This window comes from Bubalus kerabau, chromosome 10 (genome assembly GCF_029407905.1).
Source record: "Bubalus kerabau isolate K-KA32 ecotype Philippines breed swamp buffalo chromosome 10, PCC_UOA_SB_1v2, whole genome shotgun sequence".
Classification (NCBI taxonomy): domain Eukaryota; kingdom Metazoa; phylum Chordata; class Mammalia; order Artiodactyla; family Bovidae; genus Bubalus; species Bubalus kerabau.
In genome coordinates this window covers 91,482,534-91,617,390 of record NC_073633.1, presented here as the reverse complement: position 1 = coordinate 91,617,390, position 134,857 = coordinate 91,482,534, and the positions used below count along the sequence as shown (strand labels likewise).

General features: G+C 46.1%; 1 protein-coding gene, 1 long non-coding RNA gene and 1 pseudogene across 2 annotated transcripts; 1 reads left to right on the top strand and 2 right to left on the bottom strand.

Moving 5' to 3' along the window:
• The first annotated feature begins 35,011 nt into the window (after nucleotides 1-35,011).
• LOC129622134 (glutamine synthetase-like) lies at nucleotides 35,012-47,671 on the top strand (annotated as a pseudogene).
• Nucleotides 47,672-73,816: 26,145 nt separating this feature from the next.
• On the bottom strand, nucleotides 73,817-96,915 carry LOC129620670 (uncharacterized). The gene is made up of 3 exons (XR_008698649.1): nucleotides 96,826-96,915; nucleotides 85,167-85,404; nucleotides 73,817-74,055 (listed from the first exon to the last, which is right to left on the bottom strand). It is a non-coding gene; the product is annotated as an uncharacterized LOC129620670 (long non-coding RNA).
• A 13,709-nt stretch (nucleotides 96,916-110,624) lies between these two features.
• FOS (Fos proto-oncogene, AP-1 transcription factor subunit) lies at nucleotides 110,625-114,094 on the bottom strand. Its single transcript, XM_055538689.1, has 4 exons — nucleotides 113,777-114,094; nucleotides 112,729-112,980; nucleotides 112,199-112,306; nucleotides 110,625-112,075 (listed from the first exon to the last, which is right to left on the bottom strand). The coding sequence occupies exons 1-4, from the start codon at nucleotides 113,915-113,917 to the stop codon at nucleotides 111,434-111,436; spliced, it is 1,143 nt and encodes a 380-aa protein (XP_055394664.1). The 5' UTR covers nucleotides 113,918-114,094; the 3' UTR covers nucleotides 110,625-111,433.
• Between the last annotated feature and the right edge of the window lie 20,763 nt (nucleotides 114,095-134,857).

The following is a 134,857-nucleotide window of genomic DNA, read 5'->3' as shown; positions in this document are numbered from 1 at the left end:
TCCAAATGGTGCCTCTTACCAACTGAAAAAAGTTGAGTGGGATCCTTGGTCTCCGAGAGCGTCAGGTTCCTCTAACAAAGCTGTTGTGAGGGTCAAAGGAAACAATTTGATGTTCATGCAAGCCCCTGGCAGACTTTAACATTCCATGAGATAGATGCCTCGATCACAATTATCACTACCAGTGAAATGGTGATGCAAGTGGATCTTCATGGAAGGGGAAGTGGCTGGAGTTGCCTATTGAGGGCACTCATTTGGTTTCTTTACAGGCTGTGGCTAAGTGACCCTTTTTGGATGAAGTCAACTACTGTATATACTACTTGATCTTCATTACATTAATACCTAGTTCATTCTGTATCCTAAAGCAATATATATCATTTAAAGTTCTTAGGTCCTTTAAAAAGCAATCCTAATTGCAGTGCAAATGCACATGTGTAAATTCCAAATTCAATTATGCTAACAGAACTATTGGGGAGAATGTCCAATAAACATTAAATGCATTAAAAGTATGTGAAAAAATGTCAAAGTTCATCAGCTGTTCTCAACTAATCTCTCAAAGGTCATGGTACTCAAGGGTGTTTGCAATGGTCAAAGATGATAAAATTACCTCAAGCTTGAACAACAATCTTTGTTACTCTAACACAGAGCTTTCTTCCCCAGAGTGATATCAGAGACCGAAGAGTGTTTGGCTGGTGAAACAAAGAATGGAGACTGGGGGATCTGCCAGGTCACTCAGGCAAATGAAATGTAAAATTGAAATTGAGAGTCATTCAGTCGTGTCTGACTCTGCGATCCCATGGACTATACAGCCCATGGAATTCTCCAGGCCAGAATACTGGAGTGGGTAGCTGTTCACTTCTCCAGGGGATCTTCCCAAACCAGGGATTGAATCCAGGTCTCCTGCATTGCAGATGGTTTCTTTACCAGCTGAGCCACCAGGGAATCTGAAATGTAGGTACCTTGCTTTTTTCCCTGCCTGATCCATTGGCTTGGGCCTATTAAGAAGCATCTTCTCTGGGTCTCAGAGCATGTGTGGGCTTGAAAGCTCTGGCTCTGAAAAAGATCTTCTACACCAACATACAATAAAGAGAAGTTCCATTCTGTCAGACATCAATTGTCTCTCCTGAGTACAAGGGATTGCTATGGTCAGTGGTGGCAACAGCCAAACAAATGAAATCAACTCTTAAAAAAGATTCACATTTTTAATAGTAGCTAATATTAATTGAGTAAATAATTAATTAACAATCACTGTGCTAAATGATTTAAAATTTACTAATTCTTTAAATCATCACACACACACACACACACACAAATATGAAGCAGGCATATTGTTATCCCCATGTCACAGATGAGGAAACAAAAGCATAGAATGTTCAGTTAATTTGCTGTAGATCACAGTTCGTTAGGGGGCAGACCTAGGACTCAAACACAGTCTGGCTCCAAGGCACATGCCCTTAACCATATACATTACGGTGTTTTATTTGTTTCTGCTTCTTAATAGACTTTATTTTCTAGAGCATTTTTGGGTTTACAACAAAACTGAGCAGAAAGTATAGAGATTTCCCATATCCTTCCTATCCTTCTGGCAGGCACAGGCTTCACCACTATCAGCATCCTCACCAGAGCGGTGCACTGTAAATGATGAACCTCATTGACACATCTTTACCCAAAGTCCGTCATTTACTTTAGGATTCAGTCTTAATGTTGTACATTCTACGGATCTAGACAAATGTATAATGGCATATATCCATCATTATAGTACCATACAGAGTAATTTCACTACCCTAAAATGTCTCTGTGCTTCACCTATTCATTCCTTCCTCCCCAGTAACCACCAGAAACCACTAATCTGCTAACTGCATCCATAATTTCACTTCTTCTAGAATGTCATACAGTTGAATTACACTATCTGTAGCCTTTTCAGACTAGCTTCTTTCCCTTAGTAATATGCATTTAAGTTTCCTTCATGTCATTTCATGACTTGATAGCTCATTTCTTTTGAATGCTGAATACCAGTCCAATGTCTGGATATACCACAGTTTATCCATTCACCTACTGAAGGACATCTTGGTTGCTTCCTAATTTTGACAATTATGAATAAAGCTGCTGTAAACATTTGCTTCCAGGCTTTTTAAAAAATGTATTTATTTGTTTATTTATTGGCTGTGCTGGGTCTTTGTTGCTGCGCAGGCTTTCTCTAGTTGGGTCAAGCAAGTGTTACTCTCTAGTTGCAGTGTGTGGCTCCTCATTGCGGTGCCTTCTCTTATTGTGGAGCACGGGCTCTGGGGAGAGCAGGCGTCAGTCGTTGCAGCACGTGGGCCCAGCATTGTGGCTTCTGGACTTGGTTGTGGTGCATGGGCTTAGTTGTTCCATAGCTTGTGGGGTCTTCCCTGATTAGGGATCCAACTGTGTCTTCTGCATTGGCAGGCAGATTCTTTACCACTGAGCCACCAGGGAAGCCCCCCCTTGCCGGATTTTATGCAGACATGTTTTCAGCTCACTTGGGTAGATACCAAGGAGCACAATCGCTGCATCATACAGTAAAAGTAGGTTTACCTTTGTAAGAAATCACCAAACTGCACCATTTTGATTTCCACCAGCCATGAATGGGAGTTCCTATTTCTCCACGTCCTCACCAGCATTTGAGTTCATCAGTATTTTGGATTTGGGCCATTCTAATAAGTGTGTCCTGGTGGCTCAGACCACCTGCCTGCAATCTGCCAATCAATCTGCCTGCAGTGCAGGAGACCCGTGTTTGATCCCTGGGTCGGGAAGATCCCCTGGAGAAGGGAATGTCTACCCACTCCAGGATTCTTGCCAGGACATTTCCATGGACCGAGGAGCCTGGTAGACTACAGTTCGGGGGGTCACAAAGAGTCAGACATGACTGAGCGGCTAACACACACACAAGAAATGTGTAGTGATATTTTGTTAATTGTGATACATCTTCTTTGGTGAAGTGTCTGTTCAGAGCTTTCGGCTATTCTATAATCAAGTTTGTTTTTGTATTGTTGACTTTTATCATATAGCATGAAAGTGTGGATTCATAGAATGTCAGGGATGGAAAGACCTCAGAATTCAACCAGTCCATCCTCCTCACTTTACAGACATAACAAATGAGTCCCAGAGGCACTCAGATCGGGCAAAGCTGGAGCCAGAGCCCAAGAATTCAGTGCCCCTTCACCGGCAGTGTGTGTCATCAGACACTGTCCTCTGTGAGCAGGTAGCTCCCCAAGGACAGGAGTCACGCCTGGGCATCTGTCTGTCTTTCCCTCATACCTCACCTGACACACAGTCAGTGACTATCTGTAGGAGAGAGAAAGAAATTACTTTCTTCTGGCATCACTGCACCCTTTCCAAAGGGCAGGCCCCTCTGCCCTCTGCTCTAGTCTCTAAAAGGAGCTCAGTTCAGTTCAGTCCCTCAGTCGTGTCCAACTCTTTGCAACCCCATGAATCACAGCACGCCAGGCCTCCCTGTCCATCACCAACTCCTGGAGTTTACTTAAACTCATGTCCATCGAGTTGGTGATGCCATCCAGCCATCTCATCCTCTGTCGTCCCCTTCTCCTCCTGCCCCCAATCCCTCCCAGCATCAGAGTCTTTTCCAATGAGTCAACTCTTTGCATCAGGTGGCCAAAGTATTGGAGTTTCAGCTTTAGCATCAGTGCTTCCAATGAACACCCAGGATTGATCTCCTTTAGGATGGACTGGTTGGATCTCGTTGCAGTCCAAGGGACTCTCAAGAGTCTTCTCCAACACCACAGTTCAAAAGCATCAATTCTTTGGTACTCAGCTTTCTTCACAGTCCAACTCTCACATCCATACATGACCACTGGAAAAATCATAGCTTTGACTAGACAAAACTTTGTTGACAAAGTAATGTCTCTGCTTTTTAATATGCTGTCTAGGTTGGTCATAACTTTCCTTCAAAGGAGTAAGCATCTTTTAATTTCATGGCTGCAGTCACCATCTGCAGTGATTTTGAAGCCAGTGAAGAGAATTAATGTTTTGGATCTTCCATGGTGCAACAGGTGAGGGCAGAGGCCATGTCAAAGTATAATTCTTCACCTTGACTGTGCAACAACATCACCTGCAGGTTTAAAAAAACACAAACTGGATGCCTGAGCCTCATCCCCAGATGTATGGATTCCCTATATGGTGTTAGTTTATTGTACACTAGGCCCTGGGCTAAGCCCTTCACCTGCAGCATCCTATTTAATCATTCCTTATGCAGTCCTTACTTCCTGGAAGGAAAGTTATGACCAACCTAAATAGCATATTACTTTGTCATTACTTTGAGACATTACTTTGTCAACAAAGGTCCGTCTAGTCAAGGCTATGGTTTTTCCTGTGGTCATGTATGGATGTGAGAGTTGGACTGTGAAGAAAGCTGAGCGCCGAAGAATTGATGCTTTTGAACTGTGGTGTTGGAGAAGACTCTTGAGAGTCCCTTGGACTGCAACGAGATCCAACCAGTCCATCCTAAAGGAGATCAATCCTGGGTGTTCATTGGAAGCACTGATGCTAAAGCTGAAACTCCAATACTTTGGCCACCTGATGCAAAGAGTTGACTCATTGGAAAAGACTCTGATGCTGGGAGGGATTGGGGGCAGGAGGAGAAGGGGACGACAGAGGATGAGATGGCTGGATGGCATCACCAACTCGAAGGACATGAGTTTAAGTAAACTCAAGGAGTTGGTGATGGACAGGGAGGCCTGGCGTGCTGTGATTCATGGGGTTGCAAACAGTTGGACACGACTGAGTGACTGAACTGAACTGAACTATGCAGTCCTACAATGCAGACAGTATTCTTCTCCTCCGTCTATAAATGAAGAAACTAAGGGCTTCCCTGGTGGTTCAGCAGTAAAGAATCTGCATGCAATGTAGGAGAAGCAGGAGACACGTGTTTGATCCCTGGGTAGGGAAGATCCCATAGAGGAGGACATGGCAACCTACTCCAGTATTCTTGCCTAGAAAATTCCATAGACCAAAGAACCTGGTGGGCTACAGTTCATAGCGTCGCAAAGAGTCAGATAACGACTGAGCAACTAAGCATGCATGCACATGGTTCAGAAAGGTTAAGAAACTCACCCAGGGACACACAGCTAGTATATACTGGAACCACTATGCAAATAAAAACCACCTAACTGCATGCACACAGCCACTGAGGTCTCTACGCTCGACCCTGTGCAAATCCTACGTTTTGAGCCCCCAGAAGCCAAAAGGCAGAGACATGGGGACCCTCAGAAGAAGGCTGCTAAGAGAAAGCTCTTCACAGGGTGAGACGGTGGCACAGCCCATATAGGGGTCCTGAGAGCTGTATGTGAGGCCCCAAATTAGAACCCATCCGCTCTACCAAAACCAGAGCTCACAGACGCCCACACACTTGTTCTAATTTGCACACCATTCAGACAGAGCCCTCACTCTTTTATTTTTCTGATACTAGAGGGAATTTTTTACTGAACTGTAACACACAACTCCGGAGCAGGAACCAGCAACCCACTCCAGTATTCTTGCCTGGAGAATTTCCTACAGAGGAGCCTGGCAGGCTACAGTCCATGGGGTTGCAAAGAGTAGGACACGACTGAGCGACTAACACACATAACACACAAACAATAAAGACACACAAATATTAAGTACAGCTCGATGAATGGTCACAAAGCAGACACACGGGGTAACCTGCTCCGCTTATTTTAGGTAACATCTGTAGGCATCTCCAGTTATCTTAAGGGTTTCATTGAAGACTCCAAAGCAAACATTTTAAAACTGAATCTCGTATACAGATAAATGCCCTTTTGCTGTTGTTGTTCAGTCACCAAGTCTTTTGGCACCCCATGGACTGTAACCCACCAGGCTCTTCTGTCCATAGGATTTTCCAGGCAAGAATACTGGAATGGGTTGCCGTTTTCTTTTCCAGGGAATCTTCCCGGACAAGGGATCAAACCCACGTCTACTGCATTGGCAGGCAGATTCTTTACCACTGAGCCACTGGGAAAATGCCCTTTTACAAAAGGAATATTTACGATAATAAAGTGGACAGCAGCATTGACTGTGGAGGTAGGGGAGCGCAGACTTTGGGGACAGAGAGCTGGGTTCTCCAGTGACCTCGGCAGGCACTCTGCAATGAGACAGTAAATGCATCCCCTGGCAAGGCTCAAGGCTCACTCAGGTTTTCCTTTTTCTCCAGCCATATGCACATTGCATGAATTTCTCATGTCTTTTCCCTCCCCCCACAAAAGGAAACTATGGATAGTTTTTCCCTTCTTTTTCATCTTCTGAGTGATGCCAATGCAGAAAGAAAAAAAAAAAAACCTCAAAGCTCCCAGATTTGATGTTCTAAGAGGGCTTTTGCAAGAAACTAAAAATAAAATTTTTAAAAATTTTAGATAATAAAATAAGTAAACAAAAGCAACAGAGCACTGCAAGTCTAAAAAGCCTGGAAATCCCTGTGTTGCTATTTTAAACAAAATGTGAACTTTTAATTTAGGAGTCAGTTTGATATTTCTTCTAGATCATTAAATCCTAGGAGGGATTCTTTTACACTTAGACATGATGATTTTCAATGGCAGTGACAGGGAGGGACTCTCTATCCTGGGCTGCGTTTTTATTTTTTGCGGCTCCTGGGCTTCCCTGGTGGCCCCGATGATAAAGAATCTGCCCTCAATTCAAGAGACCTGGGTTCGATCCCTGGGTCAGAAAGATCCCCTAGAGAAGGGAATGGCAACCTACTCCAGTATTCTTTCCTGGAGAATTCCATGGACAGAGGAACCTGGCAGGCTACAGTCCAGGGGGTCACAAAGAATCGGACACGACTGAGCAGCTAACACTTTCACTGTGTATACATCTCACAGTAGCCCGTACTTCCCCGCTATGTGCTCTCAGGACTGAGACTGGGAGGCAGCATGCTAGCAGTTCCAGCACAGGCTTGACAATCAGACAACCTGGGCTCCGATCCAGCCTCTGTTACAGCCTGGCTCCATGACCCCAGCAAGCCACTTACTCTCCTCCCACATCAGTGCCCTCGAGTGTAAAATGAGTCCTCGTCTGCACCTTCTGTGACCGTCGTTAGGGTAAATGAGGCGTGTAAAGTATGATCTCCATGCCTGGCATGCTGATGAAATATTCCTCAGTCCTTATTAGGATAACCTGCCTCCTATTTTCTGAAAATATGAAGAAAGAGAGAGCAGTGGATCCAGTACCACAGCAGCAAGGGGAGGGAGACAGTGAAGAGGAGTCCAGGGGATGTTCCCAGTTCAAGGGACATTTGTCATTTGCCTTCAGGTCCTGACTCAGAATGCGGAGGGGCAGGTTAATTTCTGCAGGTCAGCGAAGAGACTTCCGCGCCAAGCCAGAAATAAAAATATTGATTCTTGAGGCTCAGTCCTGGAAGCCTGAGGTGTCAAAGCCAGAAATGCAATGGTCCCTTCATCTGCAGGGGCTCTCAGCCCAGCCTGGATCAGCACTGTCAGCCAGGAAGGCTTGCCTACAGAAACACCCAGACCAATGCAAGACTGGTTGCCATGACAACCAGGGCCAAGTGGGCTGGTAGCATTTGAACCCCTCCCCACATGCCTGTTCACACACCACAGGCTCACACCCACCTTGCAGGAACATTGGCTCTCTGAGCTGCAGAAGTTGGGTCCCATAGTTGGGAGAGAGAGTGTGGCCCTTCAGCTCCGCCTCTCTATGCAGCATTCCAAGCTCAGGGCTCCTGGAAACCACAGAGACTACTAGAAGGCAATGAAAGTGTTCAGCATAACTGGTCTCACTAAGTAGCTCGCTGGAATTGACCACCTTGAGGCCCCTGGGACTCAGGGGAGAAGGAAGCTAACCTTGGGATCACCAAGGCCCAGGGGAAAGGGGCCCTGAGCCAATTAGACACTTGGATCCTGCCCCCTCCTCCCCATCCCCAGGCCCTCCTTTCCTTGTCCTCCCGTAGGACCTGTCCATGAAATGCTACCTACTCCAGTGCTGTAAAATAAAGGCTTAGAGAACTATACTTTCCAGGGGCTTTGCATTTTAATGGAGACTATGGACTCCATTTAATGGAGCCTGGTGGACTACCATCTATAAGGTTGCAAAAACTTGGACATGACTGAAGCGACTTAGCATGCACTCATTGAAAATCAAAATGCTTTCAGGCTTAACAAATAAATCTCTTAATGAGGAATCTTCAAGTTCCCTGAGAGTGGTGGTGAGAAGTAGGAAGGAGGTGGTTGAGGGACCAGGTGAGAAACACCCTCACCAAGAAGACTACACTTAGGTTTTAATGTCCAACAGGTTTGAATTTGAGCCCTCCCGTATGACCTTGGAACTTCCCTGTGGCTCAGCTGTTAAAGAATCCAGTTGCAAAGAGTTGGACTTGATCCCTGGGTTGGGAAGATCCCCTGGAGAAGGGAAAGTCTACCCACTCCACTATTCTGGCCTGAAGAATTCCATGGACTCTATAGTCCATGGGGGTCACAAAGAGTCAGACACGACTGAGTGACTTTCACTTTCACTTATATGACCTTCGGTAGGAGCCTCAGTTCCCAGGTCTGTAAAATGGGGTCATAATCTTAAGTCATATGGCTATTAGTACAGAGCCTGGCACAATGTCTCAAAACCTAAAGTAGAACCAGGCAAGGAGATTGTTGTGCAGCACAGCCAAAGCCCAGGATCGGTTCTGACAGTCTAAGCCTGGGCTGGGTGTTTGTTACTAACACTACGTCCAGCTACCAGGGATAGGTAATGGGTGGAAGGGGGGCCTGAAAGAAGGAACAAGTTAAATAGACAACATTTTGATGCTGTTATGCTTTTAAGTTTGTTTTTCTCAGGAGGAGTGACTGGGAAAGCATGAGGCCCTTAGAGTAGGGGAGAAAGAAGAGGTACTTGTGAGGACAGAGAAGGGAAAGCAGTAAGGACCACCTGCCCAGGCATTGAGGCCCTCCAAGACCCAAGGCCCGCTGAGAATAACACTGGAGCTGTACACAAAGGACCTGTTTCTGGCAGTGGCAGTGACTGTTTTAAAATTAGTGAGGTATGACCATCTCTACCATAAATGGACTGACATTCATAAAGCTAGGGATGCTGCTGGACACAGAGTATGTTGAGCTAGAAGAATCCTAGTCAACTGGAGGGGAGGTCGAGATTTGAGACAAAACCCCAGGTCCCCCCCAGTCCCCGTAACACTTGCCTGACTTTCTTAAGGCCATTACCCTCCTCTTCAGGGCAGCAGCAGGATGAAGCAGAGAGAGCCTGGCCCCACCCCAGACTACCACTGTCAACCAAGGTGATTCATGGTCTTGAGCCTCCATTGCCTTATCTCTGTAATGAGAGGATACTTCTACTTGGATGGACCGTGAGGTTAAATGTCACGCTCGTGAAGCAACTACTGTAATAACCGGGGACAGATCACTGGTTATTTGTTGACAGGCGCTCAACAAATGTTAACTTCCTTCTTTGACAAAATAAAGAGTACACTCTTCCCACTGTGGTTTTGTTTTACAAATCCACACTTACATTTATTCACTTTTCAGTAAGTTTAAATCCTCGAAGGATACAGCATCACGCAGATTCTGTGTCCAAAGACCTTAGCCAGAAAGGTTGCTTCAAAATTTGGCACCAACCATGCCACTGCTTCTATGAGCTCAAGTATCTTTCCCCAGATTACTCTGGTTTTGCTAGGTTTTCCACCAGGAGTTACTAGTTGTTCTTTGCTTTGTATACATACGCACATCTCTTGCCTAGAAAGAATTCAGTTTCATCTCAAGCGTACACACCCTTCAATTTTCAGGAGAGCCCTGTGCTCCCTCTTGTTCCATAGACCCTGCTTCAGTTCAGTTCAGTCACTCAGTCATGTCCGACTCTTTGCGACCCCACGAACCGCAGCACGCCAGGCCTCCCTGACCATCACCAACTCCCGGACTCCACCCAAACCCATGTCCATTGAGTCAGTGATGCCATCCAACCATCTTATCCTCTGTCATCCCCTTCTCCTCCTGCCCTCAATCTTTCCCAGCATCAGGGTCTTTTCCAATGAGTCAGCTCTTTGCTTCAGGTGGCCAAAGTATTGGAGTTTCACCTTCAACATCAATCCTTCCAATGAACACCCAGGACTGATCTCCTTTAGGATGGACTGGTTGGATCTCCTTGCAGTCCAAGGGACTCTCAAGAGTCTTCTCCAACACCACAGTTCAAAAGCATCAATTCTTCAGCGCTCAGCTTTCTTTATAGTCCAACTCTCACATCCATACATGACTACTGGAAAAACCATAGCCTTGACTAGATGGACCTTTGTTGACAAAGTAATGTCTCTGCTTTTTTAATATGCTGTCTAGGTCGGTCATAACTTTCCTTCCAAGGAGTAAGCGTCTTTTAATTCCATGGCTGCAATCACCATCTGCAGTGATTTTGGAGTCCAGAAAAATAAAGTCAGCCACTGTTTTCCACTGTTTCCCCATCTATTTGCCATGAAGTGATGGGACCAGATGCCATGATCTTAGTTTTCTGAATGTTTATCTTTAAGCCAACTTTTTCACTCTCCTCTTTCACTTTCATCAAGAGGCTCTTTAGTTCTTCTTCACTTTCTGCCATAAGGGTGGTGTCATCTGCATATCTGAGGTTATTGATATTTCTCCCGGCAATCTTGACCGCAGCTTGTGCTTCTTCCAGCCCAGCATTTCTCATGATGTACTCTGCATAGAAGTTAAATAAGCAGGGTGACAATATAGAGAATTGACAAACCTGCTTATAGCCAGCAAAAATGGACTTGGACCACACCCTTCCAGACATATTTGTTGATTTAGAAGTCCTGTTCCCAGCAGGCCTCCACAGGGTCTGAGATGGCTGAAAGAGTTCTCCCCACTGGTTTTTTCTTCTCCCTACATCCCTGCTGGCAGCCATCAGGACAAATTTTATCAGGCATGCTATCAGCTATCAGAAAATCCATCTAACAATGGACAAAATAGGCACTCATTTTCCTCAAATAAGGATAAATCTAAAGACAAGTAGCCACTGTTCTGGTACTGTGGCTCAGCAATTTCCAGACTATTGTCTCTTTGAGTCTATTAGCCTTTCCCTCACGATTAAAACATGGCTGCTGCAGCTCTAAGCATCACAGCTCAATTCCAGGGAGGAAGAAGGAGCCAGCACCAGCTGGGAGTTCCTTTCACAAGCAAGGGAAAAAATTCCCAGAAATGCCCATCAGGTATCTTATTGGCATGACTGTGTCCCGTGGTCATTTCTATGTGCTAGGGAAGATGGGAAAGCAAACCAGCCTCTAGAGTAGAGGCAGGCAAGGGAGAAAGAACTGAAGAAGTGACAGTTGAAGAAGCCAACCCACAGGCCACAGCTGTACATCAGATTAAATACAATGTTTCCATTTATTCATTCAACAAGTGAATGCTGAGCACAAGTGATTGCTGAGCACTATGCCCTGAGCTAGGTGCTGGAGAGGATTGATGAGTCATATCAGACTTGATGCTGGGGGTGAGGAGCCGTTGACACACATCTATGTGCAGGGCTTTGTGGGAATAGCACCAGGTTTAGGGGGGAGGGGTGAAGAAGACTTCCTGGGTGGTGCTGACAATGACTGGGAGTAAGCCAGGTATTTGGAGTGGAGGGAGGCAGGGCGGCTGCTCTTGCAGTGTTCCAGGCAGAGGGAACAGCATGTGCAAAGTTCTGGCAGCAAGACAGATCACCGCCAGCATTCAGGGAACTGAAAGAAGTTCCCCGAGGCCACCAAAGGTTATTCAAACAAGAAGGATCAAAAGCAGCCCACACAGATGTGAGTGAGTAAATTTGACTAGCAAGACCATTAAAGCGTGGTCCACCAGTCCTTTCCCACGGGGGAGAGAAAGCACTGGCAGGTTCTCTAAACACAGAGGCTGCAGGAGGCCGAAAGCCTAGGGAGCTACTGTGGACAAACTCTGCTACCTTGCTGGCAAGATCATTTAGAAGAGGAAAGACTCTGGCCCTGGCCAGCTAGGTCCTGCTGGCAGGGGAAACTCTACCTTCCACTGCCTCATTTACAGAAGGCCTTCGGGTTTGCTGTGTCTCAGGCCTGGAATCATCTTCCCTGAGTCTGCATGCTCCTCCTCCTCACCCTTCAGATTTCACTTCCAGCCACACCTCCCCAAAGAGACCTCTTCTGACCACCCCCTCCCTGAAACACATCAACTTATGACAGTGCACGCAGCGGGGAGCTCAACTGTGTAACAATCACAAGGTGATAATGATTTTCCATCTATTCAAGTGGATTGCTTTTACATTAAAGACCACCTCTCCTGGTGGACTGTAAGCTCTATGAGGGCAGCGACCAAGGCTAGTTTTGCCAGAAGATATTAATATTTCCACCTGATGCAAAGAACTGACTCGTTAAAAAAGACCCTGATGCTGGGAAAGATTGAAGGCAGGAAGAGAAGGGGACGACAGAGGATGAGATGGTTTGATGGCATCACTAACTCAATGGACATGAGTTTGAGCAAGCTCCAGGAGTTGGTGATGGACAGGGAAGCCTGGAGTGCTGCGGTCTGTGGGGTCACAGAGAGTCGGACACGACTGAGCGACTAAACTGATGCTGACTGAACTGATTAACATTTCCCCAATACCTAGCTTTGTGCCTGGCACAAAATAGGAGCTCAATAAATATTAAGAACTAGACTGTATCAAACTGACAATATTCACCCATTTTTAAATAGCAATTTCATATGGCTCATCCTAATATTAAGGGAATGAACGAATTTGAATTTTTCTGAACACTGTTTACTGCAGCATGGAATTCAGTACAGGGATGGTCCATGCTGGGACTGTTTAAAGAGCAGGCTTTCCTAAAATTATGAAGAGTTGAGTATCTGGTCCCTGGACCTGAACAGTGCTTCTCATACTTCAACATGCATTTGGAGCCCCTGGGGATCTTGTTCATGTGAAGATTCTGCTTCACTAGGTCTAGGGTGGGGCCTGAGATTCTGTATTTGTAACAAGCTCCCAGGTGACGCCATGCGGAGGTGGCCAGAGGGATTGAGTCCAAAATGCAGCCTTACAGCAGGTTGCTGAAGGGCCTTTGTTCCACTAAAGAGCCCCCACTAAGGCTGTCCTCTCTTTTCTTCCTCAGCCAATAGGAAATCAGAAAGTCATTTGAAAAGAGATGGGACTCCAGGTCATTACCGGAGTACCTCATTGTATGGAAAAGAAGCCGATCAGTAGTCACACATAAATGAACTTTCCAGATCACTGAAATGTAGCCCTCCAAAGGCCCCAAAGTGTTTTTATTTTAATAGTTATTGGTGGAAATGTTTCTAATCTTAGTAAATGCTATCTTGCCTTCTTCAACAGAACAAATTGGACATAACCTAATTCTTGCTCTTTTTCTTGCTTCTTTAAAAAAAAAATATTGGTGAAATATATCACATACGTGAATAAAGCACACGTGTACAGTTTAAAGAATTTAAATTGAGTGAATACCAATGGACCCATCATGATAAGAAAAAGAATACACTGCTGTTAGGGCTTCCTCTTTCCCCATCAGAACAACCACTACACCAAGTTATGTGTTGATCATGTCCTTGCTTTTCTTTATTGTTTTATCACATATGAATGTAGCCTCAAACAATATAATCGATTTTGCCTGTGCTTGAACTTCATATTAATTAATATGAATTATTTAATATGAATTGAAATTCATATTAATTGAACTCTACTCGTGTATTATCTCGTGGTTATTTCTTTTGTTGAACATTGTGTTTTTTAGATTCACCCATATCACCCATCTGCAGTTTGTGTTCCCTCCTGCATAATATTCCATTTCAGACACTGCCACAGTGCATTTACTCACTCTACTGTTTGGGCATGTGAGGGATTTTGAATACTATTACAAACGATGCTGCCTTGAATTTTCTGGCATGTGTCTCCCACGACTGTGTGCCAGCGTTCTTCTCTCTGTACCTCCTCAGGAGAACTGCTGAGTCAAGAGTTCTGCCTGTGCTTGGCTTTGCAAGGTGCCGCCAAACCAGTTTCCAAAGTGGTCATTCTCCCACCAGCAGTGGGGGAATTCCTGTTGCTCCACATGTTCGCCAACACTGGATACTGGCCCACTCTGTAACTTTCCCTGACTTTTCACAATGCCCAGTGTTTTCATGAACCGCGCTGTGTCAGTCCATTCAAGTTGCCTAACAAAATGCCATGGACTGAATGGTTTATAAACAACAGAAAGTTGCTTCTCTGTTCTGGAGACTGGAAGTCCAAGATCAGGGTGCTCACATGGTCGGGTGAGGGCACTCTTCCTGGTTGCATACCCCCTCATCGTAGCCTCACGTGGTGGAAGTGTCAGGGATCTCCCTGGAGCCTCTCTCATAAGGGCATCAATCTCATTCTTGAGGGCTCTGCCCTCATGACCCAATCACCTCCTAATAGCATCACCTTGGTGGTTAAGATTTAGTATATGAATTTGAGGGGACACAAACAGTCAGTCCATAGCACCCACTACCCCCCACCCCATACTTGGACTGGACTGTAACACAGAGCTGCTCCTGTTATACTAAATGGGCTCAGGGGCCATCCTGTGCTCTCCTGTCTACTTTTTCTTACAGGTGTGTCTCTGCCTTAAGCACAAAATAACAACCATCTTGTCATTCCTATCAGAGTGTCAAGTCTCCAGCAGCCTTCCCCCGCTCCCCTTCTAAGGTCCTCTCAAATCTGCTGTGGACTGGGAAATTCTTCACCCAGATTTTCCCTTGAAGTGTGTCTGCACAAAGAGGAACGGACTCTGGAAAAGGGTCTGCATGGCTTGGGTGAGTAAGTATGTAAACTGTAGGGGAGGAATCCTGTGACATTTATTTTGACTGTGAGTGGTCTTTTTTGTTTATTTGAGAGTGGTTGGTGGTTTCCTTACCTGTTTTTTGGTTTTTGTTTATTTTTGCCTCTTTCTTGGTTCCTGACAGTGTTCCAAATAGCTGAGATTGCTGTGTAACCTGCCTCTGGATAAATGAAGTGCTGCTGCTCTTTGAATATAATTTAACTTCGTATTAAATTTAATTAAATGCCTGTTTAATTTTGGTTGCTGGTATCCTCCCAAAATATCAGAGCTTCAACTAGCAGATGGCACGTGTCCCTGTAACAAGAGACAGCAAACATTCCAAGGAGCCTGATTCAGCCCCCACCAGAAGCATCTTTAGAAACAAAGGCATGGGAAAATTCTGATTCTTTTTAGATGAGGTTCATGCCTTATGTTGAGTCTGAGTGAAACTTATTTGATGGCTAAAACCAACCATCTTGGTGAATTCTTATTGTTGAAAAGTATTTTGACTCTGGGTTACTGTGAGCAGAAAGGGGATTGATTGACAAGGTATTGAAAAACTTATAGAATCATCACATGGGCTGGCAGACTGGGCTTGAGATCATGCAGCCACGAATGGTGCTGGAAATCATGAGGCAAAACTGGCCTAGTGAGGACCTGCTGCCACTACCAAGCACTGGGCCCTGCATCCTCCTGTGCCCCCGCCCCCAGCACTGGACCTTGGGTGCAGACACCACTGTAGGAATTCAAGCTCCCTGCTCAGACTACCTTGACCAGAGAGGCTGCCTTGGTGGAGTCTGGTCATATGCTGCCCTATGGCTGCAAGAAACCCTGGGAAGACAAATGCATTATCCAGGCTTGGGTTCCATACCACATAATAGAAAGCTCAAAATACTTGCTGTTTTACATAAACTCCAAAACAAAATCAAAATTTATTTCTCCCTATGTAAAAATGTTTAAGGCAAAGAGTGCATGCAAGGTGCTCTGAAGCTCCTTCAACTCTGCCTTGGCATACTGCTTCAGGGACCGATATGGCTGCTTGAGCATCTGCCATCAAGTCCACATCCCAACCATCAAGAAAGACAAAGTGGCAAAAAAGAATGATTTCTTTCTTTACCACTTCCTGAAACACACACATTACTCATAGCTCAGTGGTTGAAACTTGATCATTTGGCCAAATCTAACATAACAGAGTCTGGGAAATGTAGTCTTTGATCCAGGTAGCCACGTGCCTAGCTAAAAATCAGAGGTTCTCTTACTAAAGCAGGAGCTGGTGGTGTCTGCCAAAGCAAGTTCCTAGCATTTTTGTCATCTGTGCTAGGATATGAGCTCTGTTCCCTATCAAGACACATCAAAATATATGCATGCAGGATGGGATGTTTCCCAGACTCAGAAAGGGGCTTCTAAGCTACAGAACCAGAAGAAAATAAAGAGAGAACACAAAATTCCATTACTGCTGCCTTTACTATAAGTAAGGCAAGCTTGTTAACTGATTCACGTAGTACGGAGCCTTTGAATGAAGACATTTGCCAGAGGCCTGCGACATGAAGGAAAAAGAGATTTGGAGTCCCAACTGGAAATAGAGGCATCCAAACCAGGCAAATCTTTGTCTTTTCATGGGTTTGGGGGACCAGGGCAAAAAGTCAAGGACCTACACACAAGGTATTTAAATATTTAAAACCTAATAGTCAAGCTAACAACTTGTTAAATAAAATATGTCTTCTCCAGGTACCATCAAAAATGTACCTTCCTAATATTCTTGGAAGCAAGCTTGAATTTTAAATTCTCAGGCTCGGAACTTCTTGGTGGTCTAGTGGTTTAAAATCTGTCTTCCAAGGCAGGGAACATGGGTTTAGTCCCTGGTCAGGGAATTAAGATCTCCCATGCCATGGGGCAACTAAGCCCGCCAGCCACAGCTACTGAGCCCACGCACCACAGTGAGGAGCTTCGTGAAGCAGCAAGACCCCACATGCTGCAACCAAGACGCGACGCAGTCAAATAAATAGTTACTTTTAAAATTCCAGCGCTCCTCAGACCAAAAGGTGGTACAGGTACAGACAGTCTCAGGCCAGGGCCTGTTCCCTTTTTGTTCCAACCCTCAGCAGGGGCTCTTGCCCACCTGCATGTTCCTAACACCAGCCTATACCTCCACATTCTGCCCACCACCTGTGCCCCAAGCAGCTACCCCTTGGCCACTGGCTGCACAGGGCACCCCGGACCAGGGAAACGGGCCCCCATGGGCCCTGGAAGTACACTTGGGCCACTTGGGCAGAGTCAGCAGTCCTGGGTACCAGGAGGGAGATCTAGACAAGGGTAAGCATGGGCGTGGGTGTAGACCCTGGTTGGGCTTCTCCCTTGGTCCTGACCACTTCTCACCCCAGGGATGCTGGGAGACCAGGGCAGGGATCAAAGGTCAGGGCCCGCTTGCCTGGGTCTCAGGGTGTCACTGGATCACATTGTCACTCTGACCTGGCAGGCCTGTGCATACAGTGAATTGAGGGAACTATTTTGACAGTTTTCCCGACTAGATCTGGGGTCTGGAGATTGCCTCTGGATTACTGACTACAGAAGAGGATTTCTTTTGCTGTGGCTGCATTGGGGGCAGAATTCAGCGCTAAATGTTTGTCTCCTCACCTCCAGATACAAACCCAAACCAAAAAAAAAACACACCAAAAATAGAAGAAAACGAAACAGGAATCCCTCTTCCCTCCTTGATGCGCTCAGCATATTTCTGTTTCATCCTCCAACACCCTCCCATCAGGCTTCCCCCTTCGTCGTCTGGCTTTTCCCTGCTCACTTTGTTCCCTCCACCCTCCTTCCCTGGCATGTCTTAATGCCTGCCATAGCGACAGGGAAAACAACATAACACTGGGGCAGATGAGAGCTGGATTTCAAGAGCCCTTCTGAAAAGCACAGGCTAGTGGGGAGGCCAGGAATTTCCATGGTGAAACAGATCAGAGGAAAAGCTTGAAATCTGGGAGAGGTGATGAGGAAAACTTTGGAGCTGGAAGAACAAGGGGTATCCCCAAAACCCATCGGAGGTTGACATAAAAGGAATAAGAAAGGGTGCTCGGCAATGTCGGTAAAAGATTAATGTACTTTCCCCCAATGCCCCACAGCCCGTGACCATCCCAAAATACAGTCAATATCCTAGGGAGTGAACTGTTAGCAGAGGGGTAAACAGTGGGGAGCAGACCTTCAGGAATACCAAGATCCCTCTTCTGAAAGGAGCTACAGGGTTAATATTTTTGTGAAGTGGAACCCAGCACTTTATGCTTGGAGGGATGGGAAGGGGTTAACACACCCAGGGAGCAAACCTTCCAACCTGGGGTAGCTTGAAAGGGTGTGGCCCTGAAACTGATTTATTTTAGAAGCAGAGGAAGCCAGTGAATGTACTTCTTGCCACAAGACACAACAGGTAAGAAAAAAAAGAGGAAAGAGGCCTGGTTTCTGCTTCCTGGAGAGGAGTGTTGTTCCAGATCTCCCAGGTAGCACACCACACACCTCTCATGAAGAAGAACGTGTACAAGCCCTGATGGTTCTCTCCCACCGCCCTATCTCTTCCCAGTGGCTAGCTCCCCAGCACGCTGGCACTGGAGCTGCCAACACCTGCCAACAACAAGGAAGCTGGGTATCATGGCTGCAGCTCTTGGAGGCTACTTATGAAAAAGATGACTAAGCCCTGGGGGCAGGAGGAGGGTGCAGCTAACACCTAGCTCAGCAAGTATTGCTACGCTCTCAACTCGGTCCAACTGAAGGTTGATCAAGCGCCAACCGTGTGTCAGGCTGGTCCCTGGGTATATGAAGATTGCTCCAGAGAACGAGGTATGCCCATGAGGAACTGTAATCAGATGCATAGATCCACAAAAAAAGGAGAATTAAGAGTCTGGTGGTGGAAATGATTTTCCTGGGATACAGTGAGGCAGGCAGAAGAAGGAAGAAAGAGCTTTTTTCATTCGTGTCTCCAGGCCAAGAGTTTTAGACACACACATTCTTTTTCAAACACACATTTGTCCCCAGACCCTCTAATCCAGTCAGTCTGCTCTGGTCATCTGAGCAACCCTCACACTGCCCCCTTCTCCTGTCTTGGCTCAGGTTCTTATTTCTGGACTTGGTCTAGGTTCTTTGCACTCAGCTCCCTGAGTCACTGTCCTCCAATTAGATCCAATCAGTTCATCCCCTGGATGAAAACCTTCCACTGCCCCAAGAATAAAGGTTAAGCACCAAGGTCCCTCACATTATGGCTCCAATGTGCCTAAGTCCTCAGGGTAGAGAAGGCTTCAGGGTAGGTTTGATTTAATGGCTCTATATGTCATCAACACCCCTGCTTGCTTTTTTCTGGATTTCCCCTCTGCCATCCACGGTGTTGTATTTAACCTTGGGCAGTCTTCTCTCATGGTGACAAAATGGCTGCAGTAATTCCTGCCCTCACACCCACACTCCATGACCTGTTGAAGGAGAAAGATGGTGTCTTTTCCCAAAGCTGTCAGCAAAGTCTCCAGTCTCTCTGGTCAGAACTAGATATCTTGCTCGTTCTCAGGCAAGAAGGGATTTTGCTGATGAGTCTATATTGGACCTATATGCCCCACCCCTCTGTTGTGGAGTCAACTTCCTCCAGAGTGTGTGAGCAGTGGAGGGAGGGTGGACACCAAAAGGAAAATGGGATAGTTACCAAAAGGGAATGGATGTTGAGGAGTCCACTGCAGCATCCTTGCACCACCAACTTCCCTCAAGCCCCACTCAGCTACTTCCTGTTCCCATGCCTGTCCTGTGCTTTGATGTCTCTAAACCTTTGCACACATTGTCCCTTCCATCTAGGATGCTGCATTCTCTGCCTCCAATTGCAAGGTGTGTGCTTGGGAGTGGGGGCAAGCAGGGGCAGGGGCAGGTTTCCATACCAGTGGGGTGTCCTACAGTTCAGCTCAATGCTGACATAATCTATCTGGAGACAGCATGAGTTTCACAGGTTGATGGCTCAGTCCTGCAAGACTGTCCTCTGCTTCAAAGGCCAGTCCCAAGACCAGATTGTTATAGGTACTTCAGATTGACTGGCTGTAGGTCACAGATTCCCATGACTTCCTCCTCTGGTTCCATTCATTTGCTAGAGTGGCTCACAGAACTCTCACTAGGTTAGTGATTTGTCATTTAAAAAAAAAAAATGTACAACTAGGAAACAGCCTGATAGAAGAGATGCAGAGGGCAGGGTGTGTGGGAAGGAGTGGAGCACTTCCATGCCCTCTCCAGGCGCACCATTCTCTCCACATCTCCATGTGTTCACCAACCTGGAAGCTCTCCAAACCTCATCCTTTTGGGTGTTTATGGAGGCTTCATTTTATAGGCATGGTCATTTAAATCATTGGCCACTTGTGGTTGATTCCACCTCCAGCCCCTCTCCTTTCCCAGGAGCTCAGGGCCTGGGACAGAAAGTTCCAACCCTCCAGTTACAAGGTTGGTTCTCTTGGCACCCAGCCCCCATCCTAAGGTTCGTCCAAAAGTCACCTCATTAACATAACAAAAACACCTTTGTTGTCCTCATCACTTAGGAAATTCCAAGGGTTTGGGGAGCTCTGTGCCAGAAACGGACAAAGGCCAAATATAGATTCCTTATTATAAACCACAGCATCACAGATGCCTTTTCATTGCCAGGACTCAGTGTGCACCCATTCACTTTTCAAGCCCTCGCCCAACATCACCTTCCCTATTCTTTAGATATTGTGATCACTGGCAGGACAGAAAGGAGGTTCTTCTTCACTTGGCATAATGCACTATCTGGCACACAGTTGGCGCTCAGTTAAAAACGTGTCCGGTGAATGGATAGTGCTGATGAGACAAGAGTATTTCCAAAGCCTCCAGCAAGGAGCTAGAGTCTCCTCAAAATCTCCTCCAAAAGTCTAAGATGTAACTAATGTAAGCAGAGTTGTAATGTGGAAAACTATGATGAGGCAAGGATGGAGCCCCCAGGAGGTTCAGATAAAGGAACATTGACGGGCAGGAGTTTGTCCAAGTGTCTCCAGCGTCATCCCAGAGAGAGGGCTCCCTCACAGTCTTGCAGGAATGATTTAGTTCACTTGGTAGATCAGTATACCCTTAAACGGAAAGGGGTCTATCAGGCCATCATGGGGCTGTTGTTCAGTCGTTCAGTCATGCCCAACCCTTTGCAACCCCGTGGACTGTAGCCCACCAGGCTCTTCTGTCCATGGGATTTCCTAGGCAAGAATACTGGAGTAGGTTGCCATTTCCTGACCCAGGGATTGAACCCACATCTCCTGCTTTAGCAGGTGGATTCTTTACCACTGAGCCATGTGGGAAGCCCAACAGGCCATCAGATTGTCCTACTGGGAGGAGGTTGTAACAGCAGACGCAAGCCACCCACCCACCTTATGAGATTATAGTCTCATTAACCCTTCATAAATTGGCTTTCTGGGTAGCATTCTAATCTGTATTTCCTTAGTGTGGATGGTCTGGGACTAACACCACCAGTTGATTCCCAATATCTTTTCTCTTTTTCTTCTTTAGTCATAGCACCCCACGCCCTCAAATTTTAGATGGCCACATCGTCACCTAAAATACAGATTACATTTCTCAGCCTCCCTTGCAGCTAGGTAGGGTCATGTGACTACATTCTAGCAATGACATGTAAGTCAAAGTAATATGTGACTTCTCTGAAGTGCTATTACAAGAAGGTAATGTTTCCTCCTCTTTCCTTTTCCCCTTTCTGCTGGCTGGAATGTGGGTGTATTGGCTAAAGCTGAAACAGTCATACTGGACTGTTGAAAAATTTGGAAATGAAGTCAATGCAGAGTAAAGCAACAATATAAGACAGGAGCAATAAGATAAAATATATGCTGCATATTACCACAGTGCCATCTAGGACAGCACTCAATGTCTACTTGAATGTTATATAAGAGAAAATGTACTTCTCTCTTATTTAAACCACTTTTGACATTAGCAGCCAAACCTAATTCTAGCCTAACAGCTGTACTGTTCCGTACATGTGACTATTGAGCACTTGAAATGTGGCTGGTACAAACTGAGAAATCCACACTGAATTTTGATTTAGTACCCAAAAAAGGAATGTAAAGTATCTCATGAATAATTTTTATATTGCATACATATTGGAATGGTAACATTTTAGATACATTGCATTAACGTATTATTCTTTTCATTTTTAAAAAAATTACCACTAGAAAATTTTAAATTATACTGTGGCTTACACCGTATTTCTACTGGACAGTGCTTCTCTGGGTCTTGTCATCTTTGAACTGATAATATCAAACTATTTAACCATGTAAAGCTGAGAGATGATCAGATACTGGATCCAGGCTTACTCCCCAAGGTCCAAACTCTAACTTTGCCTCTGACTCTGTTATCTGTTTTCTGCTCACTGCAGCCCCTCACCCTATTTGCTGAACTACCTTATCTGCAGCCAGAATAGCTGTAAAGCTTGGCACAGAGTATAGCTAAACTTAAAGTGAAAAGAGAAAACAGGAGGTGATTAGGACGTTTAAAAGACATCTTCATCAAGTCGAGGAAGTTGCCCTCTATTCCTGGTTTGCTAAGAGTTTTTATCATGAGTGGATGTTGGATTTTGTCAAATGCTTTGTCTGCATTAGCAGATATAATGGTATATATAGTTTTTCTTCTTTAGCCTATTGATGTGATGGATTACATGGATTGATTTTGGAATGTTGAATCAGCCTGACAAACCTGAACTGAATCCCACTTGCTCATGCTGTGTAAATTCTTTGTATACATTGTTGAATTTGATTTACTAATACTTTGTTGAGGATGTTTACATTTATATACATGAAGGATGATAGTCTTGCATTGTCCTTTCTTGTAATGTCTTTTCTTGTTTTGGCCTTAGGGTAATGCTGGCCTCATAGAATGAGTTAGGAAATGTTCTCTCTGCCTGTGTTTTCTGGAAGAGGTTGTAGACAACAGTATCATTTCTTCCTTGAATGTTTGGTAGAGTCCACCAGTGAAATCATCTATAATAGATATATCTACTCAACTATCTATTTTTCCTTGTGTGGGTTTTGGTAGTTTGTGTCTTTCAAGGAATTGATCCATTTCATCAGAGTTACCAGATTTGTGAGCATGGAGTTGTTCATAGTGTTCCTTTAATGTCCCGTCATTATCCCTGTATGTCCACGGGCACACCTCTTTCATTTCTAATCACTTCCTTCTTCTCTACTTTTTTTCTTGTTTAACCTGGCTAGAGGTTTATCTATTTTATGATCTCAAGGAACTGGTGTTTGGTTTCACTGATTGTTCTCTATTGTTGTTCTATTTTTCAGTTTCCTTTATTTCTTCTACCGTTTTTATTATTTTTCTGCTACTTGTGTTAGGTTTAATTTGCTCTTCTTACTTTGTTGATTTTAGATATTTCTTCTTTTCTAATATATGTATTTAATGCTATAAATTGCCTTCAAAGCTCTACTTTCACTGCACACATTTTTAATAAGTAGTATTTCCATTTTCAAATTTCTCTTGAGTCTTCCTTGACCTACATGCTATTTAGAAGTGTGTCATGTAATTTCCAAATATGGATTTTCCAGCTCTCATTCTGTTATTTCTACTTTAATTCCACTGTGAGCTGAGAACGTACTTTGCATGATTTACATTCTGTTAAACGTATTAAGGTGTGTTTTATGGCTCAGAATGTGAGTGTCTTGGTGAATGTTCCATGTCAGCTTGAGAAGAATGTGTATTTTGTTGTTTTTGGATTATTTTACAAACATCAACGAAATCAAGTTGGTTGGTTGTGCTATTCAGGTAAACTATATCCTTACTGATATTCTCCCTGCTTGATCTATCAGTTACTGAAATAAAAGTTCTAAAGTCTCCAGCTATAACAGTGGGTTCATTTATTTCTTCTTGTAGGCCTATCAGTTTTGCAACACATATTTTGACACTGTTTTTAGGTGCACACACATTAAAAACTATTAGGTCTTCTAGAACAATTGGCTCCTTAATTGGTGTGTCTCTATATCCCTGATATTTTTTTTATTCTGATGTCAGTTTTGTCTGAAATTAATGTAGCTATTCCAACTTTCTCTGATGAATGTTAGTACGATGTGTCTTTCTCCATCCCCTTGCTTTTAACTTATCTGAGTCATGATACTTAAGGTCAGTTGTTGATAAACATCAGATTAGATCAGATCAGATCAGTCGCTCAGTCGTGTCCAGCTCTTTTCGACCCCATGAATCGCAGCACACCAGGCCTCCCTGTCCATCACCAACTCCCGGACTTCATTCAGACTCATGTCCATCGAGTCAGTGATGCCATCCAGCCATCTCATCCTCTGTCATCCCTTCTCCTCCTGCCCCCAATCCCTCCCAGCATCAGAGTCTTTTCCAATGAGTCAACTCTTCGCATGAGGTGGCCAAAGTACTGGAGTTTCAGCTTTAGCATCATTCCTTCCAAAGAAATCCCAGGGCTGATCTCCTTCAGAATGGATTGGTTGCATCTCCTTGCAGTCCAAGGGACTCTCAAGAGTCTTCTCCAACACCACAGTTCAAAAGCATCAATTCTTCGGTGCTCAGCCTTCTTCACAGTCCAACTCTCACATCCATACATGACCACAGGAAAAACCATAGCCTTGACTAGACAGACCTTTGTTGGCAAAGTAATGTCTCTGCTTTTGAAAATGCTATCTAGGTCATAACTTTCCTTCCAAGGAGTAAGCGTCTTTTAATTTCATGGCTGCAGTCACCATCTGCAGTGATTTTGGAGCCCAGAAAAATAAAGTCGGACACTGTTTTCACTGTTTCCCCATCTATTTCCCATGAAGTGGTGGGACTGGATGCCATGATCTTCGTTTTCTGAATGTTGAGCTTTAAGCAAACATAGAGTGTCTTATTTTATTTTTGTGGTTTTTTTTTTAATCCACTCTGACAACCTCTGCCTTTCCTTTATATATTTATAGCATTTACATTTGAAGTGATTATTGATATAGTTTGTATATTGATATACTGTTTTCTACTTGTTACACTCAATCTTTTCTTCCTCCCCACCTTTTTCTCTGCCTTCACTTAGTGTTTAGATGAATGCTTTATATTAGTCCATCTTATCTCTTCCCTTAGTATATCAATCAGACCTCTTTAAAAAACTTTTAGTGGTTGCCCTAGAGTTTACAGTTACAACTATTTAAGCCCATCCTCAAATAATAGTATGGTACTTAACATATAGTACAGGATCCTTACAAAACAGGATTTCCCGTTTCTCTTCCCATTCCTTGTGACGTTGTTGTCATCCATTTCACTTATCCACAGGCTATAGCCACCCAGTTATATTTTATATCAATATATAGTAAGAAAAATAAAGTTTTATTTTACACTCATTCATTCATTCCTTCTCTGGTGCTCTTCCTTCTTTTATGTACTTCTGATCATATATCATTTCCTTTCTCCCTGAAAAACTTCTAATACCTCTTGCAAGACTGATCTGCTGGAATTATTTTGCCTCAGTTTTTGTTCAAAAAAGTCTTTCTTTTTCACTTTTGAAAGATAATTTCACTCGACATAGAATTCTAAGTTGCCATGTGTGGGGTGGTGGTTTATAAATATTTCACCTCAATCTCTTCTTGCTTGCATGGGTTCTGTCAAGAAATCCTCTGTAATTATTATCTTTGTTCCTCTGTAGATAAAGTGTGTATTTCCTCCAGCTTCCTTCAAGATATTCTCCCTGCCGTTAATCTTCTCCAGTGTGAGTACAGATTTGGCTAAGTGTAGACATGTTTAGCATTTATCCTGCTTGGTGTTCTCTGAGTTCCTTGGACCTGCTCTTTGAAGTTTGAAGACTATCATTAATTTTGGAAAAGCTTTGGCCACTATCACTTAAAATATTTCTTCTGCTCTGTTCTTTCCTTTCCCTCTGGCATTCTAATCATGTGTATGTTATACCTTTGGAAATTGTTCCACGATTCTTGGATGTTCTAGGGTTTTTTTTTTTTCATTCTTTTTTTTTTTTTTTTTTTAACTCTTTGCATTTGAGTTTGGGAAATTTATTTTGTTTGGCCTTGTTTATTTAAGAGCACAACATGAGGTCCACTTCCTAACAAAATTTTAAGTGTACAGTGTATTGTTGTTGACCAGAAGTCCAGTGTTATGCAGCAGATTTCCAGACTGAAACTTTATGCTCTCTCATCAGTAACTCCTCATTTCTCTCTCCTCCCAGCCAGTAGCAACCACCGATCATTCCATTCTTGTCTCTGTGGATTTGACTAGAGATTTGACTATTTGAGTTTGGGAAATTTCTATTGACATATCTTCAAGTTCACTGGTTCTTTCCTCAGCCAATCCAGTCTGCTAATGAGTTCATTAGAAACATTCTTCATTTCTGTTGCAAACATTTTTTTCCCCAGAATTTCCATTTGATTATTTCATAGAGTTTTCAAATCTCTGCTTATGTTAGTGCTTGTTGTTCAATTTTTCCATCAGAGCCTGTAACATGTAAGTTATTTTAAATTCTCTAATTCCAGGATCTGTTATATCTGATTCTGGTTCTGATGCTTGTTTTGTTTTTGAGTCTGTTTTATATTGCCTTATAATTTTTTGTTGAAAACTACACATGAAGTGCACAGTAATAGGAACTGAGTTAAAAGCCTTTAGTGTGGGGTCTTACATAATCTGGATAGGAGGTGAGCTGTGTTTAATGTTGGGCTCCAGCTGCAGGTCCCAGAGGCTTGAGATTTCATTAGTGTCCTTGCTTTGTCTCTTCCACTGTCTTTGTACTTCTGTAAGACTGCCTCCTTAGACAGTCTTCACCTTACAGTTCTTCCAGCTCTAATTCACTGTCATCACACAGGAGCCCAGTTGATGTGATGATAACATGTGAAGGGAGGAAGTGTTACATAACCTTACGGTTTCAGTCAGTCAGTTCAGTTGCTCAGTCATGTCCGACTCTTTGCAACCCCATGAATCGCAGCACGCCACACCTCCCTGTCCATCACCATCTCCCGGAGTTCACTCAAACTCACGTCCATCGAGTTGGTGATGCCATCCAGCCATCTCATCCTCTGTCGTCCCCTTCTCCTCCTGCCCCCAGTCCCTCCCAGCTTCAGAGTCTTTTCCAATGAGTCAACTCTTCGCATGAGGTGGCCCAAGAACTGGAGTTTCAGCTTTAGCATCATTCCTTCCAGAGAACACCCAGGACTGATCTCCTTTAGGATGGACTGGTTGGATCTCCTTGCAGTCCAAGGGACTCTCAAGAGTCTTCTCCAACACCACAGTTCAAAAGCATCAATTCTTCGGCGCTCAGCTTTCTTCACAGTCCAACTCTCACATCCATACATGACCACTGGAAAAACCATAGCCTTGACTAGACAGACCTTTGTTGACAAAGTAATGTCTCTGCTTTTGAATATGCTATCTAGGTTGGTCCTAACTTTCCTTCCAAGGAGTAAGCGTCTTTTAATTTCATGGCTGCAGTCATCATCTGCAGTGATTTTGGAGCCACAAAAATAAAGTCTGACACTGTTTCCACTGTTTCCCCATCTATTTCCCAAGAAGTGATGGGACCAGATGCCATGATTTAAGCCCTGTCTTTTTTAAAAATTCTATTTCTTTCTTTATTTTTGGCTGTGCTGAGTCTTTGCTGCAGCACACAAGCTCTGAGTAGTTGCACTTGGGTTTTTCTCTAGTTGTAGTGAACAGGGGCTACTCTCTAGCTGTGGTGCTCAGGCTGCAGTGGCTTCTCTCGTCTTGAAGCACGTGCTCCAGGGCACACAGGCTTCAGTAGTTGTCACTCACAGGCTTAGCTGCCCCAGCGCATGTGGGACTGAACCCGTGTCCCCTGCGTTGGCAGGCAGACTCTTTAAAGACGAGACCAACAGGGAAGTCCCTAAGCTTGGTCTTTCAGTGGACCTGTGTCTCTGGCTGTGACTTTCACAAATGTTTCTTCGCTTCCCTCTTCCCTTTAGGTGAGATAGGAAGGCTAAAGGGGGCTAGAGTTGGGTAAGTGTACTTCCCGCAAGTGGCCTAAGGCTCTAGCAAAGTATTTTCCCCAGGAAAGTATCCTTTGTTACAGAAAATGCTCTGAATGTATCTGAAAATGATTACTTTGCCCCTCTCGCTCCCAGGACCACAAGGGGATCTTTCTTGGCTCCTTACTGTGAGAACCTGGTGAGTTCCTGGAGGGAAAACCCTCAAGAGTGTGGGGGTCCCTGTCTGTTTCCCCCAAGAATGTTTTACTCTCATGATAGTCCACATTCAATCTGCAGTAGTTCATCTAATTATCACTTAAGAGTTCCCACAAGTTTATGGCTCAAGAAACACCTGTTCCAGGTAAGCTGATCCCAGCTGTGTTCCTCTGCATTCACATCTCTTTACAAATTTCAGGGTGGTGATTTGCCCTGAAACTCCAATTCTGATAAATTCAAGGAAAGTCATTGATTTTCAATTAGTATAGCTTCTTCTTGTTGTTAAGACAGGAATGACGACTTCTAATAAGCTTTTTACATGCCAGAGCTGATTCTAAAAGTCTGTTGGGTCTTTTTTTTTTTAAATAAAATTATATAAAGTTCAAAATATATAGTAATCTGGGCCTACTTAGTGTGGATCAAGTTATCCAATACACAAGATCATAAGGGCAACAGAGTACTCTGGTAGGCATACTAAGCCATCAAGAAAAGGCTAAATCATGTTCCAAATACTCTACTAAGCAAAGAAAAGAAGCATGCATACATTTTTAAAGACCATCAAAATGATTTAAGTTTGGGCACCCAAATTTTAACCCTTTAGAATAACTTATCCCTTTTGGAGTTCCAAATAGCTGAGGTTATAAGGCTCAAAGTAACCGAGTAAAGAGATTCTAAATCAGGTTGAAGTCCTTCTTTCCTTTCCTTAGTTATTATTTAAGAAAACAACCATACTATCGATATTTATACATAAATCAGGCTCCATGTGAATGGCCCCTGGACAGTATTCCTCCTAGGTCAGGAGGTTGGGTCCCCCGTCCACTCCCTTAGGGAGCAGTGTCCAACTCTGCTCTGACCTGGAAATCTCTTCTTGGCTCCTTTTTTCTCTAACGGATCCACTAGCCTCTCAAAAAAAAACCAGGTATCCTGGGAGCTGGGATGGCTGAAACAACAGTGCCATAGCCAATGTGCTAATGAATTCTTGAAGCTGCCTAGTGAAATGAGGTTACGAGGAGGTGTTGGAAGTGTTCCTTTCTCTCTTTTCTTAAAAAAAAAAAAAAAAAATGGCCTTTCTTTTTGTGAGTGGGTGTATACACACACATACACCAGGCCTCTAACCCAAAAAAAGCTTTCACTTTCCAACTGCCCCAAATTACTTAAGGTAATTTTCCCATCTCTAAGATCTCAGAATGTTCAGGTTCTGGACTGATTTCTGTTCTTACCCTTCTGAAATCCCATCCCCTTCCTTAAAACTCAGTTGTTACTAGTGATCTCACTTGCATGGCATTGCTTCTGTTTGACATGTTAATGTCTTTCATGTTGACTGAGAGAACCTCAAGAGCTGAGCCTACATCTTATTCTTCTCATATTCCTCGTATCTCCCAAAGCTCCTGGCATCCACAATACCTCACCCAAACACTCAACAAATGCTTATGATTTTTACTCACTCCTCCATTAATAGTAATAGCGAACACATATGGAGCACTTCTTAGGTACCAGACACTGTTTTGGTTACTTCACACGGATGAATTCCCATAACCCTCCTAAATGCCCCTAATATTATCCCCATTTGACATATGGGGAAAAAAATGCAGAAGTTTGTTAAGTAACTGTACACAGGTCACAGAACCAGCAAGTCATGGCAGAGCTGAGATGTGAACCCAGGACTATATCTGGCTCCACTATCTTCTAAATGACTTGTCCATATCGCCTCCCCCAATGTGCATAAATCCCTGAAATGATTTATCAATTTAGTCATTGGCTGTCATAGCAACAGAACAACGACCTGGGGTTTAACTTTTCAGAAGTCTGTAATTGCATCATAAATGAGCTCTATGGTTTTGCTCCCAGTCAAGCAGTCTTTGCATCACTGGGAAGCCCTAGGCATTTATGGAAGGTACAAAGGAGACGGGGACAAGGAGCTGTAGTTGACTCCTTTTCAAATTTTGAGACCCAGGTTTATTTAAAAAGAAAGAAAGAAGGAAACGCAAACTTATGACATGAGTGAAAAGCAAGAACACTATGATGGTTAATTCTATGTATCAACTTGGCAGGACCAGGAGGCGCCCAGGGAGCTGGTTAACCATTATTTCTGGGTGTGTCTGTGAAGGTGTGTCCACATGAGATTAGCATTTGAATCAGTGAACTCTGATAAAGTAGATTCCTCTCCCCAATGTGGGTGGGCCTCATTCAATCACTGAAGGCTTGACTAGAACAGGTGGAGGAAAGAGGAATTTGCCCCTTTTCCTTCCCACCTGCCTGTTTGAGCAAGTACATACCTCTTGATGTGGTTGGTCTTTTCCTGCCCTTGGACTGGGATTAACAACATCGGCTCCCCTGGTTCTCAGGCCTTTGGACTCCTACTGGAGTTATAATACACCACAGTTCCCACCTACTTCTGCTTCATTGACTATGCTAAAGCCTTTGACTGTGTGGATCACAACAAACAGTGGAAAATTCTTAAAGAGATGGGAATACCAGACCACCTGACCTGCCTCCTGAGAAATCTGTATGCAGGCCAAGAAGCAATAGTTAGAACCAGACTTGAAACAGTGGACTGGTTCCAAATTTGAAAAGGAGTATGTCAAGGTTGTATATTGTCACCCTGCTTGTTTAACTTATATGCAGAGTACATCATGAGACATGCCAGACTGGATGAAGCACAAGCTGGAATCAAGATTGCCGGGAGATATACCAATAACCTCAAATATGCAGATGACGCCACACTTATGGCAGAAAGTTAAGAGGAACTAAAGAGCCTCTTGATGAAAGTGAAAGAGGAGAGTGGAAAAGCTGGCTTAAAACTCAACATTCAAAAAACTAAGATCATGGCATCTGGTCCCATCACTTCATGGCAAATAGATGGGGAAATAATGGAAACAGTGACAGGCTATCTTCTTGGGCTCCAAAATCACTGCAGATGGTGACTGCAGCCATGAAATTAAGACACTTGCTCCTTGGAAGAAAAGCTATGGCAAGCCTAGACACCATATTAAAAAGCAGAAACATTACTTTGCCAACAAAGGTCCATCTAGTCAAGGCTATGGTTTTTCCAGTAGTCATGTATGGATGTGAAAGTTGGACTATAAAGAAAACTGAGTGCCAAAGAATTGATGCTTTTGAACTGTGGTGTTGGAGAAGACTTTGAGAGTCCCTTGGACTGCAAGAAGATCCAACCAGTCCATCCTAAAGGATATCAGTCCTGAATATGCATTGGAAGGACTGATGCTGAAGATGAAGCTCCAATACTTTGGCCACCTGATGCAAAGAACTAACTCATTAGAAAAGACCCTGATGCTGGGAAAGATTGAAGGCAGGAGGAGAAGGGGATGACAGAGGATGAGAAGGTTGGATGGCATCACTGACAGAATGGACATGAGTTTGAGTAAACTCCAGGAGTTGGTAATGGACAGGGAAGCCTGGTGTGCTGCAGTCCATGGGGTCACAAAGAGTCAGAAACAGCTGAATGATTGAACCAACTGGACAGTTCCCTTGGGTCTCCAGTGTGTGATCCATAGCGTGATTTGGGGAGGACCAGGACAGCCCTGCCCCAAAGACCAATCACTTTGTGTTAGCTCCCACCATCATAAGTTGGTTCTTTAAAGCTCATTGCCCTGTTCCTCTTGTCCTTTTGTTGAAGCATGTGCTTTTCCAGAAGAAAAGTCTTGTATGGTGTAAGCAAAAAGGTCTCAATATAGGGTAGGGAGAACTGGAGTCTGGCACCAGCCCACTCACTGTCTCTGTAGACAACAGAGATCCAGTATCCATACAGCTCATCCCCTGTGAAATAAAAGGGTTAGACTTGCCATCTCTGAGGACATTTCCTGCTACAAGAAACTGTGGTCAGTGATTCAAGTGTGGATGGGCTCCCTGGGCAGCCTTCCTTCAAGATGAGGCACATAGCACAGAAGCCTAATTAGAAGGCTGGGATCCCAAGACTCTGCTGCCTGAGCCCTAGTTTGCCCCAGAGCTGGATCTGACCAAGGGGAAGGAGAACCTGGGGCTGTGGGCATTACCAGGCTTCAGCCAGCTCCTGCAGCCCTGCAATTCTACATTAGCAAAGCTCTGTCTCAGAAAGGTCCAAGGAGAAATTTATTGGTATAAGCTGGAAGTTGGTTGGCCACATTAAGAACTCAGCGTCCCCCTTCCCGTGGTCCCACTGGCTACAAAAGGAGCTTTGTCTGCCATGGGGAAGCCAGTCCAGGATGTGACCACCAGATGGAATTCAGACTTTAATAGGCTGCAATGTCTGCTCAGAAACATACAACTCCAAGATTCTGCACCTCCAGGGCTGGATGCCCTCCACATTAATCCGGGTCACAAGGCGGGGTCTGGCGTGGCTCTGAAGAGAAGGGCCTGGGCTGCACACCAGCTTGGGCCACCCTTCTCTTCTCATGCTTTCAATGGCTGGGGGTTTCACTCAGCAGAAATGGCAGGGTGAGTTCAAGGATTTCCCTTTCTCTGTGGTTCCCTCAAAGGTAATATTGCAAGGAGCTGTCCCGGGTCTCATCTGGGTCAGGAGAGAGTATGGTACATAAATGGGATGGGTAGAACCCTAATTCAGAGCCTGTGTCACCTTCCCTTCCACAGTCTCCCCAGCCTGATACTTCTTTCAGTGACCAGCTGGGCTCCATCACTGTTGTTGAGTCGCTAAGTCGTGTCTGACTTTTTCACAAGCCCATGGACTGTAGCCCTCCAGGCTCCCCTGTCCATGGCGTTTCCCAGGCAAGAATACTGGAGCCCATTGCCATTTCCTTCTCCGGGGAATCTTCCCGACCCAGGGATCAAACCAGGGTCTCCTCCATTGCAGGAGAATTCTTTATTGCTGAGCCACCAGGGAAGCCCCATCACACGTAAGAGCTAAGCTGTGAAACAGAGAAAAATCTGTCTCAGGTACCCACTCCTACTCTGTGGATCCTCTTGTGCCCAAGCCTTTTACTTTAGGGAAACCACTTAGTTGGTGGAGTTAAATCCCAAGGGCAGAGTACCTTCCTGGTGGCTGTAAGATATCACCAAATAGGTGGTCTCCCTAACGGAAAGTTGGCCCTTCCATGGGGTGAAGGTGGGGAGAGGCTGTTTATGGGGGAGGAAAGCTGCACTGGCAGGAGAGAGGAAGGAAGCAGTAGTTTTTTGGCTCTCCAAAAATGTTGCCTAGAGGCATCCTGGATTCTGCCCAGCCTGCAAAAAGAGGGTCATTCACCACTGTGGCAGCCCCAGCTGCAGAGAAGTATTGAAAGGTTTTGGTCTGTCCATGGGCAGCCAGCCAAGTGTGTGGCCATACAGCTCTAATATCCAGTAGAAAGGGATAAAAGCCAGGGGAGAGTGTTGGATTGCTTGTAGCTGGAGATCAGGGGAAGATGTATGGTGGCAGCGGTGGTTGAAAAGAGAAATAGGCTTGGACACACAGACCTTATGGGAAAGGCTTTCTGGACACAGGGAACACAGAGGGTCAAGGTTCCACGGCTGGAAGACACAGGTGCTAGGAGAAGAGTTTGGCAGGGTGGAAGGTACATGAAGGGAGTAATAAGAAATAAATTTGAAAAGGTCAATTGGGATCCAATTATGGAGGGCGGGCCTTGGGCTATGCTAAAAAATTTGGACGGTATTCCACAGGCAATGGGAGCCTTTTAAGATCTTAGCCAAAAAGTGGCTTAATTAGGGAAATAAACCAAAATTTGCTCAGCACCAAGGATCAGGCACTTTACCAATGTTATCGCATATAATCCCACAGTGATCCCATGAGGTAGGTGACATAATCCCCATGTTGCAGTTGAGGAAATTGAAGTACAAAGAGGTTAGAAACTTGTCCAAGTCACACAGTTAAATCCTCACATGGGTACCGTTGACCCTTGAACAACATGGGCTTGAACTCTGCAGGTCCACTAAAATGCAGATTTCTTTCACCGAACACGTTCTATAGTACTACGCAATTGCTGGTTGAATCTGTGGGTGCAGGGGGCTGATGGTAAAATTCTATGTGGATTTTCAAACACAGAGAAGGTCGGGGCCCCTGTTCCCAAGATTGTTCGAGGGTCAGTCATGCCTGATGTTTCCTTCTCGTGCACCTTACAGATGAACTAAACGAGAATGTTCTCCAGAAAAAGTGGAGTGAACATCAGGACAATAAAAGGGTAGTGTGAGAATACAGAAACGGTGGAATGATCCCAGAAGTCAGCTGTTTAGCAATACTCAAAAGAAATCGGTGTTCAATAAAATGTCAGGGAGTCCCAAGGAGAAAAATTTCTAGAAGAATACAATGGATCCAAGAAACACATAAAATTAGTAAAAATCTAGATGATAAAATTGGAACAAGATGGCAAAAACCTAGCTTTCTTTACCCAAAGAGAAAAAAGGGAAGCAATCAAAAGTTCGGTGAAAAACAAACACTAACCAAGAAAGTCATGCTCCAAAAATGAAGCAACATAAGAGCTAAGAAGCATTTGAGCAAATGGCACATAATATAGGAAAGTCTATTTGATCTCGGGGCTAAGAATATTGCCCTTGGAGTGGCACAGGGGTCTGCCCTTGGATATACAGGAAAAGAAATGTGATCATTTACCATCACCAGGCCCTGGGCCCATTTACCCACACAAAATATGCTATTCCAGTCGCTGTTTATTGGTCTTCAGTGGACCATGAACAAAAAAAAAGGGAAAGGGCCACTATGGTTTGGGGACAGGACATAATGTTACCACACTTGACAAATGTAGAAATTTAAAACTCGCTGATAGAAGAGGTGAGAGGGGAAGACTAGGATGGTAATGCCAGTATCCTACCTTGTAGGGTAATGTGTCCAATACAACTGAGAGCTAATGAAACAAAGTTATCAACAGGGGAACTAGAATTAGTGACTGCATGAGTTAAAATTCAAGGAAAAAAAGGAACTCTTATGGGGATAACACAGTCATGGGACCTGACTAAATAGTCTGTGCAAACCTGTTGCCTGTGTGTCCGGTGCTGGACCTGAGGTCAGCAGGACTAGCAGTAGAGAGGAAAAGATGGGCGTAAAGAAGGAGAAGGACAACCTGGAGCCTGTTTCTGTCTCCACCTCCCATTGCCATGATATGGGTGACTTTCTGGATGAGCGGATGCCCCAGCCATGGAGCTGCACTTGCATCCAGCCCAGGTCATAGAAGAGCTGAAGGAGACCTGGAAGGAGCGGGAGGAACCTCAGGCCGCAGGCCAACGAGGTAAGCCGCTTCTCAGCGACAGGCGGGAGCTGCAATGCCACCCGGCCCTGTGCCAGCCTGCAGAGAGTAAAAGTGGCTGTTGCCTCACTTCCACCTTCCAAAATTTTGCGCAAACGTCCTGCATGACTAATCCTAATTTGGAACCTTGATGGGTAGGGAATTGGGAGAAACAATATAAGAGTTCCTACTAAGTTGACACTGTACATACAAATTGACATACTCTGAAAATCCAAGAGAGGGACAAGGACAATTGTCACAGGATGAGGTCCCTGGAAATAGACACTGAGATAATTAGAGACACATGATGCTTATTACAATGGACACCTATGAAAAGAGTGGGATCGTCCAGGACGTCCATAGGACGTTTGATTCACAGACATTTGGTCCATGCCGAAAGGTCCTTGGAATGTGGTCCTAACCAAACCATCCATGAACGTATTTGGTCCATGTCATGGGGTTTTTGACAGGATCGAATATCAAGGACCTTTTGGCATGGACAGAATGTCAGCTAACCAGGTGGGAAGGAAGCAGGTTGGGCAGAGGGATGAGTCAAACTGCAATGCAGATCCTACAAAGCCTCCTCCCACCAACCCAGAGCACTGAAGTGAGCATTCACCGTTCGAGTCCATTGACCAGAAATGGCCTGGCCTTATTCTCTCATGTGATGCACTGGATACAGGCTGCTGCAGAAAGGTGTGGCCTGGGCAAGGCAGCTGTGTGCCTCTGAAGCTGATCCTAAAGGAGCTGGCAGCTGGTGGACCACTATTCATGTGGCTGGGCTGCAAGTGGGTCTTGTGTGTGTGTGTGTGATTTTTTATTTATTTATTGATTGGCCATGTGGCATGTGGGATCTTAGTTCCCCCATCAGGATTCAAACCCGTGCCCCCTGCATTGGGAGCACAGAGTCTTAACCGCTGGACCACCAGGGAAGTCCCTACAAGTTGGTTTTTGTAGGGATCATACAGCATCTGGATGACCTGTCTCTGCATCCACCCAAGCATATGGATGAGCTAAATCCTGCTTAATCTGAGCAGGGAGACAAGAGGTGAAGTCCCCTCAAGAACCACGAGGACACAGCAGGGTTGGCATATTCTATTACTTAGAGATAGAGGCAACTGACAGAACCAAGAACCACAACAGTTAAAAGCCATCGCCTCCGAGGGACAAGACCAACTCCAAGGCACAGTGGAATGGAGATCTGCTATTAACTAGAAGCCCTCTGTGCCATTTTCTTTTTCTATCCATGTGCATATAGTTCATGGATTAAATATTTGTAAATTTTCTTCTAACTTTGGGGTTGTCTGACTCCACGCTATATCCCGGAGTCATGCCCCAGGCAGGCCTATTTGGAGTGGGCACAGGGAACCTTCACTTTCTCCGAGGGGGTAGTCACAGCTGTGAGTGCCTGGCTGTAAGTGCCTGGCTGTGACTTGGCAGGTGGTGCCTGGCCCATCATTCCCAAGGCGGGAAGCTGGCCAAGTCCTTCATCTCGTGCCCTGAGTGGACGGGTGCCCAGGACCAGCCCCCATGTGGTGCTGGATTGGGGGCCTCTCTGTTTCCACTGGAGAGCTGCTGAAATTGCCATCACTGAGAAAAGGGGTGCCCTTTTGCATATCTGGACTCTTCCCAAACTTTCACATCTATGATTCAGACTCCGAGGAGCAGTGTCTGACACCTGGAGAAGGTCAGCAGTCAGTAGGTCTGGTGGGAAGTATTCCTTAAGGCTGGCTGGACCTATGGTTACTGCAGGAGGATCACTCGGTCTGAGGATGTCCCTTCTTATTTAAAAAAAAAAAAACTTTTAAAAACTTATGAATGGAATACGACTACTGTATAGGAAGTTAGGAAAATAAAGACAGGTTGGCCATAACTCCACCACCCCGCCCTCCAATGCAGTCATTACTTCCTTGCAATATTCCCTCTCACTTCATTCTTTTCTACAGCTACCTTTTGAGAAAAAAATCTAGTGGTCATCCCATTGTACATAAATTTGGATGCTTGCATTTTTTGCTAAATTTATATCATAAGCATTGTCCCTGTTGTTACCTAAGCTGTATAGCTATTATTTTATTCTTTAATATTTATTTATGTGTCTTTATTTCTTTTGGCTGCATTGGGTCTTAGTTGCGGCACTTGGGCTCTTTGGTCTGACACGCAGGCTTCTCTCCAGTTGTGAGGCGCGGGCTTAGTGGCCCCACGACATGTGAGAATCTTAATTCCGCAACCAGAGATGGAAACTACATCCCCTGAATTACAAGGCAGATTCTCTCTCTCTCTCTCTCTCTTTTTTTTTTTTTTTTTTTCTGTTTTCATTACAAGGCTTATTCTTAACCACTGGACCACCAGAGAAGTCCCCATAGCTATCATTTTAAATAGCTGCATAAGATAAGGCCAGGGATTTTATCCCAGAATCTAATAACACAGGATCCCGATGCACAGTAGACAATTCATACTCTTTTTTCAGGAACAGAATGCATGATCAGGCCATAATCTGTTTTACGACCCCAAAAGAACTTTATGGCCGACCTAATACTATTCTCTTACCGTGAAGAACTGATATTGAAGGCATTCCAGTTTTTCAAACACACTGTCTTATTTCTCTCCTGGACAGCCTTCCTTTTTCAATCAATTTCCCCAACATCCTCTACACTCTGCTCTTTGCCTCCCAATCACACAGACTCTGTCCTTCGTTTATCATAAATCAGCCAGCCTTTGCGGAGCAAGCAGCGGTGCCCAGCAGTGGGTTACATGAGAAAAAGCAAAGCGTGTTAATAGCTGGGTTAGCAGAGCGGGGAGCACGGTCCCGTCTGAGCCGGGCCTCCGTGTCTTCAGGGGCAGTGGGTTCTGTCAAGACTGCTGTCACCTTCAAGCACCCCTCGTCCTGAAATAGTGGCCCAGGCCCTGCCAGTTATTTCATCTTGGTGCTTACGATTTTCATGTGAGTTTAAACATTCAAACATCATGAGCATGAAACATAAACACTCAACCCGCCATGGCATTTTAATGAGGTTCAACTGGGTTCAGCATGTCCTATGACTTACAATTGTGTAAAAGCTTTTCGACCCAGATCACTTCCTTAGGTCTGGCCCATTTCAGCCAAGACAAACTTTGTGTTTTCTGAGCACTTTAAAGTTTGGGGAGAATTATTCTGGGCAGATGATGAACACCCACAGGGCCTTCCTCAGCTCTGTGTAGTTGGACCAGCAGTTTAACTGAGCTTCTCAAAAACTCCTGAAGAGGAAATGACTGAGTGATAAACCATGATCGCTCACTTGCCCCGAGGATGCTCCCCGCCCACCTTTGCCTTGCTCCTTCACTTCTCAAATCACAACCACATCTGTGGCTCTTAGATGCCTGCCGTGGAGCAAAGAAAGGGTTCTTAATGTTCCCATCTGACAAGTGTGGCAACTGAGGCCTAGAAAGATAAGGTGACTTGTGCATGACCGCAAAACAAAGAAAACTAGTTGTCCAAGGTTCCTTCTACTAAATGTACTTAGGTACAGACTAAGCTGCTATCCTAAAGGAAATCAATCCTGAATATTCATTGGAAGGACTGATTCTAAAGCTGAAGCTCCGATACTTTGGCCACCTGATGCGAAGCACTGACTCATCAGAAAAGACCCTGATGCTGGGAAAGACTGAAGGCAAGAGGAGAAGAGGGCAACAGAGGATAAGATGGTTGGATGGCATCACTGACTCAATGGACATGAGTTTGAGCAAGCTCCAGGAGATAGTGAAGGACAGGGAAGCCTGGTGTGCTGCAGTTCACGCGGTCACAAAGAGTTGGACGCGACTTAGCAACTGAACAACAAAAAACAAGCTGCTATAAAGATGCTTCAAACTGTCCCAGCACACAGACAGGTGGTCCAGGCCATTTAGGTGATCCTGCCATCCTCAACACACAGCTTCCATTGCTGTGTCCAAGTCCAAGATGGCTTCTCCAGTATCCTCACCCCCTGGTGAGGGAAGGTATAAAGGGCAGGGGAGTGGTCATGAATTCCTTTTAGGGTCATGTATTCCTTTTATGGCCATGAGTTTAAGGGACATACCAAGCAGCAAGGGTAGCATGTGCCCAGTTCACACTCTAATAATGAACAAAGGGGGTCAGATATCAGTTGACAACCAGTACACTCCAGTGCGTATGTCATGGGCGACCCTAAAGGTGGCAGATGAGGGAAGCTCAGGGAGGGCTAAGTTTCAGCAGCTCTGATTATCCTGGAGCTACAGGCTCAGCACACACACACGCACACACACAACAAAGGCACGGAAACTGGCCTTGCCCTCTAGGAGCTCACATTTTAAGAGGCAACAAACATAAACAGGACATGCTGACCAGAGGACAAAGCATGAAACCAATAGATGACTGGATGGCAAAACATAGACACACACCAGGCAAGGATTTCCCTGCCAAGGGACCAGGCATCTAAGGATAAAATGGAGATCCCTGAACTGGTCCACAAACTTTGCCTCCTTCCCACCTTCCATTACATGTTTGTATTGTGATCAGTTGGGCATAAATGTGTCACTCTACCCTGTCTAGAATAAAAATCTCACCACATCTTGTGTACCCAGTGCTTAACATAGTACCTGGGAAATAATGGATGCTAAACGAATGAGTGGCCCTTACAATAGCCCTTGAGACTTCCCTGGTGATCCAGCGATTGACTCTGCTTTCCATTGTAGGGGGCACGGATTCGAATCCTGGTTGGGGAACTAAGATCCCACATGCTGCGTGGCACAGCCTATAAATGAAAAATTAATTACTTGATTAAAATGACTTTTTAAATTATGTCATTTTCCACCATATACCTGGTGCACAATATATGCACAATGCCTGACATTTAGTTGGTGCTCAATACATGGAGTTGACTGACTTAACTAGAACTTAATTAAAGAGAAATGCTATCAGGTGCAGCAAAGACATCCCCCAGAAGTCACAATGCATGGTTCCCAATTCAGTCCAGCTGCACCAACGGATTTTCAGAGCCTGTAAGTCCCTTATGTCCAGCTTGGTCTGCTGAGCAGATGGAGGCTTGTGATGCATTTGGCTAAGGTCTGGAACTGGGGCCAAACATGCTACACTTTAGGCTTCCACTCCTTTTTTCTCCCCTCACTGACTCCCCAAGTCTCAGTCCTTAACCAGCAGCTCTGGTCCCCATCCTCCATTTCCAGGGAGACTCAGATTATCAACAGGGCCGCTACTGGATCATTTTGTCTTCAGTGCATCTTGAGTACCAAGCACAGTGCTTGGCACTAAGGTAGAGCAGTGAATTAGACAGGTAAGGTCCCTGCCCACACAACACACAGCACCTAGCAGGGGATCAGCTAAGCCAAATGATCCCAAAGTGACACGGTCAGTGTACCTGTCACCTTGAGAGTAGCATCTGTCTTCAGGACACCAAGCACTTCACACTCAGCCTGTCTCCCCTCCTGAACTGAGATTCAGATAACATGAGCAGGAGTCCACCATCGGACCCAGACCTGCCTCCTGCCAGCCTTGAACACATCCTTTATCCTCTCCATACCTGTCTCCTCATCTGTGAAATGAGCTCAAGAACAACAGCTGTTCTGCCTTCATTTCAGGGTTAGAGGAGGACTAAATAAGGTATGTGAAAGGGCTCTGTAAGCTGTAAGGCGTGCATGCATCTGTGCTAAGTCACTTTAGTCATGTCCGACTCTTTGCAACCCCGTGAACTGTAGCCCGCCAGGCTCCTCTGTCCATGGGGATTCTCCAGGCAAGAATACTCGAGTGGGTTACCATGCCCTCTTCCAGGGGATCTTCCTGACCAGGGAACCACCCCATGTCCCCTGCAGCTCCTGCACTGCAGGCGAATTCTTTACCACTGAGCCACCAGGAAGCCTTAAGCTATAATAAATGTTGCTTATTACTGTTGTTGCAATTAGTATTGTTACTCCTAAGTAATCCTTCCTCCTGATTTTTCCCGCTGACTGTAAGTGGTGTCAACATTCTCCCCATTCCCTAGCCTAAGATTACCTGTTGTTTCTGTCTCTCCAAACTTTTTCTCCCCTTTGTTAGACACCAAAGCTAAACTGGTTTTCCTGTTAACAGCACATTCTTTCTCCATCTCCCTGGCTACAGTGATTGGCTCAGAGAATGGGCATGTGACCCAAGCCAGCCAGTAGGAATCCTTCTGGGATTTTCTTCCCAAAGCTATGAAAGAAATGGTCCCTATCTGCTGAGATTACCTGATTCTGGAGCTCCAGCAACCACTGATACCATTAAAGCTCATCTGAAGAATAAGCCAAGCAGAAAAAGACTAGGCTGAAGCAAGCTGTTCTTAAAGCCAGAAGTAACCCTAGACTTGCTAGGCACACAAATGAAAGTAAGCTCTCTTTTATATAAGCTGATTGAGTTGAGTTTCTATCACTCAAAAGGGGAAGACTTGACAAACTCAAGACTCAAAACTTAGGTGATGTGTTCTATTTGTCCTTTTTTTTTCTATTCCAACATTTGATCTACTAGAGCTTGTAAACAGAGTCCTTTCTGCTATGTGGTTTTGCCACTGTCCTGGCCAGACTCTCTTTGTCTCACACCTGGAGGCAGTCTGGTGGAGAAAGCTGAAGGATTAGAGTCAGAAAGAGCTAGGGTGAATCCTGGCTGCATCATTTACTCATCATTCATGTGATCTTGGGTTTATCTGGACCTCAGCATTTTCCTCTGTAAAGTGGGACAAATAATCCATGCCATGCATGGCTGTTGTATGAAATGTTGTTGTTGCTCATTTGCAAAAAGTCACGTCTGCCTCTTTGCATCCCATGGACTTCAGCACACCAGGCTTCCCTGTCCTTCACTATCCCCTGGAGTCTGCTCAAGTTTATGTCCATTGAGTCGGGGATGCTATCTAGTTATCTCATCTTCTGTTGCCCTCTTCTCCTCCTGCCCTCAATCTTTCCCAACATCAGGGTCTTTTCCAAAGAGTCATCTCTTCGCATCTAGTGACTAAAGTATTGGAGCTTCAGCTTTCGCATCCATCCTTCCAATGAATATTCAGGGTTGATTTCTTTTAGGATTGACTGGTTTGATCTCCTTTCAGTCCAAGGAGACTCTGAAGAGTCATCTCAGGGCCTGGCTAAATAAGAGACAGCTATTAAAGCCATAACAATAAAATGGCCATAGCCCAGTCTGAGAAAATGGGACCCAGGCAGCTATGGATGCTTGGGAGCCACTGGGGCAGAACAAGAGACGATGGAGCTGCTGGAGGAATGACACTTGGGCAGGGATAGTCTCTCAGCATCAAGGAGAGGGTCCTCAGTGATGAAGTCACCAAGCAGCCCATCAGAGGTGAGTGCCTGAAGAGGCCAGCCCAGGTGAGGTCCAGGTTGCAATAAAGGGCTGGTTCTCAAGAATAAGAAGAGTCCTCTCCCAGGAGATATTGAGGGTGGGGGTCAGTGCTTAGAAACTTTGTACATTTATGATTTGCTGTGCATGTATTAGTTTGTAGGCTCTCTGCAAAATACCAAATTTGGAGTCTACCCTTTCCTTTTCTTGACCACTGTTCTGTCTTATTGTTCCTGAAGGAAGAGAATAAGGACTCAGAGTCTGGGATCTGGGGTTCCCACCTCATTTGCAGCTGATGAGCTCTGTGACCTTGAGGAAGCAGTCTCCCCTCTCTGGGCCTTGGTTCCTTCACCTGTTGAGGGGGGTGGGATGGGGAAATGGCAGATGCTCTCTGAGATCCCTTCCAAACTTAACTTTGGAGTCCAGGCCATCCTCAAGCCCTAAGGGGTTAATCAGGGTGGGCCCCACCTCTACTACCCAGACCACACCAAGGGCTTTTGTTTTCAAAGAATCCGAGGTAGGGCTTGGGGAGGGAGCAGTGTTCCCAATTTCCAAAGCTGATTAATCCAAGAGAAATGACGAGGCGGGCACTGAGGCTCGGCAGCCCTGGGGACACTCTCCCCGCTGGACAGGGCCGCCTCTGTGACAGCTCCACATGGAGAACGTGAACCAGAAGCTGGGGGTGACCATCCCTGTTTAACAGCTCTCCATTTGTTTACCGAAAAAATATTGTTCCATCATAAAAATTCCCAAAATAGTTCCTTCCCTGGCCAGACTGACTGGCGGGCGCCCAGCTTGGGAGCCCAGCCTTGCTGGAGACACGCTCTCAGGGAGGCAAAATTAGCCAGGGAAGTCGGGGGCTTCAGTCTGAGGACCACCGGCCCCACACATCCTGTGTGGGGCACGGCCCAGAGGGTTTGAGCCATGGAGTCGTCTCTCAGGGTGGGGGGCGGGGGGCCTCTGGGCAGTGACAGGATTTTCCGAGGCTCAGCAAGTTTATTTTTAGCTCAGAAGGGTTTCCTCTGCTCTAAGGGGACTTGGGGGAGGGGGGACGGTGTTTCATGTGCTGGAGGGGGACAGATGCTTTGCTCTCTGCTGGAATGCACTCTCCCACACTGATTCTGACACCTTCTCCTCCCTCAGTTCTTGACTTAACTCCACAAAGAGCACTTTTCTGAGATCTCTCCCCTGAAAATGAGCCCAATGAGGATCTCAGCTATCCAGTTCTAAAGACTCTTCCTTTCCCTTTGGAGAACTTACCACAGTCTGTGCTTACAAATATACAAATGTTAGTCTTTCCCATAGACTGTAAGGTTCTTGGGCAGAGAACCCAGTACCTTGCACATAGTAGGTGCTCAATAAGTATTCTTCCCATTTGTTGTTGTTGTTCTTCAGTCGCTCAGTCATGTCCAACTCTTTGCGACCCCATGGACTATAGCACTCCAGGCTTCCCTGTCCTTCACCATCTCCTGGAGCTTGCTCAAACTCATGTCCATTGAGTTGGTGATGCCATCCAACCATCTCATCCTCTGTCATCCCCTTCTCCTCCTGCCTTCAATCTTTCCCAGCATCAAGGTCTTTTCTAATGAGTCAGCTCTTCACTTCAGGTGGCCAAAGTATTAGAGCTTCAACTTCAGCATCAGTCCTTCCAATGCATATTCAGGGTTGATTTCCTTTAGGATTGACTGGTTGGATCTCCTTGCTGTCCAAGGGACTCTCAAGAGTCTTCTCCAACACCACAATTCAAAAGCATCAACTCTTTTGTGCTCAGCCTCTTTATGGTCCAACCCTCGCATCCATATATGACTACTGGAAAAAACATAGCTTTGACTATACGGACCTTTCTTGGCATTTACAGAATGACTTCACTTGCTTGAGACTTAGACTAGCCAAATAAATTGCCCAAAGTCATGTAGTTCACAAGTGCCAGAAGTAGGATTTGAACCCAGCTCTGTCTGATTCCCAAGCCCAGGTCTTAACTCCATTGTCCTGCTCCACGTGATCTGCAGGGCTGGATAAGTCACTGAATGAGAGGGCAGGAAACAGCCGTGATTGTGTCTTCTCTGTCACTTTCTTCTGCCCCCATGACAGGGAGGAAAGAGGGCATACAGGTGGCCCCCAAGAAGACTTAATCCCAGTGCCTCACATATAACAGGAGATCAGTAAGTAGGTGTTGGGTGAATGTTCCCTCTGCCAGGGACCCCAGACATCTCCCAGAAGCACACAGGTCTTGGCAGGGATCTGTCTGTATTTGTGGATGAGAGAGTGAGGGAGAGGGACCTATAAAAATGAATCCCTCCAACTGGTCTCTCCTCCTGCCCACCACCCCACCCTAACCAGAGCAGGACCCCAAACAGGAACATGACCCTCCGTAGTTAAGAGCCGTCCTTACTAACAAGATGCTGTGGCTGCCAAGAGTTTCCAGGCTGAGTTTCCAAGCAAAGGTGAGCAAGCCCCTCCTGGCTCCCTCAAAGACCCTGCTTTTAGACCCACCCACCCCCTTACAAACACCCCATACCATACATAAAGCTTCCTTAATTTCATGTGAAGTGGGAACAAATTCACCTTAGAATTTAATAAATTCAGTTAAACTAATTAATTAATTCACCTTAGAATAAAACGCCAATTTTATTGAGCTAGAATAAATATAATGCATATACAGTGAATGTATTTATAATGAATATAAAGAATATAATGGCTTGCTTTGCAAACCAAGCTCTAACACAAGCACTCCCTCCCCCCTCAAAAAAAAGACAAGCCCTACACCACCTCCTGGGAGGAGAGAGAAAGATGTAGAGAGAGAGACAGAGAGAGAGCAATCGGAAGAGTGAAGATGTTACCTCAGGCCATTCCACTCAGTGAGTAGAGGCTCCACAGAATGAAGAACAAAATGGCAGATACACCCTCTGCAGCTGGTTTTGGCTCCCACAATGCTTAGCACCTTTTAAGCAGCTTGAGTGGATTCTGATATATGAAAATGTATATCTTTTCATATATCTTGAGCCCTAAATTCAAGGTAACTACTTCATGATACACAAAATCACATATATCCCATTTTAGTAGGGAAGTTATCTTTAAGGGGTAATTTTAAGAGACAGGATCTTTTTCTTTACATACTGACTTTAGAACCTGACTTTTACTTAGCATCCAACAATACTGTCGTTAACAGTCATTGTGAGGAAACTGAACCATAGATCCAAACAAGAAAAAAACAATCCCCTGGAATCTTACCACTCCGAGGTAACCACTGTGTTTCTGAGGGGCTTTTTCTCAAGGCAAGTGTGTACAAATGCGTATTTATTATATCCATATTTTCTAAAGGGAAAACTGGAAAGAAGTTGGCCTTTTGAAATCTACAGGTTGTGATTTTTTTCAAAGTCTTTTCTTTGAGAATACAATGGGCTCGATTCTTTCCTTTTCAAACTCCTTTTTATACTCTGGGCCAATTTTCCGCACTGTTACTATTTGTACCAGAAAACTCCTTGGCATCCTCAATTCTAAGCAGGTGAGAGTCAGAATCACTCCCAGTGGAAAAGAGGCCAAAGGAACCAGGATGAATCTTTTCCTTCTTCCCGATTTGGCCTCCGGTTAGTCCTGTAGGGAAGCTGGCCCAAGAAGACTGAATCACATCCATAAATCACACCTGTACTCTGTCTCTCCTGCCCCTTGAGGCTGAGCCATTATCACCATGGTACAGAGGATGCCACGTACCGTTGGGTCCAGATGGTACCCAGTACTTGTGCCATCTGGAAGCAGGTAGGCTCGTCATCATTTCCTCCCAAGACCAGATGACACAGGGAGAAACGGAAGGAACACTTAGACTGAGAGAGACTTAGGAAATAAACACCCTCCCTTTGCCCCATTCAAACCATTTCTAGCCTCAGTTTGTTTACTTTGCCCAGTCAAGAAGGAAGGGATGATTTTGGCAGAGCTGAGGATGGGAGAAGAGCAGTGTGTGTGCAGCACCCCCGGTCTCCTGGCCTGTCCCCCTGCACTTCCTTCTCCCTGCCTGCCTGCCCTCCATCCAGGACACCTCCTGCCACGGCCGCCTCAGCGAGCTCCCACTGAAACAAAGGCACCCATCAGGTGGGCATGTCCCTGCCTCAGGGTGACAAAGCCCAAGCTATGCATATCTGGAGCGACAGCGCCAGATGAGTTGCCCGAGTGGCATGTTGATGGCTCTATTACTTTTCAGTCTGAAGCTACAACAAGGACATGTATTTCATCCCTGCTGCCATGTTCCAGGACCTATTATGCAAGGACTACCACCTGGGGTTCTGTGAAGTCTTCAAGTACAACCGAAAGGCTGCAGAGACCCATGGAAGGCATCCCTATAAACAGAACACAGACATGGTGAGCAACCAGCACCCCCGTTTGGACCAAAGCAGGAATATATTCTCATGGGCACGGATGAGCACCCCTTGGGGTGGCCTTCCAACTGCTTCCTTGGACCCCAAGGTCCATACGACTGTGGTGAGGGAGCAAAGATTATGGCAGGGATATCGTACGGGCTCACCACCAGGCGTCAAGATTTTGAGGACAGAGTGCCAAGGTCGTGGCTGCCCCATGGGAATTTCAGGTAAGACCCTGTGACGGAATGGACATCAGACATCATCTCTGGGTGGACCATTTCATCTCACACCATGTATATGAAGACTTTGGAATGACAGCAAGCTTTGATCCTAAAGCCCATTCCTGGGACCTGGAATGGTGCCGGGTGCCACACCAACTTCAGCACCAAGGCCATGAGAGAGAATGATCTGAAGCACCTTGAGGAGGCCATTGAGAAGCTGAGCAAATGGTACATGCAGCTGAGCCTACGATCCCAAGGGGGACCTGAACAATGCCTGGCACCTAACTGGACTCCCTGAAACCTCCACCGTCTGTGACTTTTCAGCCAGCATGACCCACCATGGCTCTAGCACCCGCATTCCCAGGACTGTAGACAGAAGAAGGGTTACCATAAAGACCTCTGCCAACCGTGACCCTTTCTCGATAACAAAAGCCCTCATCTGCACGTCTTCACTTTTTTTTAAACCTGGATGAATATTTTTTAATATACTTATTTATTTATTTGTCTATGCCAGACCTTAATTGTGGCTTGCAGGATCTTTACTTGTGGCATGTAAGACCTAGTTCCCGGATCAGGGATTGAACCTGGGCCCCCTGCACTGGGAGCATGGAGTCTTAGCCACTGGACCACCAGAGAAGTCCCTGCACGTATCTTCTCAATGAAACTGGCAATGAGCTCACCCAGTACAAAAACTAAGTGGACTGACTTGCCGCCATCAAACCCCTCCTAATTCTACACCCTACTTCTACTCTGACCCCTCTCTCCATTATCCTAATAGCTGTAACTTAAAGGATGGGGTACCAAGGTCTTTCTTAATTCCTGAAAAAAAAAAAAAAAAGAGAGAATTTGAAGAGCAACAGGGTTCATTGTCAAATGCTAACTAGGGGGGAAAAATGTTTGATACACTGCGTATTTTGTAACGGCCTGGTTTCATTTCGCTTTGTTTTCTTCAGTATTTGGTGGTTGCAAATCTAGTCCAAGATTGGCTGTGGATTTGAAAGATCAGTGGTTTTGATTAAGCATTTGGACTTTGATCTTTGAATGGAATTAACCTTAAAAAGAAAACAGTGCTGCTTAGATGAAAGAAATCACCAGCCTCCTGCTCTCCTGAGTGGAGCGTCAAGTTACTTCTATACCATGGCCAAGTGACTACTAAGGAATTTGATAATTACCTTTCCAGTTAGAATAGCACATATTCACTGCTCAGATTCAAGAATTTGTTTAAAAATGCAACTATAAATAGTGCAGGTACTTCCAGTTTCTAACATCAGTCTTGCAAATTTCCTGTCCTTATGAATAGCCTGTTGTTCAAGCCACCCAACCACAGTCAGCAAATGGACTCGCACGAGCTGGCTCCCCTTCACCACCTTTGTGTTTATTTAACCACCTTGCTCTCAGGATAATTTAAGATGACTTTTAAAAATTACATGCAATATAATGAAAGCAAAACAGTAGGTATATAAGAACAAAAATTAAGGGAAAAAAACAGAAGATGAAGATGCTAAGGGTGAAATTTCAGTTTTGCGGGTTGTGAAGGTCTGTACACTGGCTCAAGACTGCTTCATATTTGAATATAAACAGAAAGCAGGGAGACATGGTCAGTTATATGATCTAGAGCATCCATAGAATAAAAGCAGGTGTTTAGGGAAAAAACAACTATTCCTGGAACGAAGACCCACCAAAAATGTCTTCCATTGATCCTCATAAAGAAAACAGCATTCTTACCATAGATATGACAAGGAACTCCATAAATTTTTCTCTTAAAACATTTCTGTGTAGGCTGATGACTTCTTAAGAAATCTGAGTTTATTAAAAATCATTTCTGGAGACCAAAAGCTCATGGTTCAGATCCACAGCCTGTGTGGTTCAAGGAGAGATTTTAAGAACTGGGAGAATACATAGACTGTAAAAACTTCAGACCATCCTCATCAAGTTTTATTTCTCTAAACCAAGCATTTGTAAGCATCGTAAGCACGATGAGTTTACAGATCCTTTCCTTCTAACCAGCACTTGTGATGCTAGTTAAACATCGCTCTATTTGCTTTAACTTGAGCCACGTCAGGAGTAGGGTCAATGTCCCTGGTGGAAAGTGCAGGGAAGCGACCACACCTCGCCACTGTCATCCTTTGTTTTCTCCTACAGGGAAGACTTACAATGTCAGATTCTCTCCTTTGCCCCCATTACCGTCCATTCAAGGTCTAGTTGGGCCATTCTCAGAACAACTTTCTCATGCAGTACTGCTTTTAGACAAGTAGAGGTCTGGATCCTCTGTTTTGCCCCAGATCCCACATCTTCTCTTTGGGGTGTTCTCCAGTCCCTCTTGGGGCTTTCCTGGTGGCTCAGACAGTAAAGAATCCACCTGCAATGTGGGACACCCAGGTTCAACCCCTGAGTTGGGAAGATCCCCTGGCAGAGAGCGTGGCAACCCACTCCAGTATGCTTGCCTGGAGAATCCCCATGGACAGAGGAGACTGGTGGGCTACAGTCCGTGGCATCACAAAGAGTCGGATACGACTAGGCAACTATGCACAAGGTCAGTCCCTCTGCCCATGCTATCTTCTTCTCATGCCACCAAACATATGGGTTGATCAGATATCCTGAGGGGTTCCAGAATTCACGTCTCTGGAGCTGTCCTGGAGTTCTGGCCAGGTCCAGGTTGGGGAGGACATGAGTGCTGGCTAACAGGGTATGTTTCTCGTGGGACTGGGCTTCCGGAGCGGTGCTGTCATGCTGATTCAGGGTGACTCACTCACATCACACACAGGGAGAGTTCAGGGCTCGGGGCCATCAGGCATCACCTCTGACCATTACGCTGGGGCTGTGTCGGTAGGCTGTGCATCACCTTTCTCCTGCTCCTTCCACCTCACCCCACCTACCTCACCAAAAAAAAGTGCCAGAGGACCCACACGCAGCGGGATGTCACTGCTTACATAGCAAGGCAGTTTATTTGTCCAGTTTCTTCCAACTCCTACCTAGTGATCTCAAGAGGAACAATGTTTCCCCTCTTTTTGTCTTCACTTTATTCCACTTGTCAGCAAAAGCCCAAAACCCATGTCTGATCATCTTAAACAGTGTAGCTAATAATGCTTTGAGGCTTCCTTTGAGGCTCAGTGGTAAAGAATCTGCCTGCCAATGGAGGAGACTCAGTTAGATTCCTGGGTCGGGAAAATCCCCTGGAGAAGGAAATGGCAACCCACTCCAGTATTCTTACCTGGGAAATCCCATGAACGGAGGAGCCTGTCAGGCTACAGTTCGTGGGACCACAGAGAGTCAAACACTACTCAGCAACTAAACAGCAACAACAATAATGCCTTACAGAAAGAAGCTGCTGCTGCTAAGTCACTTCAGTCGTGTCCGACTCTGTGCGACCCCATAGACGGCAGCCCACCAAGCTCCACCGTCCCTGGGATTCTCCAGGCAAGAACACTGGAGTGGGTTGCCATTTCCTTCTCCAATGATGAAAGTGAAAAGTGAAAGCAAAGCCGCTCAGTCGTGTCCAACTCGCAGCGACCCCAGGGACTGCAGCACCAGGCTCCTCTGTCCATGGGATTTTCCAGGCAAGAGTACTGGAGTGGGGTGCCATTGCCTTCTCCGTACAGAAAGAAGAGAAAGTCAAATTAACCATACTCAAAAACCAGGACCATCATCAACACCCCAACACCCCAAACCCTTACCGCCTATAATTCTCACAAAGTCTACCTATACTTCTAATAAAATTGTTCACCCTTACCACCAACATTCATGATAATTAAAAATGAATTCTTATTTGGTTTTATAGTTCTTCTATTTAAAAGCACAGAGGGTGAAAAAAGTAGTGTTTCATACTTGCATTAATTCCATATGGGCAGGATTTCAAATATATATGAAGTTAAACAAGTTTCAAGGATTAACTAAACCACATAGCCATATATAATATTGTTTTTATAAGAAAATGTACTCCCAGTTCCCATAACCACTTTATAATTGAACTTCTGGTATAGAAAGTCGGGTACTTCCTATTCAGCGTCACCTACATGTACGAAAAGCATGAATCAGGATCACTGACCACCACTAGCAATGAATCATGCCTGAGCATATGAAGAAGGGCAGATTATTCCAGAAATGATCACTTCTGGAAGTGATGAATTGTTCCAGAAATTTATTTGAGATATCAGTGTGACAAAAACCATCGCAACAAAAATCCCTTGATAGTGTGCACACATGTCCACACTTCCACACAGGTATACACATACACCCCCACGAAGGGTTGGGTCTGGCGTGAAAACACTGACAATGGCCACAGGTTCAGGTTTGTTACATTAAGACTTGTACTTGGGAGCTTGGGCTTGCACTGTCTCTCTTGGCAAGTGACCCAGACATTGAGACGAGTTGTATTCTTTTCTTTGCAGGCTCCTGGGAATATTTAAACCTCTTTCCAAAAAAAATGTTGCTCATACTTTTGCTCATGAAAATGTAGACTGTATGAAATTAAATTACTATTGATGGGTTTAGGATAAAATGGAGAGTGAAAGAACAGTGAATTAAAAGGCAGGCATCCTCAGTTCCAGACCAACTCTTCTACTGACCGGGTGACCCTGGGGAAGTTATCTCGCATGTCTGAACCTCAGGCTGCTACACTGTGACAGGGCAGGGTCAGACCAGAGTCACATCGAAGAGTTCTTCCATGCTGAACGTCCATGACTCCCCCTCTTTGACCAGCCCCAGTTCACTTCAGACTGTTATCCTGCCCACATAGGCCCTGGAGCACCAGTGCCGAAGCTGGGGACCTCTGAGAGGTCCTAGGTAAGAACTGAATCCCACTGTTACTCAGACGAACGTCTGCACACTCTCGCCTCCCCCCTCTCTCTCCAGACATTTGGTGGCCTCCTGTGTACATAAACTCACAGAACTTCGTGCTGCCGAGTATAAACAGAGCGCTGTGCACACCCTGAAAGTATGAGGGAACAGCTGATGGTATCATAACAAAAGGCAGAAAACTCGGCAAGCGGCTCCAAACCACACAGCAAATTCACGGCGTGATGTTCACCCACTGTGGGAGGAGCTGGGGGTGTTCTCACCTGCCAGCACTGACCCCTGCAGGCCCAGAGACAGCAAGTGGGGCCAGGGTGAGGAGGAATCCTTCCTCTGGCTTCCTCCAGCCTCCTGGAGCCACGGGCGCTGGGCAAACCCTGGGAATGTTCACTGGCTGCAGTCTTGGCTGCACAACAGTCAAAAAAGCCCCTCCTAAATCCTGATGTTTCTAGCCCAGAAATGCAGCCTCTGGGATTAAAGCAGAAGAGAAGAGAGCTGGGTGAGGTGCCGTGCATGGCAGGGATCCTCTGGAGGGTTGAGTTACATTGTTATCATGCTAACAAGTTATGGATGCCTTTCTTCCAAACACATCTAGAGGCTAAACCAGGGTAGCTAAGAACCCAGAACTAGGCCTGCATTGTGGGCTGAATGAATGGTTCTGCCACTGGATTGGAAGACCTAAGAAGGCTGGGGTTTTGTCTGTCTTGCCAACTGTTGTGGGTCTGATTTCGCATCTAGGAAGTCTTCAATAAGCATTTGTTGTGCGCCTGTCAATGAACCAAAAGATAGGTAGCCTTTGAATGAGAGGAAGCTTATTTTAAACGGACAGCGAATGGGGGAATCGGGCCAGAGGAAAGGCAACCACAGCCAAAATGTGGAAAGGGGGGTCACTCTGCAGGACAGGAGAGTGCTCTAGCCTTTCCAGAACCATGAACATGTACCCCAGAAATCTCGTGAGCCACCCTAGACTACTGTTTGCCTCCCAAGCTTTTGGTGTTTTGTTTTGTTTTTTAATTATTTATTTGGCTGCTCCAGGTCTTGGTTGTGGCATGTAGTATCTTTCCAGCTTCATTTTGGCGTGAGAGATCTTTAGTTGGGGCATGTGAGTCTGCTTCCCTGACCCCAGGATCGAACCCAGGCCCCCCGCATTGGGAGCTCAGAGTCTTAGCCACTGGACCACCAGGGAAGTCCTGACTCCCAAGCTTTAAGTACATTACATATGGAGGGGAGGCTATTAGCTCTGGGGGTATGACATGGAGAAATTTGCTGTTTGTCTCAAGAGGCCCACTGGGCCATCCATGGGATAATGCTGACCAGGCCAAAGCCCTCATTCCTGCTGATTCGTGGTGGTGGGAGTTAGCAATAAGAGCAGAGGAGAAAGGAGACCAAGATAGCCTCTTTTTTTCCCCAACTCCAAGCCTGCTTCCCACCCCCACTGCCTTGAGATGGTCCTCCCCAGGGTCAGCAGGCAGCAAAGTCCCTCCAGCTTTGACTTGGATAGCTGGCTCTTTCCTCTTTGTTTTGTTGCTAATTTCTGAAAAGAAGGTTCTGGGAGCTGTGATTGCCCTGTACCCCCAAAGACTTTCACGCTAAGGGAGGCGTGAAGGTGCTGGCATCAGGTACTGCCATTAACAGCAGCCAGGGTAGAAGCCCCAGACACCCAGCCTTGTGAATTTCACAGCCTGTGAGGTCTGGTTGACCTGTCCTGAGGGCTCCTGACACCCAGGTCCTGGTAGAAGAACAGGCGGGGGTGGTGTAGGGGGCACGGAGCTACTTCTTTATCTGCTGACATTGGTTCTAGGGCCCAATGTGGGCAAACCCATAGGCTTTTGAGGATTCTATGAGATAACGCATGGGCAGAAGTAGGCACAGTGCCAGGGAAACAGGCATGCATTCAACAAATATTTATTAATAGCATCTCTGTGCCAAGTACTGTTCTAGGCACTAGGGAGACAACTCTGAACAAATGAAATCCTGTTCCTCTGGAGCTTCCACTCCACTGATTGTTAGTCGCTCAGTCCTGTCCGACTCTCTGTGACCCCATGGACTGCATCCCACCAGGCTCCTCTATCCATGGAATTCTCCAGGCAAGAACACTGGAGTGGGTAGCCATTCCTTTCTCCAAGGGATCTTCCTGACCCAGGGATCGAACTTGGGTCTCCTGCATTGTAGGTAGATTCTTTATCGGCTGACCCACTAGGGAAGCTCATCCCATAGAGGGCGGCAGCTAATACGTTAACAGTATATCATGTGCTACAAAAAAAACAAAGTAGGGTGAGCGGGTGGGAGGCTTCCATCCAGACTGGAGTGCCCCTGGGTAAGGAGGCCACTGAACAAGAGCTTCCAGCACTCCCAGAGGTGAGGGGGCTGAGGCTAGAACAGGATGTTCACTGACGCGGGGCTGTGCCTTAATGCAGAGAAGGAGGTGGTTGGGAGGGGGAGGGAGGCTATCATTAACCATCCTTCTACCTTAAAGAGAGTTTGATGTTGTTTGAATGAACTTTCCAGAAGCCTCTCCCTCACCTTCTGCAAAGGAGTCATTGTCCTGAAGCGCTGTCTGTTAAAAACTGTCTCCAGCGCTTCCGACCAGCATCAAGTCCCCTTTAGGTTGGAGGAGGGGACGACTGGTGTTCCTGCCCTAACAGCCAGGGTCACCCAGATGCTGCCTCAGTTTCCCCAGGATGATAAGCCTTTGGAAGTCTTAAAAACCAAACCATTCAGATCAAGGTCTTGGTCTGGCGCTTACTGCCATGTGTCCCTGAGTGGGAAAGTTTCGTAGCCTCCGTGAGCCTCAGTTTCCTCCTCTGCCTTGGGGAGATTAGTCATGGCACCTACCTTCCAGTAGCCATGAGGCTGATAAAATGTGACAATCTGGGAAAGCACTTAGCACAGAGTCTGGTACACACAGTCGCCTCAAAAATGTTTGCTACAGATCCCAGGCTGCATCCCTTATCTCAGTGTATAGCAGACTCTTGACCTTTTCACCTCTCTGGTGCCGGGGTGACTGCACTCCTACTCAAGGACCTGAGAACCAAAGGCAACTGATGGTATATTCCTGTACTAGAGGAACAGGAACTGGGGAGCCTAATAGACACCGTCAGCCTTCTGAAAGAGCACTGACTCTGGGGAAACACCTGCTGTGTCTGCCACCTAGCTTCTATTCATGCTGTTTTCAGGAACGGTACCTTGATTTCCCCTGGAGAACCTGCTCCCCAACTCTCAGTGCCAGCATCTCAGAGGGAAGCCTCTCCTGACTCCAGGGTGGAGCACAGGATCTGGGTTCTCAACCCATCTGCACGCTCCATTCTGTTCACCACGGCCATTGGACCAAGAGCACATGGGGCCCCATATAAACCAATGAGCCTCAGACCTGGACTTGTGGAGGGGTCAGTGGTTCTCCCTTTCCTGCTGAACTGGACCTCAGAAGATGTGAATTAGAGCCCCTACAGGTTTCTTCCTCCTTAAAATTAGCATGCCTCTACTACTATGTACATTTTAAATATAAATGTGGCATTTATGCACCAATTCCATCAGCGATTGGTTGAGGACTGCTCTGAGGGGATATTAATTCCCTGGAGCTCTGGCCTGTCTTGAAAGTGTACAAGTGGTTTCTGGTGGTCAGAGAAAACTTCAGGTAAAGAGATGAGGGTGTTAACAGTTGGAAATGGAGCCAGCATCCACTGAAATGGGAAAGGACCAAGGAGATAAGGACGAGGAACCCACAGCATCTGCTGTAGGTGACCATCCTTCCATGTGGTTGGGGTGGAGGGGAATTTGCCCTCTCATGCCATGGCCTAGATCTGGTCAGTGAGAACTCCAGCTTCCTTTGATCAAGTTTATAGTTCTAGTAGGGATGGGGAGGGATTGCTCATGACCTGGGCTGAGCCAGTCAACAAACCTCATCCCTGAGAATTCTGCTAGAAATATTGGGCAAGAGATTTCTAAACTGAGATGATGTAAGCCTGGGGTTGCCAGGGACCACCAAAAGGAGAAAGCCTGCTGGAAAATGAAAGCAATACAGATGAACCCAGAGCTGAGAAACAGAGTCCTGATGAGATTATCTAAATATTTGGATCTAGCCATGTCTCAAACTCATGTCCTTGGACTTTTTAATTAGATGGAACAATACATTCCCTTTTATCTTAAGTTACCTCGAGTTATATTTCTATCACTTAAAACTAAAATAGTCCTGACTAATGCATGGGGTAATCAAGATTCTCTAAAACATGGCCCAATTCAAGTATCTATTGTTACTTCCTTCAGTTCTTCTACTCACGTTCTGCACTGCCTCCAGACTTGTAACTGACTGGATCTTTTTTATTTTTTAACTTTTTGGCCACACCATGAGGCATGCAGGATCTTAGTTCCCTGGTCAGGGATCAAACCCAAGCCCCCTGTAGCGGAAGCTCAGAATCCTAACCACTGGACAGTCAAGGAAATCCCTAGATTTCCTTCATATACATATACCCCATCCCCTCTGAGCATCACTCACCTCACTCCCATCCTCCAGGACTGCCTATTTAAACCCTACCCATTGTTCCAGGACCAGCTCCACTCCCATCTCCTCCAAAAAGCTGTACTGACCAGCCCAAACTACAGCTCTGCCTCACTCAGGTGGTGGTTTTCATAACGTGGTTATTTCCGTAACAATGGTGCGAGTACGTTTTCCTGGCTCCCCATCAAGACCAGAAGCCTTGTGTGTAACTGTGTCTTTCACAATGCCCAGAATGGACTAGTACTGCAGTATGCAAAACAACACCCAGGTTGACTCAAATCTCTTTTTGAAAGTGTCTTAAAACTAAATAAATGGTGATGACAGTTTGGGTTGGTCGTATGAAGAGCCCAGAAGGCAAGTACTTCTTACTTCTCTGTTTTGCCTGAGACCAACAGACCAGATTGCTGCCGAAGAAGGCCCACCAGGGAATCTGTCCCTTCCCCACACAGCAAGGCACGACCATTTCCTGAGCACCCCAAGCGACAACTCACAGACCCCAGTTAGCAGATATCTGCCTTTTCTGACTTTTCAAAAGGCTTTGCATGATAGAGCCACATATTAGGATATTCATGTTGAGTGTGTGTGTGTGTGTGTGTGCAGACATTTCTCACCTTCCTGGGAATAGATATTTGGCTTAGATTTTGTCACTTAGATGCACCTGCAAGAGACTTTGGTTTGGAAATCAGCTGAGGACACAGGAGGAGTGCAGGCGTATATTTTGGGGGCCCACATGGTGGCAGGTTTCTGGGAGTGGAGGCGCATGGCCACGCCCTGCCTGCAGCAGAGACAAGCCTGGCTGGCAGTGGCAGCTTCTCTCTGCAAACCCAACCCTGCAAGCTGCAATCCAGGAGCTGTTCCCAGAGGCTCAGCTGAGAACCTGCTCCTCCAGCCCTTCTGATGATTCCACCGGCTTCCCGCTGTCCCCAGATAAACTCCTTCCTGCTTAGACCAGCTAGAGTGAACTCTGTGTTCTGCAACTGTGCACTCTGATGGGCGTGGCCCAGTGACTTTCCCACTTTCCAGGCAATAATGGAAGTTACGTGACCTCTCCTGGCTGATGGCCAGCCCCATTTCTTCTAGAGGTCAAAAAGCCCTGGAACTGCTGGAATTATCTACTATTCCGCTCTTGGAGGGAGGAGGCAGGTTGACCAGCAAGACCAGGTGGCCTTGGGGAAAATTGGCTTGGATTCTGTATGTTTATCCTAGTCTGATTGGAGATTCTCTCATTCACCCCAAAGGTGACTTTTAGTTGATTGGAAGCTTTCACTAAACAAAGGTAAAATCACTTTTGGCTCTCTCAAATATTTTTATGGCACCAGAAATTCAAGATTTAAAAAAATAAAAGCAAAAACCCAAATCTTTCCCCCAGTATGAGGCTGCCTCTGAATCTACAGACCAAGTTCCTCTAGCTCGGGTTCCTCTTGTTGGCTTCTGACTCAGCTCATTTTCCCCTTCTGGGGCCTCTGGAAGACCTTTTTCAGCTCCCTCACCCTTGTTCTTACACAGCTGCCTAAATCATAGTTTCCCCTGGAGTGCCTGGTGACTTCCCAATTAACTTGACCATGTGTCTGTGAGGTTTGGGGGTCTGGAGCTGAGGTTAGGGTTGGAGGCCAACCTTCATAAATGCCTTTTCTCCTCTGCCTGATCCTGAATTTTAAGACAACCCCTTCCTCACTCTGTTCCCCACACTCCACTCCAGCCGGCTCCAGACCAGACCAAGAACTCCCCAGTGAGGAAGTTCGGCCTCCTGTCCAAACTTTATGGTCTCCTTGAAGGGTACCACAGGGAACAAGAATGCTGGTTTATGGGGAGTCCCCAATTCTTCTACTGCAGAAACACAAGCACGCCGGCTTTATTTCCATGTGGTCACCACAGATCCTCCTCAGGAATTCTCCCCTGTTATCCTTCTAGTGTTCATTCATCAAACACTTATTTTATTCCCTAGAGAAATACTCAGGCCTGAAACTCTATAAGAGGATAGGTTCCGAATGGCTTGCCAGGGTCTGTCACAGAGAGGCTTTTGTGGACAAGTCCTGGCCAATTGCTTAAAGAGAAATGAGATCCCAAGAGGCCCCTGACTGTCTGATCACGTGACCCTCTTGGCTCGGTGACAAGGACATCCTGTTCCTCTTGGAGTGATGGCTCTATTGGGGAAGTGACTGTGTCATATCTGGGACAGGAAAAAAGCTATTTCAAGTCTTGAAGTAATCACTCATTTGGTTTATGCAGCCTTTTCAGGAACTGCCTGGACAGTGGAGAAAGACCAAACTTGAAGGAGGGGAACTAGAAGCTGATGTTCCCACAGCCCATGAGGACCACCCTAGAGGGAGAAGAGGGACAGGAGACTGGCATGGCACTCCTCCACTGTGACACATTTCTTCACAGCCATGAAATGACGACAGGTGGGGATCAGTACACATGACCCCCAAACCAAGATGCAGAGTTCTCTCTACACTTCCAGGCAGACAAGGAAGAATGGGAACATCCTTATCTTCACAGCATCCTTGTGTTTCAAAAGCACATTGAGGGACTTCCCTGGTGGTCCAGTGGTATAGAACCTGCCTGCCAATGCAGAGGACATGGGTTTGATCCCTTGTCCGGGGAGATTCCACATGCCACAGGGCAACTAAGCCCGAGCACCACAACTACTGAGCCCACCCTCTAGAGCCTGTGCTCCGCAATAAGAGAAGCCACCACAGTGAGAAGCCTGCACACCACAACTAGAGAGTGGCCTTTGTTCAGCAACAAAGACTCAGGGCAGCCGAAAATAAATTAGTTTATTTTTTTAAAGTACACTGAACAACAGGAATAGTACATGAGGACTATGAAGGTTCTTCCGTGGCTGGCAGGGCCTCCTATGTGCAATGAGAGAGTTAAGGAGCCTTATTTGTATATTTCCTTCAGGAATTCTGGGAGTCGGACCCAAAACTTATTTCCTTATCAGTACGGTAATAAGAGTTACACTCAGAAAACTCAAGGACGCACACACAGTGACCCATCAGTGATTTGGCCACCACTCTTAAGGAAATCAGAGAAGGGGAAAGGGCCATATTCCTGAAGAGACCATCTCTGTTTTCCGCATAATGCATTACCTGGGCCTTCTTGGCACATTATAAGTGTTCGTATACTTATTGGATGGATGGTTTTATGTTCATGTGTAGAATTTTTATGTCATTTGACATTCTTATCTTCCTTGAGAGCAGACTCTGTGCAGCTGTCTGAGTATCAGAATGGTAAAGACTGAGTCTGGATTTTTATTTCTTAACAATGAATTAGTCAATCACATTAATTTTCTTTATTTGCCTAATAAATAAAAAGAAAAAGCAACAAAAGGCAGAAAGGTGATTTACTACTAGTCTGTAGAGCTCTGGGTTTACCTCCAGGAAGCCCTGGCCTTACCCAAGTGGTCTCTCCATTATCATGCAAAAATCAAAGAAAAATAACATTGCTCCCAGAAATTTCAGGGCAGCTGCTATTTTGAACTTTAGAGTGGAGATAGCAGATATTTGGCATGCTTGCTACTGCTTTGTATTCTGTGCCCATGACAGACATCACTAATCAATTATTATAATGCTGTACCATGGACCTTCAGAGTCTTTCTTGCATTGCATTCCAGGCAGCCACTACCAATTCACACAGAGAAAGAAATCAACTTGTCAGCTTTGCTCTTGCCTGTGACAGGATGTGATATTCTATTATCCCAAAGCAATCTGGAAATCTCACAAGGCTGTTTATAATGACAGTAAACACAGAAATTACAGAAGTACAGATATGAAAGGGACCATAGAGATCATCTGGCTTAATTCAAATACAAGATGAGCCTGGAGCATCTTTTTTATTTATTTGTTATTTTATTTTTGCTGCACTGGGTCTTTGTTGCTGCACACAGTCTGTCTCTAGTTGCTGTGCATGGGGCTTCTCAATGCTGTGGCTTCTCTGGTTGTGAAGCCTGGGGTCTAGATCACACAGGCTTCAGCAGTTGCTGCTTGTGGGCTCTAGAAGGCAGGCTCAGTAGTTATGGCGCACAGGCTTAGTTGCCCCCAGGCATGTGGGATCTTCCCGGACTAGGAATGGAACCTGTGTCCCCTGCAGTGGCAGGTGGATTCTTAACCACTGCACCACCAGGGAAGCCCCAGCCTGAGCTTCTTATGTTGCAAGTGGGGTCCCTGATGTCCAGAGAGGTTGAGCCACTTGCCCAAGGTCAGAGCGTTAGTAAATGCTCATGTCTATACAGTGCGTTAGAGATAACAAAGTACTTTTACCTGAAGCATCTCGTATGATCCTTCATTCATTCAATAAATACTTATTGAATTCTTATTGTGCTCCATGCACTGTGCTGGAGAATAGGAAAACAGCAATCAGTAAAGAAAAAGGTTTAATTCCTTCCTTCCAGTTAGGTAGGAGCCTTAAAATAACCTCATGACCTGGGCAGGACAGATGCTATGCTCCTCAGCATTTTAATTAGAAGAGGGATGACAATTAAGAGAGGAGATGACACTAATAAAAAATGGTAGCTCTGGAATGTACAAGATCCCTCAAGTGGCCACTTTTGGATGCAGTCACTACCGTGTGACCGGTAGGGACCAAATTTCCAGACCCTCCAGTCATTTGTTAATCAACTCTCCCTCCATTTCAAGATGCACAAACTATGAAGGAATCTGCCTGGATCTACCTCTCTATTCAGGAAACAGTGGCAAATTCTCCCACCCCTGTTTAAATAATTTCACAGGGCTTCTTTCAGCAAACCTCTTCTCACAGAGTGGTGAGAAAAGCACAGACACGGGAATGTAGAGCCCTGACTCCTGTCCCCATTATGTCTCTCACCGGTGAGTTCATCTTGAACAAGTCACATCATCCCTCTAGGCCTCAGTTTCCCCATCTGGCAGGGATTTAGTTAGAGCCATGAAATCTCTAAGCTTTCTTTCCCCTGATACCCGATAGCTCTGCTAGACCAACGAAGAGACAAGCTGTTCAGTCATACTTCTCCTTCTACTAGACATGCCATGTTACAGCTATCTTTGCAGCCCAGGCCCATTCTGCAAAAGAAGCTCCACAGAAAGTATAGCAAAGCCTGAAGTACCAAGTTCTAATCATGAATCCGACTGATCACATGACCAGAAGAAACCAATGCAAACTCCACATGTCATGGCTTCTTCTTCCCTTATACAACAGTAATGATGTAATCAAAGGTGAAGCCAGATGTGGAAACACTTTGAAAATATTAAGATGGGATCAAGAAGGGAAAAAAAGAGCTGGCCTCAATAACTTTGGGAAATGATGTTTTGACTGGAGTCCATAAGGCTAAAGACAAAAGAAAAAAACAGTACAAAGACACAACATTCTAGTCAAAATTTTGTTTTTCATAGGGATATGGATTAGCAATTCTGAAACTACATGTATAATAGGGTTGATCAAATAAGTATATAGTTTACAGACAATGGGAGCCAGGTTTCTTACTGTCAGAGAAAGAAGTGATGATGAAGAGAGAGGGGATGCTAGAATGAATCTTGCAGTGCTGGATCAGAGCTGGAGATATCAGTATGAACTCATTTTTACTTAAGTATACATGCAGATAGATACAGAAATAAATTCACATATGTACACGTGTATAGGTAAATGTGTATGCATGTATATACATAATATAGGTATGCATACTTAAAGACACAAAAATAAATGAAGATACGTGCATATGCATGGGTAAGTGTATATATATATATTTCCTAACTCTGTCTACCAAGAAGGTATAGAAGCAAATGATACCCCTGTAGCAAAAAGCACACCAGGAGTTCAGAACTTGGTTTCTAAATACCATTCTAAATAAAAGTAACCATGGTGCTTCAGAGGAAGAACTGATTCTTGGGCTGGAGCAGGGAAAATACATAGTAAGCCTGAAGCATCATATAGTACCAGAAAGTAAAGAAAAGGGGGAAAAATGGGGAACATATGAAAGGACACAGGAGTCAAACTGGAAGTTCTCAATGACCAAAACTGCAATGGTTTGAGAAAGTACTGGGTTATCATTCAAAGAATAAAATAAATATCCATGAGTCCATGCCATGAATAAACAAGTTATGGAAAAGAGAAAAATCTTCTTTATTGAAGAATTCCAAAATATACATGTGGATTCTCCCTCCTCAAGGGAATAGAGCTTCATTTCCTTCCCTTTGAATGTGGGCTGGACATGGTGATTCACTTCCATTAAGTAGAATCTAGACAGGAAAAAAATAGTAACTTTACAGTGGAGAAAACTGGTAAAGTCGCCTTATCCATATGATCAAAGTTAGCCTCACCACTGATTAATCATACTGGTGTCATGCACCTCCTGCTATGGTGTGAAAAGCAAGGGCACTTCACCTCTGTGGTGTTCTAGAAAACCCACAACCCGGGTCTAATCATGAGAAAACCTCAGACAAACCCAAATTGAGACACATTCAGTAGAACACCTGGAAGTGTCAAGGTCATGAAAAATAAAAGAACAACTGAGATATGTTCACAGACCAGAAGAGACTTGACAACTAAATGTAATATGGTATCTTGGAACAGAAGGAAAAAAAAAGACACTAGTAGGAAAACTGGGGAAATCCAAAGATAATCTGTAGTTTAGTTAATGGCATTATACTAATGTTAATTTCTTAGTAAAGCAACCCAGGGAAACGCTATCTGTAAGGAAGGATCGTTACATCTGCATTTAGAGGTAAGGCTGGAATTCTAGACCACTGACCAACCACAGGGTGCACCTCACAGAGACCAGGGACCAGATTACGCCACGGTTTGAAAAAAGGTTTCAAGGTTAGGAGAGAGCAGCTTGGGTGAGAGCTGAGAGCAATCAGCATGGAAGGTAGAAAGCTGTATGGGGCCTTCCCAGCCTTCACTCATGTCTCAGTGAGATGAACAGGCTTCCATAGGAAGTCACTTCTGTTCTACCACTTAGTTCTCACCTCTAGGCAAAGTCATTCTCTGGAAGCTGTTTCTCTGAAAGGGACCTGGTTTGTGATCAGAATCTATTGTCAGGGAGAAAAAGTTCCTTCTCCCACGCAAATGCCAGGCAGGGGACGGTGCCAAACGGTCACAGGACCCTCATTTTCTGCAACAGTGATTGCTTTGTGTACAGGGGGCAAGATGCCAGGGCAACTGCTGGGGAAACTACCGGCTGCATTGCAGGGCCCCAAGCTTTGGGGGAATTTCAGACTTAAGATGGGTGGAAGAAAGAGAACTTCACCACGTGGTCCCCGCCATCTTCCGGGAGTCACTGGTGGGGAAATAGTGAAGAGACACTGTTCATTCCTGTTCCACAAATGAACAGCAACACAGGTGACAGCAGAGCAGAGGCCTTCCCGAGGGGACAACGTTTCAAACGAAGCATCCTCTAGAAAGAGCAGCCAAGCTTTAAAAAGAGGGGCGTTAATTCCCTTAAGTGTTTAACTTTGGCCATCTGGGTTTGATGGAAACCTTTTCAAAGCTTGTTACTTGCTCCCCCACCTTAATAACCAGAGCTGGAGAACATAACCTTTCCCGGGTGGTTGCAGGTCATTATGGGGAACAGCAGTTACGCCAAGTGCTTTGACACAGAAGAGCATTCAGCATTTGGGACATTTGCTGAATGGGTGGTGATCTCAGCAATGGCCCTGAAATTTCGCTTTCTTGAAAGAATCCCTGACATCAGCTTGTTTTTCGTTCAGAGAAGTGCAAGGCATGTTCCCTGTTCTTCACAAAGGCAAAACAGAGAGCTGGCCCCAGAAGCTCTGTGACCTTGGCCAAGTGATGTCATCTCTTAGTGGCTCAGATTCCTTATCTGTAAAATCAGGAATAATGTTATGAAATGAGATAATGAGTGTTCAGAACATACAAGAGATACATTAGAAAAATGCTTAGCAGAACAGTGTCCAGCACCCAAGAAGAACTCAGTGTGTTAATTATTACTACTGGCAGAGGAAGGCAAGTCCCCAGATTGGATTGATTCAGTCTACTGCCTTTTGCTACATGTTCACCAGCATCACCATCCTGGAAGCCACACTGTTGTTGACTTCATCTCCTGGGCCTCATGTGGCCACCAGCCGAGTTGTGCAGATTCTGATCCACGCAGCTCTCACCCAGCCTGTACCTTATCCAGTGAGAAAGGGCAGAAAGAGATTTCCCAGCGTTAGCCCCTTCAAGTACCAAGGCCTCTGGAAGTCCATCCCGGATGTACCAGAAGGAAGCACTCTGCAAAGTGCGCTCTGGGTGGTGTCTACCGCCCACTGGCCATTGAGGAATCCCCGTCTCTGTGCTCCTGGGGGGACTTCCACCGGGTTTGCAAGATGAGCACCTGGCTGAGACAGAATTGTAAAGCATCGCCCTTTACCCCAGGAAGCTCGAGGAAGGCACACTCTGGCCTCGAAATTCCTCTCTCTCGCAGTGGCATCACCCGCAGCGTCTCCAGCTGGGAGGAGGTCAGAGGAGACCGCACCCTCCGCAGCCTCGCCCAGGGCCACCCCCTGTCCCCGCGCCCTCACGGGCGGTGGGGATTTAGCCGGGGAGATTCAGGATACTCTAATGCGGACTCACCCAAACCCGAGGCTCTCTTGTTTACCCAGGTCACCCTCCCCACACCCCGCACGGCTCCTGCCCTCCTAAAAGGGGCACTCAAGGTCAAAACCAAGGAGGTCTCTCTCCATTTTCTGCCCCGCGCGGGAGCGGGCTTTCAACCGCATCCCCCGCCCCTTGAACCCCGGGCCCACCAAGACTGGGGAGACTGCTGCTTCGCGGCCCCCCTTCGAGGGGAGGATCAGCCCCTTCGTTTGTGCAGCCTTCTTTCTCCCTGCTTTGGCAGATACCATCCTGCAGACAGCACCTCCTCGGCTCTGTCAAGGCCTTGGTGCCAGGCCCCTACCCCCCACCCCCCCCCAACACCCCCCACCCCCACCCACCCCAGGCGCTGGTGGAGCCCTGCTGCCAAACACACTGAGCCTGCTTCCCTTGCAGGTATGTCGGTTCATACCTGCCCTGAACCTCCCTCCACCAACAGAGTAACTCACTAAAGGGATGAGCAAGAGACCAGAGAGGTCTGGGGGAGTCCCTCCCGGAAGCCTGGAAGGGCAGAGGCAGCACCCCCACACCTGGCATGCTGTGGGTGTTCAGCCACTGTTTAGTTTTGCTCCCCCCTTCCTCTTTTTCTTGCTCAATATCAGACCCTCTCTCTCCTCCCACCCCCTTCTCTTGGTTTCCTCTCCATCCCTCCTTCTCCCAGTTTCTCTCCTTTGCACGGATGCCTCCTGCCTGCCAAGAACACTGGTAGGACTGAGGGGGCTCCCCTCCCCACCAGAGCTTCTCCTGGCCCCACAGGCTGCTAACCTCTGAACCCACCTCCTGCCGGTAACCCTGACATTTCCCTAAATTCACTCTGACTCCTTCTCCCCAACGCACACCCACACCTCCAATTCCGGCTTGTCCAGTGTGCTCTGTCTGGTTGAAGGGATCAGATTTATCCCAACCAGAACATCCCAGACTGCTGCCTGAAGCACATTTGTGCATAGTCATAGGATTTTCCAGCTTTACCAAAACCTCTCCAAAGCTTGTTAAATGCTACCTAAAAGTTTTAATTTTGTTTTGTTTATAAGGTTTAATTTTATGATAATGATATTGCAGTTATATTTTTAAGTCCTCATCCGAGATATATTCATTTAAGTATTTACAGATGAAATGATGTGACTGTAGGGGAGTAATCAGATCAGAGGATAACCTTGGGTTGATGTTTCCTGGGATTAGGTAATGGGTATGTGAGGGTTCATCACACTCTCCACAGTCTTTCTCCATAGTAGAAAATTTACAATAGTCTAGTAATCAGAAAAGAGGGATTCCCTGGTGGCTCAGTAAAGAATCTCTCTGCCAGTGTAGAAGATGTGGATTTGATCACTGGGTCAGAAAGATCCCCTGGAGAAGGAAATAGCAACCCACTTCAGTATTCTTGCCTGGAGAATCCCATGGACAGAGGAGTCTGGCAGGCTATAGTCTATGGGGTTGCAAAGAGTCAGACACAACTTAGCAACTAAACGACAATAACAATCAAAAAAGAGAGAAATGAGTTAATGAACAAAGATTGGCAGAATGTTAATAATTACTGAAACTGGATGATAAATACATGTGAGTTCACTGCATTATTTTCTCTTCTTTTTTATATGTTTGAAAACTTCCATGATTAAAAAAAGTTTCACATATGTTAAAGATGTCATCTTATCCTGACAAACCTAGACAGCGTATCAGAAAGCAGACACATCACATTCCAAAGCTGACAAAGGTCCATATAGTCAAAGCCATGGTTTTTCCAGTAGTCATGTACAGATATGAGAGTTGGACCATAAAGAAGGCTGAGCGCCAAAGAACTGATGCTTTCGAACTGTGGTGCTGGAGAAGATCCTTGAGAGTCTCCTGGACAGCAAGGAGATCAAATCAGTCAATCCTAAAGGAAATCAACCCTGAATAGTCATTGGAAAGACTGATGCTGAAGCTGAAGCTCTAATACTTTGGCCACCTGATGTGAAGAGCTGACCCACTGGAAAAAACCCTGATGCAGGGAAAGACTGAAGGCAGGAGAAGGGGATGGCAGAAGATGAGATGGTTGGATGGCATCATTGACTCCATGGACATGAGTTTGAGCAAACTCCAGGAGACAGTAAAGGACAGGGAAGCCTGGGGTGCTACAGTCCATGGGGTTGCAAAGAGTCAAACATGACTGAGCGACTGAACAACAACAATCTTAACCTGAACCCTTCAACCACATAAAGACTGTCTCCTACTTAGAGCGCACAGCTGAGATGCTGAGGACAGGTGTTTCCTCAAGGCCTCTGATGCAGCTGCCGCCCCTCCTCTCAGAAGGGCACACTGGAGTGCTCCAGAACCGAGACTTGCTGGGCAAGGCTGCATTTACATCTCCATGCCTTTGCACCTTCTCTTCCTTCCACATGGACTGCCCTTCCCTGACTCTCCCTCTCACTCAGTCTTGCCCTCTGCTGTCAAGCTTTCACCGATTCTCCAGGCTTTGTGCCACCACAGAACCTTATAATTCTTCAGTGTTATACCATTCACTTGGAATTCTAACATTACTTTTTATGTCTAGCCCCCACTCCACACTAGACTTTTAGCTACTCAAGAGCAGGGATTTTTTTTTTTTTAATTCAACTTTCCATAGTCGTGACTTCAAATACCATCTCTATCTTCATGACTCTCCTATTAACACCACCAACCAGACTCCTAAGCACTGGAGCCATAGATCCAGATCCGAATTCCTCTGAACTTCTCCCCTTTGATGTTCTACAGACCCCTAAAATCCAGGGACTCCCAAACTGAACGCATTGTCTTTCCTAAATGTACTCCCCTGCCCTTCCGAGCAGGTGAGCAGGATCCCTCTCCATCCAGTTGCTCAACCCACACACCTGAGCTTCACCCTTTACGCCCTCTCCTGCCTCCCACCTGTTGACTCCACATCCTACATCATTCTTGAGAATGCACCCACCTCTCTCATCTTCACAGCCCCCTTCTTGTTGAAGCACAATCATCTCTTACCTGATCAACTGCAAAACCTTCTTAACTGTTCCCCAATCTTTCCCCCTCCTTCTCAGTCTCTATAAGAAAGCCTGATCTTTCTAAGATGATCTTTGTGGAATGCCAATATGATCCTTAATGAAATTCTTCCATGTCTCCATAAAGTCCAAATTCCTCAATATTAAAATGGACTACAAGGCCCTTTGTGGCTGGCCTCAGCTTATTTCACTGTGTACAATTTCTTTCCACAACCCTGCCCACCAATCCCCAAGACACACACACACACACATACACACACACATGCATGCACACACACACGATAAGTTCCAGCTATTTGAAAGACTAGCTGTTTCCCAATGTGCTATATTCACTGTCTGTATGGCACAGTGTCACTCACCAAATATTACATATGCTTGCCTATATTTCTTGTCCTGTAGCAGTTAAATGAAGCAATGTGACTAGTTCTGGCCAATGAGATATGAGCAGAAGTCATGTGGATACTCCTAGGCTAAAGCACTTGGATCTCCAGTGTACTCCCTCCCTCTGCCTTCCTTTTCCTCTCCTTCTTCCTGCCCCTTCCCCTCCTTTTCTCTCTCTTTCTTCTTCCTCAGCCATATGTTGAAATGGTGGAGTCTTGAGATGGAAGCATCCTGGATCCCTCAGTCATCCCATGAAAGCAGTTGCCCTGATCTCACATCAGGCTTCTCTTGAGTGAGAAGTTTTCTTGTGTCAAGCTACTTAGAGGTTGAAGGGTTTTGTTTCATTTGTTGAAGCATAACCTGGATTATCTTCTGCAGTTCTTTTGTACTAGGTCCCTCCTGTGCCTGCAATGATTTTCCCTCCTGCCTCTCTACACCCACCTCCACACCTGGCTGACTCCTATTTTCCTATCAGGCTTAGCTTGGCTGTCACTTTCTTCTGAATCCCTAAGTCCAGGTCTGGGATTCTTACTGAGAACTTCCTTAGCACCCTGTGAAATCCCTCTTAGCATTTTGTACTGTATATTAGACTGGCCATTCGTCTGCCTCTTATTCCCCACTAGGCCTACAAAGCTAGCTTGCGTGTCTGTCTTGTTCATAGCTTTGTCCTCGGCACCTAACAGAGGGCCTGCACGTAGGGTTTTAGCAAATATTTGCCCAATGAATAAACCTTGTATTCACGAAATCTAGGGCTTCCCTGGTGGCTCAGATGGTAAAGAATCTGCCTGCAATGAGGGAGACCTGGGTTCAATCCCTGAGTTGGGAAGATCCCGTGGAGGAGGGAATGGCAACCCACTCCAGTATTCTTGGCTGAAGAATCTCCATGGACAGAGGAACCTGCTGGGCTACAGTCCATGGGGTTGCACAGAGTCAGACATGACTGAGTAACTAAGTACACAGCATAGCCCCTAGATCAATACATGTTTGTTCAATGAATGAATGACTTTACAATCCCTAAAATCAGACAAGTGAAAAAAAAAAAAAAAAGGTTTGGGTTTTACAAAGTAGCCCAATATTCCTAAACAGCCTTGAATTATGGAACTACATTCACAAGCAGTTTTAGATACACAAATTAGCATATCGACCCCCTCAGCTCTGCCCTGACTCCAAATGTCAATTATTTTACTTTAGTTAGTCTTTAGTGCCTCTTTTGGGGCTTCCCAGGTGGCTCAGTGCCAAAGAATTCACTTGTCAATGCAGGAGACGTGGGTTCAATCGCTGGGTTGGGAAGATCCCCTAGAGAAGGAAAGAGCAACCCACTCCAGTAATCTTGCCAGGAAAATCCCACGGACAGAGGAGCCTGGTGGGCTACAGTCCATAGGGTTGCAAAGAGTCAGACATAACTGAGCATGCCAGCACAAGGCACAATTCCCTCTTCTAGTGGTAAACTATCAGAAATAATTCAGGGTTTGGGAGGGTGGGAAGTTCCCCATTGTAATGACTTACACTCAGTTGGGGAAACAAAATACAAATCTACAGTTAAGTCCTTAATCTCCTCCTCCCTCACTTCTTATGTTTGTTTAACTTTTTCTCCCCATAACCTACTGGGACCACAGAAGGACCTGCTGTAGTCATTAAAGCAGCAGTTATGTAAATAGGGGACACATCTTAAGCTCTGGTGCCATTTAAGGCCACAGCTGTCCCACAAAACTGCTGTTGAGTCAGGTGGCTGGGAGGGCCAGGGAGGGGGCTGAGTAGCCCATCTCCTGAGCTGTCAGATGCCTGCGGTGACACTCAGGCCCTTCAGTTTCTCCATTTGTCATTTTCAGCAGAGCCAAGAGCTCAGGTCACAGGGCACTCGGGCAGGCTGCTGCAATTTTCCCCAAGGGTTGTAGCTCAATCTGGGAGAAACCTTGAGAAATCAACAGGGAAAGAGCCATCAATCAGATGCAGTTCAAGGCAGCAAAGATTTATTGAGCCTGCACATATATGAGTCCCTGGAAGGAATACTAAAGAAGTCTGTGTCCCAGATGGTGCCTTCAAAGGTCTGAGCCTCGTGAAACGAGCCAGAGTTAAGCGCTGGAGAAAAAAAAAACAAGACGACAATACAAGGCGGCGTCTAATCAAGGCTTTACAAGGATCAAAAGGCCAAGTGACGCGACCAGGAGACAGCAAGGAGGACTTCACCGTAGTACTTGATGTTGGGCGTCTGCTCCGGATCAGCTGTTACATACATTAGCGTACATTAGCTATACTAAACCCCATGAGGTAGGCTCAGGGAGGCAAAGTAACTTGCCCAGGATGACAGAGCTGGTGACAGGCGGAACCAGGGCAGAACACCCCAAAGCCTGTGTTCTCGTCCACCTCATATATCCAGGCTCACAAAGGGTACTTTTTATTATGATCAAGACCCTGAGCTAAAACCTTTTCATGTATTGTTATCTGCCCCCACATCGTCTTGAAGAGGGAGGTACTGACACTTGGAAAAACTGAGGCCCAGAGAAGTTAATGAGCCACAAGGAAGGAGGGAAACTGGGAGGCCCCTAATTGCAAGACAATTCAAATTTATTCAAATTCAGGTATCCTGTGCTTTCTATTCTCCCTGGCCATTGATTTTTATTTAAACCACAAAAATTTTAGAGCTGCAAATGTGCTATTTTAGGAGTTGGGCATACTGAGACATTACCTTTTTCTGAAAGACAAACTGATAAGTGGTCTCACTGCTACAGCCCATAAGTCCTTCCTAGAAAGTGAACCTGGCCTTGGGTCAAGGGTCAGGGAGACACTCACCACCATCCAATATCACAATTTTTGTCAGCCCCACCCTGGCTGATCTTGCCCTGAAATGTCACAAGTGAGCCTTGTAAAGCAAGCTTCATGTTATGTGCCTTTGATTTCTTGATGTCTTTCCAACTGCCATCAACATCTGTCAATCATAGCAAACATTCCTCTCTGTGAGTCACAGCACTAACCCTTCTCCCCACACAAATCCCATTTTGTAGACCAGGCAACTGAGGGTCAAGGAGGTGAAGTTCCTTGCTCCAAGGCATACAACCAACTCAGTTGCAGAGCCAGACTCCCTGCCTCCAAGACCAGAACATGTTTTCATCTCTTTCTCAGTAAAAATTCTCACCTAACGAGGCAGTAAGGCATTGCTTAAATCATTGTTGAAAACACTTTAAACCAGCGAGTGTGTATTTTGTTCCTACCAAAAATACAAGACTCGGTGTTTGTCCAACTCATTGACTACATTTTTAACAAGTGACAACCTCTCTGGGCCTCTCTGGATTTCCCATCTCTAAAACATGGGTCAGGCCCTGCCTCATAGGATCATTATTAGGACTAAATGGGATAAGGCTTACAAAACACCTAACATCTTTCCTGGCATATTGTAAGCACTCACTAAGTGATGCTTATTAGCCTTGGTGATATTTATTGCCTACTACCTGCCAGGACTTATGCAGTGTATTATAAAATAGGATGTAAAATAAGACCCAATATGTACATGTGGAAAACACATATATGGCTATACATATATATGATTGGGAATACAAGGAAAAAAATTCTGGAATGGCATAAACCAAAATATTAACAAGTGATTAGGAGAGGTTTTCATTTCATTCTGTGTCTTTGCACATTTCCCAAAGTTTTCTGTAAGTCAACGGATTACTTTTGTAATCCAAACAAAGAAAATTGGGAGAAATCCATTGGAAGCACAATTCATTCTGAAATGGGAGGAATACTTTATTTCAAGAAAGCAATAAAGCTTAAAATCTTTTAAAAGGTACACTAGCTTAATCGCCCCAGGAGGGAAGAAGTAGCTATTTCTCAGCAAAGCTGAGCAAACCCTGCTGACTTCACCGGCAGTGGCTGTCACCTTGGTTCTCGAACAAGGACCTCAGGATTAGAAAGACTTCAGAGGCCACCACACATCTGGTGGTCACCTGAGGGGGGCAGATGGCTGCTTTTCAAATCTCATTTTTAGCTGTTCTGAGGCCAAACCCAGCCCTCCTGCACCCCAGTCACTCTTCTCCATGATATACACATCCTTCCCGGCTACAGACTGGTGCAGGTGCAGGGAGTGGTTCCCCCAGCCCACCCAAGCTAGGAAGGCAGATCCAGTGGCCAAGCAGGGACCCACCTGGGCCCCTTAGAGAGCGGCTTCCATAGATGGAAGCAGTCGGGTCTGGGAAGGTGGGGGAGGGGAGAGGAAGCGGAAGTGGAAGAGCGGCACGTGGGAGATTCCCGAGACTTTCTTACCCAACTCCCACCCCAGACTCAGGGGGTGGGGAGGGGGGCAATGAGGAAGTGCATCTTGCAGATGGAGGAGTCTCAGGCAAGCTGAGAGCCTTGCTCGAACCCCACAGCTAGTAGAGGAAAGCTACCTCGCGCTGCGTGTGCTCTGTCTCGGGCAGCATCAAAGCAAATGTTGAAGGAGTGGCAGGTCGGAGAGCTGAGCTCACGCAGCGCTGCTTCTCACCCTGGGACGTGTGGTGCCAGTTCCTTCTGACAACAGAGCCTTTATTCTTTCAGGCTGTAAGTCAGTCGACAGGCCTTCCTCAAGCGATGACTGTGCATCCACTTACAGTGTCCTGGGTCCTGAGTTTCGAGCTAGGAACAGAACAGAAAGAGTGCTGCACTCATCGCATTTACAGTTCAGGGGGAAAAGGCAGAAAATACCAAGTGTGTGAACCCGGGAGGGGCGGGGGTGGGAAGAAAAGCAAGGCAAGGAAGACAGGCTCGCTGGTCTGGTCAAGGTGCATCTCTGAGTCCAGGGTGCCCTGAGGCTTTGGAGAAGGGAGAGTTACTCTGCACGAGGGGTGGAGGGAGATTGGGGGTTCCCAAGGAATCCAGGTAGGGAGGTGGGGGGGAGACAAAGGAAGAGGCAAGCTGAGTGCTGGGGACCTGCCCTAGAACACTCGCCTCCCTCAAGTTTCAGGGAAAGCCATATCGCATAGAGACAAAACATTGAAGAGCTTAGTTTCTAATGGAAAAATAAATGAAGAGGCCGAGATTCATATTGGGGTTAAAGCACACATGGGCCCAGAAGTGAGAGAGAGTGAGGTACCCTGAGAACTAAAAATGGTTCATTCCCCCAGAGCCCAAAGCCTGAGGTGGGAAGGGGGAGGAAGGAGGCCCCTGCGGGCAGGAGGGCAGCGAGGCCCCTGCCTCATACAGCTCAAAGCCACGTGCTTCACTCCCAGGTACAGTCCCAGCCTCTTCGCCTCTTTTCTGTGATTACTCTGGGTGTGAGCTCGGTGACCCGGACCTTGCAGAGTCCTACCTCAGAGTTGGGTCGATGTCCCTGCCACCCAGCCTTCCCCAGGCCCCAGAGACTGTGATGTGGCAGGACTCAGGCAGCCTCCTCTGAGAGGGCCGAGGACACCTGGCCCTCTGCTAGCAATGCCCTTTCATGGGCATCAGGGGCCCCGGAGGCAGGACAGCAAGGATTTTCCCCCAGCAGCCACCTGCCCTCCCCTTGGACTTGAAGTTCACCCTGTGGTGACGTGGCCAGCTCCGGGCAGTGACTAACCTGGGTTTGAGGCGAGTCTTTCCATAATGGGCAGTGAATCCTTGGCAAAACCCACTCCCTCTGCAGGGGGTTTTCTTCCCCATCTGTGGTTGGCTTATCCTGCAGTCATGGATTTTGTGCCTTCCTCTTCCCCATTTTCTAAAGCCCCTTGAAATCCTGTTCCTGTGGGGAATGGAGGGTAGCTCTTGCCAGCCAGAACCCAGCTCTTCATCACTCCAATCTTCCGTCCTTGAGCTCCTTCAGGCCTCCTGCCTTCCAGGGGCTGGAGCACCCAGGCCTGTCACTGCTACTCTCCCCATCTCTCTGGAGCCCTTCACCCGGTCGGCTGGGGGACAGACAGGAAACAATTACAATGCAATATGACATACACCCCAATGGGGATCAGCCCAGGGCCCTGCGGACTTAAAAAATATTCTCTACCTAATTAAAAGTGAAGAGTTACGTTTTGTTCAGCAGAAATGTTTAGGACTTAAGCCCAGAAGACAGCATCTGAAGTAACCCTGAAAAAAAACTGCTCCAAGGAGACACAGGGAGGGGAGCCAAATTACATAGAAGTTTTGCAACAAAGGGCAGGGAGTCTGAACATCAAAAGATTATCATTAAGGAAAACCAGATATCCCAAGTTAAGGAATTTAGTGCTTTACTACATGTAGGAAGGTACAAGAGTCTGGGCTGGGGCCAGCATCCTGTGTTTTTACATCCTGAGCTTCCTCTCCTCAGGGCTCACCATAGGGAGTGATTGTGATCTGATGGCTGCTAGATAGCAGATGACCATTATATCTACTGCTGTGGGCAAGAATTTCTTAGAAGAAATGGAGTAGCCCTCATAGTCAACAAAAGAGTCTGAAATGCAGTACTTGGGTGCAATCTCAAAAAAGACAATAATCTCAGTTCATTTTCAAGACAAACCATTCAACATCACAGTAATCCAAGTCTATGCCCCAACCACTAATGCCGAAGAAGCAGAAGTTGAACAGTTCTATGAAGACCTACAACACCTTCTAGTACTAACAACAAAAAAGATGTCCTTTTCATCATAGGAAATTGGAATGCAAAAGTATGAAGTCAAGAGATACCTGGAGTAACAGGCAAGTTTGGCCCTGGAGTGAAAAATGAAGCAGGGCAAAGGTTAACAGAGTTTTGTCAAGGGAACACATTGGTCATCGGAAACACCCTTTTCCAACAACCCAAAAGATGACTCTACACATGGACATCCCCAGATGGTCAATACCTATATCAAATTGATGATGTTGTTTGCAGCCAGTGATAGAGAAGCTCTATACAGTCAGCGAAAACAAGACAGGGAGCTGACTGTGACTCAGATCATGAGTTCATTATTGCAAAATTCGGGCTTATATTGAAGTAGGGAAAACCACTAAACCATTCAGGTATGACCTAAATCAAATTCCTTGTGATTATACAGTGGAGGTGACAAATAGATTCAGAGGATTAGCTCTGATAAACAGAGTGCCTGAAGAACTATGGATGGAGATTCGTAACATTGTACAGGAGGAGGCAGTGGCCAAAACCATCCCAAAGAAAAAGAAGCACAAGAAGGCAAAGTAGTTATCAGAGGAGGTTTTACAGATAGCTGAGGAAAGAAGAGAAGCAAAAGGCAAGGGAGAAAGGGAAACATATACCCAACAGCCAACTGAAAGCAGAGTTCCGAGGATGCAAGGATGAGCACAACTAAGGACAATAAGGACCTAACAGGAGCAGAAGAGATTAAGAAGAAGTGGCAAGAATACACAGAAGAGCTGTACGAAAAGGGCTTCATAACCCAGATAACCACAACGGCATGATCACTCATCTGCAGCCGGACATCCTGGAGAGTGAAGTCAAGTGGGCCTTAGGAAGCATCACTATGAACAAAGCTAGCAGAGGTGATGGAATTTCAGCTGAACTGTTTAAAATCATAAAAGATGATGCTGTCAAAGTGCTGGTGCACTCAATATGTCATCAAATTTGGAGAACTCAGCAGTGACCATAGGACTGGAAAAGGTCAGCTTTCATTCCAATCCCCAAGAAGGGCAATGCCAAGAATGTTCAAACTACTATACATTTGCGCTCCTTTCACATGCTAACATGGTTATGCTCAAATCCTTCAAGCTAGGCTTCAGCAGTTTGTGAACCTAGAACTTCCAGATGTACAATGTGGGTTTAGAAAAGGAAGAAGAATCAGAGATCAAATTGTCAATATTCATTGGATCACGAAGAAAGCAAGGGAGTTCCAGAAAAACATCTACTTCTGCTCACTGACTATGCTAAAACTTTTGGCTGTGTGTAGTGAAAGCCCCTCAGTCGTGTCTGACTCTTTGCGACCCCAGGGACTATACAATCCATGGAATTCTCCAGCTAGAATACTGGAGGTGGGTAGCCTTTCCTTTCTCCAGGCGATCTTCCCAACCCAGGGATCGAACCCAGGTCTCCCGCATTGCAGGCGGATTCTTTACCAGCTGAGCCACTAGGGAAGCCCAAGAACACCAGAGTGGGTAGCCTTTCCCTTCTCTAGGGGATCTTTGCAACCCAGGAATTGAACTGGGGTCTCCTGCATTGCAGGCAGATTCTTTACCAACTGAGCTATGAGGGAAGCCCCTTTGACTGTGTGGATCACAACCAAGTGTGGAAAATTCTTAAAGAAATGGGAATACCAGACCACCTTACTCACCTCTTGAGAAACCGTATGTATGCGGATCAAGAAGCAACAGTTATTAATAGAACTGCATACGGAACCCACTGACTGATTCAAAATTGGGAAAGGAGTATGACAAGGCTGTATATTGTCGCCTTGCTTATTTAACTTAGGTGCAGAGTACATCGTACAAAATGCTGGGAAGGATGAATCACAAGCTGGAATGAAGATTGTCGGGAGAAATACCAACAACCTTAAATATACAGATGATACCACTTTAATGGCAGAAAATGAAGAGGAACTAAAGAGCCTCTTGATGAGAGTGAAAGAGAAGAGTGAAAAAGATGACCTGAAACTCAACACTGAAAAAACTAAGATCATGTCATCTGGTCACATCACTTCATGGCAAATAGATGGGGGAAAGTGGAAACAGTGGCAGATTTTATTTTCTTGAGCCCCAAAATCACTGCAGCTGGTGTCTGCAGCCAAGAAATTAAAAGACGCTTGCTCCTTGGAAGAAAAGCTAAGACAAACCTGCATATTAAAAAGCAGAGATATCACTTTACCAACAAAGGTCCATATAGTCAAAGCTATGGTTTTTCCAGCAGTCATGTGGAATGCGACAGTTTGTTCTTAAAGAAGGTTGTATGTGTATTAGTCACTCAGTCGTGTCCAACTCTTTGCAATCCCACGGACTGTAGCCCACCAGGCTTCTCTATCCATGGAATTCTCCAGGCAAGAATACTGGAGTGGATTGCCATTCCCTTCTCCATCCTGAATACTCATTGGAAGGTCTGTTGCTCGAGTTCCAATAATTTGGCCACCTGATGTGAAGTGCCAACGTCTTGCAAAAGACCGTGACGTTGAGAGAGATTGAAAGCTAAAGGAGAAGGGGGCAGCAGAGGATAAGATGGTTAGACAGCATCACTGACTCAGCGGACAAGAATTTGAGCAAACTCTGAGAGACAGTGCAGGACAGAGGAGCCTGGTGTGCTGCAAACCCTGCAGTCCAAAGGGTAAGACTCGGCCGTAGCTACTGAACAACAGCAACAACAGATCGCAGGTATTCGCCTCCTTCCTGAGTTCCCTTAGGGCTCACAGGCTCACATTAGAGGGCTGCAGTCACTGACGCCTGTGACATCTTTGTTTACTGATACAGCAGGAAATATTCCATTTCTAAGCCCTCTGGGGACCTGGACACTGGGGCACATAAACCAACCTGGGTAGGCTGGGAAAGGCTGCCCAGAGCTGGTGGCAGGTGAGTGTAGAATTAGACCCTTGAGTCCAGTTAGCCTGGCCAAGAAGTAGAGCCAAGACAGTTCAGAGAGATAGAAGAGCATAGACATGAGAAAGAAGGTATGTCAGGGTCTGATGAGCAGGCTGGCCTGGTGAACTACACACCTGCTTACATTTCTACACCCTGATGAACTCAGACATGGCTGTGGGACTTGCCTGGTCAATGAAATTTGAGCAGCCGTGACACCCATGTCACTTCCAGACAGAAATGCGTGGCTCAAGAGCCAGTGTCCTCTCTCCTCGCCTCTGTATTAGTGGAAGCGCATGTCAAGCCAGAGTTTTCATCAGCCTGTGTCCCTAAGGGACTGAATTGAACAGAGCCCCCTGCTGGTCTGAATGGCCATGTAATGTGAGCAAGAAATGAACTTGCTGGCTCACTTACTGCAGCAGCCCCCAGCCTGTTCCTAACTGATATCATTGGCCTGGCTACAGTGGGCTTATATGGGGAGGTATCAGGGTGCAGGCCTGCATATGTGTGCAGTCAGCTCGATCTCCTATTACTCTTTTTCAAGAGCTCACATAGATCGGAATCCTGATCTTTGTCATTTACTAGTTCTGAGTCCTTGAACGGTTTAGTAAAACCCTTTGAACCTAAGTTTATCCATCTATAAACAGAAAATAATGAAAATAATTTTACCTACTTCACAGGCTGTTGTGTTTCCTGAGCAAATGAATGCTGGGTTTTCCCTATTCCCCGTTATGATCCTTGGACCACCTGTTCCCAGTCACCAGAATACTTGTTTAAAATGCAAATCTCTCACCCCTGCCCCAGACCTACTGAATCCGAATTTCTGTGGGTGGGGTCCAGACATCTGTGCTTTTAGAAAGCACTCCAGGTAGTATTTCTTATGCTGGAGTTTAAGAACCACTGTCCTTAAGGCTTTGATGGATAGTCCAAACCTCTGCAGGGAGGAAGGATCATTGAATGGAGGGTGACTTTTGGTCTGAGGCCAAGAATCTTTGACCTGCCACTGACCTAGGTGGCTGCAATGCCTTGGATAAAAGCCAAAGGCTTAAAAGCCCTGTATTACTTAGAGATCAAGTCACCCCACTTGCAGCCAGCCCGGTTTGTACAAGTCCAGGATTAGCAGCCCTCTGCAGCCAGCCTGGTAGAGCTTTCTATGCAATGTCCTTTTCTAGGCATTGCCTTCAGCAATGTGGCTCTCCCCTCCTTACCCACCTGGCTTAGGAAGGCTCAACCTCTTGGAGCTTTTGGTACCAGTTCCTTTTCCTTCCAGGCAAGGCTGATTCTTAAGATACTCTGTAAAATTGAGGCCAGGGAGATGACTGCAAGATTAGACCCTGGGATGTAGCCTTCTGAGTATATAGAGCTATCCAAAGGCCACAGAGGAGAAAGAAAGAGGGTCCAAGTTACCTATATGACTGCCCAGCCAGGCCCAGCTGCTCGCTCTGCCGTCAGCTTCCTCCCAACACATGCCACTGCCCCATGACTCTTCCGAAGCTCTGCTCCACACATGTGCTCTAGAGCACACACGTGGCTCCTGATTCCCTGCCGGTGGAATCAGGTCTTAACTTCTTGCTCTGGCTTTCAGACCCTCCGAGTCACACTGCACTTTGTCTTTCTAATCCCTTCTCCCCCTACTTTCCCAACCGACTATGTTCTCTCCTCCCTCGCCCTGTGACTCACCTGGGCTAATCACCTGTAGCAGATGCTGCCGGTGCCCTACCCAGACCCCTGTTTCTAGGCTGGCACCCCATCCCCTGGTACAAGGCACAAAAGACTGGCCCTCTTGTCTCCAGGGAGGGCAAACCTGCAGTGCCAGCCCCACTCCGGAGCTCCTGTTATGCCTCAGCAGAACCTCATCTTTGCCTGGCCTCTCTGCCCCTCACCTATCCTGTTTTCTTCACATTCTCAGAGACGTTTCTCTAGAGAGAACCCCCTCGAAAATCATCCGCGCAAGAATCCCTTGGTCGGGCTTTGCTCCCAGAAAGCCTCACGTGAGCTCCCCTGTCATCTGGGAGGTTACCTTGAGGCGAGGGGAGCCACCGGTTTTACCTCCAGGCAGGCAACCCCAGAGGTCACAGAGCAGGAAGGTTTGCAGACCAAATTAAGACGCTTGAATCACATAATTTATTTAATCAATTTAAAACATAGTAAGCGGACTTCCCTGGTGGTCTAGGGATTAAGAATCCACCTTCCAGTGCAGGGGATGCAAGTTCGATCCCTGGTCGGGGAACTACAATCCCACATGCTGTGTGGCAGCTAAATCCGCACAGCTAAAGAAGCCCGAATGTCACAATGAGGAGCCCGTACGCTGCAACGAAGACCCAGCGCAGCCAAAATAAATAAATATATAAAACCCGGTGAGAAGCAAGGGACAGGGAAACACACTTGGGATAAGTGCCAGCAGGTAGAAGGATCACCTACCTGAATCCTGGATAACACACATTCACATATCTCGTCCTTTCTCTGCCATAGCAAGCTTCCCCACTCATGGTGCAGCTAAGCGTTCAGAGGTAAGGCCAAGCCAAGGGGATCGTCTGGAGGATGGCATGTGGAACCAAGGCACAAACTGCCTCTATCGGGAAGATGCAGGGGGAGGTACCCCGGTCACACCACAGCACCCCAGTTAATCTGCTGAGCAGTTAAGGATTTTATCTATGTTTCTTGGACATAATGAGTGTCACAGTTGGACAGCCATCTCGAGAGTAACACTGCTTCCACCTAGAGAAGACATGAGCCAAGCCTTGTAAATATTTAAGGTTTTGTTGGTCTTTTCATTGGTGGGTTTCCCAGGTGGTCCAGTGGTCAAGAATCCACCTGCCAGTGCAGGAGATGCAAGAGATGCAGTTTCAATCCCTGGGTTGTAAAGATCCCCTGGAGAAGGAAGGGGCAACCCACTCCAGCCTTTTCATCTCTCTGTTGATAAGTAACATTCTCATTTCTTTCATCATTTTATCTATATTCAACACATATACATTCTGTTTATTCTCTCTGTGTCTAAGATAACTCACAAGCGACTTACTACTATACATAATGTCTCTAGTTTTCTGTAGCAGAGTTGAATACTCTTAAATTACACAGCAAAGACAAGACAGTTCCTTTTTTCAGTTTTACCACCTCCTACCCATTGGTTCCCATTGCTCTTTGTATCACTCCTAATACAAAACTACATTCTTCAGTAACAGAATTGGGCTTCAGGATCTGAACATGGTCTGTCTGGTTCTAAATTGGATGCACACACCATTGTGCCATGTGACGTGTTATTTGGGAACATGGTTTATCTCCCCTACAAATGGTAGGGAGCCTGTATTCTTGTCTCTGTATTTCCTACCATCTCTCTCTCTCTCTCTCTGTCTCCCTTTTACATGCGCTGGCATGAATGCAGTGCTTGCCCATGGTGGGCCCTCTGAATGATGATTGTGCATTTCAATCGAATCTATTAACATTTAAAAAAAGAGCAGCCAGTCTGCTTTCCTGCATCACCATCACTTGACTTAAAAAGCCAGAGGACAGGCAGAGGCTTCCTCCTCCAGCAAATCTCTGGACGGGAATTAGGGCTAAATCCCAGCTTCTATTTGCCAGATTCAGACTATGAACACCAGGATCCTGATGTCTCTCCAGATTTAAGAAAGCAGTATCCTGCCCCCATGCAGCTTTAAAACCAGAAGCCTCTGTCCCTTTTCAGCTGGTCCCCCATCACAGCGTTAAACTGAGCTTTTATATGTGAGGAAAGGGAAAGTCAGTCATGTCTGACTCTCTGCGACCCCGTGTGCCAGGCTTCTCTGTCCGTGGGGGTTCTCCAGGCAAGAATACTGGAGTGGGTTGCCATTCCCTTCTCCAGGAGATCTTCCTGACCCAGGGATCAAACTCAGGCCTCCCACATTGCAGGCAGATTCTTTGCCATCTGAGCCACCAGGGAAACCTTATATATGAAGAGCGCTTGCCAAATTTCCAGAAGAGCCACGGCAGGAAACTGAATGGCAAGGTAAGAGTGTAATCCTGTTCAGTTCAGTTCAGTTCAGTCGCTCAGTCGTGTCCGATTCTTTGCGACCCCATGAATCGCAGCACGCCAGGCCTCCCTGTCTATCACCAACTCCCAGAGTTCACTCAAGCTCATGTCCATCGAGTCGGTGATGCCATCCAGCCATCTCATCCTCTGTCGGCCCCTTCTCCTCCTGCCCCCAATCCCTCCCAGCATCAGAGTCTTTTCCAATGAGTCAACTCTTTGCATGAGGTGGCCAAAGTATTGGAGTTTCAGCTTTAGCATCAAGGGACTCTCAAGAGTTTACTACTCCCTTAATATCAGAGGAGAGGGGGTGATACAGTACATTAAGAAATAAAAATCTCAATGCTGGCCAATCGAGTTCATACACAGAGCACAGAGCTTTACTTCAGGTTCAAGTCATCAACCCCAATGCACACAGAAGTCATGGAGATGGAGATTTAGGAAGGACCCCCACTTCTTGAACTGTATTGAACTACTTCTCTAGCTCCTCAAAAAAGTACAAGATCATAATAACCTATAATGGAAAAGAATCTGAAAAAGGAAATATATACAGATATATATGTATAAATGAATCACTTTGCTGTACATCTGATACTAACAGAACATTGTGTACCAACCTTCTTTTCAATTAAAAAGAAGGTCTTTGTCCTAGCCATTCTACACTGCACCCTATATATGGCCAGCCTCTCCCAGTTAGAAGGGAAACCTCTCCCCTTTGCACTCTTTCTGTTATTTTCTCTCTCCCTTAGGCTGCTTTTGGGTGATGATGATGCCAGTTAACATTGATCAAGTTATAGGTTGGTTTCCAGGAAGCAAACTCTGAGACCACACACAGGATGTGCTGTTTGGATCAACATCTGCAGAAAGGGAAGGAAATGAAGCAGGACTGGACGGAGGGAGAAACAGAGCTGAGATGGAAAGCCAACAAAGGCCTTCATCAACCTTCCAGAGCTCTAGAACTGGGGTGTCCTTTTAGAGTTGTCCTGAGTGGAGGCAAGGGATCCAGCCTTCATAGATCTCATAGGTCAGTCCTTGGATGCAAAATGATCCCCTAAAGAGACCATGGGCTTGAGTGACACGATCACCTTCAACAGGGGCAATCCTCGTAAAGGACTGGCAACTGAGCACCCCCAGTAGCTGGACAGATAAGTCCTCTGTACCGAAACCATGGTCAAGTGGCACATCACACACCAGGTACCATCTTACACCCTTCATCTTAACCCATTTAATCCTCACAACAATTTTTTGAGGTAGACACGTCAATGATCTCCTTTTGCATGTGTTAACTGTTGCACAGAGAGGTTAAATAACTTGCCTGATGTCACACAGCCAGGGAGTGGTGGAACCAGGATTTAAACCCAAGCAATCTGACTCTGATGATCATCTGCCCACCACTCCTCCCATGCTAGTCAAAGAAAAGCCAGCAAAAATTGGACAGAAATTTTCCCTAAGCATGTAAAAGAGTGCTTAGCAAACAACAAGCATACATAATGTGTTGAATAAGTTGGTTCAGTTCAGTCGCTCAGTCGTGTCCAGCTCTTTGCGACCCCATGGACTGCAGCACGCCAGGCCTCCCTGTCCATCACCAACTCCTAGAGCTTGCTCAAACTCATGTCCATTGAGTCGGTGATGCCATCCAGCCATCTCATCTTCTGTCGTCCCCTTCTCCTCCTGCCTTCAATCTTTCCCAGCATCAGGATCTTTTCAAATGAGTCAGTTCTTCACATCAGGTGGCCAAAGTGTTGGAGTTCACAACAAACTGATTCACATAGGGAAAAACCAGTGCTGTGGGTTTTATGCTTTCTGCCCATGTGGTAGCCTTGTCCTCAGATGGCTTCCATCAAGGTCACAAGATGGACATACAGCTACCTGTATCTGTGTCTATACCAGGAGAGGAGAGAATTTCACTGCCACATCCATCAGAAGACTCAAGTCACCTTCCATCTGAACCAAACATGGAGGCAAAAGGATTGATATTCTCCAGATTGGCTTCAAACAATCAGAAACCCTCTTGACATCCCACCCAAACCCAGAAGGAGAATCTGGATGCTTTTTGGAAGCAGGGAGAAGAGGTAACCAATGAACATTCACTACATTCTTCATCCCAGGGATCTCCAAGTCCTTGAAACTTTTTGTTTCTTCCCCAGGATCTGGCTTCACCTTGTCCTTCTCTCCTTCCTAAAATGTCCATGATCTACCTCCATTCCACTGCTAAAGGTTTAGGGAAATAGGTAGCCATCAGATCCTGTGGGAAAAGGTGAACAAGAAGAAAGCAGCCCCACTGAGAGTGGGGTCTGGGCTTGGGATGCAGATGTATAAGATAATCAGATTCTTTGTGCAATTGGATTAATCTCTTTGCAGAGCCTCAGATAATGGTCTATGGCCACACTATCTAAAATATGCCTACACTTCCACTCTAGTCACTCTCCTCTTTTCCTGCTTTATTTTTTTCATAGCCTTATCTCCATCTGGACTTGTATTTTTTGTTGTTGTTGTTGTTTATTCATTTGTTTGAAGTCTCTTTTCTCCACTGGAATAGATCCTCCACAAAAAGAACTACTTTATCTCATTCATCACTGAGAGTTTGCTGGATGGATTAATGGCTAGATGGATGGATGATTAATCATCTCCTTTATGTTGCCATAGTAACAGGCTCAGACTCTTTCTCCACCTTGATGGGCATTACCAAAGACCTCTTTCTGCTATCCTCAACTTAAAAGTGACAGGCCCAGGAAGACAGTTGGAGAAAGGCAAGAGGGGAAATGCCATCCTATCTCAAAGAAATCAGACTATTCTCATGCCCTAGAGAACATCTTATCCATAGATACTGATCATCTCCAGGTGGCCCCCAGTTTTGAGGGAACAAATCAATGAAACCATTTTGTCTATAGGATTTTCTCAACCAACTTTTCAATTCTTCAGTTCAGTTCAGTTCAGTTGCTCAGTCATGTCCGACTCTGTGACCCCATGGACTGCAGCACGCCAGGATTCCCTGTCCATCACCAGTTCCCAGAGCTTGCTCAAACTCATGTCCACTGAGCCCATGATGCCACCAAAACATCTCATTCTCTGTTGTTCCCTTCTCCTCCTGCCTTCAATCTTTCCCAACAGGGTCTTTTTAAATGAGTCAGCTCTTCACATCAGGTGGCCAAAGTATTGGTGCTTCAGCTTCAGTTATCAGTCTTTCCAATGAATATTCAGGGTTGATTTCTTTTAGAATTGACTGTTGGATCTCCTTGCAGTACAAGGGACTCTCAAGAGTCTTCTCCGACACCACAGTTCAAAAGCACCAATTCTTCAGCGTTCAGCTTTCTTTATGATCCAACTCTCACATTCATACATGACTACTGGAAAAACCATAACTTTGACTAGATGGACCTCTGTTGGCAAAGTAATGTCTCTGCTTTTTAATATGCTGTCTAGGTTTGTCGTAGCTTTTCTTCCAAGGAGCAAGCATCTTTTAATTTCAATTCTTAATAATTATTAAATTGATGGGAATCACACATAACACAACAAGGCCAGCAATAGTAGGTTCACCTTGGCTAACATTTGATTTAGGAGGATTATCTTGGCCACGTGTGTTCACATTGTCCACAGGCTCTCTATCCAGAGAATCTATCCATTCTCATGTGGTAATCTGGGGGTACCAATTAAGGAAAGAATAAAAAACCACAGAATTTGAAGCCAGTCTCTCTGAGTTCAAATCCCAGCTCCACTTCTTACTCTCCAGGCGGTCTGGGGCAACTTGATTGATCTTTCTATGCCTCCGATCCTCCTGCAAAAAATGAAGATATGTTACCAGCTACTGCACAGGACTGTTGTGAGGATGAACAAGTTATTATACACACAGCAATAAGAAGAGCGCCTGGCTCAGAGTGAGCACCAAGTTCGTGTTGGCTGTTGGAATGTCTTGTCTTCAGTGTTAAAGAAACTGGTTATCATGCAAGTCTCCCTCACTTACACATAATACACTCATCACATATACACACAGACAACACAAATTACTGAAGACACAATACATCCATAACCCATGCACCATACAATATACATGAAACAAAACATGCAAGACACATGACACGCACATACATAACACAGCCAAGCATTGTTTCATATTCGTACTCAGAGGTTTCATCCAACATTAGAGCCACATCCCTGCTAACCCATAATGCTCATGGCTCTTCCTCCTATGTTGATGTGATATCACACAATGTCACGAAAAAGCAATTTACCAATTCCTTGTTCTAGTTGCTCTCAGAGCAAGATATTCATTACCCATTTTGTTTCATAAGCTTCTCATAAGTAATTGTGAATTTTCAGTGTATTCCAGTGCAGAGTTTTGGGGTCAAATGAACGGGAGCTCAAATCCTGACATCACGACCTCCCAGCTGTGTGGTTTGAGGCAAGCCACTACGCTTCTCTAGCTATAACATTATTCTCACTTTATAGATGAGGAAATAAAGAACCAGAGAGAACAAATTCCAGACATAAGCTTCAGGTTGTTATCTATAAAAAAAAGATTTGCTTTGCCGGGTTCTTACAACGGATGAAAAGAAATGGTATGTACCGTGTTTACATTAGTGCCTGGTGCTAATTTATGCTAATAGGACATATATTCGATAAGTGGTAATGGTGGTGAAAAGTCTATTTCTTAAAATGGAAAAAAAAAAAAGTTGCTTTGAGTAAGCTGTTGACAGTTCCTGGGACTCTCTGTGACTTGAGTTCCACCACGTGTTTGGGTTCAAGATCCCACAAACTCCCACCCAGCATTGTGTTGTAACTGCACCATTTCCCTTCGTGAAATTTGAGAGGTGATGTTTTGACACTGTTTAATTTCATTTCCTCCTGAAGGGTGGGCTTAACTGGTTTCTCAATTTAAGCAGAGCAAAAGGGAGAAGTATTTTAAATTGCTGTGACGGTCCAAGTTGGTCATACCTTCTGGCCTCTGAGAATGAGCCCAAAATTCTCTCCTCCTCTCCTAAAATATTGGGCTTTTTTCCAATTCCTCTAACTGCCAAATATAATTCTTTCCTTAGTTTCCTCAAGGCTCCCCCTTTCTCCTTTCAACTTGTCCCTTGGCATTTGGATACATTAAAAATGAATTTTGAAATAATATCTTAATCACATTTCACGTCCTTGTGGTGGATTTCTGTTTGCTAAATGCCTTCATGTCCATTCTTCCCTTTTGGCTGAAGATGGATATGTCTCCTTAATGGATGACACAGCAAAGGCTCAGAGAGCTGAGCCAACAAGCCCTGGGGGTCAGCCTCCAAGCGAATGCCACTGCCGGGTACAACGGGAGACAGTCTTTGACCGTTTAAAATGTATATATGTATATGGAAAAATATGCATAACACTGAAGAAGGAAATGGCAACCCACTCCAGTATTCTTGCCTGGAGAATCCCCATGGACAGAGGATCCTGGCGGGCTATATAGTCCATGGGGTCACAAAGAGTTGGACACAACTAAGCGACTAACACACACACACGCATAGCACAGAACTTACCATTTTGACCATTTTTAAGTGTACAATTCAATGGCCTTCAGTACCTCCTTGGCCAAATGCCATCACCACCCATCTCCAGAGCTCTTTTCATCTCAAACTGCAGCTCCATCCTCATGAAACCGTTAACTCCCAATCTCCCCGCCACCAGCCCCTGACTACCACCCTTCTACTCTCTGTCTCTATGAAGTGACTGCTCTAAACACTTCACGTGAGAGGAATCATACAGTATTTCGTATGACAGACACTTTTGCAGCAAGATGTCTGGAGGAAGGTATCAAGATTCTTTCCTCCATTGCATTTATTTTAGCTGACATCACACTTTAGCCAGAAAGGGAGTCTCTTCTGTACCCTGAAGTAATTCACTCTCATGGACGTGAACATCTTTTCAGCCCTGCCCGACACAACAGAGGTTTTCTTATGTTCTGTTTTCACTGAAAGCTGTTCATTCCTCCAGATAATGACTTAAATTGTGATCATCAGAACTGAAGAAAAAGAAAATAATAAAAAGCTCCCAGAGAAGGACATAAAACATTTTCATGTGCCATCTCTGAGCCTCCCAAAAGCCTTTCTCTTCTCCACTGACCACTCTTGTGTATGTATTGTTTTTGTCTTTGTGGGGTTTTTTTGTTTTGTTTTAAAGAACTCTGTGATCTACTTCAATTCATGTTTTGCCCAGAAAGCTAACACAGCTGTAAATCCTTTCTGCCCGGAAAGCCTTCCAGCCTTTCCAGAGGCCTCTTTGCTGATTCAATGACCATCTCCCTCCCTTTGAGGCTGGGCAACCTCTCTGAGCCCACTGCCACCACCGCCCTCCCACAACCCCAGGCAGACTGCCTGGCTGCTGCTAGAAGAAGCCTCTCTCTGGAAGTGACCATGCCTTTTCTGCAGGTTCCTATTACTTGGAGAAGCATAGCACCCCCGGGGGGAGCCCCCTACTCAGGCTTCCCCCCTGCAGAGAACTGGCTCCGCTGCCCGCTGGTAAGCCGCCTGGCTGTCACCATGACAACGGCCTGGCCCAGAGCCTGGATGACGCCAGACCTGACTCCCCTCCCAGCCTCACCCAAGTCTGTTTGGGTTCCAGCTGCTTTTGTTGGGCTTCGTTTTGCTTGTCAGTTTGAGGCAGCTCTTTTGCTGATTGGCTTCAGGGGCTGGGCTTAGAATCCCTGGGGTGCAGGGAAGTCAGTAGCCTGCCCTGACAGGAATTTCCTGGCAACCTAGGGTATTCCCCCGTCATAGTAGCAAGATCTACAAGAGGCCTTCCTGCAAGACAGAGCCCACAATAAGCCTGGGCCTCAGATAATCCACTAATACTCTGACCCCACAGGCAATTTCAATCAAGGGCACTGTTACTAACCCACGTTGCTTTGTGATGCTAGGCTCATGATGACAGGCCAACCTGTTCTTTGATCAAATGAAGAAGTGTTACAACATGTTGGCAGAACATTCTAACTGTGCAGAAACAACACAAATGAATAAATCCAGGATGAAGAAGAAACAATCATGTGGATTTTGAGCAACAGTTTAAGTGAATGTGATGATAGACACCCAAGTGAATCTTCGCCTCATCACCGGGAATGGCTTTGCCTCTATTATTTGGATAATGTAGAAGCAGGGATCTGGAACATTGTTTGAACTAATTTGAAAACATACCGGATAGCCTTTGGATGTTTCATCCCCAGGTCTTTATCTCTCAGATGACTCCTTTTAATAACTTGCTTGACCTCCAGGGCACCTGAGTTTACCCTGGGTCCTCTCATTTGTGACATAAAACCTATCTATTGTTTCAGCCTTTGAAGGCATGTCAGCTCCTCATCTGTAAAATGGGGGTAAATAATGCCAACCAGGCAGGTTGGACAGTATTTAGCTCAGTCCTGGCACTTACTAAGCTACTATCATCATCATCATTAACTCCTGCTGCTGCTGCTGCTAAGTCGCTTTAGTCATGTCCGACTCTGTGCGACCCCATAGACGGCAGCCCACCAGGTTCCCCCGTCCCTGGGATTCTCCAGGCAAGAACACTGGAGTGGGTTGCCATTTCCTTCTCCAATACATGAAAGTGAAAAGTGAAAGTGAAGTCGCTCAGTCGTGTCCGACTCAATTAGCAACCCCATGGACTGCAGCCCACCAGGCTCCTCCATCCATGGGATTTTCCAGGCAAGAGTACTGGAGTGGATTGCCATTGCCTTCTCCGACCTGTGCCTTTTTCTCGAGGATCCTGACCCTTTTTTATAAGCATAACATCACTGGGAATTTCACTGATAGTCCCAGTGGTTAGGATTTCACTGCTATTAAGCAATTTCACTTCCAGGGCCCTGGATTCCATCCCTGGCCAGAGAACAAAGATCCCACAAGCCTGTGGCAAAAAAAAAAAAAAAAAAGAAGAATTACATGGACTTTCTTGGTGGTACAGTGGATAAAATCTGCTTGCCAATGCAGGGGACACTGGTTTGATACCTGATCCGGGAAGATGACACATGCCTTGGAGCAACTGAGCTGGTTTGCCACAACTACTGAACCCAAGCTCTAGAGCCTGTGCATCGCAACTACTGAAGCCCAGGCACCTAGAGCCTGGCTTGTGCTCCACAACAAGAGAAGCCACCATAATGAGAAGCCCCAGTACTGCAACAGAGTAGCTCCCGCTTGCTGCAACTAGAGAAGAAAGTCCATGTACAGCAACAAAGACCCAGTGCAACCAAAAATTAATTTTTTAAAAAAAGAATTACCTCATTGATTCATTTAACGAATGCTATCTACTAAGTCTAAGTTGGCCAGGCACTGTGCCGGCCACTAAGGATAAAATGATAGACGAAAAACAAACACAGTTCCGGTCCTTTGGTAGCTCCTGGACTAGTGAAGGAGGCAGATATTAACCACATAAAATGTTAAATAACATCTGTGTCATACGAGTAAAGCCATCTCAGACCCTCCAGGCCAGCCCATCCCCCAGCTGAGTACCACGGAGGATGTCCGTCTTTGCCATGCTGAGCAGAAGAATTTCCCAGCCAATTCCTGTCTTAATTCCTGACCCACAAAATCATGAGATCTAATAGGTAGTTGCTCTGTTAAGCTCTGTCTTTCCAAATAAAAATAATGACATCTCTACTAAGTGCCTAAAGCATTAAGAGAATGTGAAGTAGAGAAACTACATTTTAGCTTCTTTTCCTAGTTAGGATACTAGAGTGAAGGTAGGTTTAGATATAAGAATTTAGAATAGAATGACTTGACCTCCTAAATCCTAAAGCCAAATGCAAAGCCTAGGGATGCAGATTCTCAATCTCCAATCCTGCAGAAAGATCCTAGGGGTTTCTTACATCAAACTTTGTTTCACTGAAGAGCGCCCTCTTCTGGCTCAGGGCTCTTTCTCCAGCCATGCTGTCTTCTGTCGCGACTTTTCAAGGGATTTGTGGGTGTGCCGCCCGTGCCTTCACCAAACGTGTGCTGAGCACCCAGGCCCCCAGGTTACAGCCTGAATCAGGCACAGGCTCCCTATCCCTGTGAGACTGACAGTCATTTGAGCTTCCTGACACATCTGAGAAGACAGGGCAAGCTTCATCACTCCCATTTGATAGATGAGGAACTGAGGCAGGAGGATGGAGAAAACTTGACTAAGTTATTAATGATTCAGGACTATTTTAGGAAAGAAACAAAGAAACTCTCACTGAACATCAGACTGGACCCAAGTCCCTCACTCCCTATAGCCATACTCTGCCTCATCACCCTCTGCTTCCGAACCTTGAGTTCCTCCCCACTTGGGACGTCTCCTCTGGTCCCCTGAACCAGCAGACCCTACCCCCACCCCCCACATCTCTGTGGCCTCAAGGGCATTTCCCTGCCATTTCATCTCTCTGCAATGGCTGTTGCTCCAAAGCCAGCCTTCAGTCTCTCTCCTCGCCCAGACCCTCCAGCTCTCCCTGACGTCTTGCCCCGGTAGCTCTGATAGTGTAACATATATTTGGAAACTTATATCCAGGCAGGGATCTCATCGTATGTCCTGTCACTGCCTGCGGAGAGGATCAGACAAGCCTGGGGCTCAAATCCCAGATCTGCTAACTATTCTCCTGGGATGTGAGCAAATGAGGTCGCCTTCTCAGCTCTGGTGTTCTCCAGGGTACAGCATGGGTATTAGCTGCTCTGAAACTTAGGTGATAGGTTTAAGGCATTTGGCACATAGTGAACACTCCAGGCACAGTATATGTCTAAGTCATTTAACATGGTCAGTCTGGTCACCTGCTGGCACAGCGCAATGGCCCTCAAGGCATCTAGTACACTCCTGGGTGTACAGACAGAGACAACACACAAGAATTTTAAAACTCAGACAAAATTCTCAGGGAGCAAGATCTTCCACTAAAAGCAGATGGGTAGGCAGATTCGAACAGCATCAAGACTATGCTCTCTGCCACCTCGTGGAGAACAGGACTGACACAGGAGGATGGCGCTGGGGCCCATGATATTTTTTAGGAACCCACAAAAATATTTTAATTTCATTTAAAAATCAGAAGAAAAAAATTAACTTTTCTTTCCAAAAAGGACAATTGATTCAAATTTTCTTAGACTATTAATCATTATAACAATGTAGTCATAAAAAGAAATTTTGAATTAATTTTTATAGAGAAAGGGACCTTCAAAGACCAAATTTCCCAGGGCCCATGAAATTCATAATGCAGCCCTGATTAAGAAAAAAAAAAAAAAATGTGGGAAAAGCCAAGAGCAGCAAAAGAAGAAAATCAATGAAGAGATGAATTGAAGGGTTCCTCCCAGTCTTAACTTCCTTCGGCTCCAGGAATTTCTTTGCCTCAGCATAGCTGGGATCCTTTACAGAGTATATTCTTAAGAGCACATTTTTCTAGTGCTATTAACATTTGTGTGCTCGTCTACTTTTAGCAGATCTTGTTCCCCAAGAATTTTGTGTAAGTTTTATATTTCTGGCATGCTGTCTTTTTAAACATTTATTATTTTTATTTATTTACTTGGCTGCACGGAGCCTCAGCTGTGGCACGCAGGATCTTTAGCTGATCTTTAGTTGTGACATGTGGGATCTAGTTCCCCGACCAGGTATCAAACCTGGGCCCCCTGCATTGAGAGCACAGAGTCTTAGCCACTGGATCACCAGACTACGGACATGCTGTTTATCTAGTCAATGACTGTCATGCCCTTGCGTGGCCAGCAGAGGGAGCAGCGACTCAATCTTAGGCATGGGAATAGAAAAGTGAAAGTCACTCAGTACTGTCGGACTCTTTGCAACCCCATGAACCATGCAGTCCATGGAATTCTCCAGGCCAGAATACTGGAGTGGGTAGCCTTTCCCTTCTCCAGGGAGACGTGGGAATGGTTTGCGGGTAAAACAGAAGGAAGCTGTAAACTCAAAGACTTGTTGCTCAGAGTGATCCTGGGACCAGCAACATGGGTTTGACCCGGGAGCTTGTTAAAGATACCTGTCCCTAAGGAGGATCCTAGACCCACAGAATCAGAATTAGCATGTTGAGGACATCCCCAGGTAATTTATACACACATTTAAGTTTGAGAACATTGGAAAAGACCCTGATGCTGGGAAAGATTGCGGGCGGGAGAAGGGGGCAACAGTGAACGAGATGGCTGGATGGTATCACTGACTCAATGGACATGAGTTTGAGCAAACTCTGGGAGATGGTGAAGGACAGGGAAACCTGGCGTGCTATAGTCAGCCTATGGGGTCTCAAAGAGTCAGACATGACTTAGAGATTGAACGACAACAACCAGCTTCAGAAGCGCTGGCTAAAAAGTTTCTAGTCTTAGAAGGGGAAGCCTACTTCCTCAAGGGAGAGGACAAGAGAGGAACTGGCTAAAGCAGTCCTCACAGCCCCCAGATTTCCTGTTCCTTCCGCCAAAAAGCCAGCATCAGTTAGGATGGGTTTGAAGCCACAGCAGGGAACATCAAGGTATTTTACAGGTCACAAATGAACTGGCTTATTCTTCTTCTGTTTCAGTAACTGTTTGTTGAGTGTCGACTATGTGCTGGGCATCAGGGGTACAGAGTGAGTTAAAAAAAAGAAAAAAGAACCTGTTCTGCTTTCATGGAGCTTTCAGCCCAGTGAGAACACCAAGGATAAAAAATCACAAACACACAATAACTACAAACTCTGACATTGCTATGTAGGTACAGAGGCCCAGAGAAAGTAAACAGGAGGAAGGCGGCCAGTTGAAACCAAATGGTTGGGCAAGGCCTCCCTGAGGAAGTAAGCTTTAAGCTTGAGATCTGAAGGGTGCCTGGGAATTCGCCAGGAAGACTGGACATTACTGGCAGGGGGAAAAAGAACGTACAAGGCCACCCAACAGGCAGGAACATGGCGCACTCAAGGAACAAAAAGAACCCTGGCCTGGAGTGATGCAGTATGAGAATGAGAGCAGAAAGGCAGAAAGCAGCCTCACGGGACTGGGGACCACAGGACACAGGCTCCATCTGGGATCTCACAGAGGTGGCCTCCTAGGCGGCAGAGGGACTGACTGGCACCTGGCTCGGTTTCCAAGCTCCAGATTGTACCATGTGGACATTTCACCCTGTCCACTGGGTTCTCCATCTCCCTCAAGGACACGCTCTCCTCTGCTAACTTTTCCTCAGCCTACATCGCCTCAATGGACATGAGTCTGAGCAAACTCCAGGAGATAGTGAAGCCTAGCGTGCTGCAGTCTCTGGGATCACAGAGTCAGACATGACTCCGTGACTAGACAACAACCCCCTCATCAGCCCCTTCTCGGTCACTTGTCCACTTTTTTTTTAATTGTACTGGGTCTTCTTGCTGTGCACAGGCTTTCTCTAGTTGCAACAAGCAGAGGCTACTGTTCATTGTGGTGTGTCAGCTCCTCACTGTGGTGGCTTTTCGTTGCACAGCAGAGGCTGTAGGCACACGAGCGTCATTGGTTGCGGCATGCAGGCTCTAGAGCATGGACTCAGTCGTTGTAGCACGTGGGCTTAGTTGCTCCATGGCACATGGGATGTTCCCGGACCAGGGATCAAACCTGTGTCCCCTGCATTGGCAGACAGATTCCTGCCACTGTGCCTGAGACGCCCATGTCTCAGTGTCTTCCCCCTTCACCATTTAAACCCACTCCAGTTCTTCCCCCCAACTTTCCCAGGCAACCAGACCTCAATTTCAAAGACAACTTCTTGCCCCGAAGAAAAGACCGTCCATGAGTCAGAAACAATCACCATTTACTGAGGGCTTATGATGTGCTGTACCACTTGACACATCTTTTTCATCCAGTCCCCACAACAGTCTCTTTCCATAAGCTATTATCATTTGAGGAAATTGAAGCGCAGAGAGGGTAAGTCATTTCCTCAAGATTGCATAGCTAGAAATTGGTTGAGCCAATACTCCCTTCCCATTTGTAACAGGGGCTGCACACCATCCTCTCTGACACTGTACTGACGGCACAGCTATGTTTCACAAGCCTTACAAAGGAGCATGCCCTCGGCCCACCTCGAATGAAATAATCTCAAATGTGCACAAAAATTTAGCCACGGAGCTTCTTGCATCCTTGTCTAGAATAGAAAATCACTTAGAAACAACCCAAAGGTCCAACAATACAGGATTGATTGCTGGATGTTTAGAATCCTATCTGACTAACTATTAAAGTGATCAGGTAGAAAAAAATTGTCTGTATTCATGATGTATGATATAGAAAAACAAGATTATAAAACAGTATTCTAGCCTTCTCTTATTTTCATGAAAACTACAATGTATAAATTTAAAAGTATAAAACTGAAGTTTCCAATATAGGAAAGGGAGGGAGAATTTAAATGGTTGGCAAAAACCTCTGCGATGTGATTACAGGTGATTTTTTACTTTGACTATCTGAATTGCCCAAGGTTTCATCAGGAGCATCTATTTCTTCTGGAAAGGAGGGGAGAAGGAAAAAAATCAAGAGGTGTTTTGAGTTCTGAGTCTTTTCATTTATTATTGTTACCCATAAAAAAACCAAACATACTGTTCTGCTGGGAACATTTAAAAAACATTTTTATTACAAAAGTAGTATGTGGGCTCGCCAAAAACAAAAATCAGAGAGTACAAACAAGCAAAAAGGAGAAAATGAAAACCACATTCCTTCCTCCCCAGAGACAACCAATATTAGCACCTTCGTGACTTCACAAGCTAGGTTTGAGTTCTGCTCCAGGTACTAGTCACTGGGGCCCACCTCTCCCTTGCCATGACTGGAAACCTGAGTTTGAAATGAGGCTTACAGATCCCTCCACACTCCCCAAACAGCTCCTAAGATTGTCTGGGATCCCAGAATGACAACTTACTTAGCGTAGACTCTGGCCTGCCAGGGCCCGCAATTCTTCCTGGGTCACAGGGGACTGTAAAAGTGATTCCCAACATGTTTGTGATTGCAACACTCTAGCATCGCTGGATTTTGCAATCCTCCTTCCCCCTTCGAAAAGAACCCGAAGGACTGCATCACAGCTTTGTATATTCCATTTAGTACTTTTCCATAAATGCAGCCGAAGGGAATGAAGGGTAATTTGACTGTAAGACTATCACAACCCTCCTTCCCACCACCCCTCGGATAGCTGCCGGCAATCACTCTAGGATGTCCCAGGTCAGGGCTGGGAAGGGCAGCTTTGAGGAGCTGTGCAGGCAGGTTCAGCCATGCGGATGGCCATGCCAGGCCTAGGAGGCCAGCTCCTGGGGCAGGAGGTCTCTGGGCCATTCACACATACACACACACACACACACAGAGTCATACACACAGTCACGCACATACACACTCAACAACAGGTTTCCAAGGCCCACCCTGCCCACGCCTTCTCTTACTAAAGGCCCCCCTTCTGGGAAGAAGGGGCCTCCCACTGCTGGCACCTGGCCTGACTGAGTCCACACCCTTAGTACGGCCCTCAGGCAGAAAACGTTCCTAGAGCAGATCCACAAGCCCAATCATTCCTGGTTTCTTCAGATGTTGATATCCAGTCGTGGCCCAGATCCAGGGCCTAGCCTCCCACCCCTAAGCTCCAGGAACTGAGCTGATCTCACTGCTATTCACTACGTTCAATGTTTCTGGAAACCTCAAAGATTTTGGAGACTCTGTTCTCCTTTATCTATGGCTCCTCTCATAGATAATAACAACTATATCTTCTGTTTATGAAACTCTTGATATGCCAGGCTTTTTACAGTCGTGTAATGCATACAACAGTCTTTCGAGGTAACCACAATTATCTGCCCCCCTTCCCCTTCACAGATGAGATAACTGAGACTCCAAGAAGTAGAATGATCTGCCCAAGGTCAAACAACTAGGAACAGGGACAGGAATCCACCCAGACCTGTACGACCACATAGCTCATGGCCTGCTCAGGAAATCAGTGCAAAGGGAACAAAAAGGTCACATAACCTTCCTCCATTCTATCTACAAGACAGCTACATTGGAAAATAATCTGACCAACTGTTATATGGCACTTACTATGCGCCAGGCACTATTTCAGCACCTTGCAAGTATCAGCTCAATTTATCCCCAGAATAAGGCCAGGAGACGGGTGGTTTCTTGACAGATAAGAAAACGGAGGCACAGAGAACAGAGTAAGCTTGCCTATGGCCACACTGCAAGTGGTGGGGTCTGGACAGCAAGCTTGCTCTAGAAGCTGCGCTGCCTTTCTGATCCCACAAGCAAAGTGCCCCCCACCCCCACCTCTAATTTTTCATCCTTTGACCTTCCCGTGTTCTCACCTTCCTCATCTTTCAGAGTTCTCTTCACACTTCCCCATCCCTCTCTCCATGGGGTGGTGTTCTCTTATGAAACTGCTTTGTGAAACTCCTTCCTGTCCAAGGCTATCTTTGATTAGATCATTATCTAGATCTCCCCACCCCACCCCCCACCCCCAAAGAACTGATAGGAAAGTTTATCAAAGCAAAGGCTTGGAGTTGCTTCTGGAGAAATTAATCAATTAATCCACAAGGGCCTGAGAGCAGGTTTTGTCCCCAGGCCTGTGCTGGGCATTATTCTATGAACATAAAAGACACCCAGGACTTGGCCTCCACTCTCAAGGAAACAACAGTAAAGACAGCAAGTAAGTGTGCACTCGTGTGCTGGGTCTGTGCACAGCTGAAATTCATAAAATATATAGGAGAAGAGTCAGAAAAGTTGTTATGAAGGAGGTGGAGTTTGAAATAGAGAGAAGGGGCAAGGAAAACTTGTTCACTCTGATGGAAATAGCAAGACTTGGCAGAAGGAAAAAAAGCAGTCCAGGCCAGAGAAACAAGAGTATTTTCTACGTCCAAATCAATCTGATCTTCTAAAATAAAGAGACAAAAAAAAACTTGTTTTTGTTTTTTTTTTGTTCTTTTTTTCTGTCAAGTTTTGCTATTTCCATCAGAGCGAACAAAGAAAAAAAAAAAAATCTCTTCCCCTAACCATGGGCTTCCCTGGTGGCTCAGACGGTAAAGCGTCAGCCCGCAATGCGGGAGACCCCGGTTCGATTCCTGGGTCGGGAAGATCCCCTGCAGAAGGAAATGGCAATCCACTCCAATACTCTTGCCTGGAAAATCCCATGGACGGAGGAGTCTGATAGGCTACAGCCCACTGGGTCGCAAACAGTCTGACATGACTGAGCGACTTCACTTTCACTTCACTTTCAGAATTGGAGAAGGGTGCTCTGCCTCAAATGTCCACCAGGAGGCAGAGCTGCTACTTCTGTCGCTAGAGCTCCAAGTACAAACCAGAGAAAGGGGAAAGATCCCAGACTCTTCCTCGGAAGAGTTGGCATGGCCTGAGGCCAGCGGTGGGCACCAGTCGTCTCAGACAGGGCTGCCTAGAATCAGGGAAGAAGTAGAATATAGAATGTCAGAGGAAGCCGGGTGAAACTGAAAGAGACATTAAAGAGGATCTAACCTCTATGTACCATGAAAGTTCAATTTAGTCGCTCAGTTGTGTCCGACTCTTTGCGACCCCATGAATCACAGCACGCAGGCCTCCCCGTCCATCACCAACTTCCGGAGTTCACTCAAACTCATGTCCATCGAGTCGGTGATGCCATCCAGCCATCTCATCCTCTGTCGTCCCCTTCTCCTCCTGCTCCCAATCCCTCCCAGCATCAGGGTCTTTTCCAATGAGTCAGCTCTCCGCATCAGGTGGCCCAAGTATTGGAGTTTCAGCTTCAACATCAGTCCTTCCAATGAACACCCAGGACTGATTTCCTTTAGAATGGACTGGTTGGATGTCCTTGCAGTCCAAGGGACTCTCAAGAGTCTTCTCCAACACCATGAAAAGACATTCCAATAGGCAGAATAGGGGTTTCCATGGGTTGAGGCTACTCATGCCTTCTGTTGTCTTGACTGAGAAAACTTAATGCGAGGCTTGGGTAACTATGAAAAATGACCAACTGCTAGTCTAAGTCTAGTTTCAAGGCAACCAATTCACGGTCTCTCGACAAGTGTAGCCATTCCAGTCACTAGGAGGAGGAATGCTTTGTGCTTTGGGGATAACACACCTCCTGGCCATCACCCCAGGCCCTGATGTCATGCTGTGGGTTGTGTGGGACAAGAGGCATGCCACTGGCACCCTTTAAGGAGCTCTGATGTCGGTATTCAGCTTTACTGTACGTTCCACCATCTGAGCCAAGCAACAGGGTCCTGAAGTCACAAGAGCAGAGGGGGTTAGAGGGGAGGTGGGAGATGAAGCCAGAAATTTTGGCTTTTATCTGTCTCTAACTACCTGTGCAAACTTGGAGGAGTGAATCAGCTTTTCTAAACCTTAGTCCCCGGTATGTAAAACTGAAAGGCTGAATTAGAGCAATAGTATCTGATGTGCGTTCTAGCTCTGAAATTCGGAAACACACTCCTTTGGTTAGAGGAACTGAGCAATGGGCGGGGGGTGGGGGGTGGCGGGGGAGGGCGGTAGCCAGGACCAAGTATCTTGAAGAGTTGCCCCCACGCCCGCAGTCGGCTCCCGGGTAGTGGCCACTGCGGCACTGCCCGCCCCACCCCCGCCCTCTTGGCCCGGCGGCACACACCCACGGCTCCCTCCGAGATTTCTGGAATCTCTCTGGATTCCTCCCAGGAATGTTTATTGCCCTTTACATCTGCAAGTCGCTTTACATCAGCAAGCCTGCTGTGCGATATTAATCATCACCGCAATATCCCTCCTTCCGCCTGTAAGAGGAATTGCGGGGGTCTGGATTTATGAAGGTGAAATCCGAAAGTAATTTGCCTGGGATTCATTCAATAAGCGGTGAGCAACAGTTAATTAAGCGCCCATACGACCAAGGCGCAAAGAAACGCACAAACCCAGTTGCTACGGGGGTCAGAATTGCAGGGGGTCCTCAAAGAACTTCACCGGTATTCCAATTATGTCATGCACTGCCCCCCGGCCTCCCCCCACCCCCCATTCCCCGAACCCCCACCCCCAGCCCCCGCCCGTAACTACTGTAAAACTAAAAGGTGATGCAGGCGATCTCCCCTCCCAAGCCTGACGCCGCTGCGCCCCACCCCCCAAAGCTCATTTTACCAGGCTAAGTAAAAGAAAGTGACCTTCCCAAGGTCATTTGTCCCCCCAGGGGCAACACTGATTCCCAGAACCTCGGTCTTCAAAGCTTTCCACTGCGCCAGGGACGAGGATTTTAAGTTCAAGCCTATAAAATATAAAACAGAGGCTAAGGATGGCTGTTTCCATGATTTCCGGGCACAGAGGGAGAAAATCATGATCCCAGCTCACCCAACCCAAAACAGACGAGACAGCCCAACTCTGGGCTGCAGTCTCAACGAGACGAGAAATGTCTGGGACCCCGGGGCTCGTCAATCAATCATCCACGCCTTCCCTCGCGGTCCCTGTCGCCCCCACCCCTTGCCTCTGCCGAGGGTCGCGGGGTTGGAACCCAGGGGTCCGCAGCACCCGTACGGGGGCGTGGCCAGAGACGGAAAGCGCGGGGAGGGTGAGAGAGAGAGGAGGAGGACGGAGTCCGGTTCCCAGCCTCCTCCTGCTCCCTCCTCCCGGCGGGCCGCACAGCGGCTGAGCCAAATATGGGCAGAGCGGAAGCGGCGGGCAGACGTCACGGCGCCGGGTGGGGGACCGCGCTGCGGGGCTGATGACGGAAGGCGCTGACGGCGCCTACGTGTCACCATGGAAACCAAACAGTAAATAGAGGACTTGAGAGCTCCTGGCACCGCCTGGACCCAGCGACCTGGCCTGGAGCTAAGGGCCGGAAGCTGGGAAGGGCCAGCAGAAACCTGGGCTTGGCAGAGGAGGGCCGGGGCGCGGCGAGGGTGTTCAGAGGGTGGAGAGGGGACCCGGAAAGAGAATTCTCTCTGGCAGGTCCTTGGGAAGCCGGCCCTCCCTCAGCCCAGGATCCGGCAGGGACAAGTCAGGAGTGGAAAGAAGCCGTCATGGATGAGAAGAAGCTTTCCTGTCCTTTTTTGAAGGGCTTCCTCGGCCTGCAAGATTATTTGGGATATTGTCTTTTGTTTTCCTTTACTAGAATCTAAGAATTCAGATGTTGGAACCACCCGACCCGGACTGAGATTCCAGCTCTGCCACTCTAGTTGGCTAATCTTGAGCAGACCACAATGTTCTGTGCTCCCAGACTACATTATCTTTAAAATAAGGATAATAGCTGGGCTTGCCTGTATTCATAAGCTAATATAAATGTGTGTGAGTGTGTGTGTGTGTAACAGTGTCTAGCACATTGTGAGCCCCAATTAGTGCTAGCTGTTAATTTTTATTCCTAAATAGCACAATATTACTGATGTACTGGGTTTTCTCTTGCTTTATTTTTAAGTTTTAAAATAAAAGATTTTCTGTTTTAAAATTGATACTAAAATTTAGTAAAATATTTCGTGTGTTAACTGAAATGTGCATCTATCAAATAAAAACAACTCTCAGTTTGCACAGTTTCACGTTTTAAAATTTTAAACACAAAAACTCTAGGCGGTCATATAGAATAACAGAACTGAAGTAACTCCAGTTCAGTTTCTCTGATTTTACTGTCATGGGTGTTACCTTTGTTTATTTCTGGTCTGCTGCTTAAAAACAGTATTGTGTGCTACCATAGGATTGGAGACACAGACACACACTGCACCCAAAATGATCTCATCTCAAATGATTGTGCACCATTACAGCCTTCATCTTAAAATGAAGGCCTGTAGCTAAGTCCATGTTTTGGAGACCAGCTGTCAGTATAACTGGGAGTTTACTTCCATGTAGAGTACACTGCATTACAGGATAAGGAATTTTTTAAATGAATGCATCATGAAAACTTGACAGTAATCCCAGCAACTGTTTAGAACTTCAAACAACAAAAGATTTTTTCAGGAAAGAGTATTTTGTCATTGATGATATCTAAAATTGCCGTTCATGGCCTTAGCTAAAAAGCAGACCAACTTTAACTGGTTTTATAATTCCTTTCAAATTCTCAGCAGGTAATGTGGCCCCTTATGGATGACAGACCCTAGTGTGACCTCCAATAATTCCTGCCTCCTGGTGCCCATGTTGGGAATATGTATGGCTCCCTCCCCTTGAGGTGGAACCTGAGACTTGCTTCTAAGCAACAGAGTATGGTGGAGGTAATGGGAAGCCACCTGTAGATTATGTTGATTTAACAATGTATCTCCATCTTGCTAGCACAAGCAAGTAGGTTCTGCAGCCCTTGATGAAGTGAGCAGCCATACTGAGGAAGCTCAAATGCAAGGAACTTATGAGCAACCTCTAGGACCTGAGGGTGGCTTCTGTCCAACAGTCAGTCAAAAGCTGGGTCCTAGGTATACAGTCACAAGGAAATAAAGTCCTCCCACAACCCAGATGAGTTCAGAAGCTGACCTTTCCCCATTCAAGCATTCAGCTGAGAATGAGCTTGGCTGACACCCTGATTGCAACCTCGTGAGACTGAACTAGGCTGTGCCAGGACTCCTGACCCACAGAGACTGTGAGGCAGTGAATACATGTCGTTTTGAAGTGGCTCCATGTGTGGTGACTTGTTATATGGAAGTTAAACCCTAATCTACCCTCTTTGCCTGTACCTAGAACCTGCCTGGTGTCCCACTTGACACTGCCTACAGTGTTCAGGCCTTCCACCCTAAGTGACGTGGTGTGGGCCTCACACTGCATTGCCATAGTCATCGTCTGATGTCATCAGTGTTTTGAAGCTGAAGGAGTGGTTTGAGATTTTTGAATCCCACTCCTGGTTTGGTAGAGGAAACAGTCTCGAGGGGTGAGAGTCTCACCCCAGGTCTTAGAAGTACATATTTGGGGGCAGTTTTAACATTCTTGCTGTTCTTGTTCAGTCACTCAGTTGTGTCTGACTCTATGCGACCCCATGGACTGCAGCACCCCAGGCTTCCCTGTCCTTCACTATCTCCCAGAGTTTGCTCAAACTCATGTCCATTGAGCCAATGATGCCATCCAATCACCTCATCCTCTGTCAGCCCCTTCTCCTGCCCTCAATCTTTCCCAGCATCAGGTTCTTTTCCAGTGAGTCAGCTCTCAGTCTCAGGTGGCCAAAGTATTGAAGTTTCAGCTTTAGCATCAGTCCTTCGAATGAACATTTATGGTTAATTTCCTTTGGGATTGACTAGCTGTCCAAGGGACTCTCAAGAGTCTTCTCCAGCACCACAGTTCAAAAGCATTGATTCTTCATTGCTCAGCCTTCTTTAAGATTCTAGCAAAGCAGTTAAGCACTTTGGTCTTAGCATCACAAAGAGCTGATTTCAAATCTCAGATTTGCTCCTTAGCAGTTGTGTGACCTCGGTTAACTTAGCTTTTCCTAGATCATCTTCCTATGGATAAAGTGAGGATCCTAATCATACCTGCCTTGCAAGTTTGTGAGGACTAAATGAGAGCATCCATTGAAGAAAATAATTATTGTGTGCCCATTGTGTGCCAGCTGCCAAAGGCAAAATGATTAGCAAAGCAAATCTGGTGGTACAGCCTGGCACATAGCAAGCCCATGTGAAATGTTGGCTATTATTAATATTATATCTTAGGGCTTCCCTGGTCCGGAAAGATCCCAAATGCTGCCAAGCAACTAAGTCCATGTACCACAACTACTGAGCCCTCATGCCACAGCTACTGAAGCCTGAGTGCCCTAAAGCCCATGCTCAGCAACAAGAAAAGTCACCACAGTGAGACCCCACACACCGCAACTAGAGGGTAGCCCCCACTCGTGGCAACTAGAGAAAAGCCCACACAGCAACAAAGACCCAGCACTATCAAAAAATAAATACTTTTTATTCACTATGAGATATATATATATATATACACACACATATATCCTAGGTTCTATCCCAGCCGCATGCGTCCAGACAAACTCCATAAACTGACATCAAAGAACCTCTGCCATGTAATTCCAACCACCCACATTCCTTCCCCCCAGTATTCCACAGGTATCTTGAACTCAACATGTCCAGCTCAGAACTTACCTTCTTATCCCCCAAACTTGCTTTTCTTCCCAGAGTCACAAAGTCACTGGGGGACTCACAAACCTCCTTGTAGGTCAAACCTGGTGAACCTGGGAGTGAGCTTGGATTCCTCCCTCTCGCTCATCTCCCACATCCACTCAATCACCAAGTCCTAACAGTCCTACCCCCTAATTACCTCTTGTTCCCTCCTGATTCCCTCCACCACTGCCTGGGTTCAGCCTACACACAACTAAACTAAGTAAACACCAGGCTTTTCATGATCTGGCCACAGTTACCTTTTCTTGACCTATCTCCAACTCCCCCCCCAACCCCGCCCAAGTTTGATGCTACAATACTGATGTCATCAATACAGTTGATAAGTACATTGTATAATCCTCTATAATTTACATCTCCCACCCTCTCTTCCCCTAGTCCTGCACCTTATAGTCTGTTTTTTTCTGAGTCTGTGCCTTTATAGTGTATATCCTTCTGCCGCCTGGAATCCTTCACCTGCCACTTGCTCATCTGGCAAATTCCATCCATCTTTGAAGCCCAACTCAGAGGTCACTTTCTGGGAGATTCCCCCAGACAGAGTTCACCATTCCTTCCTGCTCGTAACCCCTGCACATTTGGAAATTTTCATTGTCACATTGTGTGTAATACCTTCATCTGTCTTTCTTTCGAGCAGGAACTCCATGAGCACAGGACTGTGTCTTTGCATATGAATCCAGCACCTGATACAGAATAGACACCCAGAAGCTTTTCATTGAATGATATGAAGCCCATTGCTTGCTCTGGCATGCATGTGTGCATACCTGCATGCTCAGTCATGTCCAACTCTTTGCGACCCCGTGGACTGTAGCCTGCAGGCTCCTCTATCCATGGGATTTTCCAGGCAAGAACACTGGAGTGGGTTGCCATTTCCTTCTCCAGGGGATCTTCCTGACTCAGGGATCAAACCAGAATCTGTTGTATCTCTTGCACTGGCAAGTAGATTCTTAACCGCTAGCACTACCTGGGGAGCCCACTGTCTGGGTTCAGCCTACACACAACTGAACTAAGTATGCTCCAGAGGGTGTATATTTTCTCCCTTGACCCCCAACCCCCTAAATTATAAAGATAATAACTCACCCTTCTAAGATACTGCTGTGTGCACAGGAACTGCAATAAGCTCCATACATTTAGTCACACAACAACCCCAGGAGGTGGATACAATTATTATCCCCCTTTCACAGGTGAGGAAACTGAGGTGCAGAGAAGAGAGGTAGACTGCCCAAGGTCAAGGAGCCAGGATTCAAAGCTGAGTCCATGCTCTGTGCCCCTCTGCTATGTTGGATTCAACTCCTCAAATCCAGATGAACTTATCATTTTTGCTTTGATAAGTTTACCTGCAATGGTAGTGTCATGATTGATTCAAAAGCCTGAAAATGAATCAGTGTTTCTGTAGATCTGACCACAAATTGCTCCCCAAAGTAAACACTGTAGCGACTGGGGCCAGTGCCATTTACCCTTACGATGGAGGTGCTGCCTTTTGCTCCATATGCTTTAGCAGGATCCTCCTTCCTACGAGCCTGCTTCTAATGTAACTGATGATCAAACCCCACTGGATTCTTACTTTCATCAACTGACTGAACCAAACCTCGTCACCATGTCAGTGAGAGCTGAAAGTTAAAACACCTTACTAGTTAAGAAGAGCTGATGACCATCAGCCCAGGGAGCCTCCTTGGGGACAATGGCCAGAGTCCTTTCTGTTCTTTGTCCCCTTGGGCAGCTGAACAGTGCTCAAGAAAAGCAAAGGAAAGGCTGTTTAGATTAGTTCGTCAATGGGTGTGTGGACCCATTAAAATGAACTAAACCTGTTTGTTTCTGTTGCCTTCACTTGTGTGCAAAAGGGAAGTCTATCCAGTCAGCACCCATCAGGGACTTTGAACTCATTCGTCAGTAGTCAATTCACTTTATTCCCATCGGCTTTTGCTCAGATCTGGGCATATTCTTGTAAATGATAGCTGTGACAATGATGTTGGTAATGACCATGAGAGCAGCTAACACTATTCTATTCTTATGCAGACTGAATCGTAAGTTTTGTAATTTTGCACACCAACTGCTAGGATCCATGAACTGAAATGGATTTATATCAATGAGAGTGAAATACATAGTTTTGTTTCTTTAAAGATGATGATACTTTCATTCACATATGCATTTATTCTTCATTAGCTATTGAAACAGATTTCACAATTTGTCATTAGTCTAGAAGTGTCACTGACCTATACAGTATACTTGTATTTTTTGGTACCCTTAAAATTCTTTCCCAAGCCAGCTAGTTCCTCATCTTAATATTGTAGAACTCTTGCCAAGAATTTTTTTTTTTTAACAAGAAGGCATACTCTTTTACTCTGGAAGAAATCTATGACGAACACAGCTCATCATCACTGTTAAAGTCTATTTATCTCTCTTTAGACGTTTTTGTAGGCTTTATCTGCCTTCATTCATTTAACAGTGAGTCCCAAATAGACCTTGGAGATAGAGAGGTAGGTGATCAAGACAGAAAAGGTCCCCGCTCACATGGGACTTACAGACAGTGTAAAAGATAGAAGTTTGTTTTTTTTTAAAAAAAGGAGGGAAAACATAAATAAGGTGTTGCAGAGAGTGATAAGGTCTGTGAAAAAAACAAAGCAGGGTAATGGGACAGAGAGTCACGGGGCAGAAGCGTGCGCTTCTGGCAGTTATTCTGGACAATGACATGGGAAGGCTTCTTGGAGGGGATGTTCTTTGAGCTGAGTCCTGACTGATAGGAAGGAGCCAGCCTGGGGACAGAGTCCCAGTCAGAGGGACAGCAAGTGCAAAGGCCCAGCAGCAGGGACCTGCATGCTCTGTGTCAGGAATGGAAGAATGGCCGGTGAGCCGAGTGCCTGCAGAGAAGGACAGGAAATATCACTGGAGAGGAGTCAAGAAGCAGTTTTTTAATGTTTATAGCAAAATGGCACAATTTAAAATGCTCTGATAGTCAGCATTCAAGTGATGCCCAAACCTCATTTGTATTATCCTATTTATTTATTTATTATATTTTTGGCTACACAGGGTCCTCATTGCTGTGTGTGGGCTTTCTCTATTTGCAGAGAGTGGAGGCTACTCTCTAATTCTGGCACGTGGGCTTCTCATTGCAAGGACTTCTCTTGTTGTGGAGCACAGGCTCCAGGGCGTGGGCTTCAGGAGTTGTGGCACATGGCCTTAGTTGCCTCGAAGCACGTGGAATCTTCCCAGCAAGGGAACCCGTGTCCCCTGCATTGGGAGGTGGATTCTTTAACCACTGGGCCACCAGGGAAGCCCTTCACTTATTTTTTGAGGAATTTGATTATTCTGTGTTTGGAAGAAGTCTCACACACAGTTTAAAGATTGAATTTTTGTTTTCAATTTTTTTTTGTAAGCTTGGAAAACATCAAAACTTCAGCTGATTTCCTTAGAGTAATCATCTGAAAGCTTTTACTTTTCCTCTGTCTCTATTTTGTCCGCTAATTAAAGATAGCATAATTGATTTACTTTCATTCACACATAGGAAGTTGTTGTTGATACAAAATTACTGTTATTAGAGCAAATTGTTAAATGCTAGCCTTTAATTTTGATAATTACAGAAGGTGCAGGGATGTGCAAAAACGATGCAGCATCTACAATCCACTATTACATAAAGATAATTTTTTTCTTCTACTCTTTTTCATCTAAAATTAATTTGGAGCTGAAAGCACAACGGCAGTGCATTCTCTTTGAAGTTGAATTGGCAGAAATAATCCAAGGAGGGCAGTGGAGGAATTCCAGGAACCAAAGATGGAAGTGGAGTATTTGTTTGAAGCCATACATAGAAGTTATGAAATCCCCATTGCTTCATATTGTAACAGGGCCTGGAATAGGAGGATTTAAAGAGTATGCATGGAATATATTTCTGCTTGTGGAAATAGTGCAGAATTTATTCATTTATCCACCCAGCAAATATTTGTTAACACTGTACTATGTGCCAGGTGGGCTTCCCAGGTGGCACAGAGGTAAAGAATCTGCCTGCCAATGCAGATTGAATCTCTTGAGGAGACTTAAGAGACTTGGGTTCATTCTCTGGGTCAGGAAGATCCCCTGGCGTGGGGAATGGCAACACACTCCAGTATTTCTGCCTGGAAAATTCCATGGACAAAGGAGTCTGGCAAGCTACAGTCTGTGGGGTCACAAAGAGCCAGACACGACTGAGCGCACACCCTTGTGCCAAGCACTGATCCAGGTCTGGGGGTCGCTTGATGGGCAAATTAGACATTCTCCTTGTGAAAGAAAACAACCCCCTTGACTCCTTCTCCCATCCCTTGCTATTACACAAGCTTCGTTTGTATCAGTAAACAATGATGCCCTGAAATAGTCATTTTGTTGAGATCAATGTAAGGCCATATGGTATGGGTCGGGATCAGGTGGGCTCAGAGCCTTTCCAAAAAGAAAGTTGACATTCCCAGTGTCCATCCTCCATGGGAGTTGAATCATGAGTCAGGAAAAGAGGAAGTGGAAGGAGACCTTTAGGTAAAAAAAAGAAAGGGAATTCCTTTTGTTTCTTGATCCCATAAGAATGGTGAGCAGAGAGCTCACTGGGATGTCAACCTTATGGCAGAACCTATAGGTCCTCTGAGAAGCCCAGTAAAGAGATTCTCTATGTGAAGGTCCTCTCCTGGACCTTGTTTATGGAATAGCCTGATCTCAGTTGGGCTATAGTGAACTAGAGGAAGGGTCTGCCTCCAGGCCAAGACCAGTGCTGTCAAGCAGAAAGCATAGTTCCCTCTCCAATCAGCATGGGGCCGACAGAGGCCATTAGTCAGGTCTCCAGGTGTTCGGTATCCAGGGCTAGAGGTTCAGCCTCCCTTTCCCATCTGAGAAGTCTCCTTCCATGGGTTATTATTACTGTGCATGTAGGGGAGCCAGCTGCTTGCCTTCAGATCTCTTCTTGTCATTTCAGATCTGGGTTTTAGTTACAGTAGTTCTGTATTTAGTTGTGAGTTGGACCACAAAGATGGCTGAGCGCTGAAGAATTGATGTTTTCTCATTGTGGTACTGGATAAGACTCTTGAGAGTCCCTTGGACTGCAAGGAGATCAAAACAGTCAGTCCTAAAGGAAATCAGTCCTGAATATTCATTGGACGGACTGATGCTGAAACTGAAGCTCCAGTACATTGGCCACCAGATGCCAAGAGCATCTTGGCATTGGAAAAGACCCGATACTGGAAAAGATTGAAGGCAAAAGAAGAGGGTGGCAAAGGGTGAGATGATTAGATCACATCTCAGACTTAATGGACATGAATTTGAGCAAACTCTGGAAGATAGTGAAAGATAAGGGAGCCCAAGGTGCTGCAGTCTATGAAGTCGCAAAGAGTCAGATAAGACTTAGCAACTGGACAACAACAAAGATTGCAGAAAGTTTACCCCCGAATAGCAAACAGGAAGTCTAAGGCCATTTTCATCATTGCCTGACAGGCAAAAATAATATGCAAATGATGTGTGAGAGATCAGTGCTCTTAAGAGTCTAAAGCACGTTGCTTTCAAATGTCAAGTATTATGTGAATAGCAGGGAGATCATAGGTGAGAACGCCACTCTCAATAGAAAGGTCATTTAATTTTTTGGAACTGTCATTTTAAATTACAACCTTCAACTTGACTGAGTATAACATCCCATAACCACTCAGTGATTTTCATTATCACCAAAGCATTAGAAGGCTGACTTCGAAGCTTCTCTTCCCCTTCGCATGGGTGCAAACCTGGGCTCTCGCTTCCAGGCTTGGTCCCCGCCCGCTTGATAGCAGAGAGCAGAAGAGGAAGGCGCCACCTTTCTTTGTGGTTGGTACCTGTGCGTGTAAGCGCCCCATTACCAGAGGTGTCCCAGACAAAGGTCATGTTCTTCATTAAGATGATAAAGTTTCTAAGTTAAAGCTCATTCAGTCATGTTGACTTCTCCTTCTCGAGCTATTATGTAACTTTTTATTTACCCAATGATCAACCATTGTTTGCAGTGTTTGAGATCTCTTTCAAATTCTCAGAGCCAGCCTTTTCTTCCTCCAGTGTAAACTGAATGTCAGGCATATGTTAAAGAAACTTCAGAAATTATAATGCATTGAGTACTAAAGGATAGGCTTCCCAGGTGGCACAGTGGTAAAGAATCTGCCTGCCAATGCAGGAGAAACAAGAGACTCCAGTTCAATCCCAGGGTCAGGAAGATCCCCTAGAGAAGGAAATGGCAACCCACTCCAGTACTGTTGCCTGGAGAATCCCATGGATGGAGGAACCTGGTGGGCTACAGTCCACAGGGTCATAGCGTCCAACATGACTGAGCAACCAAGCACGTGCATGCACACACACTGAGGGATAGGATGAGAACCTTGCTTTCTTTCTGAGAATAAAAAATACAACTAAATGTATGTCTGTTAGAGTGAAGGACTGAAAAGTTGTGGGTTTGGTTTTTGTTTTGTTTTCTTTCCAACCAGTTGAAAGCTTTTTTTAAAAAAGAAAAACCAAGTGTTAAGAGGCAGTTCAGGCTGATGAATAGGGTCATGAGTGAGAAGCTAAGATTCTAATCCCAGCCATGGAATATTGAGAAAACATCATTCTAACCATTCTTCAGTTTGTTCTCCTTTAAGGTGGGAACCTGGCGTGCTGTGATTCATGGGGTGGCAAAGAGTCAGACACGACTGAGCGACTGAACTGAACTGAACCTTCACATGATCTGGTGGCAATAAAAAATTAAAGTGGTTTATGCAAAGCTTAATTGTTTGCTAAAAGGATTCCTGGAAGACCTAGACGTTTCAGTTTAGTACTAGCACAGCCAGATTTAAATATCCCTCCCTTTGACTTTCAAAACAGAAAAAGAAGCAGGAAGATGTGTTCCCACAAAAGCTATTGCAAAGCAGTTTCCCATTCCCAGAATCTGTAGGGAGAGAAGCAGTTCTGCAAGGTGAAGACATGAGTTTGTACAATTTTCCAACGTCAGCTCTAGAGTTTCTCTTGATTTGATAAGGGATCAAACAGAGGGGTGTGTCCCCTCCAAGAGCTACCCTTCTTGACAAATTGGTCTCTGACAATACCTTCCAGAAACTTAGAAAACTTCCAGAATGAAAAGAGCACAAGGTGGGTCGCATTCAACTTAAATGCTTTTATTGACAATGTCTTTGAACAATAAGCAAACAATGCTTAAATTTTTCATTCAAGTTCACTTTCCACATGTCAAAAGACCTCAAGGTAGAAAAAAATAAAATAAAAATATAAATATCTGAGAATCCATCTTAATAAATAAATTAAAAACACAATAAAACGTTTTCATGGAAAACTGTTAATGTCAGAACATTCAGACCACCTCAACAATGCATGATCAGTAACGTTACAATGAACATCGATGTTGAAGAAAAAACTACAGTACATGGATATAGCTATTTATTTCTATCTACTAGAAAATAAAGTCATATTTTTTCTTAATTTAATATTGGTCATTGCTAATCAGAACACACTATTGCCAGGAACACAGTAGTTATTGTTAAAATCAGCTGCACTAGATACAATTTGAAAATATCCAGCACCAGGTTAATTCCAATAACGAACCCAATAGATTAGTTAATGCTATGAGAAGACTAAAGAGAAAGAGAAAAGAGACACAGACCCAGGCCTGGCTCCACATGCTACTAACTACCAGCTCTCAGATGTGTCACTGGGAACAATACACACTCCATGCGTTTTGCTACATCTCCAGAAGAGGTAAGGACTTGAGTCCACACGGGGATGCTCGCTTGCAAGTCCTTGAGGCCCACAGCCTGGTGTGTTTCACGCACAGATAAGGTCCTCCCTAGGTCTACGGGAACCCTCGAGGGAAGACGTGTTTCTCCTCTCTGTAATGCGCCGCCTCAGGCAGTGGCCACGTGCACGCCCACTGCCTCCCCTCTCTGCCCCCTCACAGGGCCAGCAGCGTGGGTGAGCTGAGCGAGTCAGAGGAAGGCTCGTTGCTGCTGCTGCCCTTGCGGTGGGCAGCCGCACAGCTGGGGAAGGAGTCAGCCTCGGGGTAGGTGAAGACGAAGGAAGACGTGTAAGTAGTGCAGCTGGGAGTACAGGTGACCACTGGGGTGCACAGGGGCTCCAGCTCCGTGGCCATAGGCCCCATCCCCAGGGAGCCACCATGCAGGGGCTCCCAGTCTGCTGCATAGAAGGAACCAGACAGGTCCATGTCTGGCACAGAGCGGGCGGTCTCCGAGCCGCTGGGCCTGGACGATGCTGGGAACATGTAGTCATCAAAGGGCTCAGCCTTCAGCTCCATGCTGCCGACGCTCTTGACGGGCTCCACTGAGGGCTTGGGCTCAGGGTCATTGAGGAGGGGCAGGGTGAAGGCCTCCTCGGATTCAGGGGTGGCAGCCTCAGGCAGGCCCCCATTCAGATCAAGGGAAGCCACAGACATCTCTTCTGGGAAGCCCAGGTCGTCGGGGATCTTGCAGGCAGGTCGGTGAGCCGCTAGGATGAATTCGAGTTTTTCCTTCTCCTTCAGCAGATTGGCAATCTCTGTCTGCAAAGCCGACTTCTCATCTTCTAGTTGGTCTGTCTCCTGGAAGGAGAGAGCAAAGGAAAGCATAAGAGACGGTCTGACTCAAGAACACAGATCCCTTACGTCTGGTCTCCAAGTTTCCCCTTAAGTTTTAAAAAGAAGTGACCCATGGGTTCTACCTACCGCTTGGAGGGTGTCAGTCAGCTCCCTCCTCCGGTTCCGGCATTTGGCTGCAGCCATCTTATTCCTTTCCCTTCGGATTCGCCTTTTCTCTTCTTCTTCTGGGGACAACTGGGGAGGGAAAAAAAGAGCAGCATTCAGTAACAGTGTCTGCCATCAGCTTCATTCACCCACCCCTGGGAAACCAGCTCCTGCAGCTTCCTAGTTCCTGGCATCTCTTCTGTGAAGCCATTTCTAACCTGCAGTTGCAAGCTGGGTGTGACTTGCATTTAAAATAAGAATCTCAGCAAGAGCCAAAGAAGAGCCCAGACTAAAAGCACAAGATGGAAACCTATTAGGGAAGAAACTATACATCAGGGCATTTCTTAGGGTGAGACTATCAGAGCCTGACTAGGATGGAAAGGGCTTGGAGCCAGGGTTTCCCATTTGGGGTGTCCAGTCAATGCATCACTGGCTTCACTCTGACCCCTATGTTGCCCATCTCCACAATGTCGTTCCCCGCCTCCCCCTCAGAAGGTGCCAAGAACTCTCACCTGTTCTACCTTGCCCCTCCGGCCAATGCTCTGAGCTCTGCCTCCCGTCATGGTTTTCATGACTCCAGCCCTGGAGTAAGCCCCAGCTGAGGGAGTAGGGACTCCATAGGGGTGGGGGGCTCTGGTCTGGGACGGGGCCACGGAGGAGACTAGGGTGGGCTGTACTAGCCATTGTAGGTCCGGGCTGGTCGAGATGGCAGTCACTGTTGGGATGAAGTTGGCACTGGAGACGGCCAGATCGGTGCAGTAGTCCTAGAATGAAAGAGAAGGAGGAAACTGACGTGAGCGAGCAGGTGGGGATGAGCAGAGTTCCCAATGCCGCATGCAGCAAGGAAAGAGGCAGGAGAAGCCCTCCGGCAATGGACAGCTCGCTTCTTTATACACGCCCGTCATCGGAAATGAAAGGTCTCCCCCCTTTATTGCCAAGAATTCCGCAGCGCAGTGCCTTTCTCCTCCATCCTGCTGCTGCGTTCCCGTTATCCCTTCAGCATCACTCTCTTGAAAGGGGGTTTGTTATAAATATCTCTGACGTCCGCGCTGACGCAGGCGCCGCTCCGGAGTCTCCTGAATGAACTCGCTTTTTATCAATGAAACTGCCTTACACACCCGCCTGCTTCACCCTCCTCCCCTACCCCTCCTTTCCTGCTCCAGGCTGCGAGGGGAGGGGTGGCGGGGGGGCGGAATGGCCGCTTTTGGCCGCCTCCTCCCGGAGGCGCCAGGCTCTACTTCGCTAGTCTTTTGCTTTGGGACACTTTGGCCCCAGCTAATGTCAGAGATCAGTCAGCGAGCGCGCGCCGGGGGGCACAGCTCAGAAAGAGCCTGCCGCGGGAAATAAGAAGCAATTCTTCTGATGACAAGCTCGCGGGCCGCTCCGAACAAAGTTCGGAAAAGCTCCCGAGTGAGGGCCGCTCCGGGCCGGGGCAAGGCTCCCTCCCTGCCCCCGGCGAAAGGAGTCCCGGACTCGTCTTCCCGAGCATCTCTCCCCGGTGATTCCTCTCCGGTGACCCCTCCACCCCGGGGCCCCGCAGCGGAGCGGAGCCAGCCTCACCTGCGCATTGACGGGAGAACCCATGCTGGAGAAGGAGTCGGCCGGTGAGTGGTAGTAGGAGAGACTGTCCCCGGCCGGGGAGGCGCTGCTGCAGCGGGAGGAGGATGCCTCGTAGTCGGCGTTGAAGCCAGAGAACATCATGATCGCGAGCAGTCAAAGCCGGGCGAGGGGCGCAGGGGCGGAGGCAGGTGCGAGCTGCCGGGCAGAGCTGGGTAGGTGTGCGCGGTCGCTCGCTTGCTCGCTCGCTGCGCCGCCGGCTCTGTGTCAGGTCCTTAAGCTTGCTCGCTGCAGATGCGGTTGGAGTACTAGGCGCCGCAGCCACCGCTTTTATAACAGCATTTTATGAATGAGCCCAACACGTCACTGGGCGCAACCATTGCGGCTCCCGAGGGGTGGCGCACGGGCCCGGCTACTTCTAGGGTCCCCCTTTGCCGCCTCCGCCGCCCTCGCAGCGCCCCCAGTTCCCCGCGCTGTCGAGTTTCTTGATCTTGTCGGCCTGTCTCCCCCTGGTTCCTGGGGTCGCGTGGAGCCGCAGAGGTGAAGGGCCGCGGGGATGGATCCCCCCACGACTGCAGCGGACAGCCGTGGAAACCTGCTGACGCAGATGTCCTAATATGGACATCCTGTGTAAAGGGGAGGGAGGGATTGACGGGAACTGCTCCCGGGCTGCAGCCAACACCGAGGGTGCAGCGCCGGGGGGGAGGCGGGGGCCGCGGCCGGGGGGAGGGGTGGCGGAGAAGGCGAGCGAACATTCGCACCTGGTTCAATGCGGACCCTTGTTCCGGGGCTGGGGGAGGATGAGGTTGGCGGGGAGGTGGGGCGCCCTTTTACTTCTATACGGAAACCCGGGAAAGAGTTCTGAGGCTCAGGTTATAGGCGACACAGGTACACACAGCCAAGCAGGTTAAGCTTCGGCCCCCGAAGGAATGCGCCTCTACCCTCACTCCCCATTCTAGCCCTAATTCAGTGCAAGCTCTGGAAACGGACCCTCACCCCCTCACTTCAAGCTACCCGGACTCCAGCATTACTAGGATTGTTCCTGCGGTTTGGAAGGATCCAAAATAAGACAATACGATAACCTACTTTATCTACGATGCTGGGTACTTTTTATTCTATATGTTTTGTTTGTTTTGCTTTTAAGGGGATAGGCGCTTTGTTTTTGCTGTGTGTGTGTGTGTGTGTGTGTGTGTGTGTGTGTGTGTGTGTTTTCTTGGCAGTATACGAGATGTTACTGTTGCTGTCAAACCCCTGAGAAACTAGCCAATAAACATCGTGCAGAATCTCTCAACAAGGATGTCTGAAGGATTCGTTTGCCTGGTTCTGAGCTCGGGCCCCGGGGCGTGGGGTGGGGGGGAGTGGGGGACGGTGGTGTTCTGTGGACAAGGTCGTCAGTTCGGAGCACCGGATGGAGCGAGCACTTGGGGCAGCACAAGTCCCTGCTGGGGAGGTGGGGGTGGTTCGGCGCCCCAGGAAGCTGGTTATTGGGAGCCCGAAGCCGGTGATTTTCCAGCGCGGACTTGGAGCGGGGGAGGGGGGTTGGACCGGGGGCGCCTGGAAGGACCGTGCCCAGCAGCGCCCAGGCCGGAATCTTCGGCAGCTGGGACCTCAGGCACCGCTCGGTGGCCTGGAAAACAGGCGTTTGGGGTGGTGGGGGCGGGGTCAAGGTGCTCTGGAGTACGCTGAGCCGCCCCAGACGCCCCTAGCCTCCTGCTCAGATGCAAAGGACAGCCGGGGTCACACTGCCCCCGGCTCAATCTCTGCGCGCCGGCCACCTCCGGGACGCAAAGTCGCAGGTCCCCGCAGAGACACAGGTCCCTGTGTCCCTTCCCCCACTCTGCGGGCCGGGGTTGGGGGTTGGGCACGATGGGCACCTGGAGAGGGGCGAGGCGGGATGAGGGCAGCGGGCGGATCCTTCGGGACTCGCGGGGAGCGGGACAGCCGACCTGCCTCCAGCCGCCGCACCCCGGAGCCAGGCGATCCTGCTATAGATAGTAACAGGGAAGCGGCTGTTTACAGCAACACTGCGCCGCCAGGGCCGTCTCCAGGCGACGCCGCGCGGCCGGGCGCGCCGTCGGCCTGGCTAGGCCGCTCTCCCTCCTTGCTCCCCCGGGGGCCTCGGCCTCCCCGGCCCGACTGCGGCCACTCCCGCCGCCTGCCCTCATCTGTGGAGTACGGGGGCTGAGTGCGGCTTGCGCTAGCGGCTGGACGCTAACCTCCATTCTTAGAGATGCGAACCGGGTGAGAGCTGCTAGGGCAGGGAGGCGGGGATTCGTGGAACTGGGCCACTTGCTATTTTTGCATTCCCTGTCACAAGCAGAGGTGAAAACAGAGTTTCATCATTGTATGTCACTGGTTTATGTTGGTGGGAATTTAGGTGCTTTTTTTTTTTTTCTCTCACCTAAAAAAAAGGGGGAGAGAGAAAAGGAAAAACACATAATACATAAACATAGACTTGGAGCTGCTCTGAATCCTCAAGCAATTCTGCTGCATTCCATTCCCCTAGTTCTATCGTTTGCCGGGCTGCTTCATTGTCCTTGATTAAAAAAAAAAAAAAAAGTTAAGATGGCAAATCCATCTCTCTTATTATTAGCTTTGGGCATAATAGGTCAAGCTTTGAATTCCTGGGTCTGGCCTTGCCTTCCCTTCATAACTGGCTCTCAGGCCACTTAAGAGAAAACCTAGAATGACTTCATTTACTTCCCCTTAGAGTTTTGAAGCAGCTCAGGCCAACACCTAAAGGATGTGTCAAGATTTTATATCCAGGATTTATGCATATATCATTTATTCTGCCCTTGCCAACAAAATAGGAAAAAGGTCTTTGGATAAGCCTGTCTCCTCCACAGGAGGAGGCTTAACTCTTTCTTTCCTGGCACCATTATGGCTACAGAGCTGGAGACTTAATAAATCCATCCTCTAAGAAAGACAGAACCATGCATTCACTCATTCTTTTATTTATTTAACAAAGAACTTACTTATTGGGGCTTCCCAGGTGGCTCAGTGGTAAGGAATCCACCTGCTAATGCAGGAGGCACAAGAGACGCAGGTTCAGTCCCTGGTTGGGGAATATACGCTGGAGGAGGAAATGGCAGCCACTTCAGTATTATTGCCTGGAAAATTCCATGGATAGAGCAGCCTGGCAGGCCACAGTCCATGGGGTCACAAAGAGGCGGACACAACTGAGTGACTGAGCATGCATGCGATTACTTATTGAGAGCCTTCTATGGCCTGGCACTTGCTAGGGGCTGGTACTTACTCTAATGAACACAATGGACCTGCCCCTACTGTCAGAGAGATTCCAGCCTTATGGACCAACAAGTCATTAGAGAATTGCAGGACAGCCGTAAGTGGTTTGACAGAGGTAATAACAGGGTGGTCCAGTGGCTAAGACTCCAAGCTCCCAATGCAGGGGGCCCAGGTTTGATCCTTAGTCAAGGAAATAGATCCCATATCCCACTAAGACCCAGTATAGCCAAATAAATGAATATTTAAAAAATAAGAGAGTGCTATGAAACACAGAAGAGAATGTGGGGACAGGTATCAGAAGAAGTGATGGCAATACAGAGATGGGATCTGGATCCACTGTCCTCTGGGATATAACATGATAAAGACTGAAAGGGGCCAGAGCATCATCTGGGAAGTAAAAGCAGGTGCTCGACCTAAAGCAGTAGTATCAGATAATATAATCTCAGACCTCCTCTCCTGCCCCACTAATATCTGAACCTGCAATCATTCTAACATACTCTCACACCTCAATCTACTCATGGTATCCATTTCAGGACAGCCAAAATCACATTTTTAATATGGAGCTCACATGATGTAGCCTTAAAATAAAGGGAAATCAGACCCAATCTGTGAAATTATGTTTGCCACTGGCCAAGGTCAGGATAACTTTGAGACAGATGTGTGTGTGTGTGTGCCTCTGTGAGTTCAGTGCTGCCTTCCAACAGGGCAAGGCGTCCATGTTCTGGACAAGTCTGAGCATGGAAAACCAAAACTTACATAGTTTGTGATTATCTATGCATTGAGTTCCTGCTACCTGAGGATCCAAAAGTGAACAGGAGGGTAGATTCTCATATCTGATTTTAACCCAGATTAAAAACAAATTCATTCTTTGTCAGCAGTTGCTTCTTATCAGATGGAGACTATTCCTATTTTGCACTTCTCTGGCATTTAAGAGGCCTGACCCATAGCAAGCTTTTGTTCACCACTCTGGAGGTCAGTGCACATTGTTTAGCCTGGTGTTATTGCAACACTAAGTGAAAGGCTACTGTCTGTGCCGCCTACGTAAATGCTGCCGCACACAACCCATCCTCAGCATGCAGAAGTAGTTATTTATTTGGGGAAGTGTGGTCTATCGGTGAAGGGTTGTGGGCAGAGCACGGGACTAGAAGTCAGGAAGATTCGTATAGCAAATTCATCTCCTTCAGGGACTTGGGGGAAGTCGCTTCTAAGACTTGTTTAGCATCTGCCTACTTTTGGCCTTTGTCTTTTTCATATACAAATATCCACTTAGCACCGACCCCAGCGCCTAGCCCATAGTAGGTGTTTAATAAAATCTATTCAATGGCACCCCACTCCAGTACTCTTGCCTGGAAAGTCCCATGGATGGAGGAGCCTGGTGGGCTGTAGTCCATGGGGTCGCTAAGACTTGGGCACAACTGAGCGACTTCCCTTTCACTTTTCACTTTCATGCACTGGAGAAGGAAATGGCAACCCACTCCAGTGTTCTTGCCTGGAGAATCCCAGGGATAGGGGAGCCTGGTGGGCTTCCGTCGATGGGGTCTCACAGAGTCGGACACGACTGAAGCGACTTAGCAGCAGCAGCAGCAGCATGGAACTGATGAATGAATGAATGCTCTCAGCCAAGCAGGGCAACTGTATATTCTTGTTCTTTATGGGTACTAAGAAATCAAATAGAGAATGTTCTTTAACTCTTTAAAAAGGCTGAACAAGCTGAGTCTTTTATCCTTGGATATGAATAGGGAAAAACTGGGAAGGAGAAAATAACAAGATGTTTGGGCTATTTTCAGCTGATGCAGCCTCTGTCAATAAAGAACACCCCAGTGGTTAGTGATGAAAGATGGAACTTACCCTTGTTATTGAGCCCCATGAGAGACAGCCAGTGCCCATACATTAATGCCACATTGTCTGCAAGGACAATGACTGTGTGACCACCACTCTCTAATTTATCTGTTCTACATGTCTGAACCCCAGCGGGAGAAACATTTCACTATTCCCACAGGACTCACAAACTCATGTGAGCCCAGCGAAGGACATTAAGGGTCAAGGTTACTCACCCTATGGCTCAGACAGTGAACAAAAAGTGTCTCATTTTTGAAACAGTGGGAGGCACAGAACTCTCACCACCATCATCACACACACACACAGGCCACCATCACCACCACCACTCATTAGTACTAGGAATTTTGCCTCTTTGGGAAAAACTGTTTCCATTCTGAACAACTCTTGGCTTTTTGACAGGAGATGATGATTCAATGGGATCCCCATCCTTCTGCTAATGCAAGCATTTAAACAAAGCTCTGTGTGGTCCCTGGCACATGCTCCATCTGGAGCTGAGGAAACTGGGGAACAGCTACGGTGCCTAGGAAAGACACATTTCAGCCCAAGCTCATGGGATCTTTCACCACAACCAGCAGCACTGGATCCCCATTTAGTCAGTAATGCCTAACCTTGCTGCATTCCCCATCCTCTGACAAGCAAGTCTGTCCAGGCTGTCAGATCCCCAGGTGTCCTGAGCTGACCTTCTTCAGCTGAGGTGGATTTAGCTGCTAAAATTCCAAGGAATCTCATTGACGTCACTAAATCTATAGGACAACACCACACCCTAAGAAACCTCAACTGCAGGGCTCCCATCCAATGGGGAAACTTCATGATCTGCATGGGCAGGGCTAAGGATGGCTCAAATGGGCTGGCACATGACAAGCCTCAAAGTGTTAAGACATCTCCAGCATTGCTTACACCATTTAATCCACCATCTTTCTCAAGAAGAATGGCAAGAAAGATCTTTAAAAGAGACATTAATAATTATAAGGCAAAAAAAAAAAAAAATCCTCTTTCCAAAACCAGAAGAATCCTGACCAGTAGGTAGGAATTCAGAGTTATGCTGCCTTCTGATCTACAGATCATAGTTTCATCCTCTGATGTGGACATTTTGTGTCTTAGTTTAGTATCTGATTTGCATTCTATGAAAAAATTTCCAGTTCCAACTCCCAGCTAAGTTTTGATATTCTCCACTGCTGTTTTACCTGGAGTGTCAATGAGTTACAGATCCCTTGTGAAAATCCCAAAATTGACTCTACTGAAGAATTCTACCTTTAGACTCTGACCCACCTGAGATTGTGGGGTAATCCACGAAGATAAAGACAGATCATGCACTAAAAGTCTCCTCTCCCACTTAGTGGGGCTCTGAATTAAATCCTAACACTAAATACTAAATCCCTCCAAACTTGTTTAGTGGCCAATATACAGAATTACACTTAGGAAAAAAAAAAAAATCTGTACCCCTTACAGAGTTCTACCACAACTGTGTAACCCAGCCCTGGCCTCACCTTCCATCTTAAGCAACTTTCCCTCCTTCACTCCTCTCCAGGCACATTGGCCTTCTTTCTGTTCCTCAAATATGCCAAGCTGGTTCAGGAGCTGGGTCTTTCTAATCACAGTTCCCTCTTTTCCCCAGATCTGGACATGTTGACTTATCCTTATGATCACTATTAGCTCAGTTTTCACGTTCTCCAGGAAGCCTGTCCCCCATCCAACACTGCAACCCTCCTTGTTGCCCCTCAGTCACTTTCTGTCACATTACTTGGTTTTATTTTCTTTCGAAGACTGATCACCAGGTTACTTGGTTTATGTATGCTCTTTTTGGTTGTCTCTTTTCCTCTCCTAAGCCACAAGATCCACCAAAGCAGGGACCTTATCTATCTTATTCAGTAGGTATCTATCCTCAGGGCCCCAGCTTGCTGACTCTAGTAGGCACTGGATAAATGTTTGCGGAATGAATGAACATTAAACAGAAAGCTCATCAGTTGTTGTTCATGTGGCTGGGAAGGCAGCATGGGTTCTCGTTTTGGATAAAGGGGCTTGATGGCTGACTTCCTACGGTATCTTTCTTAGGTGAGGGAAACCAAAATCCTGATCAGTACCTTCTTTATCAGGCATAATAATTTAGATGCTTATAAACCCAAGTGGTATACCCATCCTTAGAACTGTATGGATTTGTCATATCTGCTTATTAATCATTCCACTAGCTGTCATTCAAGAGGGTATGGGTGCTCTAGTTTTAAACCCACAAGCATCCCACCCAGAAACGTGATCAGCATAAGAAGAAATTTCATCTTGGATGGGGTATCCCCCAATCCTTTCTTTTCTACAAACTCAGCCTAATACCACAAGCAACTTTTTAGAAACTATTTGGATATAGAGGTAAAAACCTAGCCAATTTTTTAGTTCAAAAGCACTGTGAATAGGGCCATAATAAAACCTTCATACCAACCGTGGCACTAGTGGTAAAGAACATACCTGCCAACGCAGAAGACATAAGAGACACAGGTTCGATCCCTGGGTCAGGAAGATCCCCTGGAGAAGGGCATGGCAATCCACTCCAGTGTTCTTGCCTGGAGAATCCCATGGACAGAGGAGCCTGGTGAGCTATAATCCATGGGGTCACAAAGAGTCAGACACGACTGAGCGACTTACACTTTCACTTTCAAAACTTTCATGGCACTAATACTAAAATGACTATGATACCCTTCCAAGTAATTAAAAATAAAAACAATATCAATTTGCAAAATAAATTTTTACTTAAAAAATAAAACTTATAACTATGCCAAAAATAACGCCAGGATGTAAGTTCCATGAGGGATGGAAAAATTGCTGGTTCTCCAGAGCTTGGAACAGTGCTTGACACAATAGCAAGCATTCAATAAATAGAAAGATGGGTACAGTTTTCCTAATTACTTCCTTGAGTCTTTCTCTACCCCCACCCCAGCATATACTTCCTTGGCTTCTTGGGCAATCCAGCCATGGTTGAGAATGTGGCTGGGACCAGGTCAGTATTTGTTGATTGTTCGGCATGCACTGGACAGGACTAGAATATCACATACCGCAGGATCACCTCAGGCCTGAATGCAGCCCTAGCTGATCTCTGTGGTTATAAATGGAGCACCACGTGCTCCTGCTCCATCCAGATTGCTGTAAGTGAAGAATGGGATCAGCCCTCAGGATTCTTCACTTGAATCATTTGACAGAACCATTCTCTTCCTTTCTCCAGATTAATCATCTGGTTTGGAATGAATCTCGTATCACTTGCCCAGAAGGGTGTCTGTGGGTGAGGAATCTTTGCTTTCCCCTAGTTTCTATTTGCCAGAAACAGGAAACTTCATACTAGGTGAAGAGCTGGGACTTCATCTGCTATTAGTACTTTGCCATCCAAATCAAGTTTATTTGAACCCAGAGCGTCATCCAGCTGATGTCTGCTTAAGCTTTGGAGCTTGGAAAAGAGAGAAGCAAGGGGTTGTGAAGAGGCTGGGGAAACGGAGGAAACCTGTCGTTATGCAAATAGCGCTCCACGCATCGGCAAATTCCCAGGTTCACCTAAGGATAGCTCCCAGCCAGGAACCGTGAATATCCACACTTCTCATTCATTTCTGGCCTACATGCTAACAGAACCGGAGACTCACATTAAAAAAAAATTAATAAATAATGGAGAAAACAGAAGAGTTTCAAATTAAGTGATTTTAGATTGTATTTTTAGGTAGGAACAGCCCTGAGTTGTTAATTTCTCACATCTGGTTTGAAATTAACTTAAATTATATTCTTATCAGATATCTCTCTCCTGGCTTTTTATTTTTCCATTGGTTTGAGAATTCCCTCCAGGGAAGAAAGGGGTTTCACAGACCTCAAATTATTATTACCTTGTGTAAGAAAAAACAACTACCCACAGGTACTAGGGTATGGCCTCTACATAGTTAATCCTTTCATCACTCAAATTGTACAATTATCCAATTCCTCATTCTTCATTCAGTACCTTTATTAGACACCTACTTTGTGCCAGCCAATGGAATCCATAGTAAACAGACAAACTCACATGAAACTCATGGTCTAGTAATAAACAAGAAAACAAATAAACAAAATATATAAAAGTAAATGCTAGGCAAGTAGTTAAAGTGGAAGGATATGTTGTGAGTGACTGTGTTGCTACTTTGGATTGGGTGGAAGGAGGTGACATTTGTCATGAGAAGGACAAGGAGCAGAGCAGTCTGGGTAGAGGAAATGCTTCCCAGTGTAAAGTACTGAGAAGTATAACCACGGAGCCCAGCAACCCTCTGTCTTTGTAAGATGCACTTCAAGCCCTAGTGTCTGAGTTACCAAAAACTGTCTCTCTCCACCAGACCATAACACCTACCAACAAACCATCTGTCCCTCCCACAGACTGTAAACACCAGCCTTTGGATCACTGCTACCAAATTTGGAAATGTCCCAGCCATACCCCATTTAGTTTCCTCCCTAACCTGTCACTAAACTTCAAACAGGACATGGAGGATTTTATTTCATTCTCATACCATAACAACCCATATGGATCCTTCTTATAGAAGGCTGCATACTAAAAATCAATGGTTGGTAAGCTCTCTCTCAATAGCTTGAAGAGTCTTACATGAGAGCTCTGAAAAATACTGACACAAATTGCCCTCAAGCAGTCTGTGAGGTCTTCCAGGGCCTTTTTTTAACAGGAATTTGAAAATAAGCACATTCCATTTTGCCCTTTGTTAGAGAGCTACTGACAATAAACCGAGTTCAACTTAGAATCTGTGCTGTAAAACAGAACACTGAACAAACCAAGTTTTCTCACCCCGGGTGACACTCTCCTGTACTCTGCTGATATACAGGGTTTAAGCAAGTACATTTGGGAAATTTATAGGGGACTGAACTCTCATAGTATTAGTTTCTTGAATTCTCTGTTATTTTGTCTGCACTGAAGACCATCCCACAAGCCATTATCAGAATCCACCCATCTTCAGTTCCCGTAAATATTATGTCTACACAGAACTATGTGAACTATTTCAGAACTGGAATGCTTTTCAGGCTGTGAAAGGTTGCTAATGGGAATGACAGAAAAAGAGCATTAAAACTTAAATGGGAGAAAATTCAGTGGCAAAGGGAAAAGTGGGCTAGAGGATCACATGTGGGTTGGGAGAAGAGGGTAGCTCAACCTTCAGAAATTGATTGTTCAGCCCATGCTTGATTATTTAAATCTAGCAGCAAATGTATGCTGACATATTTCTGGCGGGCACTATGGTGACTTTCCTTACAGCCAGTAATAAGAAGTGGAGTTCAATTCTCAGCAGTCATTCCTACTACAGTTGGTACTGATTGTTCCAGACAATGAGACCAAGGTAAGCTGAGGCAGCAACTGTCAACTGTCAGTGATTCCTGGGAAGGAGCAAAGGATAATGCATTCTGGAGTGCTGGGCAAAATTCAATCTGGATGAAAACTTCTGATGCAGAGATGTCTTCCGATTTTGGCAGTCCTAGCCTCTAAAACATTTGGGAAAAGGCATCATAACATGAAAAGCATGAATTAAATATGAGCTGCTAGTATTATACATATGTTCTCTGCCCCTGTTTCCACTCTGCTTCTCAACTCAATCTACTCTTCATCCAGATCGCAAACTTCAGTATCATATCATCATAGAGAAACTCTCTGAGCATCTAGGCTGAATTAGGAACACTTAAGAAACCCTTGTTCCATCCTAGGCTTTGTATGTATAGCACTAGACACCATTCATAATAATATACACTTATTTAGAAAGCAGTTGGTCTAAAGTCTAAAAGATAAGTTCCACAAGGACAAGAATATTTGTTTTGTTCATTGATGGACCCGCAAGCATCTAGCGAAGCCCTGGTGTTGGTAGCTAAGTGTTGATTGAATTTGCTCGGTGTCTAGTTCCCCATTTGAGGAAGGCAGAAACCTTCCCTGTTTTACTCATCATTGGCTCTCTAGCCCCTCATATAGTACCTGACCAAGTAAAGGCTGCTCAAAAAGTACTTCTTGAATGCATGGAAATAACAATAACTAATATTTATTGAGTGCTTGTTCAGGGATTATGTTCAGTGCTTTACAGATACTGTTATGTTATTTAATATTTACCAAAATTCAATAATATAGGTATATTATGCCATTTTGGTTGTATAGGTTCAAAAATTTTTTAAAACCAATGATCTTATAAATACAACTTTATAAAGCAACTATACTCCAATAAAAATTAATATAAAAATAATGATCTTATAATTTTCTAATCCACAATAGATAATTGAACTAAATTTTCTCCCCAGTGTAGTAAGTAGTGACTTGGTAACATGAATAAGTGTATTTATTTCCTTGGGTGTCTACTCTCTGGTAGCTGGTGGCGGGTGAGAGAGAAATTCAGTCTCAGGGGCCTTAATTATGGTTAAATTGCTTAGAATTAAATTATAGCCTCAGCTCCTATTCATATTGGGCTTTTGAGAGAAATATATCTACTGTATATCATTCATAGGTAGAGAGAGAAGAGAAATAGGGTGTTGGTTGCATTATATCCACATGCAACCACAGAATATAAAGAGATTCCACTTCTGCCAGAGGAAACTGGAAGTATGAAAAACTTACTGGCCAATATTGCCCAAGATGCTGGTTAAACTGGCTGTGCCAGTGTCTCTTGCACCTGCCTGGGATCCCAGTTGGAAGGTAGGCTTGTTTCCTCCTCTGGGAACTTTGCCAGTCTCCAACATTCACCTCTATCTGATCTGGCTGAATCAGGTATAAGGCAGTCACTTATCCCAACTCTCCAGGTAAAACCAGAAGTGTTTGGGTGGGTGGGGCATGGTCCAAGCAAGGATCAGACCACTTAGAAACAAACTGACCTGCCCCAGAGTGGAAGCAATACCAAGGGAATTACTCAATGTATTATAGTCCCACTACCAGGAACCCATCTGGTGAGATTATATTACTCTCCTTTGCCAAAGAAACCGGTGACCCAAAAATGCATAATGCAAGAAGCAGCCAGTCTGATCAGGAAACTCAAATGGTTCTTGAGTCAGATTTTTACCTCTCCTTGGTTTCTCTGTCTGCTCTTCACCACTATCAACACCACCCCATGGAGAATGAAGAATGAATAGAACTGTCAAAGGAAGATAAGAAATAAAGACAAAACAAGGAGTTTTCATAAACATACATATATTCAATCCTTCAGTCCACATCCTTTTGACTTTTTGAGTATTGAAATGCCCTGTGGCTCAGCTGGTGAAGAATCCACCTGCAATGTGGGAGACCTGGGTTCAGTCCCTGGGTTGGGAACATCCCCTGGAGAAGGGATAGGGCTACCCACTCCAGTATTCTGGCCTGGAGAATTCCATGGACTATAGAGTCCATGGGGTGGCAAAAAGTCGGACACGACTGAATGACTTTCACTTCAGTCATTTATGAAATGATGGCAACTGTTGTTACTTGGTAAAATTAAAAGTTGGCAACCTATGTTAGTTCACCAGCTTTTTAAAAACTTCGCTGGCCCCTGCTATCCAACAGGGTGGGAAGTCCTGGGTCACTGTGCAGTAGGCCCTCTGAGGCTTTGGGTGAGGATGTGGGGAGGAGAGTCTCCCCCCTGCAGGTGTGAGCAGAGCACAGGTGTGCTGGGTGGGCTCTGCAGATCCTCTCAGCAACCTGCACGCCTGTGATGACCAGCTTTGAATAAGACGAATAGTCTTCTCTAGGTTTCCAGCAACTCGTTTCTCAGACTCACCCAAGAGCCCAAGGCTCCTGTGTGGTTCCATTTGATAACCTCACTTATGTTCAGCTTTAGGAGCTTTATTACTAACTAAAATATCTGTATTCTAAAACTCAGATCTGAAGAGAGAGGCAAATGCTTACCCAAAGACATATATGGCTAAAAACGGATAATTTTAGGAATGGTGAGGGAGCATACCTTGATATGTGTGTGTGTGTGTTTAGTCACTCAGTTGTGTCCGACTCTTTGCAATACCATGGACTCTAGCCTACCAGGCTCCTCTGTCTGTGCAGTTCTCCAGGCAAGAATACTGGAGTGGGTAGCCATTCTCTTCTCTGGGGTAATCTTCTCTACCCAGGGATAGAACCTGGGTCTCCCACATTGCAGGTGGATTCTTCACCAGCTGAGCCATCAGGGAAGCCCAGGCCTTGATATAGGACATATTAAATCACACAGGTGGGGATTCATCCAGCCTGCCTATGAATTACACCCCCTCAAGCCCACCTTGACACTGATTCATATGCAGATCACTTCATAAGTCATTTTTAAACTGGAAAATGCCTTCCGCTTTACAGTTTTCGAAGCTCTTTCACAAGAGTTACCTGGAATGGGCCTCATATGAATCCTGACAGGTAAGCAGGGCAGGTAGTAATGTTTTCATTTTTACAACTAAGGAAAGCCAGACTTGAGGAATGTGAACAACAAGCTGAATTCAGTCATGTAGGGTGTGGAAGAGGCCCGGTGTGCACTTGGGCCTGGGAAGGCCATGTAGGTCATTGCTCCTACACTTTCTGGCCTGGGTCAAGGCCCTTTTGCTATGGAAACCTGATGGGTGTAGGTTCCACTAAGGCAGGAGGTGCTGGGGAAAACTGCACCCATTAACAATGATCAAGCATTTATATACCATTTGGTGTTTCCACAGTGCCCATTAATGATCACTACCTCATTACAAAGCTCTGAGGTCAGAGCAAACCGGTGGGGTCAGTGAGTTCTCCAGACCCCACTTTATAGATGAGGAAATAGGCTGGGGAGATTAATTGTCTTGCAGTTTGAAGAAATCAGTAGTCTAGCAGGACATCACGGTCCTTAGGTTGAAACTGGTCAGCTAAATGTAGCGGCTCAGCCAAACCACCGGGCAGGAAGGATCTGTACATGTGTGTGTGTGCGTGTAAACTCGTATGAAACAAACTGCTGCTTTCAGTACCATCAAAACTATAATCTACTTGGTATTTCCTGAATTACATGCCAAATGTAATGGTATTTAATTAAATTGTGACTCCCTGGGCTACATACCATGGCCCATGACTATATTTGGGTCCAAAGAACAACACTCTGTGGGAGAAGGCAAGGGTGGGATGATTTGAGAGAATAGCATCGAAACATATATATTATCATATGTGAAATAGATCGCCAGTCCAGGTTCAATGCATGAGACAGGGTGCTCGGGGCTGGTGCACTGGGATGACCCTGAGGGATGAGATGGGGAAGGAGGTGGGAGAGGGGTTCAGGATGGGGAACACATGTACACCCTTGGCTGATTCATGTCAATGTATGGCAAAAACCTCTACAATATTGTAAAATAGTGTCCAATTAAAATAAATAAATAATTTTTTTTAAAAGAACAACAACAACAAAAGAACTAAGAAGAAAGGAAATAAGTCTGGGAGATGGAAAAAGACATGGAAGCTCTAAAGTTATAACTGATGCCCTTGGACAGAATCATAAAATCCAGTTCACATGCTGGAGTCAAATCTAGTCACTTGGAGACTCTGTCAGCTTCCACCTTCCTCCCCACTTCCTCATCCAAACTGAGAAAATGCCTTCAGCCACCTCTTCCAGCTTTTCAGGTCATTTTCATTGAACAGTACAAAGATTGCCTCATTATTCCTCTTTTGGTGTAACCCAGATATATTGGCTCTCAGAGACCAAGACACTCTGTATTCCTGGAAACATAAAGAGAGATAATAGAATTAGAGAGAGATGTTTGATCATTTTAAAATGATCTTATATCAGACTTTCAAATATTCCCTGGCAGTGTCAGGACAAGAGGGAGACTTGCCTGGCAATTTAATATATTTACTCGGTAAATAGTAAATAGCACTTGCAGTCCCTGTGACTTAATCGGAATGAAGTTCATTATGATACAGAGCTGTGCCCTTTGGTCCTATTTGAATTAAGCAGGCTCCCAATTTCATTTAATTTCACTCACATCTCTGAAGGAAATTATAGGCTATGAGGCTGGCCTAGGGGCAGGGGGAGGACAGTTAGCAAGACTATTTACCAGAGGAGATAAAGGGGGAAAGGTAGGTTAAAATTAGAACAGAGCGAATAGGTATCCTCCTTACTCCTTATCAATTCCAATCTACAAAAGTACTTTTCTTTCCTTGTTTTTAACTTGAGGTTGCGTCAGGGTCTCTCTCTCTCTTTCTCTCACTCACTCTCTGGGTTTTGAAAACATATTATCAGGTCATCTAAACCTTTTATGAAACATCTGACTTGTATGTGCATGAGCTAGCTGGTGAAAATTTATTATGTTTGACACCATAACTTAAGATTTTAAGGCATTCTTTCGGGCACAACTTGACTGAAAACCCTGAGGCTAGATCACTATCTCTTGCCAGATGTTAACCTGGTTTCACTGATGGGAGCCCAGGGTAGCTTAAAACTGTTTCTGGAGACATTCAGGACTCAGAATGTTTACTGCTATTATATATCGAGAAATATGGGATTTTAACAGCAGATTTTAACACTCCTCCATTTCTGTCCTCAATTTATTTCTGTCTCTTTTGGAAAAGTCAAATGCCCCCCGGTTTTGAATTAAACTGGGCAGGGAGAGAAGCCTAATATTCAACTAGCCCACGAATTGAAGCACCCACGCAGGTCTTTGGGGATTCTTTGGTGTCTGTTCAGGCTACAGGAAACCTGGGCATCTATGGGTGGGACGACAAACCAATGATGTCATTCAACAGAATTAAGACCAGATGGAAAAAAATGTAGCCAAATTCTGCAGGGAGTAGCACTGAATCCTGGCATTATGTATGAAAGCACCCCCCACCCCGGCCCCGCTCCCTTGAGAGCATAAACAAGTTTAAGTGTGAAGGCAACACAGTTTGTGGGATGAGGCTGAAAGGGTAATAGCCTCAGATGTGATGCTGACGGGTGGAGGGGGGGCGGTCAGAGGGTGAAACACCAAGTATTGGGCTGTGATTGACGCTGGGCCTCGGCCCTGCACTCTCAGAAGGGACTTGGTCATAAGGGAAACATGCCATCTATTGGGTTGTAATCGGTAGGCGAAAGCTACACGTTGGGCACGTTTCCACCTGGTTTCCATCCTTGGCGATGGGGATCTCAGACCCCAACCTCCAGGATCTGTTAGAGAAATAAACAAGCGGGAGACAAACAACCAAAACAGCAACACAGCAGAGCGGGCGCGGAAGATGAAGCTCCGCCTTGGGAAGCTACGGGCCAATCAGAAGCCTGTTGCTGGGGTTGGTGTTTGGCCGCCTGACGTTCCCATAGAGACGGAGGAACATTACACACTAAACACTGGGCGACGTTGACGTCTATGCATTATATCCAAGGAGACGACTGAGTGCACGTCATCTCCCCACCCTCCCGCAGCGCCAGGGGCGGAGGGAGCGACGCAGGCGTCGCCGTCACGTGCCGCTTGCCGGGAGCGAGGCCGGGTGGGCGGGGTTTGTTGCTATGGCTGCAGCTGCTGGCTGTTGTTGTTTGGAGCCGGAATTAGAAAGTGCTGAGGCGGCAGTGGAGCCATAACCAGTTTGTGGAACAGCGGCTCCCGCCCCCGGGCCAGAGAGGGTTCCCCAAGCCCGTGGAAAGCCAGGACACCCCCGAGGCTGCCCCAGCACGCTTCAGCCCCAGGTCCTGAGCCAAGATCTCTCTGTGCTGCCTGTGACTCCAGACTGAGGGCCAAACCCAGACCAGCCCCTCCACCCTTAGTTGGCCATAATTGTCAGGGTGGCCTCCGGAACCGCCGTCTCCTCCAGACAGCGGCCCACAAAACAACCACTTGGCCAAACTTGCCTTGCGCAGGAGATAGGGGGGAAAAAACCCAGGGTTGGAAACTTTCCCACTCTTGGAGTAAACTCCGGAATCAAGGGGAATCATCCCCCTGATAGATAAGTTGGTAAAAAGAATCTGCCTGCAACGCAGGAAATCCGTGGGTTCGATTCTTGAGTAGGGAAGATTCCCCTGGAGAAGGGACTGGCTACCCACTCCAGTATTCTGGACTGGAAAATTGTATGGACAAAGAGTCGGACACGACTTTCATAAAGAAGTTTGGATTTAACTTTTATACTTAACTTTTATAACTTTAACTTTTAAAAGAAACGGAACTTTAGACACTGATTGTTTAGAGCTTTGTTGAAGATTAGAGGGAGGGAACCGTGTTCAAGAATTGGAAAGAGAAAATGTGGAAGCCCCTACCTGCCTGCGAAGTCACTTCAGTCGTGTATGAGTCTTTGCGACCCTATGGACAGTAAACCGCCAGGCTCCTCTGTCCATGGGCTTCTCCAGGCAAGAATACTGGATTGGGTTGCCATTTCCCGCTCCAGAGGATCTTCCCAACCCAGGAATCCAACCGGGTCTCTTAAGTCTCCTGCATCGGGAGGCCAGTTCTTTACCACTAGCGCCACCTGGGAAGCCGCTAGCAGGCCCTGAGGTCCCTAGCAGCCCCTGAGGTCCCTGATACTGAAAAATGGGAAGGCTCTAAAAAACCTAGGTCAGTAGGAAGTGAAGTTTGATTTCTCCATTGCTTAATTTGGTCTTGACTATAGAAGCTTGAGAAATCTATATGCAGGTCAGGAAGCAACAGTTAGAACTGAACATGGAACAACAGACTGGTTCCAAATAGGAAAAGGAGTACGTCAAGGCTGTATATTGTCACCCTGCTTATTTAACTTACATGCAGAGTACATCATGAGAAACGCTGGGCTGGAAGAAGCACAAGCTGGAATCAAGATTGCCGGGAGAAATATCAATAACCTCAGATATGCAGATGACACCACCCTTATGGCAGAAAGTGAAGAGGAACTAAAGAGCCTCTTGATGAAAGTGAAAGAGGAGACTTAAAAAGTTGGCCTAAAGCTCAACGTTCAGAAAACTAAGATCATGGCATCTGGTCCCATCACTTCATGGCAAATAGATGGGGGAACAGTGGAAACAGTGTCAGACTTTATTTTGGGGGGCTCCAAAATCACTGCAGATGGTGACTGCAGCCATGAAATTAAAAGACGCTTACTCCTTGGAAGGAAAGTTATGACCCTGCTGCTGCTGTTGCTGCTAAGTCGCTTCAGTTGTGTCCGACTCTGTGCGACCCCAGAGACGGCAGCCCACCAGGCTCCCCTGTCCCTGGGATTCTCCAAGTAAGAACACTGGAGTGGGTTACCATTTCCTTCTCCAATGCATGAAAGTGAAAAGTGAAAGTGAAGTCGCTCAGTCGTATCCAACTCTTAGTGACCGCATGGACTGTGGCCAACCAAGCTCCTCCATCCATGGGATTTTCCAGGCAAGAGTACTGGAGTGGGGTGCCGTTGCCTTCTCCGATTATGACCCTAGATAGCATATTAAAAAGCAGAGATGTTACTTTGCCAACAAAGGTCCATCTAGTCAAGGTTATGGTTTTTCCAGTGGTCATGTATGGATGTGAGAGTTGGACTGTGAAGAAAGCTGAGCGCTGAAGAATTGATGCTTTTCAACTGTGGTGTTAAAGAAGACTCTTGAGAGTCCCTTGGACTGCAAGGAGATCCAACCAGTCCATTCTAAAGGAGATCAGTCCTGGGTATTCTTTGGAAGGACTGATGCTAAAGCTGAAACTCCAATACTTTGGCCACCTCATGTGAAGAGTTGACTCATTGGAAAAGACTCTGATGCTGGGAGGGATTGGGGGCAGGAGGAGAAGGGGACGACAGAGGATGAGATGGCTGGATGGCATCACAGACTCGATGGACATAAGTTTGAATGAACTCTGGGAGTTGGTGATGGACAGGGAGGCCCAGTGTGCTGTGATTCATGGGGTGGCAAAGAGTCGGACACAACTGAGCAACTGAACTGAACTGAACTGAACTGATAGAAGCTAACTCCAGTGTGAGAAATCTGTGTGCCAGCCTCCTTTTTCTTCACTCAACTCTGGAAAGTTACATGAATATTGTGGCAACGAATTGTAAATAAAACCAAAGCAGCTAACGGGAGTGAAGGGTTGAGATGACTATGTGAGGGCAACCACCCTGAACAGAATGTTGCAGTTGAATGATATGGTACAGCCGAAAGGGCCAGGACTTTGAATTTTCTCCAAGTATCATAATGTTCAAGCTCAGCTGAATTTAAACTGTGACTTTTATTTTTGAGGAAAAGCCAAAGGGGTGTTAGTTGCTGGAATTCAAAATAAGCCATGGCAGTGAGCATGACAGCATCTGTTTCTGATGGCTGAAACATAAAGACGAAGCATTTCATTAAAATGAATGGTGTTTGGAGTTGGTCTGAGATCCCTCTATGCCTGCACCAACACACAGCCAATCCCATTTTCCATCACTGACAAATCAGCCCCTGAGGGTTGCCTCCCTGTTACTCCATGCTAGGCCTCCCTGTGCTCCCATTCAGATATTTACTACCTGCCCACAGAGCATATCCGTTCCCTTTCAACATTCCCTTGCTCCATCCTCTGACCTACCTATTACTCACTTCCCTGACTCCCTTCTCTAAACAGTTCTCCCTCGATTCCCTTCCCATTCTCTTGCCACTCCCCAGGTGTGTACCCAGTTGGCCAGCACTCCTCAAACCCTTGCCCCATCCACCCATCTCTACCATAATGTTTTTCCTGTCTGGTTCCTACTTACTAAAAGACGGCAGTCTTCTGCAAATGTTGGCTGAACACAGGAGGAAGGGCTTAGTGAGTTGAACAAAGCTATCATCTCCACTTAGAAACAAAAATCCCCAGATAATAGTTGAGACCCATGACACATATTCAAGCCTTATGCAGACTCTGCTTATCCCAGCACTGTGGGCAAGGCAGCAGTTTACTAATTCTGACATTTTCAGGAAGGTAATGATAGTTTTGACTTTTTCCTGTTTACTGATGATCAAACTAGACCCCTTTGAGAATATCGGTTGTACTCCCCACACCACCCACACCCCCATAATACAACACCAAGAGCATAAAGCATATGGAAAAGGAAGAAATCTCAAGTTAGGTTAATCAGTTCAGTTCAGTTGCTCAGTAGTGTCTGACTCTTTGCGACCCCGTGGACTGCAGCACGTTCTTCGAATCAGGTGGCCAAAGTATGGTTAATGGAAAGGTCCAAGTTGTGGATAGATTAGATTGAGTCAATTTGGACGTAAGAATGAAGTGATTTGTGCTTTGTTTCAGATGAGACTGTAAAGCATTGAAATGATCTACCCACAGACATATAAATAACCTATCTTACCGGCTAGAAAGTGGAGTAGCAGTCCTTATCTTCCCCACTTTAAAAAGTTAGAATAAGACAGTTTTGTTTACCGTAAGATTCTCTCTCTTTCTAGATCTCTTTTCCAATTCTTCAGGCCCATCAAGAACCCAGCAAGCCACTGACAAAGAGTGTAGGGGAAGAAAATAACTGAAGGCAAGGTTGACCTGGCCCTTTGATGTGCCAAACTATATAGAATGTTCTTTGCTTTCATATATGTGATATCATTTTATCCTTCCAACATTCCTTGTGAACTAAGTCTTCTTGTCTCCATCTTGACTACCAAAGAAACTGAGGCTCAAGCAGTTAAGCAACTTGCCCAAGGATGTGGTACAGAGCCAGTCTTCCAACTCAGATGTCCATTTTCAGAGTATCTGCTCTTCCTGCATTCCCATGAGATGAGGTGAAATGCACAGAAAACCTCCACCTGGGTCACGTCACAGTTTACCTGTCCACAGGGAAACTCTCACCCCTTTTCTAACAAAACTTATTTCTTCAAAAAGGCAGAGAAGAGATTAAAGATCTTTTGCGAGATCTGCTAGAACTTCATGAAAAGGTGCTGACACCACAAAGTAAAAACAGGGCTCCGTCCCAGCCTCCTAGGACTCGCCTCTATTTCCTCATTGGCCTGAGATCCAAGAGGCAAAGAGAGACATGCCCCAGAGCACACAAAGCAGAAATGTTTGGGCGAGTTCTGGGAGACTCTGACCTGCCCCAGGCTAGGGAGGGCACCACCTAAGTTCACAGGCTACCTGGAGACCTCCGCCCAGATTTACCTGAAGCTGTCACTTGGGCCTGGTCCCTGCTTCTTCTCCTCTCTCCTCCCCCATGCCTGACCCTTC

What these genes read in the sequence shown, in the direction of transcription:
- FOS (XM_055538689.1), bottom strand. Translation starts at nt 113,917, where the DNA reads ATGATGTTCTCTGGCTTCAACGCCGACTACGAGGCATCCTCCTCCCGC. An exon ending in GTTCTCCCGTCAATGCGCAG is followed by an intron (nt 112,981 to 113,776) that starts GTGAGGCTGGCT and finishes CTTTCATTCTAG; the next exon opens with GACTACTGCACCGATCTGGC. An exon ending in TGACTGACACCCTCCAAGCG is followed by an intron (nt 112,076 to 112,198) that starts GTAGGTAGAACC and finishes CTCTCCTTCCAG; the next exon opens with GAGACAGACCAACTAGAAGA.